Source organism: Oryctolagus cuniculus, chromosome 7, assembly GCF_964237555.1.
Source record: "Oryctolagus cuniculus chromosome 7, mOryCun1.1, whole genome shotgun sequence".
Lineage (NCBI taxonomy): Eukaryota > Metazoa > Chordata > Mammalia > Lagomorpha > Leporidae > Oryctolagus > Oryctolagus cuniculus.
Genome location: NC_091438.1, coordinates 60,073,954 through 60,213,124, shown reverse-complemented (window position 1 = coordinate 60,213,124; position 139,171 = coordinate 60,073,954). Strand labels below are relative to the sequence as shown.

The 139,171-nt window shown below is 56.3% G+C and overlaps 2 protein-coding genes and 1 long non-coding RNA gene across 5 annotated transcripts; 2 read left to right on the top strand and 1 right to left on the bottom strand.

The window, feature by feature from the left end:
• The first annotated feature begins 25,017 nt into the window (after positions 1-25,017).
• On the top strand, positions 25,018-78,607 carry SLC6A17 (solute carrier family 6 member 17). The gene is made up of 12 exons (XM_008264719.4): positions 25,018-25,473; positions 42,628-43,000; positions 46,167-46,324; positions 48,885-49,011; positions 49,694-49,875; positions 51,283-51,393; positions 67,707-67,948; positions 68,200-68,392; positions 70,205-70,397; positions 71,027-71,186; positions 74,089-74,251; positions 74,695-78,607. Exons 2-12 carry the CDS (start codon positions 42,715-42,717, stop codon positions 75,061-75,063), a joined length of 2,184 nt encoding a protein of 727 aa, XP_008262941.2. The 5' UTR covers positions 25,018-25,473; positions 42,628-42,714; the 3' UTR covers positions 75,064-78,607.
• Positions 78,608-86,205: 7,598 nt separating this feature from the next.
• LOC103350100 (uncharacterized) lies at positions 86,206-87,654 on the bottom strand. The gene is made up of 2 exons (XR_011390534.1): positions 86,894-87,654; positions 86,206-86,547 (listed from the first exon to the last, which is right to left on the bottom strand). It is a non-coding gene; the product is annotated as an uncharacterized lncRNA (long non-coding RNA).
• Positions 87,655-87,829: 175 nt separating this feature from the next.
• KCNC4 (potassium voltage-gated channel subfamily C member 4) lies at positions 87,830-109,660 on the top strand. 3 transcript variants are annotated; one of them, XM_008264717.4, is made up of 4 exons: positions 87,830-89,929; positions 99,707-100,643; positions 102,421-102,624; positions 108,538-109,660. In XM_008264717.4, exons 1-4 carry the CDS (start codon positions 89,243-89,245, stop codon positions 108,597-108,599), a joined length of 1,890 nt encoding a protein of 629 aa, XP_008262939.2. In that variant the 5' UTR covers positions 87,830-89,242; the 3' UTR covers positions 108,600-109,660. The 3 variants fall into 3 exon arrangements, with proteins under 3 accessions (XP_008262939.2, XP_051713374.2, XP_051713373.2); XM_051857414.2 differs by having other exon boundaries at positions 87,844-89,929; positions 108,476-109,660; XM_051857413.2 differs by lacking the exon at positions 108,538-109,660 and adding an exon at positions 104,651-104,959 and having other exon boundaries at positions 89,104-89,929.
• Positions 109,661-139,171: the final 29,511 nt, after the last annotated feature.

Sequence of the window (139,171 nt, the reverse complement as noted above, 5' to 3'; positions counted from 1 at the left end):
GCACTTGGGAAAGCAGTGGAGGATGGATCAAGTGCTTGGGTCCCTGCCACCTACCTGGGAGACCCAGATGGAGCTCCAGGTTCCTGGTATTGGCTGGGCCCAGCCCCAACCTAGTGGCCCTTTGTGGAGTGAACCAACAGATGGAAGATCTCTTTATTTCTTTTTTTCTCTTTCTCTGCCGCTCTTTCAAATAAATAAATTAAATATATATATATTTATTTAAGAAGTTGGGGGGGAAAAGATATATAGAAAAAGAGAGGGCTCCCATCTCCTAGTTCATTCCTTATGGGCCTGCAATGGCCATGAGGCTGAAGCTTGGCACCAGGAACTCAATCCAGGTCTCCCACTTGGGTGGCAGGGACCAAGTACTTAGCTGTTGCCTGCTGCCTCCCAGGGCGCACATTAGCAGGGAGTTGAAGGGTTGGGACTTGAACCCAGGTACTCCAAGGTGGATTGCGGGTGTCCTAACCGGAAGCTTAACTGCTATGCCAAACGCCCACCCATCCACCCACTGTTTGAAGTGCACTTGTACTTGAGACATGCCTCAGAAGAACACAGTGAAGTGGGACAGAGGAAGTCTCTACAGCAATAGAATGGTAGTGAGATAACTGTAGAAACCTGGCGATAGGTGCCTGGGGGTTGGTCCTACTACTCTATTTTTGTGTGTGTTTGAAATGTTTCATAACAAAGTTTCTGAAAATGGCTCTCTGCAGCAGTGGCTCAGTGTGTGGAAGCCTGGCCGCCAGTGGGTCCCTTCTCCTGGTGTCCTGGGTGCCATCCATCACCGGTTCCTCCCAACGAGCCTCCCAGCCCCCAGCCTTGTCCCGTCCACGGATGCTAACCAGCTTTCTGTTGCTTCCAAATGCAACTCGTTCTGAAAACCAGTCCCAGATTCTCATTTCCTTGGGGGCTTTTGGCTTGGAATCTCCTCTGATATGAATTATTGTTTTAAGTTGGGAACAACAGATTCCATTCTGGTTGATTTAAGCAGAAAGGAATTTATTAGAGAGCATTAGGTAGTTTACAGAACCTTGTCGAGGGCCAAGACAATACATGGCCTGGGTCGGCAGAGCAGGGGAAACACCAGGTGTCCCACAGGATGGATCTGGTGCTACCCACGCCCCACGGGGGACGTCCCAGACACTGCCCACAGCCGACCCAGGAGATTAATCCCACTACCGCCTCCCATTTCTCACTGCTTCCACAGTTTCTCTCACCACCACCACCACCCCTCCCAAGGGTCAAGCAGCAATTTTCTTGCTGGAACTGTGTCACACATGGGCCTTGGCTGCAAAGGAGTCTGGGAAATGTAGTTCCATGCTTTCTCACTTCTTGGCACAGGAAAACAAACTCCTTTTGCTTTGTCTCAGAGTGTCTTGCTTAGTTCCCCAGCTTCCAGCACAGGACCTGCTCTTGGCACTAGGTAGTCATTTTTTTAAAATTTAAAATCATTTATATTTTTGAAAGGCAGAGAGCAAGCAAACAAGCACGCAAGAGAGCTGCCATCTGGTTATTCACTCTCCAAATGTCCTCAGTGGCCAGAATTGGACCAGGATGATGCCAGGAGCCAGGAACTCAATCCAGGTCTCCCATGCAGGTGGCAGGAACCCAACTGCCTGAATCATCACTGCTTTCTCCCAGGGTCTGTTTTAGCAGGAAGCTATAGTCAACATCCAGAGCTGGGTATTGAATCCAGCCGCTCTGATATGGAATGCAGCTTTCTTAACAGGCATTTTAGCCAAAGGGCTAAACCACTGGGCTGAGGTTGTTAAAGCCAGGCTTTGGCGAGGCAGATGTTCCGTCCCATGCCCTTACTGTGGGATGCCTACGTGGAACACAGGGTTTATAAAGAGTTGCCTGGGCCCTTCCCTTCCTGCATGGCCAGCCTCACACTGGTGTAAGCCAATTGCCTGCCCTAAGTCCTCACTTGCCTCCTGCTGTCTGGGCTCCTCTAGCTGAATCCTGGCTGACACAGAGCGCTTCTCCTGGGACACAGCTCAGTATGAGGAAGACCCCCTGGGAAGCCCCTGCAGGGGCCTCAGAGGGACGCGCAGGCTGTGGGAGGGCAGGCCATGCCCCTGCCTGACACCTGCAGCACGAGGAGTTCCTGCCATCTGCTGGCTTGGCACAAACACGGGGTCATGTTATGACACGTCAACAGTGACATGGATGGGCACTTTATCCTCACTGTTCAGATAAAGAACCAGAGGCCCTGAGAACTGAGTGAGACCCAAGCACTCAGGTGGGAGGTGGCGGGAGTGAGACCCGGCTGACCCAAGGGGCCCTCGCTGTCCCCAGCTGCTCTGTCCGTCTCATCAGCTGCCTTAGTGACTGTTTGCCACCTGTGTGTTCAGTGCCACCCATGCGCCAGGCTCCAAGCTGGGGCTGGGGATCCAGCAGGAGTGGACAGACCCTTTCCCTGGCCTCCTGGGGCTTCTGGTCCAGGACTGCCTCCGCGGTCAGGGTTAATGCAGAACCCGTGGGAGCCGGAGGTTTGGAGTGGGCCTTCCCGGCTGTACCTTGTTGCCCTGGATGATCTTCAGGCTCAGCACCGTCAGTGGAAGCCTCTGCAGAGGTAAGCGCTGTAAGCCCGCCCGCAGGGAGAGAGGCAGGAAGAGAGGAGCCTCTCGGGGCGCCGGCAGGATCCTGGCAGCAGTCCCCCAGGGTCCCCTGGGCCTCATTAGAGGCACTGTGCAGACGGAGGGTGGGGTGCAGGGTGCAAGGCTGGCTCAGTGGCTCAGCCCTCCTGCTTGTCCAGCCCTGAGACGGCCCTCCACAGATGTGGGGAAACTGAGGCAGGTAGGTCCTCAGTATCAGCCGCAGTTCCAGCTCCCTGACTGCATACCGTAGCTCCCTAGGAAATGCAAAACTGACAAGAGAATATTCTCTGACCTGCATGGTAAATCATGCAGTCATCCGGGATGAAATCTACGCGCAGTCGCACAAATCAAAAACTGGCTCCTGGCTTCTTCCTGGTTTTGATGCTGGGTGGATACCAGCTGCTTCCTCCATGCTGGTGCAGTAACACTGTTTGAGGGCCTGCTCTGTGCCCCACACCCCCACCCAGGCAGGGACCCATGGCCATGGCCAGCAGAGGGAGGTGATTACCAACACCTGCTATGGCCACGTGGCCAGCTGTAAGAGCGACAGCTGTGTTTCCTTAGGAATGTGTTTGCACGCACATTTCCACCAAGCACGTGTTCTTCCTTGCCCTTCTCATTCCCTTTCCATTCCAGCATAGATGTCTTGATACTGTCTGCTTTATATCTAAGAATTTAAGTCACAGGCTATTAAAGGGAGGAGTGTGGCTCAACCCGGAGAAGCATGAATGTCAGAGAAAAGTTCCTGCCCTCACTGAGGTCATATTCTAGTGGGAGATAGAATTAAAGAAACAAGCAAATAAAAAATAGCTATCAGTGAAGAATGATGAGAAGATGAAGCAGGGAGAAGGGACAGGGAGCATGCACGGATGTGAGTGTGTGCACACGTGTGTGCATGTGTAAGTGTATATACATGTGAGCGTGTGTGTGTATAACTCAACTACAGAGGTCAGGGATGGCCTCCCTAGAGGTGACATCAAGCCCTGGGAGGCAGCAGGTGCACATGTCCTGGGGCAGGGTTAGAGGAGGCTGGCTGTGGCTGGAACAGGAAGAAGGAGGCAGGGCACAGCATGAAATAGGCTGAGAGATCACGGGTGCCAGATCACACAGCAGTCTGTGGGTCATGCTGAGGTCTCTGGTTTGTCTCCCAAGAGAGATGAGGGGCCAGCACGGGACAGAGCTGACGAGCAACACCCTCTGACTTGGGTTTTCATACACATTGGCCCTGAGGGTGGAGCCTGCCCTCGACCATCTAGATCAGGAGGACTGTCCCACTGAACACTGCTGTGGGGCTGGCTGCCCCCTACTCCCCACCCAGGCCTACTCCAGGATGTCAGGCCCTGAGGCTCAGGGTTTTGCGGCCACATGCCACAGAAGGGGAGGCTGGTGCTGCCTCTACCTCCCAGCCCAGAACTCAACCCTTGGTTGCCTTTTTAGGGTTTTTGAAGGGCAGCTGTGCAAATGCACCTTACTCGATTAGATTCCATGGACGTGAGCCAGGCCCTCTTTGGCTACACTGGGCTGAACCTTGAGGTTGCAGAGGTGGACCAAGGTGTGCTTGCGCCTAGAGAAGCCGTGCAGGAAGAGGCAGACACCCTGAAATGCTGTCAGAGGAGGGGTAATGAATGGGGGGATTGAGGGGTATAACACTGGAGCTGGGGCATTAAAAGAGGTTGGGGGGCTGGTGCTGTGGCATAGCGGGTGAAGCCCCAGTCTGCAGTGCCGGCATTCCATATGGGCGCCAGTTCAAGTCTCAGCTGCTTCACTTCCAATTCAGCTCTCTGCTATGGCCTGGGAAAGCAGTAGAAGATGACCCAAGTCTTTGGGCCCCTGCACCCATGTGGGAGACCTGGAAGAAGCTCCTGGCTCCTGGCGTCGGATTGGTGCAGCTCTGGCTGTTGTGGCCAGTTGGAGAGTGAACCAGCAGATGGAAGACTCCTCCCTCCACCCCTGCTCTGCTTCTCCATAACTCTGCTTCTCAAATAAATAAGTAAATCTTTAAAATAATAAAGGTTGGAAGGGCAGACCAGAAAGAAGGAGCAGTATGCACACGACAGAGCGCTGCGAGTGTGTGTGGTCGGAGCCTCAGCCTCACATTCAGATTGTGGCTGGTGGCAGTGTCCTCGTTTGCTAAAACAGCCGAAGTTCTTGATGACTGCCGCTGACTTAGCTTCACTCACCCTGCGGAACCCCCTTCACTTTCTCTGGCATTGCTTCACTCCCTGGGACCTTGTGAAAGCCAAGGGGGCGAGGGGCAGCTGTCTGTGATGTGGTCTGGCCCTCAAGGTCCAGGCTGGTGGCCCCAGAAAGCCCCAGGGCCGTGGTGGCTTGATGGATGGGGCTCAGCGGCTCCTTTCACTCTGTGGGAAGGTCTGGGCTCTGGGAGCCACACCCGCAGGTGATTCCGGGGCCTCTGGGTCAGGTGCAGCACCCCCCACGCTGCCTCAGTTTCCCTAGGCTAACACTTGTGAGCGTGAGTGGAGAGGCTGAGCCGGGAGGGAGGTTCCTGCGACAGCAAGGGGTGCCTGAGCCGCCCCTTCGGGACCCTCTACTCTCACACCAGGGCCCTCCCCTGGGCTTCCCTGGAAGTTTTGTCCCCCGCTGATTGTGGCTTAGCCAGACACGCCTAGGCCAGGGGTGGGGGTCACTGTACCAGCTGTAAAAAGTCCACTCCCCCTCCCCCCTCACGGTCATCCCCGGGCTCTCTTGGTGCCCCTTGGATCGCAAAGCCCTGGTCGTTCTCAGGACTGGAGAGGAGCGGGGCAGGTGCCTGCAGGTGACCTGCTGGGGGCGGGGCCCAGGGAGCAGGCGCTCCGGAGGCTCCAGCCCGTCAGGCGCTGGGATTTTCGTCCCTTCCCTCCTCCCACGTCTCCGGCTGGGGAGGGAGGCGCGTTTTTTTGCACGGGGGCCGCGTGACTTCCCAGACTGTATTTTCATCCTGAGTGACGTCAGGCTCCTGCCTGGTCCCCGCGGATGGGCTTTGTACATTTCCAGGCGGCGCGGGGCCGCAGTCTACCATCCCCTCGCGCCTCCCGTGCGCTGCCCGCTGCCAGCACCCGCAGCGGTCCCCGGGGCACAGCGTCTCCGGGGGCGGCTGCGAGGCAGAGGCAGGGTGAGGAGGGAGGTGCAGGCGACCCGGCCTCCACGTGTGTGCGTGTACGTGCGTGCGGCCGCACGTGCGGGGCGGTGGGGGTGGAAAGCGGGATCCGGGCTGGGCTGGCGGAGAGGCAGCGGTGTGGAGCGCTGGCTTTCGTCCCGAGGCCGCTGATGGCAGCACTCCCTGAAGCAGGGGCGAAAGAGGAGGCCGAGAAGGGCCAAGGGCCGAAGAACCAAGAAATGGCAGGAAGGCGCCAGTGACCTGCGCGTCAGCCTTCCCACTGCTTACCTCCTGTGGACTTTGGTCTCTCCCTACAGGTGGAGAGAAGCCGTTGCGCGGACTGTTCTGGGCTCATGGCGCCTGCCCCTCAGCCTGGCTCTGCCCGGGGTGTTGTTTCAGAGTTGAAGGGCAGGATCTGGTCTCAGAGCTGAGCGCCCGGTGTGCCTGCACGTGCACCAAACAGTGCTTTGGGTACCTCCGCCCTCATCCTCTCTCTGAAGCTAGGTCTAGGCTCTGTCCTTGCCAGGTACCCCAGAGGCAGTCACATGATTTCGGTTCCAGGTTTTGCCATAGCACCACTTTCTGTGTGACCCCGGCCCAGCTGCTGACCTCTCTGGAGCTCCATCACCTCCTCATTTTGTTCCCAACTAGTGTAGCAGACCGGGACTCAACCCCCACCCCACCCCCCAACTTTGCTTCTGAACCAGTGAATTTCTCACCCGGGGCCAGGAGAGGACCCTCGTGTAGCAACAAACACCTTAGGTTCAGAAATCCCTGGGGTTTCAGCAGAAGTCAGCTCATGAAGAGCCCTGGCAGCTCTGCCATCCGAGTGTTGGGTCCCGGGAAACGAAATTGCCTTGGAGTCGAAGGACACTGGGATCAGAGCTGCAGACTTTGTTGGCTGTAAGCGGAAAAGGATTTACTCTGCCCAGCTTTCAAAGTAACCATCACTGCTGGGTGGATGGCCAAGTAGGGTCAGCAACACTGCAGGCAGAACTGTAAATTTCCTGTAAGAGATGCCACCTGCCTTTACCTGGCCAGCTCGCCTCCCAGGCCAGCGAGGTAATGGAAGTCAACAGGGTGCTTTCCCCAGGGAGGCTCACACCTCCCTTAAAATGTACCCCATGGAAGAGAGAAGTCTGGGCCTCATAACTGACAAGGCCTTAAAGCCCACCTGATTATCATCAGGCTCCTTCTGTCAGTTTCTATTGGCCTCTCAATCAGAAAACTTAGTCGTGGTTTAGACAGTACCTTTCTTAGGTCCTCTACGATGACTGTCCTTTGTTCTAGACCTTGTCTAGCCCACTTGGAGCCTCATTCCTTTGTAATTACACCCTCTACTCTTACATTAATGGCTCTACTCCTGACCCAAATGTGTTGATAGTCCTCCCCCTCAACACTTCACATTGTATGATTATTCAGTACTTATACAGACAAACCCCTCCTCTCTCCTCTCCTCTCTATGGAGCCCCCTCATCACTTGGTTAATGCTGCTCCTAGGACCACTGGCTATTATTCTTACCCTGGCTTTTATACTACATTGTCTGTTTAAGCGTTTACAGGAAGTGAAAATGGAATGAACCAAACCCTTCACCAACCAGGCGGTCAACCAAATGCTAGTACAGGGATATACTCAGCTCCCCAGCCAGGACATCACGACTTTAGATGTCGCTCCATGCCAGGGGAGAGGAACTCATCACCCCATGTCTAGAAACAAGAAGCAGTTCTAGAAGATAGATCATCGTCCTTCCATCCCTCCTGGGCTCTTGGGGCCGATGTAATCCCATACAACACTTGCTTTATAAAAAACAAAAAGGGGGGAATGTTAGTAAAATGGTGCCGTCTTCCTAAGCCCAGCCTGGCTTCTGGAAGTCAGGTGACCAAATGGCCCAAATCACAAGCGTCAGCTCCACCCCCACCCTAATGGGATTTGCCGCTCCCACTTCCTTACCTCTGCAGAGCTATGTAAGACCTGTTGTCCCAATATGGCTGTAGGCAGCCTGTAGGGTTTCCCGACCTGACAATAAGCTTTTTCAAAAAAAAAACAAAAAACAAAAACAAAAACAAACAAACACCTTGGCCTCTGTGGGAGCAGCTATGTGTTTGTTGTGTAGGGTTTGGGGAATGGAAGGGAGGCCACATGGGTTGGCCTGGAGTGGTTCCCAGGGACCAGCCTCAGCAAGCTGTGGTGCCTGGGAGGTCTGGGGGGATGGCAGGGGGAGAGGGCCTGGAGGTGTTGGGGCTTCAGGCAGGATGCACCTGCACCTGCCACAGAGGGGAAGGGCTGCCGAGACTCAGGGCTGGGGAGGGGAGGCTCTGCCTGTAGATTCGTACTTGGGGACTGACCTGGGATGGAAATGTAATTCCTTAATTCTGAGGGAGGACCTCTTAGGCTGGGGATTCAAAAATGGCCAGAATGATCCTGGCTGACCCAGCCATGGCAGTGACCTCAGTGAGGAGCAGGGACAGGAGACCGTCCTGGTGGGCATGGGTGACACCTTCCCCGCAGGGCACCTGGGGCTGTTCCAACCTTGTGCAGTCACCCCCAGCGTCAAGTGCCATTGGGACAGCTTCCCAGCTGATCCCTGGGAGGCTCTGGCTCCATGACAGCGGCAGCATGAAAATCTCTCTGCTCAGTGCTGACAACCCAGTTTCAGTAATTGACTTGTATAATGTTCACGGACTGTGCATAGACCCAGCCCGAAGTGATGCATCATCTTTAGCAGAAAGATTTATCGTGGAATCTGCGACAGCTCCCATTTGTCTGGAGCAGAAATAGGAACAACTCTCCTTGCCAGGAGTCGTTCTTTGTCTTCAAAGCAAATTCTTCCATGGTTGGAGGCTTCCTGGGCCCAGGCTGAGGCCCATGGCCAACTTCCTGGCCAAGGCCCAGAGTCCTGGCGTCTTCATCTCAGGATCTGTCGTAGGTGGCAGGGAGCAAGGAGGAAGAGGGGCCGGGGTCAGGTGCCCTGGAGTCTAGGACTGAGTCTGCCACCAACTAGTTTGTGACCTTGGGCAAGTCACTAAGTACCCTCAAATTTTTCTTCTCCCTCCCTAAGATGGAATTTAACTCACTCACAGCAGAAGCAGAGGGGGGGATGAGGACTCACCCATCCCTGCGGTGTAGGGCAGTCTTGTGGAGTCAGGGTTCAGAGCCTGGGCACAAGGGTCAGACGGTCTGGGGTCAAGTCTCAGCCCTGCTGCTTGCTTATGCTATGTTGGCCCAATTTCTTTCTGTTTTTCTTTTTTTATGACTTATTTATTTTATTTGAAAGGCAGAATTAGAGAGAGAGAGAGAGAATGAACTTGGGCCATCTCCTGCTGCTTTCCCAGGTGCATTAGCAGGATCTGGATCGGAAATGAAGCAGCCTGGACTCAAACCAGTGCCCATATGGTATGCTGGCACTGCAGGTGGCAGCTTAATCTGCTTAATCTGTTAATTCACAGTGCTGGCCCACACACGCAATATTTTAAAAGAACATATAGTTATGAATGAATTTTAGAATTCATTTCATGAGTTATTTTCAAAATTATTACTGTTTGACCCACCCTTTAGTTGTTGCAAACTACAAATTTTGTATTCATGTTCTTTCAGTAAATGCTCGGTTACGTAAGATTGTATTTGTGTATTTTGATGGATTGTTATAATTAGCACCTCAACAGATAGGCAAAACAAATTTAGAAAAATTGCTTCCTTTTGTTGTTCAGCAGTTTGGTACAAATTTTTAAAGACTGATTTATTGATTTGAAAGGAAGAGATACAAGAGAATGAGAAAGAGAAAGATCTTCCATCTGCTGGTTCACTCTCAGATAAGCCAGGAGCTAGTAGCTTCTTCAAGGTCTCCGACATGGGTGCAAGGACCCAAGGACTTGGGCCATATTCTGCTGCTTTCCCAGGTGCATTAGCAGCGAAATGGATCGGAAGTGGAGCTGCTGGGACTTGAACCAGCATCCATATGGGATGCCAACACTGCAAATGGTGCCTTAAGCTGCTACACCACAGCACCGACCCCTGGCTCAATTTCTTAATCTCTTTAAGTTTTGCTTCGGTAGGACTGGGACACTAACAGTGCCCACTGGGTCGTGCCATTGTGAGGAGTAAGAGGAAAGGATGCACCAGGAGCTCTTAGAACAACGTTGGTGCACGGTATGTTCTCCAGTACGACCTGGAGCTTTCATCACAGCCCCCCCCCCCCCGACCCCCCAACGTCTGGGTGCAAACTGGAGGGGCCAGTGCAAATGCTTGGGGTTCTAAGGCAGACTCACCACTACCTGCCACCCTGTGAACGGATCTCTCAGCAACTCTAGACCGGGGGGAGGCTGAGATCCAGAGAGGCCAATGACTCACACAAGGTCTCCCAACCAGCCAGCGGCAAAAGTGAGCTTGGAACCTCCCAGCTTCCAGCCGACTTCCGGGTCTGTTCTCCGGCCATACCTCACTGGCTTCTAAAGTGGTCGGAGAGGGTCAAGATGGCCAAGGAGAAGTGTGCTGAGCATCGAGGATGCAGCATCTGTCAGCTGTGGAGCCGGCGGACCTGGCTGTCTCCCGCCTTTACCACCTTCTGGCTGCGGAGCCACAGGCAACTCTGACCATGAGTCTGAGCTGCGAGGGTGCTTTGGAAAGTTCATGGAAATGGAACGAACAGATAAGTGTACTTTGGTGGGAATCTTTGGAAGTCCACACATGGTTTTTCATAACGCATGTTTTGCAGGAGCTTTTGAAAGATAACTTCTGTGCATGGATTTCAAAGTTGTTTTGCATCCAGATAAAACTTTTTTGTTAACAGTTAATTAATTTATTTTTTAAACTGGAAAGCAGAAATCCAGAAAGATGGAGAGAGGTTTCCCATCAGTTGGCTCACTCCCCAAATGCCTGCAATAGTCAGGGCTGGGCCAGGCAGAAGCCAGAAGCTGGGAACTCAGTCTGAGTCTCCCACATGGATGGTAGAGACCCAAGTATTTGAGCCATCATCTGCTGCCTCCCAGAGTATGCATTAGCAGGAAGCTGGAGCAGACACAGAGGGTCTGGGACTCAAACCAGGCACTACAAGGTGAGTACCTGGTGGTGACTTATTTGCTGTGCCAAACACCTACCCTAGGGCCAGTGATGTGGCGCAGGGGTTAAACTGCACCCGAGATGTTGGATCCCGTGTTGGAGTGCCAGTTCAAGTCCCAGCTGCTCTGCTTCCAATCCAGCTCCCTGCAAATGCACCTAGGAAGGCAGTAGAAGATGGTCCAAGTACTTGGATCCCTGCCACCCATGTGGGAGACTCGGATGGAGTTCCAGGCTCCTGGCTTTGACCTGGCCCAGGCTCAGCTGTTGCAGCCATTTATGGAGTGAACCAGCAGCCATTTGGGGAGTGAACCCATGAATGGAAGATCTCTTTCTCTCTGCCTCTTCCCCTCTCTCTAGCTCTGCCTTTCAAATAAATAAAATAAAGCTCTCTTTAAAAAAAAAAACAAACCTGTGCTAATAAACTTACTTTTAATTCCGTTTTCCATGACCTTTCTGAAGTACTTGTACGCTGGGCTCTTGGTGCACAGGATTGCTGTTCCCAGCATGGCTGTCATTATTGCTATTAAAGGTGGAGGTGTTATGTGCTGAAGGCCAGAACTATAGCCCCTTGGAAGTGCTGGCAGGGCCGGCCTGAGGAGTGTCGCTGTGGGCTGGGGAGGTGATCAGACAAGACAGGAGTGACCTCGAGATGAGGCTTTGAAGGACAGCCCAAGCCCCACCAAGATGGCCTTACTGAAGAACAAGAGGGACAGAGCCTCAGCCTGGACCATTCCGGCTGCTACCAGGCCCCAGCATGGGGGCCGTGAACCTGCCTGGAGCCTGCTGAACATCTGTCCTGGGGCCGGGTGGTGGCAGGACCCACAACCGCTCCTGCTGCTGCTGGGCTTCCAGCCCTGCGCTGCTGTCTGCTTTGGTTCTTGGCCTCTTGCAGGAACACGACGTCACCAGGGTCTGTGCGCTCTGAGTCTGTCTCTCAGACCCTCCCTGCCAGCTGCCTGTTGATGGAACCACGTGAGTCAGCTGTGGGGTCCGTACCTGCCCTGCCTGAGGACTCGCCCACCTCCGACAGAGCACGCTCCTCTGCTCCACACATCGGGGTCCTGCCCCCCCCGTACCCCTAAGAGTGATGCTCCTGGCCACCTGTCAGGCTACGTCCTCCTCTCCACCTCTTCCCCGACACCTGCTCTGACTCTGGTAGCCCACCCTGTGTCTAGTCCTGAGAACGTCCTGGGTGCACAGCTCGTTTGTTAATGAGATTCCCTTCTTGCCTTGAGTGTGGCAGCTGGGAGACAGCCGGAAGCCTTCTTTTCCTGCTGTTTATCTCATCCCAGCAAGGGCCCAGGACCTGGGGGTGCTGGAAGAATTCAGCGGGATAAGGGGCAGATCTGGGAGCTTCTGATCACTCTGAGATTTCCGCGGAGGACCAAGGACAGCGCCTGACCTTGCTGGGCACTGCAGGCCTCTCATGCTGTATTAGCCACTCCCACCCACAGTTGTTAGCCAGGGGCCAGGGCTGAGCCTGGGCACAGACTAAATGGGCTGTGCTTCCCCCTCCCTTGGAGGACCTGTGACTCCAGTCAGGTGGAATAAGCTGGCTGCAAAGGTACTGAAGTTCTCCTCGTCCAAGTCCCGCTGCAGACCCCAGCCTGGAGCCGAGTCCTTCTTAGATGGAGAGGAATCTGCGAACAACACTGGCAGCGTGGTTCCTGCCCCAGTTCTGCAAGTGACTTGCTGTGTGACCTTGGACAAGTCACTCTACCTTTCTGGGCCATGTTGTTCTTCACCTGAACAAGCAAAGGGGGTGGCCTGGAGGACTGCTGAGATACCTTCCTCTGAGCCTTTGATTCTCTGACTCAAAGACAAGAATGTCTACTGCTGCTCGAATGAAAATGTTCTTCCCCTGACAGCCAGCCTCGGAAGATCAATACTGCCGTCAGAGCCGCCTCGCAGGGAAGCCGGGCATCCGCAGTCTCCCCCGGGGCTGGAAACTTATCCTATCCATTGTTCGTACCCCTCTGCCTCCCCTCAGCCCTCCTCACCCCACCCCACCCCCAGTCCAGGCCGCTGCACCCTGCCATGAATGAAGAGCGGCTGGTCACGGGGCCCGTCACCATGGCGACGGATCCCCGCAGCCGAGGTAGGCATCAAAGTCACATGAGAACCCCGGAAAACTGGCTGAGGTATTTATAGAAGCAGCGGCTGGTGCCTTTATGGAAACGGGCCTATATTTGACTCTGTTCTGAAACCTCCAGGCTGTCCCTGGGGCGAGGCGGGCCTTGCATCCGATTCTCCCTCCTCGCAAACGGGCCCTCCCCCCTCCTGATATCCTGGCACCTTCTCCCACCCCCACTGCCGGGTGATGCTGGTCCTGCCACAGCCAACTCTTGCTCTGTTTACATGAACACTGTCTTCTCCCCTCCCCCGTCCCACCCTGCCCTGCCTGTAGCCTGGGGCTTGGGGCTTGGGACCCCGGGATGCCAGCCATGTGGGCAGTTTAGGACAGCCTCCTCCCTCACCCTCCTGCCCAGATGTCCTTGCTGCTGTCAGTCGATGTTAGGAGATGCTCTTATCACGTTCTTCCTTAGAGGTCTGGGCGGCGGCGGGGGGAGGGAGCGTCCGCCGACGGGGCTCCACGCATCACGGACGTTCCATCCAAGGGCCAGCAAGGCAAGTCTCGTTCCCTGCTGCGTCCTGAGCCCTCAGCTTGTACTTTCTCACTCCATCCTCAGCACACCCAACAGCACAGAAGCCACTGTGAGTCTGGTACTACAGATGAGGAGGGGGAAGCTCAGACGCCGGGTTCCAGTCCATGCTCTTCCTGCGGTGGCCTGCACAGACAGCAGGAGGCGCTGTGCAGGGAAGTGCATCCGGCTGTTGCGATGGACAGCTAGCTTCAAGCGTCCCTTAGTAGAGATCTCACACGCCTGTAGAAGCTGGAATAGACTCAGGCACGTGGATAAGGTTCTCGCATGCCCGATGCTAAGGAAACCTTTCTCCCGGGATTGTCCCCACACAGGCACTTGTGGATCCTCACCGAGATGCAAGCCTCATTGCCAGTTTTTTGTGTATCATTCCAGAAATATCTGGTGCTCTACAAGCATATGTAAGGTACACAAATGGTTTCACCCTCGCCACACTCTTCGGCAGCTTTTTATCATTTAGCAAAACGCATCTTGGAGACATTTCCAAATAGGAATATAAAGAACAGGCTTGCTCGTTTTAATGGCTGCAAAGAATTTCATTGCATGGAGGTACCATAAATTATTTAAACAGTTCCCTGTCGATAGGCATCTAAATTGTTTCCATTTTTTTTATTACAAACACTGCCGCGAGGAGTGTCTTTAAATGAATGGCTTTAAACCAACACGTGTGCAAGGCCAGCCTGTGTTCCTGCTTTTGATGGAGATGGCAGAGCCATCAAGCAGGCTGTGCCTGCCTGATTTTAGTAAATCCAGAGACCTGCTCAGCCTCCGCAGAGAGCACGCCACGTAACTCTTCTCCCGTTAGCGACAGCCTGTGTGTGGTCAGCATTTTTTTTTCCATCTGTTTTAGTTATTTGCCAGTAGGTTTAAAAAGGTATCGCATTAGTCCTCGCTTTGCATTTTTCCCACTAGGAGTGAAATTGAGCATCTTTTCACATGTGTAAGAACTGCTTATATTTCATTTTCCATGAACTTCCTATTCACATCCTTTTCTTTTTCTTACTGGTTTGTTTATTTATTTATTAAAAATTCTAACTCTTTTTTAAAAAAAAGTTTTATTTATTTATTTGAAAGGCAGAGATACAGAGAGAGAAGGAAAGAAAAAAGGAGAGAGAGAGAGAAATCTTTTTATTCGCTGGTTTACTCCCCAAGTGGTTGAAAAGACCAGAGCTGGGCCAGGCTGAAGCCAGGAGCCAGGAGTTTTTTCCAGGTCTCCCATGTGGGTACAGGGGCCCAAGCACTTGGGCCATCCTATGCTGCTTTCCCAGGCACATTAGCAGGGAGCTGGATCAGAAGTGAAGCAGCCAGGACTTGAACCAGTGCCTATATGTGATGCCGACGCTGCAGGTAGAGACTTAACCTTCTATGCCACTGTGCTGGCCCCCCACTAATTTTTTTAATGAAGTTATTTATTTATTTGAGATACAGTTTGGGGGGGTAGAAGGGGAGGAGAAAGAGAGAGACAGACAGACAGACAAGGAGCTCCCAACTACTGGTTTACTCCCCAAATGCCTGCAATGGCCAGGGGTGGTCTGGGGCCAAACCCAAGAGCCTAGATCTCACACATTGGTAACAGGGACCCAACTACTTGAGCCATCATCTGCTGCCTCCCAGGGTGAGCACTGGTGGGAAACTAGTCAGGAATCAAACACAGGCACTTGATGTGGGATTGGGGCATTCTTTTTTTTTTAAAGATTTAATTAATTAATTAATTAATTTGAGAGGCAGAGTTACAGACAGAGGGACAGAGAGAGAGAGATGTCTACCATCTGCTGGTTCACTCCCCAAATGGTCACAATGGCTGGAGCTGTGCTGATCTGAAGCCAGGAGCCAGGAGCTTACTCCAGGTCTTCCCACATGGGAACTTGGGCCCTCTTCCACTACTTTCCCAGGCCATAGCAGAGAGCTGGATCAGAAGTGGAGCAACTAGGACTTGAACTGGTGCTCATATGGGATGCCGCACTGCAGGCGGTGGCTTTACCTGCTATGCCATAGCGCTGACCCAAGAAAATAAATCTTTAAAAAATATATATAACCTTGAAGATTTATAGTATGCTTTACCACCTGGTTGGTTAACTCCTCACACTTTACCCATTAAGCTCCCCTTTTCCTCATTTCCCTGGCCAGAGCTGCACCAATCTGAAGCCAGGAGCCAGAAGCTTCTTCCCAGTCTCCCTAGGTGGGTGCAGGGCCATCCTCTACTGCTTTCCCAGGCCACCCGTTTGGGATGCCGGTGCTGCAGGCGGTGGCTTTACCCACTAAGCCGCAGCACTGGCCCAGATCATTTTTAAATTGTGGATTAATTTAACCAACACACTTGTGATGCTTTCTCTTCCACTCTGAAAACATGTCATTCCTTTTCTGATGTTCAAAGCTTCCTTTGAATCCGCAGCATCTGGAAGCTTTCTTCACATAGATTTTTCTGTCGTTTAAAGTTTATTCCTAAGCATGTTGCTTGCTGCTGCTGCTGTTGCTATTCTAATGGAATCATTTCTTTCTTTTTTTCTTTTTTTATTAGACGGGTAGAGTTGTAGACAATGAGAGAGAGCTAGGTCTTCCTTCGGTTGGTTATCTCCCCTAATGGCCGCCATGGCCGGCGCTGCGCCAATCTGAAGCCAGAAGCCAGGTGCTTCCTCCCAGTCTCCCATGCGGGTGCAGGGCCTAAGGATTTGGGCCATCCTCCACTGCACTCCCGGGCCACAGCAGAGAGCTGGCCTGGAAGAGAAGCAACTGGGACTAGTGTCCGGCGCCTCAACCGGGACTAGAACCCGGGAAGTCGGCGCCGCAGGTGGAGGATTAGCCTAGTGAGCCGCAGCGCTGGACTCTAACAGAATCATTTCTTTTATCTTCTTCCTGGTCATTGTGCATCTGAAAGTTATACACTTAACATGTTAATTTTGCATCTAAGGAGGTACTGAATTATCTTATTGTTTAAGTTGCCTAGAGGTAAATTGTTTTCTAAAGGAAGCTTTCAGGCGTTAAGGAGAGAATGGATAGCATATTTAAAATCCCCCAGGGAAAATGGCTATTTAACGATTTAAGGCGCTAATAAATGTAGGCCACTTAGAGCAGCGCTGGCTGCCTTGGCTTCGCACACTTGCCTCTCACTTAAGTCTTAAACTACTCCAAGAGGTTGGAGGAGAGATTATTATTCCACTTTCCAGATAAAGAATCAGAGACAGGAAAGGACGTGTCCAAGGTCACCTGTCAGGGTAGAGCTGGGATCAGAACCTGAGCTGACCTGGAGAAAGAGAAGCGGACCTCTGGCAGGTGGACCTCTGGGCAGGTGAAGGAGACCTCGAATCGCTCCTTCTGGGGGCCTGCATGTGCCGGATTCTGAAGTGCACCCCCAGCGTGGCGATTTGGGGAGAGCCCTCCATGCCGGGTGAGGATCCCACGAAATCAGATTCGCAAGGAGAGAGAGAATCATTGGTGGCCTCCGACACAGAGCTCCGCGGCCTGCCTCGCGTTGCCAGAGGAGATGAGAACAAAGCCACTAGAGGCGAGTCTGAGCCACGGCAGAGGAAGACGAGTGGTGGGGACAGGAGATATTTGAAGTCCCCCTCTGGCCCAGCAGGGCCTCTCTGTCCCCTCCCCTCCCGTTTCTCCGCCCACCTCCCTGAGCCATTTCCCTACTGGCCTCAGGAATCCCTCCCATGCCTGCAGTGAGTCTGCCTCTCTCTCTCCCCACCGAGGTGCCAAGGCCAGGCAGGCGGAATTCTCTAGAAGTTGCTGTGAGGGGGGGCTAGACATCGGGGCCTCCCCTCGGGGAGGAGGGGTGCTTCTGAAAGGCTCTGGAGGTCACTGTCACGCTCCCGAACCGTCCATGGCTGCCCGCCTTCTCCCGACACAGGGGACGGGTCAGCCTCTGCCTCAGACGATCAGACTCCCCTTGCTGCAGCACCTCCCGGGGTCCTCAGAGCCTACAGCCGGGGCCAGACCTCCGTCTGTGAGGCGCAGGACGTGTGGGCGCCATCACGAGCTCGTTGTCCCAGCTCTGCGTAGGAAGCCAGGCAGGCAGGCTTGTCCCAGGCGCACTTTCTCGTGCAAGCTGGAACCGAACCAGCGTGGTTGGAATGCCAGTGAGCTGTTTCAGCGGCGCTTCACATTGCTGCATGCCCCCGCCCCCCACCCCCACCTTGCCTTTTTAAAATCTCTACACCAACTAAAACTCTGCATATTTTTCGTGTGGCCTCGGATGGAACTGAGCATCCAAGGGTACTTCTGATGTGTGGACATAAGGAATTAAAAGATAAGTTTATTTTGGTGTGATTTAATAATGTTTTTTAAAGATTTATTTTACTTATTTCAAAGGCAGAGTAGTAGGAGAGAGAGACAGAGACAGAGAGAGAGAGAGAGAGAGAGAGAGGGAGAAGGAGAGAGAGAGAGAGAGAGAGAGAGAGAGAGAGAGAGAGAGAGATACTCCATCCTCTGGTTTGTTTCCTAAATGCCTGGCTAGGGCAGGCTGCAGCCAGGAGTAGGAACTCCATCAGGGTCTCCCACCGGGGTGTTACAGGCCCAAGTACTCGGGCCGTCTTCTGCTGCCTTCCCAGGTGCACCTGCAGGGAGCTGGGCAAGAAGCAGAGCAGTCAGGACTCCAATGGGTGTTCTGCTATGCCTGTGTCGAAGGCAGTGGCTTAATCCTCTGTGCCACGGCGCCGGCCCCGGTTCCCGATCATCTTCCTGCCTCCGTCCTCACTCAGATGGCATTGGAAGTTCTGGTTATTTAGTGTTGTCTAACCAATCATCCTAAAATATGGTGGCTTCAGACAACAACCGCTTTCTCTCTCTCTTGGATTCCTGGCAGGAAGGAGCAGCTGAGCTGCTGTCTGCCCGGCGCAGGGCCACCTTAGCCGTCTGGCTGGAGCTGGCGTGTCTGCTTCCAGATGACTCACTCACACAGCTGGCAAGCTGGAGATGGCTGTAGAGCAGCAGCTCAGCGGGGGCCACGGGCTGGGGGCCTCAGTTCCTCTGCATGGGCTTCCTCCCGGGATGGTAGTTAGGCTTTAAGGACCAGGATCCCAGACAGAGCTGACGGAAGTTATCATTTTCTATGGCCTGCATCCAGAAACAGGCATGCTAATATGCTGCTTGTTCAGGAACTCAAGAGGGCTCAGACTCAAAGGGAAGGGGTATTGTCAAAGAATTGGGGTGCTATATTTTAAAATATCCACACCAGGGCCACTTTAAGTGTTGTGTCGTTGTGCCAACAAAGGAAAGGTCATGTTTTAGGCCAGCACCGCGGCTCACTAGGCTAATCCTCCGCCTTGCGGTGCTGGCACACTGGGTTCTAGTCCCGGTCGGGGTGCCGGATTCTGTCCCGGTTGCCCCTCTTCCAGGCCAGCTCTCTGCTGTTGCCCGGGAAGGCAGTGGAGGATGGCCCAAGTGCTTGGGCCCTGCACCCCATGGGAGACCAGGAGAAGTACCTGGCTCCTGGCTTCGGATCAGTGTGGTGTGCTGGCTGCGGCGGCCATTGGAGGGTGAACCAAGGGCAAAGGAAGACCTTTCTCTCTGTCTCTCTCTCACTGTCCACTCTGCCTGTCAAAAAAAAAAAAAAAAAAAGTCACGTTTTAGCATCTGCGTGATGCTCAGAAACACAGGCATAACTGAGATGAACTGCGCCCTGGGTTGTTCCTGTGAGTCCTGGCCAGCGCTCCCTCCTGTGTCCTGCGTCTCAGTGGATCTGGGAGTGGCATCCGTCAGTCACGCGCAGGGAGAGGAGTGCGGGGAGTGTCACTGCAGTGCCTGCCTCCAGGGAGGCCGGCAAGGGTGAGGCCGGGCCTGCTGGGCGGAAGCTGCTGTGCCGCGGATGGGAGGCACACAGACGTGAACCGGCAGAGGTCCCTGTCCCAGAAGCAGTCACAGTCCAGCAAGGGGGAGCTACACTAAGACCCTAAACATCCACACTAAGAACAGGGACCTCAGAGCCAGGACGGACCCCAGGCGTTAGTTGGACAGAGTGTCTAAGCACACTGAGCCTCTGTTTCCCGCAAGTAAGACGGCGACGGGACTAGCACTGGCCTCGTCATAGCATGCCGTGCCGTTTTAGTCTCTCTATCTGCCACATCAACGGGAAATCTGTTTTCTAGATGCTCAGAAGAGAGATGTTCATTGCCAGCCGGAGTGTTCAGGAGAACTTCACGGTGGAAGCCTTACTTCTGATTTCTATCTCAGTGCCTTCGGATGGCTTCGTGCCCACCACACTGTGAGTGCTGTCAGCAGGGGGAGCTCCTGGCCCTGGGCTTCTCTGACGTCACTGCCAAGCCTCCCCCAGGACTGCCCTCTGCTTGGAAGCCCATCTTCCTCCCGGGATGCACGATGTCCTCTCTCCTCGTGACTTCTCCTGCCTTTTCCCAGGGCCGTTAATTCCTCTTCTGCCCCTTAGATGTTATCACTGCCACGCATTTCTGTCTCCAGGGCCACCTTCTACAGGCTTCCTCTGGACAACCTCACCCTCAATTTATTATTATATTTATTTGAAAGGCAGAGTTACACAGGAAGGGAGAGAGGGAGAGATGGGGGGAAGAGAGAGAGAGATTTTCATTTGCTGGTTCACTCCCTAAGCTGCCAGAATGACTGGCTGGGGCTGGGCCAGGCTGAAGCTTAGGAGCCTGGGGCTTCATCTGGGTTTCCCATGTGCATGGCAGAGTCCCAAGCACTTGGGCCATCCACCATGCATTAGCAGGGACCTGGATCAGAAGTGTAGTAGCCAGGACTTGAACCTGTGCCCATAAGGGATGCCAGCACTGCAGGCTGCAGCTTAACCTGCAGTGCCACAGCGCCGGCCCCTGTACCCATCTTTCTAGCCACACTTTATTCTTTAAGCAGATCTTTACGGGGAGTTCGCTGTGTGTAGGAGTAGACATGGTACTTCCACATCAACCCGGAGACCACCACTCGGCAGCTGACACACGATTCAGCGCTTTGTCAGTCACGAGAAGGCCACAAAGGAGAAGAAAGGCCACATAGGATTTGGACTTCGTTCATTCAGATGAGAGCCAGGGAGGCATCGAAGGGTCTGGGGCCGAGGAGAACCCTGTTGGGTGAGTGGGCAGGGAGAGTAGGAGGAGGGCACTTAATGCACTCCTGGCAGAGAGAGCGAGTGCACCGAACCCGGGTCAGGAAGGAGGGGAGCATGGCGGGAGCGGGGAGGAGAGTCTGTGCCACTTCGGGCTGTGGGGAGGACGGGGGGAGAAGGGTGTGACAGGAGGCACAGAGACAAGGAAAGGCCTTGATGACGTGGGTGCAACTCCAACAGCTTGCGAAGTGTGCAATGACATTTGAAATTCTCAACTATCGCTCCTGTTGCTATGTGCAGAGAAGGGGGCAGGACTGGGGCTGAAGAGAGGGCGCAAGGGCGAGGCCAGGTGAGCAGTTATTGCGGTTTGAGTTGGGATGGTGGCAGCAGCAATGAGAGAGAAGTGGCTGGATTCTAGGGGTGATTTACAGGGGAGGTGTCTGGGCGTTGGTGATCGATTTCGTGAAGGGGGAGAAAGGAGCAATCTCCTGGCGATTATTGGGTTTCTGGTTGGCTCAGCTAGTGATGGAGCCAGGGAGCACCGTGGAAGGAGCACGAAGAAAACGTGGAGCACTTCACAGGGTAGCCCTTTGAATGTTGAATTTGCTGCTTGAAGACGTGTGTTGGAGGAGTGTGAGCAGAGCCAGGTGGACAGGCGGGACAGGAGGATGAGCGGGGAAGACTGCCTGGGACGGGAGAGGCGAATGTGGGACTCACTGGGACAGAAGAGGAATGGACACTGAGAGACAGGCAGGCTCTGACAAGTTCTACTTAAAAGCAGCAGGGGAAACTGAAGGGTGGCTGACAGGGCAGGAGGAAAATCAGGGAGGCTGGAGCCCCGGGAGGGGAGGAGAGCGTTGGCAGGAAGGAGGGGACACCCAAGGCACAGATCACAGAGGCCGGTGGATGAGGTCTGGGAAAGGTCTTTGGATTCAGAGTCACAAAGGTCACTGGTGAGCCTAATGAGGGCATGTTGGCAGCACAGTGGGGCAGAGCGGGTTTAGCACTGTGTGTGTGTGTGTGTGTGTGTGTGTGTGATGGAGGCAGAGGAAATGGGAAGGTGGGGATGAGAACCTAGCAACTGTTGTAAAGGAAGCTGCTATGAGGACCCAGGAGAGAGGGAAAGGTTGATGAGACAGGAGAAGCGGGGATACCTGCTGGTGCTTGAGGCTCTCAAGAAGATGGGGGGCCATGGGAACAGGCCGGGGGCTGCTCTCAGAGAGCAGGAGAGGCTCCCGACTGTACTGGGGGGGAAGGGAGGGAGTGCAGGTGCAGACGTAGGGGCCGACAGGGACAAGTGTAATTGTTCTCAGGGGAAACCAAGGGAACTTCTGATGGAAGGAAGGCGGCCCCCCCAGGGACCCAGAGCACTGGGTGGGGCTGTCAGGGCAGTGTTTTAGTCCAGCAGAGTTGGAAGGGCCTTGATTAGAGCGGGGAAGCAAACTGGCCAGAGGCGTGAGGAGCCCACTGAGGTTGGTGACCTTGAAGGCCAATGGAGACCCATCCACAATGCCGTTTTCTCTAGAGAACTTGGCACAGAGAAACCAGGTATTGAGTTCCTTCAAGGCTGGGGCTTCACTGGGCAGATGTGACCCGAGGGCAGGGGGGAAAGGCCATGTCCTGGAGGTTGCCTTGGTGTCTCGCGGACTTGCTGTTCTCAACACGTTCCAAATCCGTTGTCTCTGTCCTCTTACCCAAGTCTGCTCTTCTTTCTGGACTCCCTGTCTTGTTTAATAACAACACAAGGGCAGGCTTTGTGGCGCAGTGGACTAAGCTGCCACTTGGGACACCCCCATCCCATATCGGAGTGCTGGTTTGAGTTCCAGCACCTCTGCTTTGAATCTGGCTTCCAGTGAACGCATTCTGGGGGGGCAGCAGATGACGGCTAAAGTGCTCGGACCCCTGCTACCCCTGCGGGAGACTGGGGTGGAGTTCCAGGCTCCTGGTATCAGTTTCTTCCAGCCCTGGCTATTACAGGTATTTGAGGAGTGAACCAGCGGATGGGAAATCTCTCTGTCTTTCAAGTATATGAAAATAAGTCAGTAAATATTAAAAAATAAATAGCATCTAATAATACCACTAATATCAGTCATTTAGTTAGCCCATGTTATGTAAGACATGGTACCAGATATCAGAAAAGAATCCTCCTCTGATCATAACAACAGAAGGGGTATATATGTTACCCATTGTACAGATGTGGAAACTGAGGTCCAGAGAGGTTATGTAACTTGCTCAATATCTCCAGGAAATGGGGCCGGCGCCGCAGCTCACTAGGCTAATCCTCCGCCTAGCGGCGCCGGCACACCGGGTTCTAGTCCTGGTCGGGGCGCCGGATTCTGTCCCGGTTGCCCCTCTTCCAGGCCAGCTCTCTGCTGTGGCCAGGGAGTGCAGTGGAGGATGGCCCAAGTGCTTGGGCCCTGCACCCCATGGGAGACCAGGAGAAGCACCTGGCTCCTGCCATCGGATCAGCCGCAGCGCGCCAACCGTGGCGGCCATCTCACTGTCCACTCTGCCTGTCAAAAAAAATAAATAAATAATAAAAAAAAAGATCTCCAGGAAATGGCCATCAGGATGAAAACTCAGGTGTGTCAGGCTCCAAAGCCCACCCCCTTCCCATCACCACACCACTTCAAGTTCCCCTGCCTTAAAGCAACCTGTCTCTGACCATCTCCTGTACCACGTCAGCTGTCACATTCTGCTTGTTCACCTCCATCATGGTTTCTGCGTCCCTGGCTCCTTCCTGCCATGCCTCTCCACCTCGGGCTGCTTCCTAGTCTGGTCCCAGCACAATGAAAGCTCCCTCAGGCCGGGGTCCACAGCTGTCTCGCTTTCTGCTGTGTCTCAGAGCTTACACTGTCACGTAAGCACCAGGCTCGCCAGATGCTTATTGCGTGAAAGGATCCTTGTGTACAGGAGAGGATTCTCTGTGCTGTCTTGTCTTTTTTTCTTTTTCTTTTTCTTTTGACAGGCAGAGTTAGACAGATAGAGTTAGTGAGAGAGAGACACAGAGTCAGAGAGAAAGGTCTTCTTTCTGCTGGTTCACCCCCCAAATGGCCGCCACGCCGAGCCGAAGCCAGGAGCCAGGTGCTTCTCCTGGTCTCCCATGCGGGTGCAGGACCCAAGCACTTGGGCCATCCTCCACTGCACTCCCAGGCCACAGCAGAGAGCTGGCCTGGAAGAGGGGCAACCAGGACAGAACCGGCGCCCCGACCAGGACTAGAACCCGGAGTACCGGCGCCACAGGTAGAGGATTAGCCTAGTGAGCTCCGGCGCCAGCCGCTGTCTTGCCTTTCTGCCAGCGCTGTGGGCAGGGGCACGGAAGCTTCCTGTTTCGAACTCTCCTTTGGAGACATAGGCATGGCGATCAGCCTTGGAAGGTGGAGACAGCGCCTCCCTCTGGTGGAGGGCAGTTTCGTTAGCTGTGCATTGTAGTAAAGGTACCGCCTACAGCAAACGCTGGGCAGTTTTTCTTGCAGCGCTTTGTAAAAGGTTAAAGGTTGGGGTTTCCTGAGCCTGGAAGTCCCAAGTTGTGACACGTAGTGTCACCCAGGTCCAGCCCCATTTACACCTCCGCCTTGGATCTTATGAACCTCATGCTGCCTGCTGTGTGATGGGTGATAGAAGTTCTCTGTCTCTGGCCTGGGAGTCTCCTGTCTTCTGCCAGCGTCCATGAACGCGTGGCAGACTAACTTGTTAAACTGCAAGGGAAAAGTCCCAGCCCGTGCAGAGATCTCAGAGACTTTCACCAGGACAGCTGAGATGGCCTCTACCTCCTGTTCCCCACAAGCACCTGCCTCTGGTGCAAGGCTTCCCTTGCTATCCCTCAGAGCAGAGAGAGATCACTCCAGATTCCCCAGCCTGCCTCAAGGCCCTGGCAGGAGGTGCCAGCTCCTCACCACCTCCTCTCATCACCTCCAGAGCTGTACTTCTCCTCCAATCTCTTGCATCTGTGCCCTTACCATGCTGTCCCCCGCCCAGGGCCTTCCTTGTCCCTTTCTCTCTGTGCATCCTGAGAGGCCGGTGTCCTCCCAGATGCTTGTCCAGAGCCCAGTGACAATGTCCCTCTCTGTCCCTTCCGCCTACTTGTGACTGCCTGGGCAAAGGCGGCTCTGCCTCTCCCAGAGTGTCTGCTCCTCCCTCCCCATGACCTGGCATACAGCAGGAGCTCCACAGAGGAGTGGAGCCACACAAGGCACGGTCTTGCAGGATGCTAGGGTTGGGGGGACAGCACAGTGGACAAGCCACCCCACACAAGGGCACAGAGAGAACAAACGCGAGCATGCGGCACATCTAGGGCAGGGCGAGTAACCACTTTGGGTGGCACCGCGAGCATGAAGGAGGCCCCAAGAGCTGAGTTCAAAAAGAGGCAAGGTCCAGGACTCGGAGAGCCTTGGCTACTGGGGCCCCAGCCCCTCTGAGGCTGGAACCCTGGTGAGGACTCCCGGGTCTGGGTGCCCTCCCCGGAAGCCTCAAGAAGCTGTGTCCCCTGCAACGCCCTCCCCCGCTGCCCGTCCCCCGCTCCTTCCCCGCCTGCGTCGGCCATCAGAGCCTCGCTCACTGCCCGAGAGCCTCGCATTGACGCGGGCCCGCGCGTGAGTCAAGCCTGCGTCACGGCGCCCCGCCGCCAGGGTGGCCTTTCGGAAAGCGAGGGAACAGTGCGCGCCGCGCTCCGCCCAGCTCCGTTCCGCTCCGCAGAGCCGGCGCGACTAGGGCGCAGGGAGGGCAGCGCTCGGCGCGGGCCTTCTCAGCCGCGGGACCAGGGTCCCCGGGCCGCTCCTCAGAGCCCGGAGCGCGCGGCGCGGCGGGCTGGGAGCCGGTTCGGGACTGGCAGCGAAGGAACGACCTAGGAAGAAGAGGAGTGGCGTGCGCCGGCGCGCGGCACCAGGTCCCCCCCTCCAACAACAACAACCTCGGCCGGGGCCTGCCACTGCCAATTCGGACTGCCATAGGACGGGCTGTGCGCCCTCGACCCGTCGGGAACCGCAGCCACTCGGCCGGAGCGCAGGGACCGAGTTCGCGCGGCGGCCCACGCGGGACAGGTGAGTCGCCGGCCGCGCCCCGCCCGGTTCTACTGGGCCAGCCGCCGCAACTTTGCCTGTTCTGGCCCCGCCCCAGCCAGGGAGGCCTAAGGACCGAGGTGCGAGGCGACGCTGCCCTGGTATCCGCCCGATCCTACAAGGGTTCGGGGCTCCTCCCGCCGCCCAACCTCTGTTGCTTGGCGACGAAGCGGGGTGGGGAGGGGCCGGGCGCTCCTCCGGCGCATCCCGGGTTCCCTGCGGCTTTTGCACGGGCTGGACACCTGGTTTCAGCTTCTGGGGCTCAGGAGGGCCCGAGAACTCTGGAGGTAACCGGGCAGAGCCGCCAAGGCAAGCGCCCGCGGAGGCCCTCCGGATTCGACTCGCGGTCTGGAGCAGCGCGCCCAGGGCGCAATTCCCCCGGGAGGATCCTGCACGACTGGGGACCCTAGCCCCAGCCGCTCGGCTTCAGGCCCGTGACCTTGACAGTAACATTGGCAAGAGAAGCAGAGCGCTCACGCCCGAGATGAAGGTTTAATTCCCAGTCCTGGGGCTAGTCCTCACCGAATTCAGAGCTGGAGAGGAACTCTTCCACCCTCTAGGGAAGCGCGTCTAGGAACGGGGATAGCAGAGAGAGGGGACGGCGTGCACAGGGTGTGAATCCGGAGGTGGCACCTCTCAGGGACAGTGGCTTCTGCCACATTTATACCTGTGCGCGCCTGCCCGAGCTCTGAAGCGATGCTCGCTGTTCACGGGGGAGGGCAGCTCCCCCAGGGGCCCAGCCGCCCTGGAAGGAAGCCTGGTGTTTCCTTTTAAAGCCCCAACAGCCCTGTCAGGGCTCCAAGTTCAGAAATCCCGAGGTCACCTTACAGGACATGACTGCTGTCAAGTGGGATTTTCTTAAAGGTTTGATCCCATTCCTTTTTTCCTTTTTTATTTCTTTGATAAATATTTAAGCAGGCTTTTTTTTGGGGGGGAGAGGACGATTAGGAAATTTCTACCCAGAGCTACCTTTGGGGCAAGTCAGCTGTGAACGAGAGGCAGGTAGAGTCGGACTGGAGAAATGGAGGAGTGGGGTAGAGAAGGAAGATGCTTCGGGAGGCGCTGCCTGTGTTAACAGGAACTTTCGGGAACTAATAGAATCCTGTAATGGTTCCCAGCAAATGCAAGCAAGACTTGACTGAGAGTCTGTTAGGCTGTGCCGCCCGACTGATGGGCATCTGGGGACAAGTCCAAGTGTGCTGAGGTCAGCAGCTGGGGCATCCTGTGTCTCGCACTGGGCCCATCTCCTGGGCAGCAAGGGCTCCGAGGTCATACCTGAATGCCCTTGGCCGTGGCCCATCTGTGGGGACGGGCAGAGGCTTGAGCTCCTCTGCTGGCTTTTTCCTCTAATGGAGCAGCTGTGGCTAAGTAGGTGGTTGAGTTTCAGTGCTCTGTGCAGCCCGGCTGGAGGTGACTCAGTGCAGGAGGCAGATCGTGCCCACCGGCTCTGATTGGAGTGAGTTTGCTTGGCGCTGAGTCACGTGCAGAGTCGTGCGTCGGCTTTCTGAATGGAGTGCTTTAGTAGGACGCGTGGGCAGGAACGACCTGAGCCCCAAGTGTTTGGGGGCCGCTGACCAGAGGTGGGCAATCTTGAGAGCGAGCCAAGCAGAGCTCAGGCTGCCTGGCTGCTGGGTACGGGTTCTAGAGCTCCGGTCCCCCTGAGGAGAGTGAGCAGGACAGGCTGGGGGCAGGAGGGGCACTGACGTGGAGGCTGGGAAGATGCCTTTTGGCTGTGGTCTCAGCTGGGCCCAGTGTCTGTCTTGGGCTTGCAGGGTGACCTTGGGTGTTGCCTCACCCCCTGGGGGCTCCATTTCCTTGACTGCAGAATAGGAGCATCTATGGTACCTTTTCTGCAGGCTCATTCTTTAAATTCATTAATTTGAGAGGCAAAGAAACACAGATACCATCTGCTCCCCAAATGCCAGCGATGGTTGAGGGGCTGAAGCCAGAAGCCAGGAACTCAATCGAGATTTCCCACAGGGGTGTCAGGAACCCAAGCACACAGCCATTCCCTGCTGCCTCCCAGGGTTTGCATTAGCAGGGAGCTGGAGTCAGCAGCCAGAGCTGGATATCGAACCCAGGCCACTCTATTGATATGAAACATGGGCAGCTTAATGCTGTCTTAACCACCAGGCCAAAGGGCTGCTCCTGCAAGCTCGCTTTGAGCCCAGGACCTGTAGCAGGTGCTCATTAGGTGTTAGTTCCCTGCCTCTTCTGTATGGGCCTGATGCAGAGGCAATTCTTTGTCTCCCTGAACCTTCTCCTGGGGTACCAGGGGGGTGTGGAGACAAAGGAAGGTGATGGGGCTTCCCAGGTAGTGAAAGTGGATCCATAGCCCAGCTTCAGAGGAGCCCATGCCCAGCCCTCAGGTCTCCCTGTGAGACCCTGAATGGAGAAGCCATGGTGAGAGCAGGGCTAGTGTTCCAGGTGGGGTCTGGCTGTGCTGGGTGCCCACAGCTACCTGCAGTAGCTCTAGGTGAGGCTGCGGCACAGACCCTGACTCCTTGGGATTGCTCATGACCATGGCACCTGCTGGGTCCCTTCCCTGTGATCAGGTCTTGTTGCCTTGCTCCCTGCCCATCCTATCCACAATAGAGTTGGAAGCTGCAAGAGGAGTGTCCAGGTAGGGTGAGGCCAGCCCTTCCCGGAGAAGACAGTAGGGAGCATGTGTGCTGCTTGCTTGAAGACCCCGAGCCCCTTGCTCTCTGCTCTGCATTGTGTGTGGACACAATGCTGGGCTCAGATATCGGGGTCTCCAGAGTGCAGGAAATGAGGGGGTCTCCAATGCTACAAGAAAGAGGCCACACACTGGCTCAGGTTGGCTGTGTGTGTGTGTGTGTGTGTGTGTGTGTGTGTGTGTTGCATTCACCATTCACCCTGGAATGGATGCCCTCCCCAGCTGTGCCTGGGAGCACAGTCCAAGGATGATGGAGACACAGATGAGCGGACGCCGGAGAAGCAGAGCCCTTCTGCCTGTGCACTGTCCCCCACCCGGTACGCCTTTCCGTCCAGTTTCACCGCGGCAGGGCCATTTGTCATAAATCCCCTTAAAGCTGCTAAGTTAAGCTGCAGAAGGGTTTAAAGGGAAGAGAGACTTGAGTATCATTTCCTGGAACCAGGTCTACATTATCATTCACTCCCAGATGAGGCTGCAAGAAGTCCCGCAACCCAACAGCTGGAACTCCAAGTCAGGCCGGCAAGCCAGTGCCGTGGGTAGACGTGGATCCCGGAGCAGGGCAGTGTTGGTGGGGAAAGCCCGTTTCTCCCACTTTCCCTGGGAGACCTGTGCAGTTCTGGATTCCAGCAGCTCACACCATGCTTGGTGCTCGGTGATAACCTGCAGCTTTGTATGGAAGGCCGTGCGAGGTGCTTTATTCACGGGCCATCTTGTTTAATCCTCACCACAACCCCAGGAGGCAGCTATCGCCATCTGTAGCAGTAGGTGTGGAGTTGGTGGTTCAGATGTGCAGTTTATAACTGTGCAGATTGAAGTTCAGAGAAGTTAAGTAACTTGCTGAAGGCCACACAGGCAGTGGGTAGCAAGTTGCGAATCAGAACTCAGTCCTGCCAGATGCCCAGCTTCATGATCATGGCTGCTGTGGGATTTTTTTTTTTTTTTAAGATTTATCTATTTGAAAGGCAGAGCTACAGAGAGGCAGAGTTACAGAGAGAGAGAGAGAGAGAGAGAGAGAGAGAGAAAGATCTTCCATCTGCTTGTTCACTCCCCAGATGGCTGCAACGGCCAGAGCTGCGCCGATCCGAAGCCAGGAGCCAGGAGCTTCCTCCGGGTCCCCCATGCAGGTGCAGGGGTCCAAGGATCCAGGCCATCCTCTACCACCCTCCCAGGCCATAGCAGAGAGCTGGATTGGAAGTGGAGCAGCCAGGACTTGATCTGGTGCCCACATGGGATGCTGACATTGAAGGCGGTGGCTCTACCCACTACGCCACAGCACTGGCCCCACTGTGTGATATGTTTCTGTAATAAGTTCTTAATGAATCTCTGCTGCTGGTCTAGGCACTTACACAAATGAAGCTGTCTGAACCTGCAGGTCCTGCTCTTTAAGCCAGTGGCCTGGGAACAGGGACGGGGGGCTCTATGACTGAGAAACTGGTAGAAAATGAACTCAGCCATGTTGCCAAGGTTTGGGGAATGTGTTTGGTTCCAGTTGGGCTGGGATCTGGAAGAAGAGCCCAAGCCCCATCTTAGCGCTGTGTTGTCCTGCCCTGGCCTTTCTCTTCCTGACCCCTGCCACCTCTGACCTCGTGTTCTGAAAGTTTGTCCTGGTCAGGGGCTGGGGCCTGGGGCCGCGAGAGGAGTCTCAGCACAGGTTGGTGTTGCCCCGAGAATTTCCACGTCTGCAGACTCGAGGACGGCCCGTTGCAGGTGGTGGTGGCCATGCTGCTGTGTCAGGTTTCTCTGCTGAGAGGGCGAGCCAGGATTTGCCGCAGGTTCTGGGGAGGCCCCAGGCCCCAGAGCAAAGCTGCCATTCCTTGCAGGCGATGCACGGCCGCTGCTGGTAGGGCCGCTTGGAGGGCTGCTGCCTGCTCCCTGGGCCTGTCCCGTGGAGAGCCCGCCTGCTCCCCTCCTGGGCACTGCCACTTGTGTTCGAGGCTGCTCTGGGAACCCTGGTGTCTGATTCTTCCTGCTTCTCTGGCTCTTCTTTCTCTGAGACATCCTCCTCCCCGAGGAACAGGCCCATGCTGTCCTCGCCTGCCTGCCAGCTCCAAGCCACCCCAGAACTCAGTGGGGGAGTTCCTGCAAGTGGGGGAGGATGACTGGAAAGCAACACCAATGCTCCCACTCCCAGCGGGCCGAGAGGCCTTCCCAGAAGCCCTTGCTCCACGAGCAGCCATTTTGTGCATAATTCTCTGATAATTCTCTCCCTTTATTTCCTCCCATGAGTAAAAAATTTATTAAAGCATTGTTAATCTATGGGAAAATCCAGTTATTTTAAAATATATAATTAGGTATTTACTGTGCAGAAAACTCTCACATGTGAGACCAGAAGCTCAAGTGTGCTGAGTCCTGGCCACTCCATTTCCGATCCAGTTCTCTGCTGTGGCCTGGGAAAGCAGTGGAGGATGGCCCAACTGCTTGGGCCCCTGCACCCATGTGGGAGACCTGGAAAAAGCTCCTGGTTTTGGTCTGGGCCATCCCCAACTGTTGCTGCCATTTGGAGAGTAACCAGCGGGTGGAAGACCTCTCTCTCTCCCTTTCTCTCCCTCTCTCTCTGTAACTCTGTCTTTCAGATAAATGAAATGAATTTCTAGAAAAAAATTATTCTCATGGGCAGAACTAGGTATGTTTTGCTGGAGAGTGTTTCCGCGTCAGGTGAGCCTGAGCTACCTGAGTCCCCAGAGTCGGAGTTGACTTCCAGCCCTGTTTGCACAGCAACCTCTTGTGGGGTGGGAGTGGGGCACACAGCCAGAGCTAAGGGCCCAGCTCCAAGGCCCTGGGGTCATCTCCTCAGCTGCCCTTGTCCCACGGAGCTGCCACTCTGCCCTCCACAGCCTCCCGAGCAGTTCATTTGAAGGCAACAAGTTGCCTCTTGCCCTACTCCATCATTTCTAATTAGTGGTTTAATTAGGTTTTCAGCTGGATTCTTTGCACTGCTAATTTACCACCTTTTGCTTGTAAATGGAATTCACCCATCCACACCCCAAAAATCCTGCCACTTGAATTTTTCTTTAATTATGAAAACTCCTGGACTCCTGTGGTTTTAGAGCCCACACCAGCTGTACACGGGGAAGGAGTGCTGTTTGCCAGTGTTACCTTGTAAGAGATGTGAGCAGTCACCAAGTGGGGGGTTCCTCGCAGGTGCTGCCTGGCGCGTGTTCCGGGGAGGAAGGGCAGCAGATGTCCAGATGCGGGGCAGCCCTGCTGCTTCCTGGAATGGCACAGTGGGCGCTGTCCGCGGTCCTGCCACACCACGGGGGTCGCCTACTTGTTAGTAGTTTGGGGCCTCCTTTGGAACAGCTGGAAGGAGTCCACTTGACCAGGCTCCCACATTGCTTTATGTTGTAGTTTCAGGAAAGCACCTGGCCGAGTGAGGCATCAGCTGAGTGGGGACTGAAGTGGTGATGGATGGGCTTGTCCCGCCGCTGACTTGAATGAGATTCAGGTGTATCATTTTGCAAGGCACCAGGGCATGTGGCAGGACTTCCCAACCTGGGCCACAGATGGGGCAGCGTGTGGGCCCCAGATCACAATGCCATCATCCCCTGGAGTGTCCTGGGGTGGCCTTGGGTGGTGAGCCTCCCCCAGATGTCCCTGGACGCCACACTGTTGTTGGCTTCTCTGTGTCACGACATGCTTGGAAAACCCCAGGGCATTGGGAGAAATATAGGCTGCCAAGTTTGAGTCCCCACTGTTCCACTTCGTGACTGGGTCATCTTGTACTTGATCATTATGTCCTCCTAGCCCAGGCTTCTCCGTCGGCGCCGTGAGAATTAGATCATATCTCGGGTTGTTGGAGCGTAGACGGCATACCCTGTGCTCATAGAACCAGAGGGTCTTTGCGGGGGGAGCAGTCGCTGTGACTTGTTGCCAACTGGGGAGCTTTCCTGCCTAGCCCTCCCCTCCATGGAAGCAGTGAAGGCTGGCGATAAAAAGACACCAGCCTTCCTCTCCTGTGGAAAGTGGCGTCCTGTTGGGCTGTAATGAAGGGTTTCTGATCACCACACCTTCAAGTGCTCTGCTGCAGGCCTTCAGTAACTCAGGTAATTGGGCCCTCTTGGTTCCCCCGTCTGTCTGTGAGACAAGAGAAAACAGTGGCTTTAAGGAAACCTAGCTCAGAGGATGTGGGCAGGTGCTGGGAGGATCTGTCCGTCACCCCTGAGCACCCATGGGTGAGAAAAGAAAGGGGTGAAGCCTTTGCCAATTGCTCCAAACTTTTGTTTTCAAATCTGACTCTTAAAAAACGCGAGTCCCTTTTCTAAATCGGCAAACTCTCACAGGTGCACCTGGTGAACTTTCAGGTCACTGGGCCCCTCTGTGTCTGTCTATCCTCAAGACCTAACCCCCACCCAGCAGCCTGATCCAGGTCAGCACTGCTGTGAGCTGTCCTCCCCACCTCCTCACATGGCCTCTGGGCAGCCCAGGGCCCTTCTGAAACAGATCATTTCACTCTGCGTCTGCGAGCCCCCAACAGCTTCCTGTTAGCCTTGAAAGAAAACCCAGGCTGCTTTCTGTGGCCTGTGAGTCCTGCTGGCTGTGGACCTGAGCACCTCTCGTTCTCCCCTTGCTCAGGGTGCTCTGGGCAGGTGGCCCTTTTTCCTCTTTCCTGTACTCCCCTTGCATGCAGATCCTGCCTCAGGGCCTTTGCACTTTCCACTCTGTCTGCCCCGAATGCCTCCCCAGGGCATCCACATGGCTCATTCTCTCACTCTGTTCAAATTTTTGTGTCACCTTATCAGAGGATGCTTCTTTAGCCTCCTAGCTATTGTAACCTCCCTGCCTCACTCCATCCTCTCATACTTTGTATTAACTATATATTAAATATGTATTTGGTATGTTATAGATTATAGATATAGGACATATACATGTAGATATGTCTACATTTTACTGCAAATTATGTATTTTTTCTGGCTCTGAATTGGCCCCCCTGCAGGACAATATTACCACCACAGGGCAGGACAGCGCTGCTGCACTGGAATGGGGCCTGGCACACAGGGCTTGGTAGATGATTTGTTGAAGGAAGTAAAGGGAAGGAAGTGGGGAGAGGAAATCAATGAGCCAGAGGCATTTCTTAGACTTTCACATTTTATCGTGTGTGTCTGCAGTTCACGAGAGTCTCTGGGCTCTGTTCTCCTTTGTGGCCCCGGAGGAGAGTGGGGAGTGCCCTGGTGTGCCAAGCACCTGCACACCCCCCCCCCCCACCATCCCATCACATCTCTGGGCTTCTGTGTGCTCCTTGCACACCAGGCCCAGAGCATTGCGGACAGCAGCTGTGGCACCGCTCTTCGGCCTGAGCCACGTTCCCGTGTTCTGTGTTCCTCTACAGAGTGCCTTGTCATGGCCTGGCCTGGGTTGAGTGCAGCCCTCATGTTGTCTTATATCACACTCATGAGGTTGGGGCCTGCATCTCAGGTCCCGAAGCTGAAACCTAGAGAGGTTGTCTGGTTTCCCAAAGACTTCCCGAGAGCAGAGCAGGACTCACGTTCAGGTTGTCCGGACCCTTAGGGCTTTGCTCATTCCACGATGCTCCTGTGGCTTGAACAGGACGTGGCTCTGGAACTCAGGCAGACAGTTAAGCCCCAGAGTCATGAACCAATGGTACAAAGAGGGTGGAGGCTTGATCCAATTATAGTGTCCCAAAGGTGGGGCCAGTGGGAGGTCCTTGGGTCCACTGGATAGCTGTCCTCACGAGGGTTGGTTATAGAAGCCTGAGTCGGGCGTAGCCTCTCTGCTTGCCAGCTTACCACGTGACCTCCCCTCCACACACACTCCACCTTTTCCATCCTCCGACCTCACCAGATGGCCGAACCCAGGGGCCTGCCCAGCCTCAGACTGTGAGCCATGAGCTGGGATAAATGCCTCCTTCAGAGGTAGCTTGTCTTCGGGCTTTGGCTGTAGAGAGGAAAAGCTGACGAGCACAGGTCGAATCGGGGTTGAGCATTAGGTTCCCCGGACAAACTGCAATGTCATGGACCCAGGAGCGTCCGCTTTCTGACTACGTATGCATGCATGAGTTACCTAATACAGGGATTCCAAACTGCATATTTTTGCACGTTGCCTTTGTCGTAAAATCAAGACTTGCATGCAATCAACAGCTGTTGATCCAAGGATCTTGAGTTCAATGAAATATACCCGAGTAATGACTCGCCCTGAGCCTCCACTTCTTCATTTGTAAAATGGGGATAATCGTGGCACCAATCCAGTGCGATTATTGATGGGATGGATGGAGCTACTGTTTGAACACCCTCAGCACAGCAGTGGCCGGAGGCTCTTTCTGTCATTGCTATCATTACTTCACCCCACCCTGCCTGCAGAGCGCCCCCAGGGGGTCCCCCAGCCCCAGAATCCTCATACAAGGGAGCCGCATGTGCTGGGTGTGGGGGCCGCAGTGCTGCCTTTGCTTATCACCCACTGTACCCTCCTGTCCCCTCACAGGAAATGGCCAAACAGACCCGAAAGTGTGGGCTGCACTGGCCACGCCCACACTTTGCAGGGCCAGTTCCTCCCGTTCTGGACCATCTGCCCCCTTTCCTGCTGCTTTTCCCTCCTGACAGAGAAAACAAACGCTCAGCACAGGCACAAGGAAGGCTCCTGGGCCTGATCTGTGGTTGAGAACGCTGCCACCAGTGCCACGGCGTGCGTTGTGCCAAGACAGCGCCTGTTCACATTTTGTCCTTGAGGTGAGGGCGGGCCCCTGTGGTGAAGCCGGGAAGTGGGGAACAAAGCCCGGCTTCCTTAAGAGACAGAGTCACCGAGTACCGGTCGGGCTTCGTGGTGTTCCCAGTTTTCCAACGGTCACTTGTGGCGTCCTGCAATTATCAGACATGCTGAACCAGAAGACAGGAGAACCTGGAAGGTGGAAGAATACAAGAGACTCTAAATATTTGGGGGGAGGGCTCAGAATGCATCCATCCATCCATACACTCGTTCCATACATGCGTGTTCTGTTACTGACCGATAGCATGAAATAGGAAGGCACCAGGAAGGCCTTGCAGCAGCCAAGCTGGCGTCCACTGAGGCATGAAGTGAAAGACCAAAACCCCAACCCAACAGAGCTGCAAGGTGGAGTTAGAAAATTTCCACCCTGCTTATCTGACTTCTCACTGAGCTTTTCTTCTCCTGCTCGTGGGTCCCCGTGGTAGCCAGATACAGCAGGTAGGGAAGCACTGCTCCAGACGAATGAGGAGCAGCCAGCTGGCGTGCAGGTCCTGGCTCCTCCCCATGCGTACTGCAGGGCTGCAGGGCTGCTCCAGCTCAGAGCCCCCGCTGGGGCACACAGCCCGCACTAGGCTTCAGCGTCTCTGCATTCGCCTCGCTCAGATTCCCACCCCTGTCTCTTTGCTTCAAAGCGAAGGTGGTGTTTAGGAGTTCAACATGGGAAGCAGGTTGTTCTCGGATGGTGGGGAAGGCAGGGCCTCTGGAACATCCACGCGTCTTGTGATTTGCCCATGGAAATCTGTCAGATGCCTGGTATGTGCCCAGCTCTGGCTGGGCAGAGAGCGGGGAAGGGGCTGGGGGAGATCCCGGCTACACCTCAGCTCCTGCCTGCAGGGAATCTTCTGTTCAGAAAGGGAATCTGGCATGTGAACAACCAGTGATCCCAGAAAGCCAGATGGTTAAAGAGTCCAGTAATTTTGCAGGGATGTGCTGAGAAGGGGAGAGAAAAGGGAGGGACGTTAATACTCAAGAAATCATGGAGGGCATCCCAGAGGTGGGGCATGAGCCCACAAGGCTTCTGGGGGTGGAGAAAATCCACAGGCCTTGCAAAGGGTCACCGCGGGCTCTCTGCAGTAGGTGGTGGGTGTGGGGAGACCTGGTATTTCTGAAGGCAACATTTGGCTGGCCTAGAGGGGAAGTGAGCTGGGAGCCTGCTGTGGGTGTCTAGCCAGAGAGAAGGCCTGGACCAGAGCACGAGGGGTGGGGGTAAGACAGAGCTGGATGTGGTCACAGGGCTCCGGGGCACTTGGGTGGGGTGAAGGGGAGAACGGCCAAGAATGATGCTGGGCCCCCTGCCTGTGTGTCCTGGACTGGAAAGTCCAAAGAGAGCAGCTGCCAAGTCAAGGCCAGGCCCTGCAGGAGTGGTTGCCCAGGTGACCGTCAGACATTTTAATAAAATAACTGGGGCCAGCTTTGTGGCACAATGGGTTAAGTTACCATCTGCATCACTCTGTAACTCTGCCTGTTGATTTATTTGAAAGGCAGAGTTGGGGGGGGGGGCAGGAGGAGAGGTCTTCCATCCACTGATTCACTCCCCAAATGGCTACAATAGCCAGGGGCTGGGCCAGGCCAAAGCCAGGAACCAGGGGCTTCCTTGGAGTCTCTCACATGAGTGTAGGGTCCCAAGGACTTGAATCATCTTCTGCTGCTTTCCCAGGTGCATCAGCAGGGAGCTAGATCGGAAGTGGAGCAGCCAGAACTCAAACCGGTGCCCTAATGGGATGCCAGCGTCGCAGGTGGCGGTTTTACCAGCTATGCCACAGTATCGCCCCCATAAATAAATCTTTTTTAAAAAGTTCAAAATGATTTGAAGGCCACTTTGTGTCTCTGCGAAGAGTCAGATCTGTTTTGGGCTCAGTGGAAGCCCAGAGGCTCTGGGGTAATTAGGAGTGTTTGGGCCACGCCCTTGTCACACGGAGACCAGGAAGTTGTCAGGTGTTCTCACCACCAGTGATCTTGAACATGACCTTGTCGTGGAGGCACTAGGAGCTGGGCACTCTCCTCTGCTCCTCTGAGGGGCCTCTCTGGGGCTGTTCCATCCCAGAGGCTTCTCTGCAAGGAAGGGCTCGGTCACAGCGCTCCTGTCAGGGCCACAAGACCTTTGAGTCAGGCACATCCCGGGGATGGGCAAGACAGGGCAGCGCGGGCTCTGCAGTCACATGACTGCTCTTTCTCCGAAGATACACGCCTCTCCACTGGCTCCCCTGGGGGTCTGACTCCTGTCTGTCCCCGAGTGACCTACAGCCACCTACTTGAGCAAGAGGGCCCCCCAGGCCCGAGAGGCAAGGGCTTGGCAGGGCAGAGTTCAGCATCAAGGCAGGGCCCCTCACTGCCTCTCCGGCTGCCGTAGCATGCAGGGGCACCAGGCTTGGCCCTGGTCACGGGGTGAGAGCTGCACGCCCCGCCCTGGAGCTCATCGCCAGCCGCTCTGCTTGCTGGAAAAATCCTGGTAGAGCCATCCACAGTGTGGCAGGAGATATTTTTACCTGTCTGCCTCCTAGCTGCACTAATTTTTTTTTCTCCTTTTAAGAAGATTCCCGGTTCCCTCACTCATTTCTTTCACATGAGCTATTCTGAGCTCAAAGCCGCCTGCGTTGCTAAGTGACAGGCGGGCACCCAGGGCCAGCTCGGCGCTCTAGCCCCTCAGCACCGACTGTCAGCTGTCGAGACCCTCCTTCCAGGTTCAGCGTGCACCTTCGTCACTTGCTGCGTTTGCTAGCGAAAGCAGTGTCACCGCCCACCGTAGCTACTACAGGGCGATGCATAGAGTGCGGCTGGGCTGCCTGTTCACACATCTCCAAGTTGCCCCGCAGGCTCTGGGCTGGTGGAGGTGGCAGTCTGCAGCCTGCAGGATGTGCCTCGCTGGTGCCTGGGCCAGGTCAGGCTCTGCCCACCCCACTTGCTGGATAAGTGCACAGGCTCAGAGGAGCCTCACAGATGATCCAGACCCAGGCGCTTCACACCCGGGGACGCGGAGACCCCAGGGAGGCCAGGGCAGTGACACCCATTTGCAGTTGTTTGGAGGTCGGTGGGGGACCAGCACCTGCCAGCCTGGATCATGCCGTGCTCCATGGGATGCACGGGCAGAGGCAGAGAGGAGTGGCCCCCGCCTCGGTCCGTCTCTGGTCCTGGCTCTTGATCTGAGCAATGCTCTGGGGTCGTGGCTGGGTCCACTGTGGGCTCCCACGCCACGGTCTGCGAACTGGCCTGTTGCCTTTCGGACCTCAGGGGACTGGAGGAGGGGAGCTTGCTCCAAGTCGCTTCCCTTCTTCAGGAAAGCCTCAGCCTGCAGGGTGCAGGGGAGTGGAGAGGCCGGGAGGCCAGAAGCCATGCCTGGGTCTCGGGGCCTCCATCTGCAACCTGGAGGGATGGTAGCTGCCAACTCACTTCCTTGGGCGGGACGCAAGCTGAGGCGCCATTTGTGAGTGCCTCTGGGGCCGGCGAGGGCTGAGACCGGCAGGACCGCCCCTCCTCACAGCGCTGTCGGCGCCCAGCCCTGCCAGGTGAGGAAGCCGAAGCTCGGCGGGCAGCCCGGGTGCAGGGAAGCTGGCATTTAAACCCAGGCCGCCTGCCTCCTGAGTGCAATTACCAGGCATTGGTTTTTCACGCTTGCAGATGGCGCCAACTTCACAGAGCTCTATTTCATATTAACAGTAATGCTAAGCTGTCCACTCATGGCCCTGACTTTTTTAATAAGGAAAATGATGGATTACTAACATCACAGTAAGTTGAGATGATCTTGCTGGGCATTTGACCCAAGCCTGGAGCCATGTGGCCTTCTCCTGGCTTCCTGGGACTCAGAGCATGCTGAGTGCGGGGCCAAGGGGGTGGAAAGGGAGTAGGGGCCCTGCACAGCAGCCTTGGGAGGAAGCCTCTTCCAGGGCCCTGTCTCCTGTCCAAGTACTAACCAGGCTGGACGAGAGCAGACGAGAGCGGGTGTGTTCAGGGTGGCGTGGCCGGGGACCCCGGAATCCTTTCTGAGCTGGTGCCAAAGGTCCCATCTGCCCCACCCTAGCACTCCGCCCAGAGCTCACTTTGCTCCCCACTAGGAGAAACGGGTGTGTGTGTGTGTGTGTGTGGGACCAAATGAGAGCCTGGGGGCCTGTGTGTTGTGAAATACGAAAGGCAAGCAGTACAAGGCTTCCTGGGCACAGCTGCTACCGTTCGGCTCCTCCCTGGGTACCAAGCCCCACAGCAGACCCTTCCTGCGTGACAACCATCGGTTCCCCATGGTGGCCCTTCTGCGAGACGGGAGCTGCCCTCCTCCTGTTACCACGAGGAGGCGGAAGCTCACATGGTCAAGGTGCCTTGTCCAGGGTGTGGGCAAGTGCTCAGGTGGCCGGCACCTTGTTCGGTGCCAGCCCGAGGCCTTAGAGCCTGAGCCTACCCCACCCCCATCCCCATACACTCGCTCCCCTCTCTCGCTCTGCTCCTGCCTCTCAGGCCTCCTTGCTCTTCCTGGACTTCCCAAGAGCCCTGTGTCCGCTGCTCCCCTGCCAGCACTCACCAGAGGCAAGGGTCACCTCCTCTCTGGACAGCAGCTGCTGGACGCATCCTTCTCTGGCGTTACCATTCAGTGCCCACTGTGTCCCCGAGTTCTCCTCTTTTAAAATGATGGCTTTGTCCTCTGAGCCCTTTCTCATGCTGGTGACCAGAGCTGCCACTCCCTGGGCTATTTATGGGGAAATGCGTATCCCGGCCGGACAGCATCAAGATGTACTCTGCAGATTTGTGGGTATCCTTGTGGGTTTCTCCAGTTGTGACCTGATGATCAGTAAGTCACCCCTAATACATTGCGGATTGCTCTGATCAAATCCTGCTGCGGGTGGTGGAGCTGGAGAGAGGTTCTGGGCCAAAGCACCTTGGTGTTTCCTGTCCTCATGGGGACCCTGACCCTTCTGCCCAGCTCCGTTCTTTAGCAAAAGCTCCTGATGTGAGCTGTAGGGGAGATGAGGTGCCTCGGCCTAGACAAGCAGCCAGTACGTGCACCTGAGGTTTCCAGAGACCTGTGAGGGCCAGGGGAGCCTCACCTGGTGGCCTGGGCAAGAACACCAACCTTCCTGCTGTGTAATGCTCAGGGGGTACCCTTCATTTATTTATAATTTTAAAGGAGTGTTTATTTTGGGCAGGTGTTTTGTACAGCAGTCAAGTTGCTGCCTGGGACGCCTGCATCCCATATCAAAGTGCCTTGTTCCAGTTCCTGCTATGTGCATCCTGGGAGGCGTGGATGTTGGCTCAAGAACTTGAGTCCCGGCCAGCGCCGTGGCTCAATAGGCTAATCCTCCGCCTAGCAGCGCCGGCACACCAGGTTCTAGTCCCGGTCGGGGTGCCGGATTCTGTCCTGGTTGCCCCTCTTCCAGGCCAGCTCTCTGCTGGGGCTCGGGAGTGCAGTGGAGGATGGCCCAAGTGCTTGGGCCCTACACCCGCATGGGAGACCAGGAGAAGCACCTGGCTCCTGGCTTCGGATCAGCGCGATGCGCCGGCCGCAGCGCGCCGGCAGCAGTGGCCATTAGAGGGTGAACCAACGGCAAAAAGGAAGACCTTTCTCTCTGTCTCTCTCACACTATCCACTCTGCCTGTCAAAAAAAAAAAAAAAAAAAAAAAAAAAAAGAAAGAAAAAAGAACTTGAGTCCCTGCCCCCAACATGGGAGACGTGGATGGAATTCTGGGCTCCTGGCTTCAATCTGGCTGAACCCTGTTTTTTTGTTTTAGGCATTAAGGGAGTGAGCCAGCAGACAGAAGATCTCTCTCTGTCCCTCTGCCTCTGAAAGGAAACAACTTTTTAAAGTTTCTTTCTTCATTTATCTGAGAGGTGGGGGCAGGGGGTAGGGAGAGTGCTCCCATCTACTGGTTTACTCACTCCAGTTGGCCCACGTGGCTGGGGCTGGGCCAGGTCAAAGCCAGGAGCTCGGAACTCAATCCAGGTCCCACATGTGAGTGGCAAGAACCCAAATACTTTGAGCCATTGCCTGCTGCCTCCCAGGGTCTGCATTAGCAGGGAGCTAGAGTTAGGAGCTGCTGCCAGGTATTGAACCCAGGCACTCTGATATGGGACAAGGGTGTCCCAAGTGGTGTAATAACTGCTAGGCTAAGCAGCACTCTCACCCTTAATTTGTGTAGCATGAGCAACACAGCAGCTCCCTAGGGGGAAGCCGGGAGCCAAAGGGTCCACAGACACACAAGTGCCTCCAGGACCCAGTGGGCTGTTCAGCAGACCTGCTGCAGAGTGGAGTCCCAACAGAGCACCTTGTAGGGGACCCTAGGTCTCCTAGGCAGGCTGGCTCAGTCCTAGTTACTCCAAAGCCCAGGACCGGTGTGTTCCTGGCATGGGAGAGGGAAGTCACTGAAGATGCTGGCTGCCTGGGACGAGGCCGGCAGGGAGGCACTCATCTGGCACAGGGTTTGCAAGGCCTGGGAAGGGCTAGCCAACCACACACACCAGTGAGGTCAGCCGGGCCCTTCCACTCGGCCTCCCCGTCTCCTGGCATGTATGAGAGCATCCGGCTGGCCCAGTCCCCTCAAAGGTCAGGCCTTTGCTGGAGTCAGCCAGGAAGTCTGGGTCCAACCCAGCAGGAAGGGCAGCCCTGAGCCCTTCTGCTGCCTGGTGGCCTTGCCCGTACCATTCAGGTGGGACAGACACAGGAGGGGAGCAAGCAGGGAGCCCGGCTTCCGGAGGCAGCTCCTTCCCTTAATAAAGTAATTACGGAGCTGGCTAATTTGCATCCCTAGAAAGATGCGGGGCGACCGCAGGCCGGGGTGTGCGTGTGTTTAATTTTATCTCCTCCAACCTCCTCCTAATGAGGAGGTGCCTTGAAGTACAACAGAATCCTGGGATTCTTCAAAGGCTTCACTTTCTCGGCGCTTTATTTCTTTAAGGGGAAGCAGGAGAGACAGATGAGGAGTGGCAGGAGCAGGGGCGGCTTTGCCTCCCCCGCCCGTGTTGTGCAGGCATTATCTGCTGTAAAGCTGTCGCTGGAGGATGGAGAACCGGTTCTTGGCTGCAGTGGCCCTCAGATAATGTCAGCGCTGAGCGATGGCCTGGGATCCGTTGGCACTGAGCAGCCCTTTCTAGGCGGCTGCTGCCAGAATCCTGAGTTAGCTGAGCCTGGTCAGTGTGCAGCTGCCAGGGGGAAGGAGGCCCATGGGCAGGAGGGCTCCAGAGCTTCTGTTAATGTTAGTGTCCTGTTGAAGCCCCCGAGGACCCTGGAAAAAGGCGGAGAGTGGTCCAGTAGGCCTGGGGTGGGCTTGCTATTGGACACAAATGCGGTTTTAGTGGAGAGACCCTAGGGAAGGCAGACACTGGCTTCTCTGCGTCCTGCCAAGTGGCTGAGCTAAAGAGAACCCAAGGGGCTTGGTCTTGTCCGCTAAGCCCCGGCTGCCCTGGAAAGGGAGGGCCGTGGGGACTTTCGGAGGGTCGGGAACTCTCTGGGCTCTGCAGACAGGGAGAAACAGCATGGAGGCAGGTGGCCTGTCACTTGGGGGTGGCATAGGGTTTTGCCTCTTCCTCCCTGTTGGGTTTACCTTTCTGTGGCTGTGCAGGTCAGGCCTCTAGGAGAACCGAGTTTGTAGACCTTGACTCCCAAGCGGGTATCCCGGCTGCAGGGGGAAGGCAAGCTCACTGCTTGAAGCCCCTGCTCTGCCTCGGGGTGGGCCACAGGGAGTGGATTGGGGTAGGTCCCTTTTGGCCTCCCCTCCTCCCCTGTGTGGCCAGCTCATGGACCCCTGCTCACCTGGCTTCGCAGGTCCCTGGATGAGAAGGAGCTGACGGCGGCTGGGTCCCACCTTCTCTGTGCTCGGGGGAGCAGGGCTGCGTGGCCCAGGTGGCACTAATGCCGAAGAACAGCAAAGTGACCCAGCGGGAACACAGCAATGAGCATGTCACCGAGTCGGTGGCCGACCTGCTGGCCCTCGAGGAGCCCGTGGACTATAAGCAGAGCGTGCTGAATGTGGCCAGTGAGGCGGGCAGCAAGCAGAAGGCAGCGGAGGAGGAGCTGGACGCCGAGGACCGGCCGGCCTGGAACAGCAAGCTGCAGTACATCCTGGCCCAGATTGGCTTCTCTGTGGGCCTCGGGAACATCTGGAGGTTCCCCTACCTGTGCCAGAAGAATGGAGGTGGTGAGTGCCGGCCCTGTGTGCCCCTGGGTGTGCCCTGGAAGTGGGGCGGGCAGAATGGGAGCCCTTGTAGCTGAAGCTCAGGCCTCCAGGGTAGAACTGCCTGGGAAGAGCTGTAACCACTGCTGAGAGCCCACAGGAAGCCTCCATGTTCCTCATCTGTGAAATGGGGGTAAGAGTAGCTCCCGCCTCACGGGGTGGCTGGGAGGGTTAAATGAGCTATACCCGTAGAATGGCTGACACAGTAAAGGTGATGTTGGCCGTTATGATCAGATACCTTCGAGGTGCTGGGAGTTGCTCTGAGCAGTTGACAGATGTTGAATATCTGGAAGTGCAGAGAGGTGAGCATCTCGGGACAGACAACCAAAGCACTAGTTTCATCTGGTCCCACGTTCAAATCTCCCCACAACCCTAGGTGAGGGAGGTGTCGTTCTCACTCTCGTTTTTGAGTGTAAACCAAGGCACACATTGGTTGGGTGCCTTGTTCAAGGTCGTGTGTGATCCAGGTCGACAGCTGGTGGTCAAGTCCAGCTCCAGCCTGGCCCCTAGGCCTTTACCAGCCCCATGGCTCCCTGAGGGAGGGGCCCTGGCCCAGCATCAAACTGCTGCCACCATTTGCAGCCCCCCCCTCCATGGTGGGCAGAAGCCCCCCAGGGATGTCTCTCCTGCACCTCTGAGGTAGGTTGGAATTTGCAAAGGCAACTGGCTCTGAAGCCAGGGGACCACTAACTGAGAAAGAAAATCCTGACAGGCTGGAGCCGGGGTTTGCCAGCCCAGCCCTGTGGTCCTGGGAAAGCTGCAGAGAGCTCTGTGCCCTGGGATCACCACACTCCAGCCTGTGGCGGGGCCCTGGCTTTGCTTCCCTCCCTGCTCTGCGGGGCTCCCAAAGACACAGCCCCGTTCAGAGGTGCTCCTGCCTCTCCCTGCTGCACGCAGGACACCTGCTTGGGGCTTCTGCTCCCCAGTTTCTATTGAGGAGCAGGGAGCCTGGATGATCAAGAGGCCAGGGGCTTCCGTCTCTCTGCCGTAGCACGGTGTAAGTTAGATGGGCACCTTGCTTTGCTGGATTTCCCCCCAACCCCAATAAGTAACTGCCAATCAGAGCTCTGGTCTGCACAGCATGGTTGCTGAGCTGCTGTCAGACCCGCGAAGCGAAGGCATAGACATAGGCGTGTGGTTTCCTTAAACTCCAGGAGGTGTTGAGCGTGCCAGGGCACACAGACAGCCTGAGGACATGTGACGTTTGGGGACTTAACAGCAACCTCTGGCTTCATCCTCTTTGGCTCAGAATCACAGAGCACCCTCTCTACCCCACACACGCATGCACACACAGGGCAGTGTTCCTGCCACACACTGCCCGGCCATTGGGTCAGCAGGCCATTGCCAAGGCATCGGACACCATGAACAACCCCCATGAGGAAAGCCTCATCCACCCTCAGGCTCTGGGCTCCCCGTTCCCTGCTCCTGCCTCTGATTAAGCGCACGACCTGCTCATGTAGCCTGAAGACCCCTGAGCACTGCTTAGCCTGGCCTTGGTCTAGTTGACAAACTGCTGTTCAGCCAGCGCCCTGTGGATGGGGCCAGTGGCGGCTGCCCCACCTGGACGTCGCCCAGGATCATTCTTGGCTGCACCTGCCTGGCTGCACCTGCTTGGAGGCTTTCCCGGGTTCTCTGGGGGGGGAGGGGAGCAGCATCCACAGAAGATGCCAACCTGCTTTGCCAACGCCCTATGTCCATCTGCCTGTGCATCCTGCCCCACCCATGGACACAGGCAAAATGCAAACCCAGCGAATCTGTCTCCTCTCACCTCCCTGCAGCAGATCACTTTTCTCCTCTTAGATTTCCCCGCGTGTGAGACCAGGAGGCGGAGTTAGAGATAGTCCCCGGGGTCTAAGCATGTGGTCTCTCAGGCTCTCGCTCTCTGAGCACTGCTTGTGAGTGGCAAATTGAACCAGGCCATGCATGTGCGTTTAGGGAGTAGGCTCGGTGTGAGGTTTGGTGGGTTGCCTCACCCTGCTCAGCTCCACTGGGCCCAGCCCCTCCCTCGGCATGCACCGTGCGCTCAGTCACCCTGTGTGGCTGTGTTCGTGGGTGCAGTGCAGGTGCACTGCTCGTGGGAGGCTGAGGGTCTGCCTCCTCAGATCGTGAGCCCCCCCAGATGGTGGCTGTGCCTTCTGTCACTGCTGCCCTTGTCTGGCACAAGCAGGCCTGCAGTGGACAGCTCACTGTGGCTAAGTGCCAGGATTCATGCCCAGGAATGCCTGGCGGCATGTGGGATGTGATGTTCTGGCACTTGGGGAATATGGCAGAGCCCCACATTTGCTAGCCTTGTCCTGGGGGTGCCGGGTGAGCCTCGGGGCCCTGGTGGCCAGGGCTGGCCTTTTGACAGGCAGGCAGGGCCGTGCTGACAGTGTTGCTAACGGGACTAGGTTGTTGGCATGGCTGTCAGCGGGGCGCACTCGTCTGTGTCCAGGCGTGGCTTTAATTCTCCTGCTAAATGCCCTGTCACTCGGACTTGAGACCGTGTCTCAGTGAGGCTCAGGACAGACTCATTTATCACCCGGAATCTTTAGCGAGATCCGTTTTATCCTTTATGATCCTCCTGGCTACGCTTTCCTGCACCGCTAATGTCTCACCCGTTCCTCCCAATTAGCTATGGATTAATGGTGGTGCTGGTCAGACCTCCTCTCTCATGGAGCTGCCCAGTCTGCTGTGTGAGCGTTTCGCTCAGGCGTGGAGGAGGCAGAGCTAGCGGGGGCAGGGGCCAGGCCAACGCCATCTGGGGCTGCTTCTCTGTGGGTGGCTGGAGGCTGTGAACAGGTGTTCACTGACGACCACATCCGCCTGCGTGGGATCTAACGTGTGGGTTCCAGAGGCAGTGCAATGTCTGTCTGTCTTGGAGCTTAGCCTTGTGGGCAGGAGCCATTGGCGGTCATGCACTTCCTTTCTTAGCATTTCATGTCAGGGCAATCATGGGAGAGACGAGTGTCTGCCTGGATCGGGGTAGCATGGTCACGTGTGTGATCTGGCTCCGTCATGGAGGAGCCTTAGGATGGTGACAATGGCTGGATGATCCGAGATGTGGCTGAGACTGCAGGACATGCAGCCACCTCTCCCTCGCCCTGTTGCATGCTCTAGACACCCTCTGATATCCCCCCTCCTCCTCCAGGTGCGTACCTGGTGCCCTACCTGGTGCTGCTGATCATCATCGGGATCCCCCTCTTCTTCCTGGAGCTGGCCGTGGGCCAGAGGATCCGCCGGGGCAGCATCGGGGTGTGGCACTACGTGTGCCCCCGCCTGGGTGGCATCGGCTTCTCCAGCTGCATTGTGAGTCCAGGGCTGGGTGGGAGGTGAGGCCCCTTGTGGCTGCCAGGGACAGGGTTGCCAGTGTACGGGCTAGGGGGCTGGGCCAGGACAGGGGCAGCAAGGGGACCCTCAACGTGAGACTCGCTTCCAGCTGGTGTGTCGGGGCCACAGTCACCTATCCCAGGCTGCCAGCTGACCGCACTGCCTGCAAGGGTGCGTGATGTTGGCAGGTGGTGTGAGGAGGAAAAGCTGGGATATGCTCTCGAGGGAGGCCCAGGGCAACTGAGCCAGGATTCCCCTGGAGCTGGTGTGGCCACCGCTCTCTGCTTCCCAGCCTATTGGCTCTCCGACTAGAGACGTCCTTCCTCTTTCCTTGGGCAGAGGGTGTTTTAATTGGGCAAGTAGCCATTCTATTTGTAAAGGCAGTCCTGGGGCCCAGGGTCTCCTTGACATTTTGCTGTGGGAATGAGCACAATTGGAGGATTCAGACCACCCAGGAGGTCAACCCCAGGAGGGGTGAGGGCTTCAGAACAATGGGAGACAGGGTGACCCACTGGCCCTGGCTGGGAACTCCAGCTCCGGGCACAGGTAGAGGAAGCCTTGCTTAGAGCAATGGGCGAGGCGACTGAGTACCCGCTGGGCCGGAGACCACAACTGCCTGTGCTCACACCGGGGATGAAGAAGACTGGCACCTGCTCCTGGAAGGGACCAGGAGTGCTGTCAGCCTGGCAGCCCGGCCAGCCCACACCCGCCCCAGGCAGCGACTGGGAGAAGGGGTTCAGCCCTCTGCTCTCGTGCAAGGCATCACCTTTGCCAAAGGCAGCACACCGTGCCAGGGCTGGCTGTGTGTGCCTGCTCTCCCGGGGGACCGAAAGTACCCTAGAACAGGAAGCAGGTGTCTCTCTCTGTCTGTACTCCCCGTAAGCACTGATGTCGGAGCATCCGCTCCTGCACACAGGTGCTCGGGGGAAACGGATGAAGCCAGGGCTCCCAGCTGTCACAGTGCAGGAGTCTCAGTGGGGTGTGAGGCAGCCGGGCCCCTGTGGGGGAGCTCTCAGGATCCCTGGTGGGGGCAGCAAATCTCTCTTCGTGTGAAAACGACTTTCAAAGAAGCCCCTTGAGGAGCTTACGTCCCACGCCAGGGTGCCTGGGTTGGATCCCCAGCTCTGGCTCCTGACTCCAGCTTCCTGCTGATGCAGGCCCTGGGAGGCAGGGGCGACGGCTCAAGCAGTCGGATCCCTGATACCCATGTTGAGACTTGGATAGAGCTCTGGCTCCCAGCCCCAACCCTGGCCTGGCCCTGGCCATTGGGGGCATTTGGGGAGTGGATCTGTAAATGGGAACTCTCCCTCTCTCTCAGGAAACAATAAAATAATAAAAAATTCACAACGAGCTCCTTGAACTCTCAGACTCCATGTACTCATATATTATTTTTAAAAATATTTATTTTTCTGCAAGAGAGGGGAAGACAGAGAGACAGAGACTGACTGACAGTTTGATTCACTCCCCACATGCTCACAATTTCCAGGGCTGGCCCAGCCAAAGCCATGAAGCAGGACCTCAGTCTAGGTCTCTTACAGGAGTGGCAGACCCCCAACTACATGAGCCATCACCCACTCTCTCCCAGGATGCCCATTAGCAGGGAGCTGGAATTGGGAGCAGAGCCAAGACTCGAACTCAGGTCTTGTGACATGGGATGCAGGTGTCTCCATCTGGCATCTTTTTTTTTTTTTTTAATTTATTTGAAAGACAGAGTCACAGAGAGGGGTAGAGGCAGAGAGAGAGAGAGAGAGAGAGAGAGAGAGAGGTCTTCCACCTGCTGGTCCACTCCCCAGAAGGCTGCAACAGCCAGATCTGGGCGCATCTGAAGCCAGGAGCCAGGAGCTTCCTCTGGGCCTCCCAAGAGTGTGTAGGGCACAAGGACTTGGACCATCTTCCACTGCCTTCCCAGGCCATCACAGAGAGCTGGATCGGAAGTGGAGCAGCCGGGATTCGAACCGGTGCCCATATGGGATACCGGCACTGCAGGTGGCAACTTTACCCACGACACCACAGCACCAGCCCCTCCACCTGGCATCTTAGCTAATGTGCCAGACACCTGCCCCATGTATTCCTATTTTGACTAAAATTCTGTCAGCGTTAGCTGTTGCAGAGCCAAGAAATGAAAGTGATGTCTTTCTTGAGGTAGGCTGCTAGTGTACTGAAGACAGAGTAGTATCCTGAGAAGGGAGGACCCAGAACGCCGGAAGCAGCAGCCCCCAAATCTCAAATCACCCAGCAGCCCGGGGCTGCTCACTGTGAGGGCATCGCTGTAACCGCCATCCTGAGTCATCAGGGGATGATGGGGCAGCCCTCGGGTATCTCAGCGGCCTTTCCAGCGGGAAGGGCTTAGCATTGTAAGCGTTTGTAGCTTAAGGGACAGAACTTCAGTATCTGAAGAATTCCTCTAGGGGATGCCTGGAGGCTCCGTGCAGCCCTCAGCAGCTTCCTTCAAGGCCGGGCGGCTGGGCCTGGGTTGCAGAGCCGGGCGTGGGTGGGGCTGGGGGCAGCGGCCGTGACCCCGCCTGGGCCGTGTCCTCAGGTCTGCCTCTTTGTTGGGCTGTACTACAACGTGATCATTGGTTGGAGCATCTTCTACTTCTTCAAGTCCTTCCAGTACCCGCTGCCCTGGAGCGAGTGTCCTGTTGTCAGGAACGGGACCATGGCAGGCAAGTCGGGGGGCCTGAGGGACCCCAGCGGGCATCTCTGCCAGCCCTGGCCCAGGAGGGAGCCTGGCAGGCATAGCCTGGGGATGCGGGATTTCACGGCCTATGTGTGCGTGGCATCCCTGAGCCTCGCTTCCCTGCGCTCCTGCAGGGTTGGATAACATCGCTAGCCTAGGGAGAACCCTGCAAACTGTCACTTTTATTTAATTGTTACGAAGCACTCCATGCTGTTCTCACACTGCACTGTCTGGGAACAATCTCCCCATGCGTGCCAGGCTCATAGAGGGCTGGCTGATTGCCCACTTCACAGACAGCAAAACTGAGGCCCAGAAGCAATCACCCACACCCATGCTACCCATTTAACTGGTGATCTGGGATGAGAATCCAGGTCTGCAGCTCCCAGGTCAAGACCTTCCCCAAGGACCTTGAGGCCAACTCAGACTAATCCCTCCTACCTTCCGGTGATGGGCGGTGGCAGAGGGTGCCAGGGGGGTTGCCATGGGTGCGAATTCAGCCTGGTCAGTGTGTCCCAAGCCTCCAGGCCCGTGGGGAGCTGCAGATTCCTCGGGCTGTCATCTAGAGTGAGCACAGCCCTCCCAGCGGTCCACCCGCGCTCCCCCGCACTGCTGCCTGGGAGGGCGGCCCCGCGGGACGTGTGCTGAGGCCCCGGCCGCTGGTGTTTCAGTGGTGGAGGCAGAGTGTGAGAAGAGCTCAGCCACCACCTACTTCTGGTACCGGGAGGCCTTGGATATCTCCGACTCCATCTCCGAGAGCGGCGGCCTCAACTGGAAGATGACCCTGTGCCTCCTCGTGGCCTGGAGCATCGTGGGCATGGCTGTGGTGAAGGGCATCCAGTCCTCAGGGAAGGTGAGTGGGCGGCGCGCGCCCAAGACCCACGCTGGGGAGGGGCGGCACGGAGGCCCAGACGGCAGAGAGCGGAGAATTCTGGGCCCCCCTCGGCAGGGCCCTTTGGTGGCTCAGGGCGGTGACACAGGCCCCCAGAGGGAGGGTTGGGAGGGAGCATGGCTGCCCCACCTGCAGTGGCTTTGCTGGGAAGCTGTTGCCCTGGCCCCCAGCTGCCTGCTCTGTCCATGTTCAGAACTACGGTACCGACCCAGGCACGTCTGTGTGGATTCCAGCCCCTCCAGTTCCCAAACCAAAGCTCTACAGAGCCTGCTCTGAGCACCTTGTGGGGAAAACCGGCAGCGTCCCAGGCCTGCAACAGGGGGCTGTGGGCGGGGGCGGCTGTGGGCACTCTGCCAAGGCCCCCTCACCTTTCCCCAGCAGACAGGCCCCTTCCTTGGTTGTCACTCACCAGTGTCACCGACTGCCCCGGGGCCCGCAGCCCACCCATCCTTGCACGGAGGAGGAAGGCGAGGCCCAGGGCTGAGGAAGCCCCTGTGCTGACGTCACACTGGCAGGAGACCGCGGCTGTTTGCCTGGTCTGCATGACAGCACTCGAGTGAGGAAGCCAAGCTAGATAGGGACCTCCAGTGACGAGCCTTGCTCTCTCCAGGGGCCCAGTCGTAGCTGGCACATTGTGGCGTTTGCAGGTTCTGCCACACGTGGGGACACATCTGGGCCACTTTGACCTTGAGAGCTAGGAATTAGGACCTCCATTTAGTAGATGAGGAGCTGGGGGCACATCGAGGCTAACAGCCCGAGGCCGCATGGCTGGCAGCTGGCAGAGGCAGGAGCCTGATCGCCCGCTCACACCTCAGCGCCATCCTGCCCCAGCAGCCCCCAGGGTCAGTCCTGGTGCAGCAGACAGTTTGTGAGCACCTCCTGCATGTGCGGCTCTGGATCAGGCACCCGGGCTGCAGACGACGCCTCTGCTGGGGCACAGCACACGCTCTGAGGTCCCCGGGGGCTGGAACCCTCTTGGTGTTTTCTGTGAGCAGCCCTGACTCCATGACTTGCATGTTTCTGTTGAAGGAGTTCTGGGGACAGGAAAGGACCTGCGGGGAGAAAATGAGGAGGGGAGAGCCAAGTGTTCCCTCACCCCGTCAGCAGCCCCTGGAGGTGGGGAGCTGGAGAGGGAAACACCCCAGGCACAGCCATGCTGGCTCCAGCGTGTCCTGCCCTTGTCTCTGTCTTGACTCAGGGCCAGACGCCCAGATGCATGCTGGGTTTGGCCTCGTGCCTGGTGGTTCCAGGGCTCTGATTTCTGCTGCCTGGTATCAGAAGAGGCTCCGGGGTCCCGGCTGTGAGCAGCGAGGGGGTGCCAGCTGCAGGAGGGGCCCTGCTGACCGTGGGTCCCTGTGCTCTCCGCAGGTGATGTACTTCAGCTCTCTCTTCCCCTACGTGGTGCTGGCCTGCTTTCTGGTCCGGGGGCTGCTGCTGCGAGGGGCGGTAGACGGCATCTTGCACATGTTCACTCCCAAGGTAAGCGTTTGGGACTCCCATACACGCCAGGGCCCATGCACGGGTCCACGGGCCATTCTGGTCCCATGAAATGGGATAAACATGCAGCACCTGTGTGTTGGGCTTCCCACGGGCCCTGCCCTCAAGTTTCCAAGGACAGGGACACACAGCAAGTTGAGCGACACTGGAAAATGGTTCAGGGGGATGTGACTTCTGAAATGAGCCTCTGGGAGCAGGTAGGAGCTCAGTGAGCACCAGAGGCTGTGGTCATCAAAGGGGACCGCGTGAGCAAGGGTGTGGAAAAGTACTGGATGTGCTTGAGGCCATGGTGAGGAGTCAAGTGTGGCTGGCACGTGGGGGCAGGGATCTTCATTCATGGGGTTTCCTGTGTGGACCTGTGATAGCAGGAACCAAGAAAATGCCCAAGAGAAGAAAGCTCCCCCTGGAATTCCCACTTCGTACCCAAGTCTGGGGGAAGTGGTGAATCACGTGGATCTGACTTTTTAAGATTTATTTATTTATTTGAAAGGCAGAGTTACAGAGAGGCAGAGAGAGACACACAGAGAGTGAGGTCTTCCATCCGCTGGTTCACTCCCCAAATGGCTGCTTCGGCTGGAGCTGTGCCATTCTGAAGCCAGGAGCCAGGAGCTTCTTCCAGGTCTCCCTTATTAGTGCAGAGGCCCAAGGTCTTGGGCCATCTTCCACTCCTTTCCCAGGCCTTAGCAGGGAGCTGGATCAGAAATGGAGCAGCTGGGACTTGAATTTGTGCCCCTATGGGATGCTGGCCCTGTAGGCAGCGGCTTTACCCAATACGCCACAGCACCGGCCCCATGTGGATTTGATTCTACCCTGACCCCATCAACTGTCTTAGTAGCTCAGTGAGGGACCTGAACAGGATCTCTGTTCACGCCTCAGAGGGCACAGCAGAGGCACAAGTGTCCCAAAGCTGCGTGCCCAGCTTTCCCCAAGGAGTCTGTCCCTCTCCATGGCCTTGACCCCCAGGACCACAGACCACTGGGCACAGCTGCCGTGAATCAGTCCCCTGAGAAATGAGAGAATTTCAAGTGCAGAGCCACATGCCCTTCACGTTGCCCCAGGCAGTGTACGTTAGCAGCCCCAGCTGCTCAGGCTGAGAAGTCCACCTCCGAACGCCAGCTGATGACTAAGCCACCAGCAGGGACCTGCGGGGTCTCCAGCTCACAGGCATGGGGTCAGAGCTCGGCCAGGCCAGCCTGAGGCCTTGGTGCTCAGTAGTGTCACATCACCTGTGATTGCACACACACACACAAGCACACATGCACAGTACACACATGTACACACACGTAGGCACATGCATACATACATGTATATACATGGCACACAAAATACACACATGCACAACACACATGTGCATGTGCACACACATGTACATAGCACGCACGCATGCACAGAGTTCCCCCAGGATGACACTGGGAGAGGAAACAGATCGAACAGAGTTTGAATTCCCATCCCCGCCTGGCTGCCCTGCTCTGCTGCTGTGTGTAGGCTCCTGGTGTTTGGGGGCCGGCAGCAGCCCTGGCGCATACCACGCCATGGTCAGCAGACAGTGCCTGAACTGGCCACAGGCATTCCTGGGTGGAGCAGCTGAGTTTCTGCGTGAACAATCACAAAAGTCCTCTTTGTGCCACACTCAGCGAGTCTCCCAAGGCTCGCATGGGAATCCCCGGCCCCGTGGCTGGCCGTGGGGTTGTTGTCAACACGTGATGTCTGGCAGAGAAGGACAAAGGCACCCTGGGTCTGTCTGGGGGGAGAGGGCCGTGAGTGGAAAGCCAGCTGCTCTTCGGCTGTGCTCTGCAGTCGTGATGAGTATGAAGGGGCCACTTGGGCCTGTGGGTCGCGCCTTCCTGAGCTGAGTGAGGAATCGGCACGCTCGGCCATGCCCACGGGAGTGCAGCAGCGCAGAGGCGTCTGGGTGGGCCCCTGCACTGTCGGGAGTCCTCAGAATGTGACTGCAGGAGCAAGCGGAGCAGATTCACCCCACCCCCCACCCCTGCTGGATTCAGATCTTTAAACACCTGTTCAATTATGGGATATCGCAGGCATAAAACCATATCTAGTCATACAGGAAACACTGAAGTAAAATAGCACCGGTGCCGATGAAGTGCCTGGTGGGGGGCACTGTCTGGGTCGGCTCCCGCTGCTGTAGCAGAATTGCCGTGCACCACTTACAAATAGTGGCGATGGAGACATGCGCTGCTCACAGTCGGGAGCCTGGGGAGGCCAGTGTCAGTGATTTGCTCCCCGGGTTGGAGACAGCACTTTCTTGGGTGAGTGCTGGGTTCAGCAGTTACAAAGACACTTGGGACACCCGCAACCCATATCAGAGGGTGTGGGTTCAAATCCCTGCTCTGCTTGCAACCCAGCTCCCTGCTAACGCACCTGAGAGGCAGCAGATGGTGACTTAAGTACGTGGAAGACATGGTGCCCTGGGTTCGGCCTGGCCCAGCCCTGGCTGTTGCAGGCAGTTGGGGAGTGAATCAGCAGAAGGAGGATCTCCCCACTCCTGCCCTCTTTCTCTTTGTTTCGTGCTGCCTTTCAAATAATAAGAATAAGACAAAGAATAAGAATACTAAAACTTACATGGCAGCACTTTCTTGTTCCGCCTGAAGGGCACAGGAGCTGGCTTGGACCTCTTTCATAAGGCCACTCACCCCGTCCATGAGGCTCCACCCTCTTCGCTTACTCACTTCCCCAAGGCCCCGCCTCCTCACGCCCTCACGTACTGTCATACATATATTAGCTCCTGAAGGGAGACACTGACATTCAGGCCATGGACAGCGCCATTCCGACTTTGGGCTTTATCCTGCCAATACATTTTGACATTTGTTGCACGTTTATGTGTATCCAAAGTACAGCATTCGTGTAAACTCTTCAACTTTACATAAATGCCATCATATTGTGTGGACCCTTCCGTGACTGGTTTTAGTTTGCTTAGCACTATTTTTCTCAGATTTACCTGTATTGATATACATAGCTCTAGTACATGCCATGGTCACTGCTGTATAGTATTCCACTCCAAAACTAAACTAAAATTCCTTTATTCAGCCTCTAGCTGATGACCATTTGCATTGTCCCCAGTTTTCACCATTGCCAATAATGCCACAATAAACGTTATTACACAGTGTGTCATGTGCACAGATTTCACTAGGGTACACACACACACACACACACACACCCATATGAGGATGGAATTGCTGTCTCACAGGGTATGCAGTTTTACTAGATGTTGGCGAAATTGCTCTCCACAGTGGTTGCATCCGTTAACATTCCAGCAGTTTATATGGGAGTCCCAGGTGCTTCACCTTTGTCCGACTTCAATTTTTACCACTCAGGTGGATGCAAAATGGTTGATGTGCACTTCTTTCCAAAGCTCTTCCTGGATGTCCCAGGAGCCATGTGGATCCTCTTTAGCCTCTGAACAGAGGCCAGAGTCTTCAGGAGCTGAGGCTGTGACAAACCAAGGCCCTCGAGGGGTCCAGTCACCAGGCTTGTCCAGCTCTTTGAGGCTCAGGTTTGGGTACAGCCGCTGAGACCTTGTTCACTGGGCAGTTCCATGGGGCGGCTCCTGCTCTTGATCTTTAGAGCAGGGACGGAGGCTAAGGGGGCCTCAGAGGCCCAGCTCCTCCACCGAGGAACCTCTGACCCACTTACGCCACTCATCACTTGAGGCTGGTGAGGCCAGTGTTGAAGCTGGGGGGAGGCTCTTATTCACCCATCCCCCAAGTCACCTGCATGAAGTGTGACTCCACTCTGCAAAGCAGTGGTCTGCCAGTTGGCACTGTTGCAGCCCCGTGACTGCCCCAGCATGGGAGGCAGGAGGGAGGAAGGGCCCTGGGAGCTGTTTCAAGTTTTTCCCTAGAATGGTGCTATAGAAGGCAGGTCATTGCCCACAGCTGCTTGAGCTGTGCACTGTTCCATTCAGATGGACCACAGTGTGCATGCCATACCTAGGGCTCATTCCAGTTGGTAGCCCAGGCAGAGCCCAAGCAAATTTTTGGCCAGAGCATCTCCAAACCCATGTGGGAGAAGCATAGACTCTTTACTAATTATGCTAAATGACCTGGAAGGGCTCCCTCTCCTCAAGTCTTCCAGCATCAGAAGTAATTCAGGCTGTGGGACCGAGACTGTCTGTGCCTTCAAGCAGATGGTTAGCGGGTGTGAGGGGAGCAGTGTGGTCCAGATACAAGGATGACCCAGGAGCATCTTCGATGCAGCAGCAAGTCATGCTCCTGACTAATGAATTTGTGAATTCCCTGGGCAGCTTTTCTCCCGGTTACTTTCTGCTAAAAACCCAGGCCAGCATGGGAGTACCAGGCAGCCAATCCTGGGATTTGCTCAACAGAAAGTGCTGGGCTGTGATAGGCTTTCTCTTTTACAGGAAGTTGTGGTCTTATTTATTTGTTTGTCTACTTACTCATTTTTACGTGTTTGAAAAGCAGAGATAGGCCAGCGCCGCGGCTCAATAGGCTAATCCTCCACCTGTGGCGCCGGCACACCAGGTTCTAGTCCCAGTCGGGGCGCCGGATTCTGTCCCGGTTGCCCCTCTTCCAGGCCAGCTCTCTGCTGTGGCCCGGGAGTGCAGTGGGGGATGGCCCACGTGCTTGGGCCCTGCACCCCATGGGAGACCAGGAGAAGCACCTGGCTCCTGGCTTCGGATCAGCGCGGTGCACCGGCCGCAGCGCGCCGGCCGCAGCGGCCATTGGAGGGTGAACCAACGGTAAAGGAAGACCTTTCTCCCTGTCTCTCTCTCTCACTGTCCACTCTGCCTGTAAAAAAAAAAAAGGCAGAGATAGATGATAGATGTATAGATAGATGAGAGAGAGAGGGAGAGAGAGAGAGAGAGAGAGAGTGACAGAAACCTTCTGTTGGCTGGTTCACTTACTCAAATGCTTGCTTTGGCCAGGGCTGGCCCAGGCCAAAGCTAGAATCCAGAAACTCACCCCAGGCCTCCCATGTGCATGGCAGGGACCCATCTACCCGAGCCTTCACCACCTCCTCCCAGGGTGTATATTAACAGGAAGCTGCAATAGGAAGTAGAGCTGGGACCTGAACTCTGGCTTCTAGATATGGGATGCGGGCGTCCCAAGCGGTGTCTCTGACCACTGTGCAAAATGCCTGCCCTTAACGATAGGTTTTCTACCCACCACAACTTTCAGGGAACGTTTATCCAAACAACAGCAGTTCGTGTCCTTTGGCCTAACAATTCTATTTCCACGTAGGCAAAATGATCCCTGTACAATGTTGTCATCAGAGCATTTGTTCTCGTACCAAAGGGCTGAAAAGAACCCAAATGCCCGTCAGTCATTTAGTCAATCATTTAGCAAGGGTACACTGAACGGCTGTCATGGGTCCTCCAATCCAGTAGTAAACAAGGGAGACCCACTTTCTGGCACCCGCTTAGGTTCCGGTGGAGGGAGGGAATTGCTGGCTGGTGTTGCCAAGGAGAGTAAAGCAGAGAGGGGATTAGGGCGCTGGGGCAGGAGAGCCGCAGTTCTCAACGGCATGATGGAGGGAGGCCTCACCCAGAGAGCGGGGCTTAAGCGAAGGCCTGGGGGAGCTGAGGGAGCCGGCATGCAGGCACGTGGAGGTTTGGGGCAGCATGCAGAGGTTCCATACAGAGGGAGCAGTGACGTAAAGGGCTCGAAATCGGACGCGTCTGGGACAGGCACGGAGGCTGCCGTGAGTGACTGGAGCGGGATGGGGTGAGCTGAGTCACGGGGGAGGGGACGGTGACAGCCGGATCATGAGGGGCTCCGTAGGTCCGGGGGCGGGGGGACTGGGACATTGCCGCACGATCTGACTGCTGACCCAGGAGGATCACGCGGAGCCTCGGGAGAGACTGCCGTGGAGAACCCAGGGCGGCAAGGGCAGAACAGGGAGACCTGCTGGGAGGTCGAGGCGAGCGGAGGCTGAGCTCCAGCCGCGTGGCGGTGGGAGTGACAGGAAGCGGTGAGACTGAAGGCTTCCTGGAGGCAGTGTCAACAGGGCTGCAGGTGGAGTGGACCTGGGTTGTGAGAGCAGGCGGGGCGTCGAGGTCTTTGCCCGAGCAACTTAGGGTCAGGGTTGTCATTCACAGACGCGGGGCAGGCGGTGGGAAGAGCACTGTTTGGGCCGTGGCAGGTTTGAAATGTCAAGTGGGTACTGGAGGGGAGGCACTGAGTATGCAGGGGCTGTGTGTGTGGAGGTTGGGGAGGAGGTGTGGGTGGGGGCATGGGGGTTCTAGAATGGGAAGCCATGCATTGGTTTATAACCACTGCAGAGTGGATGGGCCAGAGGCGAGCACGGAGCACTGAGCTCTGGGTGCTCAGAGTTCAGAGGCTGTGGGAGCGACGGCTGGTGGAGGGGGAAGGAGTGGAGGGGGGGAGAGGTGGAGGAGGAGGAGGAGGAGGAGGAGGAAGGGCATATCCATCCCAGAGGCAGAGTGCTTAAACTCACTAGGAAAGAGGAAGTAGTCACCTGCGCCCAAAGCTGCTGGAAGCCAGGTGAGGAGGACTGAGAAGTGACCAACTCCTTGCTAACGGAGGGGCTGCTGGTGACTGTGATGGGAGGGAGCTGCTCTGGGGGAGTGCTGGGGACAAGCATGAGAGTGATGGGTTGAAGGGAAAACCGGAAGTGAGGCATTAACTCGCGCCATAGAGACCACGTATTTTTAGGAGTCCTGCTGAGAATTGAACACAGAAATGGGAGATGCGCTGGTAGCTGCAGGGGCCGGGAGGTGTCTGGATGCTGTTTTAGGATTTCAGATTCGTATACCATGGGCAGGAAGGGAAGATGGTGAGTGGCACTGGAAGCAGCCAGCAGTTCCTCCGAAGGTTAGGTGGAATTTGCTGTTCTACTCCTGCACACATCGAGAGAACTGAGAACACAGGCTCATACCAACACCTGAACACGAATGTTCACAGGGCAGCATGATTCCTAACAGCCCCAAAGTGGAAATGACCCAGCTGTCCAGCAGCTGATGGGTGGATAAGCAGATGTGCTGTGTCCACCCTGTGGAATATCACGCAGCCATGAAGAGGAATGAAGCACGGGTGCATGCCATGGTACGGAACCCTGGAAAACGCTAAGCCGAGTGAAAGAAGCCAGGTACAGGAGACCACCAAGCACTGTAGGATTCCAGCCATGTGGAGCGTGCAGAATAGCTGAATCCCTAGTGAAAGAAGGGGATTGTGGGAAGCTCAGGGCAGTGGCTGTCCATGGCTGCAGGCTTCCTATTTGAGGTGCTGAGGACGCTATAACATTGATGTGTGGTGACAGTTTTATATCTCTATGTAACACTCAAAATAATTCAATTGTGAACTTAAATCGCAAAAAAGAGGGGGAACTTGATGCCATCAGAGAGGAGGGCTGAGGAGCCCTGGGCTTCCATGCCGAGTGGGGACTGGGAGCTCAGGTGGTCCTTAGGGGCTGGGGCAGGCCTGGTCCCGGGCACGCTTCTGGCTCTGGGGAGGAGTTCCCATTGGGGAGTTCTCGCCTGATCGCATCATTTTTCTCAAAGAAGTAGGACGCGAGACAATCAGCTGAGGGCAGTAGTGGAGGAGGAGGGGCTGCGGGCCTCAGGTGAGTGAGTATGATGTAATCGTGACACCAGGGGACAAGGAGACAGGGGCAGTGGTCAGGGCCCGAGGAGGTCAGGGATTGAGAGTCTGCAGGCAAAGCCTGTGTGGCCATGGTTAACACGTCAGGGACAGGTTTTTTTTTTTTTAAGATTTATTTATTTATTTGAAAGTCAGAGTTACACACAGAGAGAAGGGAAGGCAGAGAGAGAGAGAGAGAGAGAGAGAGAGAGAGAGAGGGAGAGAGAGGTCTTCCATCCGCTGGTTCATTCCCCAACTGGCTGTGATAGCCAGAGCTGAGCCGATCCGAAGCCAGAAGCCAGGAGCCTCCTCTGGGTACAGGGGCCCAAGGATGTGGGCCATCTTCTTTCTATTGCTTTCCCAGGCCACAGCAGAGAGCTGGACCAGAAGTGGTGCAGCCGGCCTCAAACCGGTACCCACATGGGATGCCAGCACTGCAGGCAGCGGCTTCACCCTCTATGCCACAGCACCGGCCCCAGTGACAGGTTTTTAACAAAAAGATTTATTGGGGCTGGCGCTGTGGTGTAGTGGATAAAGCTGCCACCTGTAGTGCTGGCATCCCCTATGGGCACTAGTTTGAGTCCTGGCTGCACCACTTCCAATCCAGCTCTCTGTTAATGCACCTGGGAAAGCAGCCAAGGATGGCCCAGCTGCTTGGGCCCCTGTACCCGTGTGTGAGATCTGATGAAGCTCCTGGCTTCTGGCTTTAGCCTGGCCTAGTCCTGGCTGTTGCAGCCATTTGGGGAGTGAACCAGCAGATGGAAGATCTCTCCCCACCAACTCCCGGCTCCCATAACTCTGCCTTTCAAATAAATCTTTTTAACCAGTTCTTTTTAAAAATAATTATTTATTTATTATTTGAAAGGCAGAGTTACACAGAGGCAGAGAGAGAGGTCCTCCATCCACTGGTTCACTCCCCAAATGGTCACAATGGCTGGAGCTGGGCCAATCCAAAGCCAGGATCCAGAAGCTTCTTCCAGGTCTCCCACATGGCTGCAGGGGCCCAAGGACTTGGGCCATCTTCCACTGCTTTCCCAGGCCACAGCAGAGAGCTGGATCGGAAGTGGAGCAGCAGGGACTGCAACCGTATGGGATGCTGGCACTCCAAGCGGCGGCTTTACCCACTACTCCACAGCACTGCCCCAACTCTGCCTTTCAAATAAATCTTTTTTAAAAAGTACTTGTGCCATCTCCTACTGCCTTCCCAGGTGCATTAGCAGGAAGCTGGATCGGAAGCAGAGCAGCTGGGACTCAAACTGGCTCTCTGATATATGGCATGGAGGCATCACAAGTGGCAGCTTAACCCACTGTGTCACAACCCTGGCCCCAGTTGTCCATATTTGAGCATCCCTGAAAGCAGCGAGGTACTTAGACACTCGTTGGTTTTACAATGAATAGAGCTGTCTGTGTGCCAGGGGCTGTTAGAAGCACCCTCCACATATTAGTGCATTTAAACCACCGACCGACCCTAGAGGCAGGCATTCATATCATGGCCATTTCACAGAGAGGTCGGGCTGCAGGGACGAGGCAAGGGCAGAGCGGGCAGCTTGCCGGAGCTCTGGGGCCCTGTGCATTCTTCACTCGGCATGTAAGAAAGTGTCAAGGCTGGAGACACACCCCCAAGGTGGCAGCCACACACACGCACACACACACACGTGTAATGCATGTATGTGCATCTGTTGCTGGCATGTGCAGCTTTGCTGACGTCCTGGTTCTGTCTGGGAAGTGGCATGGGGTGTCTGGGGCAAGGGGCAAGGTGCCAGGTGTGCGTTAACCCTGGGAGAGAAAGGTGGGTTCCCTCAGGCGTGGGGGTTACTGGTGGAACTTCTGGGACTCCCAGCTGGCAGAATGAGGGCCTCTGGGCAGGAGGGTAAGGTGGCCCAGCCCATCTCTTCAGAGCCCAGCTCATCACTCAGCACTGGGCGGTGGACAGGACTTGAGCTTCCTCAGGTGCAGGATGGCAGCGCTGGCACCTCCGGCGCGGTTGTCAGCAGGGTGCGTGATGAGCGTTTGCTATTCTTATCCTGTCCCTTGTGAAGGGCAGCGGGAGCCCGGCACTGCAGTGCCGTCTGGCGTCTCGTGGCCCAAGGCTGTATGTTAGCAGGCGCTGCAGCAGTGCCGAGAAGTGAGGTGTGTGTCATCGTCACGTGCCGGCTCGGGCGAGGGCCCAGCCACTGCTGGTGGATTCCGAAAGCATCTTCCGGCCCGTGAGTCAAATGCCGTGGAGCACCTTGCTCCCCCGCGGGAGGAAGTGACTCAGCCGTCACACCCCAGAAATGGCAGGAAGCGCCGCGGTGCTCCAGAGCGGGCACCCTGCGTCTTACCTTCTGTGGGCAAAGCTGATTTCCCATCGCTTCTCTTGCAGTCACAGCCCGATGTCTGGAAGGGACGTGCAGCACGACGTCTGGCCATGGGTTCATCCTCTGTTAACACCTGTGGATGTTGTGCCCCCAGGGGTCCTGGGAAGAGCCCCCTTTAAATTCGAGGAACAAGGGGTGCCTGACTCTGTTTTCCCCAGAACTGCATTGGGTCTTTGCATTCAGCTCCACCAGCAAGATGCGGACAGGAAGCGAGGGGCTGCACTCAGAGACTGAGCAGGGGTGCTCTCGGGGGTTCTCCTGGGTGGGGCCTCACTAATCTCACATCCGGATCCACTGGTTCAGGAACAATGGTCATAATAGTCTAGGGTGGGACATGGCAGAAACAAGGTGGGCCACGTGTGACAGGTGTTGAAGCTGAGTGATGGGCCCATGCGAGTTCATTACCTTCTCCTTTCACTTTTCACACTAAATAGTGCATAATTTTTAAAAGTGGAAAAACAGTCCGAACGAAAACCATTTGTTTCTACCCCACGTCGTTGCTGATGTGGCAGTTCCGCCCTGTCCTCTGAGAAATACCCCAGGCTGCGGGGCCAGCTCTGATGGTATGCTTTGGGGCTGTGCTGTTCTTCCTGGTGTGGCTGCCTCCATATTTGAACTTTGTCCCTGAGCAGCCGTGGGTCCAAGGATCGGATCCACATCCTGGCTCTAGGTTTAGGTAGTGCTAAGAATCCCAGTGATGGTGGTGCCACGGCTCAATAGGCTAATCCTCCGCCTGCGGCACCGGCACCCCGGGTTCTAGTCCCAGTCGGGGCGCCGGATTCTGTCCCGGTTGTCCCTCTTCCAGGCCAGTCTCTGCTGTGGCCTGGGAGTGCAGTGGAGGATGGCCCAAGTGCTTGGGCCCTCCACCCTCATGGAAGACCAGGAGAAGCACCTGGCTCCTGGCTTTGGATCAGCGCAGGGCGCCAGCTGCAGCAGCCATTGTGTGTGTGTGTGGGGTGAACCAATGGCAAAGGAAGACCTTTCTCTCTGTCTTTCTCTCTCACTGCCCACTCTGCCTATCAAAAAAAAAAAAAAAAGTCATCCCAGTGATGGCAAGTGTTTGGCTCACACAGGTAGTCTGGACTCCAATGTGTTTGATGTACATCAAAAAAGAAATAATTACCAGAGAGAGGAGAGAAAAGCCAGCATTAAAGTATTCATGTTTTAGAAAGTAGAACTTTTTTAATAAAAGATTTACTTATTTGTTTATTTGGGAGGTAGAGCTACAGACACAGAGAGGGAGAGTCAGAGAGAAAAGTCCTCCGTCTGCTTGTTCATTCCCCAGATGGCTGAAACAGCTGGAGCTGAGCTGATCTGAAGCCAGGAGACAGGAGCGTCTTCCAGGTCTCCCTCGTGGGTGCAGGGGCCTAAGCATTTGTGTTATCTCCCACTGCTTTCAGTCCATATGCAGAGAGCTGGATCAGAAGAGGAGCAGACGGGACCTGAACAAGCACCCAAATGAAATGCCGGTGCTGTAGGTGGAGGCTTAGCCCACTACACCACAGCCCCGGCCTCAGAAAGTAGAACTTTAGAGTGCTATAGATCTTGTTCTAAAAGATCAGATCTCAGCCCAGCATGTGTACAAACCCACTGCCGATTGTCTGGTCCTTCCTGCTCTGCTCAAACCTTGAGGACACAGGTCGGCTTTGTCTGTCTGTCTGTCTGTCTCTCTCTCTAGCTTCCCACTCTCCTTCTCTTTCATGTGCTAGAAGCCCCACCCCCAAGCACAGTGTTGAAAAATCAGACACAGAAACCTGTGCTGTAAGTGCTGAAGTCGAGCTGGGTGAGACCGGGATCCAGGACTAGCTCTGCCAGAGGCCGTCCGCGAAAGCCTCAAAAACAGGGTGATAAAAGCCTCAAGGACGAGGTGACAGTCCGCTGCGTTTTGAGAAATAGAGGCGTTCACTGGAAGTGAGCTGGAGGAAGGGGATTCAAGGTGGAGGGGACAGCCTGGGCAGAGGCGAGTCGTGTGCAGGACCCTGGTGCCTCTGAAGAGGAGGAAGCTCCTGCCTTTAGAGTGTGGAGAACACAGAGGAGTGCCAGCGATTTTCCAGAGGGCAGAGGGGAGCCGTCACTCTCATCGTGCAAGTGACATGATCAGAGCTGGTCCATCTCAACCTGCCCTCCTCCCAGTTCCGGTACTTCCTGCTCGGTGGGACTCACCCGGCTGCCCAGAGCTCTCCCGCCATGTCCTGGTGTCCAGGCTAAGAGAAGTGGCCAGGGCCCAGCCGTGATTGGCACCTGTGATCACCAGTGGCACCCAGGCACGTGTTGCCCCTCCGCCCATTTCTAGAGACCTTCTGGGGGCACAATTTTTAGGGAAGTTACAGAACCTCTGTCCTGGTGGGACTGTGTTTGTCTCCTTTTCTATAGTCTCCGCGTTTCTATTAGATGCAGTACAGGCCCCTGGTTCCTTACCCACAATGCCAAATCCAAATCACCCTGAAAAAACACAAGTTGGCTTGGTTTGGTTCCCCCCCCCCCCAACCCCTGGACTCATTTGGAAACAAAATGACCCATGCAGATGTGCAGCTATTTATGGAGTTTGTTGCTGCACGGGGTGTGAATATTCATATCCGCAGCAAAATCCTGATGTGTCTGATAACCGGGGGCTGCCCCAGCCCCGCCGGGGGTGTTAGATAATCAGGTGGCATATGAGCCATATTATCTATTCTAAAATAAAATTAGAAACAAAAGCCTACATTCCAAAGCCAGTCTGGCTCCCGGGCTTCTAGATAAGGAACTGTGGCCCATGTCACTTTTGTAAAGACGATAGCTTTCATCTTACCTTAAAAAGCACAGCCCTGGGGCCGGCACTGTGACGTAATGGGTGAAGAGGCTGCTTGTGATGCTAGAAGTCCAAATGGACACTGGTTCGAGTCCCAGCTGCTCCATTTCCCATCCAGCTCCCTGCTAATGCACCTGGGAAAGCAGTGGAAAAAAGTACTTGGGCCCCTGCACCCACGTGGGAGACCCAGATGAAGTTCTTTAAAAAAAATCAAAATGTACAGTCCTGCTCTGTGTGAAGCCAGGGACTACACATTTTTATAAAGATTGATTATTTATTTGTTTGTTTGAAAGACTGAGAGAGAGAAAGAATGAGAGAGAGAGTGAATCTTCCATCTATGGGTTCACTCTGCAAATGGCCACAACGGCCGGGGCTGCAATCAGAAGTGTGAACTCCACCTGGGCCTCCCGTGTGGGTGGCAAGCACTTGAGCCATCAGCTGCTTCCTTCCCAGAGCATTGCAGGAAGCTGGATCAGAAGCAGAGCAGTGAGAACTCCCACCGCTCTCAGATATGAGATGTGGGTGTCCACAGCACCCGCCTAACCCACCTCAGCACAGCACCGGCCCCTCGCCTTACCTTAAACACCAGCTCTCCCTGTGCAAGCCACGGGGCCTCAGGCCCTGCACAGTGGCGCCGGTCAGCCCGGCCGCATTTCCCTGGCCGCTGGGCTCTCCCAGGCTTTGCTGGACCCTTCAGATGGCCACTGTGGCCTGAGCTCCCTGACCCCCTTCCCACCCCCCTACCCCGTCCCAGCACATGACTCCACCTCCTGCTTCATGGGGACGCAGAAGCCACAGGCGGAAGCTCCTGAGAGTCAGGCTCCAGACAGAATCCAGACGTGCAGACATGCCCCATCCTGTCCCCGCCCCCACCGCTCTCAAATGAGCAACCCCAGGGTCTCTCGTGGAAGACAATCCCCCACCACCACTGCCGACCGCCACCGTGTCCTTGTCCTCCATCCATGTTTGCATGCGGCCCTGTCACCCCACTAAAAGCAAGACAACACGGCCAGAGCAGCCCTTCCTGGGTCTCACAGCCGCCTCCTGACCACGCCCAGTTCCCTCCCAGCACGAGGCTGGCATCTCCCAGCACTGGCCCGCACGGCCCCCGCCCTGTTCCTCTTGCTCGCATCCTCTCCTCACCCCCTCTGACCGTGGCCCCTCCGCTGAGCCCGCCGGAGACCTCCTGGCTGCTGTCTCCCTCCCTCCTGTGCTGTCTGTGGCTCTTGCCTGGGCAGCCCTGCCTCTCCCGCCGCGCAGCCCACTCCTGCCCCCTGTTGCGGCCTCCCTTCCTCCCTTGCGGAAGACTCTTCCTCTTCCCTTCGGACCTGGGCCCGAGGCTCTGCTTCTCCCTGCTCTACATCCGCAGTCAGCTCTCTTCCCGCCAGCACTCCCGCTGCTGGCCAGTTACACCCGTAGCCCAGCCCACTGCAGACTCAGCATCACCTCCAAATGTCCTGAAGACCCATTCAGCTCACCCTGCAGGAACTAACTAAAATAGTTATTTATTTGAAAGTGTTAGAGAGAGAGGAAGAGAGACAGAGACACAGAGAATCTTCCATCTGCTGGTTCATTCCTCAAATGGCCACAACAGCCAGGGCTGGGCCAGGACCAAGCCAGGAGCCAGGAGCTTCATCTGGGTCTCCCACATGGGTGGCAGGGGTCCAAGTACTTGTGCCGTCTTCTGCTGCTTTCTCAGATGCATTAGTGGGAGTGGAGCAGCTAGGAGCTGCAAGCCGCCGTGGCTTAAGCCATTATGCCACAATGCTGGTCCCAAGAACTAATGTCTTGATCTTTCTCTTTCATGTCCACATACCCATTCCTCTGCCACTACTCCCGTCAAAACCTGCCCAGGTGTGCAGGCCAGAAATGTGGCCATTGCCTTGGCCCCTCCCTCCCCAGCATCCCTCTCTTCCAGCCCATTCCCAAGACCTTCTTGTTCTTTTTTTTTTTTTTTTTTTTTTTTTAAGATTTATTTATTTGAACATCAGAGATACAGAGGGAGAAGGAGAGAGGAGATATCTTCTGTCTGCTGGTTCATGCTCCAAATTGCCACAGTGGCCGGGGCTGGACCAGGCCGAAGCCAGAAGCCAGGAGCTTCTTCCAGGTGTCCCACATGGGTGCTGGGACCCAAGCATTGGGGCTGTCTTCTACTGCTTTCCCAGGCCATAGCAGAGAGCTGGAGCAGCCGGGACTCAAACCAGTGCCCATATGGGATCCTGGTGCTGCAGGCAGAGGCTTAACCTATACCACAGTGCCAGTCCTTACCTTCTTGGTTTTTCTTGCTAAAGCCTCTCCCTCAGTACTGCTGGAGCCTAGGCAAAACCAAAACCACCATCGTCTCCCCCCGGACCCCTCCCTCTGCGCTCCTGTGGCATCTCCGCTTTAGGAAATGCACGTCTGAATGTGTCCCTCCTTCAGACCCCTCGCTGGTTTCCCGGATTAAGTGGTCTTTTTGGGAGTGGAGACAAGGATCCATGCAAGCCCTCCCTCCGCCTCCCCTGCCTCCTCTGTGCCACCCCACCCATCCTCACTGCTGCAGCCACCCCGGCCCCTGCCTCTTCCCTCCCTGGTGGCCCGGCTTCCATCGCCTGCCAGGTGCCAGCTCCAGGATCCTTCCTCTCCGAGCCCCGGACAGGCTCTCCACAATGGGCACTGCGTGCTTGGCCGTCACAGCCCTCGTCACAACTTAGTGTCTATTTGTGGGATCATTTAAGCAGCGTCCATCTCTCCAGCTAGACCGGAACTTCCGGAGCGCCGGCACCTGCTGCCTCTGCTCCCCTCGAGGAACAAGCAGAGAAAAGGAAGTGGATGCAAAAGGGCTCTGGGAGCTAATGCATGCGCTACAGGTGCTGGGGCCTTGCTGTCCTCAGGTCTGAGGGCAGTGGGGGCCTGGCCGGCAGCCGCCTCTCTCTGGCAGTGTCTGGGTTCTGTGCTTGGAGCAGAGCGTCGGAGGGGCGGGTCTGTGACCTGGAGCATGTGGACGTGTGAGAATGAATCTTGGGCCCCCCCCTTTTTTTTTGTGCCAGGAAAAGAGAGATGAGACCAGAAGAAGGGAGAAGGGTGTGTGTGTATTACCCCACAATCTGGGGCAGGGAGGTGTCAGTGTGTCTGGGCTCTGAGCTGTCATGCACTGTTGTTTGGGCTGCTCACTGTGCAACTCCGGGAGGCACCATTCATGACACAGTCTAGGAGAAAGGCTCTCCCGAGAGCTGTGCACTGCTCAGCCACAGGTGATGGCCTTGACCATGGTCCTTGGGCGGCAAGTTCACAGTCAGCGATGACGGCAGTTGAGATGCGTGGAGATCTCACCGCGTACGCACTTGGCGTGTATCTCTTCCTCCCTGGGCTTCACCTTGAGGCATCTGCAGCTGGCACTCCTGTCCCCTGTGTCTCTCGCAGGGGGAAGCTGAGGACTTAGGTGAAAGCCAGGGTCACACGGCCGGAGCTCGGCGCTCTGCCACGCTGCCTCTGAACCCTGCTGAGGCTGAGGAAGGGGGTGCGGCGGGACCCCCACCCCAGCGGGATAGGGCCATCACCTCTGTGTCTCTTCCCTCCCCCTCCCCCCAGCTGGACAAGATGCTGGACCCGCAGGTGTGGCGGGAGGCGGCCACACAGGTCTTCTTCGCCCTGGGGCTGGGCTTCGGCGGCGTCATCGCCTTCTCCAGCTACAACAAGCAGGACAACAACTGCCACTTCGACGCCGCCCTGGTGTCCTTCATCAACTTCTTCACCTCGGTGCTGGCCACCCTCGTGGTGTTCGCCGTGCTGGGCTTCAAGGCCAACATCATGAACGAGAAGTGTGTGGTCGAGTAGGTGCCCCCACGCCCCGCGCTCAGGTGGGCGGTGCATGGAGGGAGGAGCCCCCCCCAGGGGGGGTGGGGCTGACAGGTGGACGTCTCCATCTCCATCTCCAGCCCTGGACCACAAGTTCAGAGATGGCTCTGTGCCTGGCCCGTGGGGGTCCCGCCTGGGTGTCTGGGGGTACCTCTGGTGGCTCACCTCCCTCCCCCCACCCTGCCCCGCACCGTCTCACCTGGCTCTGTCCCGCTTCGTGCTGCAGGAATGCCGAGAAGATCCTGGGGTACCTCAACTCCAACGTCTTGAGCCGGGACCTCATCCCGCCCCACGTCAACTTCTCGCACCTGACCACCAAGGACTACGCGGAGATGTACAACGTCATCAAGACCGTGAAGGAGGGCCAGTTCTCAGCCCTGGGCCTGGACCCCTGCCTCCTGGAGGACGAGCTGGACAAGGTGAGGGCACAAACCGCCCTTCCCAGGACAGGCCACGCTGACTCACAGGGAGTCCCGCGGGACTACTGTGTGTCCCGAGGGCGGGTGGGAGGAAGGCGAGGTGCCGGCCAAAGCCCAAGCCCGAGGTACGCGTGGGTCTCATGAGGAGTGACAGTTTGCATGCAGTGACCACCCTTTTCACTGAACTGGCTTCCTGTGCACCTGTCACTCACTGCCATGGTCACTATGCGCAAAGTGTCTGCCCTTTGACCCTCCTGACAACTGGCTCTGTCATTTAAGTTCTTTCTGTCTGACACATGAGTGGCCTAGAAGTGGAGGGGTTCGATCACAGTCTCCAGTGGAGGGGCCGGAGCTCGAGGCCAGGCAGTCTGGTCCCCTTCATACTTCTGCCCCTCCCCAAGCCGTACCCACTGCCCCAGTGACCTTGAGCCCCTGAGTTGGGGACAGAAGAAGCTGCCTTGTCTTTCACACTAGGCCCAGTTGTGGCCACTTGCTATTTGTATTGCACCCGGAAGGTTCTGGAGACCTGGCTGGAGCCAGGGCCCACAGGGGGCGGAGCCAGCTCACATCAGACTGGGCCAGCCCCACCCTTCTCCATGGTTCCGGGGAAATCTGCTGTCCCTGAGCCGAAGCTTGAGTGCTGTGACAAGTTAGCTCCACCGACCCAGCACCGGCCTTGTGCTGGGGGGCTGCACCCTGAGCCCCTGATGTCTTCCCAGGGGATTGAGAGCAGAAGAGCCCATCCCAGGGTCCCCTTGCTTTGCATCAAGGCCTCGGGAATTCCACACTCACCCGGCCGGGACACCGTCCCCCAAGGTCATTGGCTTCATGGGACGGCAGGGAGGGCCGTGGTGGCCCAAGTGTTGAAGCCGTGGCCGTCCACCTTGGCTGTGCTTTATTCAACCTCAACACCCACAACCACCAAATCAACTTTCTAGGGATGAGACCCAGGCATCACTTTTGTTTTTGGAATGTGATGGATTTAGTTGAGAGCTGGAGAGAAAGAGAGAGCAATCACACACTCCCTATTGCTGGCTCACTCCCAGGGGCCCCAGGGGCTGCTGGAACTCGGGAGCCAGGAGCTCCATCCAGATCTCCCAAAGGGGTGGTAGGGACCCAGTTATTGGAGCCATCACTGCAGTACTGTCTGGAGTTCAGAAGCTCAGAGCTGGGAGTGAGCGCAGTGTGGCTGGAGCAATCAGGGAAGACATCCTGGAGAAGGAAGATTTTGAGCTGAGCAGGTTTCTGAGTCATCCCAGGGTCTTTGTGCAACCTGTAGATTCCAGATACCCCAGGAAGACTCTTAAGATGTATTTATTTACTTAAAAGGTGGGGCTACAGAGAGAGGGAAAGACAGAGCTCTTCCATCTGCTGGTTCACTCCCCCCAAATGGCCACAAGAACCCAGGGCTGGACCAGGCAGAAGTCAGGCGCCCAGAACTCCATCTGGGTCTCCCACATGGGTAGCAGGGGCCCAAGCACTTGGGCCGTCCTCTGCTGCTTTCCCAGGAGCATTAGCAGGGAGCTGGATGGGAAGCAGAGCAGCCGGGACTTGAACTGGTGCCCACATGGGATGCTGCTCACCCTGCTTTGCTACGCCGGCCCCTCTGGGAGACTCCTGAGTTGGGCGCAGGCTCTCCCCAGGGCATTCTGCTGCCCGCCGGAGTTTGAGACCCACTGGCCAAAACCAGTGGGATTCAGGCGGAGGTGGGGCTCCCTCTGGGAGAGGGAGTGTTGACTTCTGAAGCTCTGAGGGCGAGGGAAGGGGCAAGGGTCCTGGGGAGGGGCTGCCCTCACTCTGCCCCACCCTCAGTCCGTGCAGGGCACAGGCCTGGCTTTCATCGCCTTCACTGAGGCCATGACGCACTTCCCTGCCTCCCCGTTCTGGTCAGTCATGTTCTTCCTGATGCTCATCAACCTGGGCCTGGGCAGCATGATCGGGACCATGGCGGGCATCACCACGCCCATCATCGACACCTTCAAGGTGCCCAAGGAGATGTTCACAGGTAACCCCTCCCTGCAGGCTGCCCCCTTGGGCAACGGCCAGGCTGCGGCTCTCCCTGTAGAAAGACTGGGTTCTGACCGGGCCATGCCCCAGAACTGGCTGGGCCCCCTTGGCACGAGCCCTGCAGAGCCAGGGGGAGGAAGCCGCTTGGAAATCTGAGCCAAATCAGAGCCAGGAGACAGGGCTTGGTCCAGGGTTCACTCGCCCTCTCTCCAAGGGCACGGTGCCCTGTCTTAGCACCAGCCTTGTACCTCTATCACTCCCAGGCCTAGGCAGCCCCACATGGGCTGATCTGGGCTCCAGGTGGGGCTGCCCCTCACCTGTGTCGGGGACTGGTTTCTCCAGGTGGAGAAAAAGACTGGAAACCATCAGATGAATCATTTAAATGAAATGGAGCATGAAGTGGAGCACCTGCTATGGGCCAGGCCCTGTGCTCGGGGCAGGGGGGCATGGGAGAAGACAGGAGAGACAAAGCCTTCTTTAGGGTGCTGTCTGCCCAGCCGATTGGGAATCCCTGTGCAGGGCTCGGCTGCTGGAGGGTGGGCTGCAGGCCTGCTGTGGGAGGGCTGTCCTGGGGCCCTGCCCACCCCGCACCTTTGCCCCTACACCGGCCTCCCCGGCTCTCTGTAGTGGGCTGCTGTGTCTTTGCATTCTTCGTGGGGCTGTTGTTCGTCCAGCGCTCCGGAAACTACTTCGTCACCATGTTTGACGACTACTCGGCCACCCTGCCGCTCACTGTCATCGTCATCCTTGAGAACATCGCTGTGGCCTGGATCTACGGCACCAAGAAGTAAGGGGCGCAGGGAGCGAGGAGGAGGGACCGGTGGAGGGGTCGTCCCGTGAGGACTCCCTGGTGGGCCCTGTGTCCACAGGGCTGCCTGTGAAGGGGACGGGCAGCCATAGAATCAGAGAGGCCGAGCCCAAAGTGCCCTTCTAGATCACTTCGGGAAGCTGAGGTTTGGAGAGCGGACGCGACTGGCCAAGGCCAAGGAGAGGCAGCGAGAGGGCCTGGGAATCCTGGGTTCTGGCTCTGGCATCATCTCAAATCGCTGTAGATAACCGGGCGCCTGCCCCAGGTGCCAGCTCCCTGCAGAATTCTGTAGCGCTCGCTGAGCACTTGGCAGCTGCGCAAGAAGATCCTGCCCTCAAAGATCTCATAGACGTCGGCAGCACAATTCACAAGTTTTTTAAAAAGATTTTTAAATTTATTTTATTTGAGAGGCAGAGTTACAGAGAGGCAGAGAGAGAGAAAGGTCTTCCATCCACTGGTTCACTCCCCAAATGACCACAATGGCTGGAGCTGAGCCAATCCAAAGCCAGGAACCAGGAGCTTCTTCTGGGTCTTATGTGGATGCAGGAACCCAAGGACTTGGGCCATCTTCCAGTGCTTTCCCAGGCCACAGCAGAGAGCTTGATCGAAAGTGGAGCAACCGGGCTTGAACCAGAGCCCATAAGGGATCCCAGCACTGCAGGCGGAGGCTTGGCCCACTATGCCACAGAGCCAACCCCAGAGATTCACAATTTTTAAAAGATTTATTTATTTATTTATTTATTTGAAAGTCAGAGTTACACAGAGAGAGGAGAGGCAGAGAGAGAGAGAGAGAGAGAGAGAGAGAGAGGTCTTCCATCCACTGGTCATTCCCCAATTGGCTGCAATGGCTGGAGCTGTGCCTGTCCGAAGCCAGGAGCCAACAGCTTCCTCCAGGTCTCCCATGTAGGTGCAGGGGCCCAAGGACTTGAGCCATCTTCTACTGTTTTCCCAGGCCATAGCAGAGAGCTGGGTCAGAAGTGGAAGTGGAGTAGGTGGGACTCGAATTGGTGCCCATATGGGATGCTGACACTGTAGGCAGCGGCTTTACCCACTCTGCCACAGCGCTGGCCCCCACAATTTTTAAAAAGCATTTGTTGATTTAAAAGAGAGAGAGAGAGAATCTTCTACCTGCTGGTTCACTCGCCAAATAGCCACACCAGCCAGGGCTGGGCCAGGCTAAAGCCAGGAGCCAGGAACCCCATCCAGGTGTCCCTCCCACATGGGTGCAGGGGCCCAAGGACTTGGGCCACCCTCTGCTGCCTTCCCAGGGGCATTAGCCGGGACCTGGGTTGGAAGCAGAGCAGCCAGGACTCAGGAATCCAATGTAGGATGCTGGCGTCTCAAGCAGCACCTGCCCCTGGAGTCACAATTTGTAGGCGTGGCCTCTGTCCCAGGTTTGGGGCCATGGAGGCTAGGAGGGTTCAGCCCTAAGAAGGGGTCGCTCTCACGGCCTGAGCGTGGGGCAGACCTCCACTCGCCATCAGCTCCTTGCCTCATTCAAGGACAAATCTGTGCCTCTGGAAGCTGAAGGCCCAGGCCCCTCCAACTCACCAATTCACTCAGTCTGGGCCGTCCTTGGCCTCTTGGGGGCTCACTGGCCCAGTGACTCTCCAGGATGTCTGAACCTGGTGTTGGAATCAGGGCTGGCCATGGGAGCTCCCTGCTTCCCAGGAGGGAGCAGGCAGGACAGGGAGTGCTAAGAAAACCATCTGTCCCCTGAGTGCACCCTGGGAGCCGGGGTGGGGGGCAGCACCTTGCTGGGATGGGCTCTGGCTCCCTGAAAGACACCTTCAGCCACCTGCTGCAGCCCTGGTGCCTGTGCTCAGAACACCAGGGTGAACGCATGAGGCACAGTATGCAGGAGCACACGGAGAATTGCACCTGCCCTCTCCATCCACAGGCTCCTCACCCATGGATCCAACCAACCACGGGTCCTCTGGTCCAAATCGTAACGCTGCATCTGTTCTGAGTGTGCATGGACTGTTTGGTTGGTTGCTACTCCTGCGACAGCGCAGCAGAACAAACGATTCAGAGCCTTGGCCTTGTGCCAGGTGCCACAGACAACCTAGAGACGGTTTAAACTAAGTGTCTGGGAGGACGTGTGGGGGTCTGTACAGGGGCTCAGCACCCTCAGATTCTCATGTCCCCTGGGGGTTCTAGAAGCAACTCCCATGGATACCAATCACAGTGAAGCGAGTAGCAAAATGCCATTCAAAAACCCAGATATGGTACTTTATTTTTACTGGCTAAAGCGACAATTTGTAGGTGTGGGTCTAATAACAATGGGGATTTTGAAACAGTGATGTGCATACATGATGTCTCTAGGTGTTCAACAATTGTCCTGTGATTTGATGTATTGGTGACAAAGTTGCAGGTGCAGTTACTACTACTGTGGTTGTCTGTACATAGTTTGGAGAGCAATGCTAGATTTCAGTTAGCTGTAATTGAGGTAAAGATGATTATTATTGTTATTATCATTATTTTTTGCTCTTCAAGTGCACACAGCCTGCATGCCCCCAGGACTTTTCCCTCCCACCCCATGGTTAGAAACCGCTGCAGACTTGGAAGGTGCAATTTTACCCCTTCTCCAGCAGGGGGAGTCTCGCACCAGGTCGCTGTGAGGGAGCCTGAGGACCTGGTGGGTCTGACCTGTGGTTATCACATCTCTGGGTAGAGCGGGTGTGATGTAGTCACAGAAGGCCAGGGAGGATAGCAGAGCCTTCCGGGGCCAGCCAGGCTCTACAACTCGACTGCGAGGAACAGACGAGGCTGGGGTGGGAGGGACTAGCCACTGAAGGCTTTCAGCGGGAGGAGGCTGTAGGGGAAGAGTGAGGTGCATGGTGGAGATGCTGACTGTGGGTCCCTCTGCTGTGCCCGGCAGGTTCATGCAGGAGCTGACGGAGATGCTGGGCTTCCGGCCCTACCGCTTCTATTACTACATGTGGAAGTTTGTGTCTCCACTGTGCATGGCTGTGCTCACCACAGCCAGCATCATCCAGCTGGGCGTCACACCCCCTGGCTACAGTGCCTGGATCAGGGAGGAGGTGAGGACCAGGGCCCTCGTCTTCCCAGGCTTCTCCGCGACGGGGGCAGGGACAGGGCAGCTGCCACATGGCAGGTCCTGCCAGAGGTTTTGCACACCGAATCTGTGATCTTTTACCAACTCACAGAGAGATGGCATTATTCCTGTAGCTCCAGTGGGGGAACTGAGGCTCAGAAAGATTAACACAGGGAGGGAGGGAGAGAGAGAGAAAAAGGAATTGCCTGCCCATCTTACAGGTGTAGAGACCAAAGTGACCAGCTAAACTCAAGTGGTCCCCTTCGATGACTGCCGTCTGCTGGCGCCAGGCCAGGATGGCGAGAGGGGAGGGGAGTGGATGGGTGTGGGTGAGGGCAGGGAGGGGCTGCCACGGAGGGGCTGGGAAGGTGGAGGCCGGCCCAGCACCGAGGGCAGGGCAGCCCTCACCACCGCCCCCCGCAACCCCAGGCTGCCGAGCGCTACCTGTATTTCCCCAACTGGGCCATGGCGCTGCTGATCACCCTGATCGTCGTGGCGACACTGCCCATCCCGGTGGCGTTCGTGCTGCGGCACTTCCACCTGCTGTCCGACGGCTCCAACACCCTCTCGGTGTCCTACAAGAAGGGCCGCATGATGAAGGACATCTCCAACCTGGAGGAGAACGACGAGACTCGCTTCATCCTCAGCAAGGTGCCCAGCGAGGCGCCCTCCCCCATGCCCACCCACCGCTCCTATCTGGGGCCTGGCAGCGCGTCGCCCCTGGAGACCAGCGGCAACCCCAACGGACGCTACGGGAGTGGCTACCTCCTGGCTGGCACCCCTGAGTCAGAGCTGTGACCACTGCCCCATCCTGCCCCCACTGCCTCTCCCCTCGTGCCCAACCTGCCCCCCTGTGTGGGCCTGGTCTCTTCCTCCAATGTGGGCACCAGGCCCACTGCCCAAGGAAAGGGGGGCTGTCCTGCCCCATTGCCCACCCCAGCTCTGGCAGACCCTGCTCTCTAATCCTGAGCAGGGGCAGGGAGCAGCTCCGTTCCTTATCCAGGCCCCTGACCCATCTGCCCCACTGAGGGCCTCTCACCAAATTGTAGCCATGCAAGGTGGGCAGTCCAGCAGTCCTGGCTCCCAGTGGAGGTGGGGGCGGGGCTCCAAGTGGCCCCTGAGGAGCCACGCCACCCTCTCCCTCTCCCTCTCCCTGCACCTGCCACTTGTGGTTCTCAGATCTGGAGGGGACCCCTGAGCTGCCATTGTGATGGGGGGTGGGGTGCAGAGAGGTGTCCGCTGGCCCGGGATGAGCACAGGGACCATCACCCTGCCCATACCTGGCTGGATTACTCCTGGGCCGAGAGGCTGCTTAACTGGCCGAGGGTGGGGATGGGCGTGCCAGGGGGTGGGGCTCAGGCTGGAGAGTCAGAGTGCAGAAGCCAGGTTCTGTCCTTGCCCACCTCGGTGGGGGCTTGGCTTCCTCCCCGTCCCTGCCCCCAGCCTGGAGCCCAAGAGAGGAGAGGTTTCCAAAGCACAGAGTGATGGTTCCGAGCACAGCATAGATGTTTTGCAGCACAACTGTGAAGCATACGCCCCCTGCCCTCACCAGGCCCCATTTTCTCTCTAGTGGCAGCTTCCCCTGGAACAGGGAGTCCTGGAGTTTTCAGGGGCTCATCCCAGGAAGCCTCACTCCTGGGGAAAGACAGATTTTGGGGTCCCATCCTTTCTTCTTGTTGCACAAGCACAGACCCCCGGTGTGCACCTGACACACGAGCACGTTGGGAATGTTTCCCAAGCCTCCCCCGCCTGCGCTGGGCAGTGCTGTGTGCTCAGGAGGCTGCCCAGGCCAAAGGTTCAGCTTCTGCCCCGAGGCCTGGCACCTGCAGGGGACTACACTTAGCAGCATCTTCACTCACTCATACTTTCAGGGCCTCCCCTGGGGCAGGGGCTGCCCTTGGAGAGCGTCTGGGAAGATTCAGAACCTGACTTGAGAGGAAGCATCTGTGGAGAGATAGATGGATGGATGGACAGGCGGATGGGTGGGCTGATGGATGGATGGACAGATGGATGGGTGGGTTGATGGATGGATGGACAGGTGGGTGGATGGATGGATGGATAGACGGATGGGTGGGCAGATGGATGGATGGACAGATGGATGGGTGGGTTGATGGATGGGTGGGCTGATGGATGGATGGACAGGTGGGTGGATGGATGGATGGATAGACGTATGGGTGGGCAGATGGATGGATGGATGGACAGATGGACAGGTGGGTGGATGAATGGGTAGATGGATGGATGGGTAGGTAGGTAGATGGATAGATCGATGGATGGATGGATGGGGGAAGGAAGACAGGAAGGAAAGAAGTTAAAAAGGGAAGAAGGAAGGAGAGGAGAGGGGAGACAGGCCAGCTCCACCTTTGAGAGCTCTGGTGGGCAGGGCCAGCACAGGCCAGTGCCAGGCCGGGGCTCCTCACTAAGGGCACAGCTGTGGCTCTGACTTCTGTCAGCACCAGGAGGGAGAGACGAGGCCCAGCCCAGAGTCCCTTGCCCCACTCGCCTAGCCCGGGAGGGTTTGTGCCCCTCCATCACCCTGCTCCTCCTTCCCCCATACCTTCCTTCCCCCCTCCAGCCCTCTCAGCCTCACCTGTCCATCCTGAGTATTGGGGAAGGGGAAAAGGGTCACCACACTGCCTTGGAGCGCTGTCTCCTGCTGTGGGCCCCTCCCTCACCTGCCAACACCTCCCACCGGGCCCCACGCCTAATCCCGGCAGAATTAGCAACAGGAAAAGCAAGGCAGCGGGAGAGACTCTGCTATGTATACTCTTCGCTATATTCTATTTCTATTGTATATTCAATCTGTACATGTGGGTGTAAATGCTGTTAAATGACAAACCCAATATTATACTGTGGCTGGTGAACTATTTTCATCCTCAGTGCTGTACAGATCTATTTTCATTGTATATTTGATATATTTTTAATTTTGTAGCGTGTGCTGGGCCGGGCCTCAGCCGCCAGCCTGCAGGAGAGGCTGGGCGGGGGCCACCTGCTTGCTCACTGTGGGCTCTGTTGCACTTGTTGAGGCCTTCGCCGTGGGCCGGGCCCTGTCCTGGCTGCATCTTTGCCATGTGTTAGACGTAGGGCCCAGAGCTTGGGGTGCGTGCGTGCGTGTGTGTGTGCGCGTATGGTGTGTGCACATGTGGGTGTGGCTACGTGTAGGGTGCTGATTTGTGACTCCCTGTGTTCACCACCTTCCTGCCCTTCTTCCTCCTCTCAGCCAGGTAGGGTGAGACCTCAGCGTGGGGTCCCCCGGGGGAGCTCCTGCTATGGGGAGAGGCATGAACTCTGTGCTGGTGACTCAGTGTCTCCCAGTCCCCTTCCACCTCGCTGGAGGTGCCAGAAACCAGAAGGAGGGCCTTGGCAGGCAGTGGCCAAATGCCTTTGGCTGTTCCCAGTGGACTCACAGGCTGCCCTTGGGGAGGAAAGGGTCGGTCTTGACCCTTCAGTGGACAGCTCTACTCGTTCTTCAGGGGAGCCCAGGGCAGATGGGGGCACCCAACTTGCTGCGATCCTGGAGGGGCAGGAGGTGGCCGGGGAGGGCCAGGCTCCTGTGTCCCTGTCCCAGTCCCCTCTAGCCCCACTGGCTTTGGTGCTGTCCGTGCAGTGCAAACCAGGAGGCAGAGGGGATGCCATGGTCGTGTGTCACCCCACATGGGCAGGGCAGGGACAGGGCCAGGACTAAAAGGGTGCCCCGACCCTTGACCCCTGGCCCTGCCTGCCTTCCAGCCCCAGTCACCAGCTTCTGGCCCAGGGAGCCAGAGGTAAGGGGAGTAGACAGGTGGGGCACACTAGATAATGCCAGGGAGGGTGGCTTCTACCCTCCAGCAATAAATCTGCACGGACTGCTGCTTTCCTAGTGCCAGGGGCGCCCCTTGAGTCAGCCTGCATAGGCCACAGGCTGGGGGTCCTGGGCCCTGTGCGGGCCTGCAGTATCCCCAGGCAGGGGGCTGCTCTCTGCCCTTGCTCCCAGCTGCACACGCCCTGCCCGAGGACTCCCCACTGTGGAAAAGAGAAGCAAGACTGAACAGGTTGGACTGCACCTGCCCCGCGTGCAGCATTGAAACACAGGGGTCAGGTGTCCCTTTACTGGGGCCTGATGCCTGGTACTGGGGGCAGAGAGCCCGGGCTCCCTTCTCATCACAAGCTCTGCTTTGTATAGACCCAAGCACACTTGCCAGGCCATCACTCTGGGTTCAGAACAGATCAAGTCCATGGCTGATCAGAGTCCTGGGTCAGAACCACTCAGCCCAGGGGAGAGGACGAGGCACTGTCACCCCCCAGGGCCCCTCTTTCCTCTCTCCCTCACCATGGTGTACAATAAAGTGTCTGTTCTTACCAACCACTCAAGCTTGCCTTTCTTACCTGCTCCTGGGGCCTAAGACAGAGGGACTGGGGGAAGCTGAGGGAAGCTGTGGGGCAAAGCCTAAGCAGGCAGAGGCCTGGCAGTGCAGGGCTGGGGCGGGAGGCACACGGGGGCATGGGAGCCCGTTGGCCATTGCAGCAGGCCTGAGCCCACATGTCAGATCGACCACTACCTTTGCAGTGTCCTTTGTGCAATGGATTTTTCTAGGTGAGGAGAGTGAGGCTCTGCCCACTGTGAGGATGGCTACCCCTGTCAGTAGAGCACAGGAGGGGGTGCATGGAGGCACATCTGGGGGGAGGCAGGGCTGGGAGGGTGCTGATTCCAGGGGTCTGGCCCTGGGGGGGAGTCCCCCCCCAGTCTATAATGGTGCTGCCCCATCGAAGACACATACAGCCCACCACCCCAAAGGAACCTCCATCTTCTGCCATGGAGAGGAAAGTGTTGTTCCAGGAACAGCCAGCAGATGGCGAGAAAACCTCTCTCCAAATTTTAACCCAGTCATGCTCCAATCCACCACCTGTCTTACTCCTTCCTAGTTAATTTGTTGAACAAACATTTATTTAAGACCCCTCCGCAGAAGGCTCCATGCCAGCCATGTTGGTGCCGCCTCCTGAGTTTTGCGTGACTCCAGATCTCCCCACAAACTCCCTGTGCATTTCCCAGAGAGTTTCCTGCTGTGTGAAAAATCCCTCTTCCAGGTCAATGAGTCCTTTGGCTGCAGATAGTGTTTCTGGTTGAAATGCCAACCCTCCTGCCAGGAGGGGCACACAGACCCAAGAAGACACAGGACAGGAGTCTTGCCAATCCACCCCAGATCTGCTCCAAGGCCCACACGGACGCCTGAAACCATGGAGATTACCAAAGGCCGTGTGGACTGTGTTGAACTTTAATACTGTGATGAACTTTAATGTCTCAGTTAGGCACAGTAAGAGATAACAACAGCTAAAAATAAAACAGGATAGTTACAGCAACAGAATGTAATAAAAATCATTTTCCTCACGATGTTTATCATGATAAAAACAGTTTTATCACGTCTGATGTTTCTGGGGTCAAGGAGTTGGCGCAGGACTTCTCTGAACAACTTCTCAGTGCAATGAGGGTCACGAGCTGGAGGGCCCAGGGCAGCCCCTCACACACTCCTCAGGGAGGAAGACTACAAGCTTGGCTTCTGCAGGCACTGCCAGCCAGCGTGAGTGTCTACGACCGGCCTCTCCACAGGACTCAACGCCAGTGGCCAGACTTCTTACCTGATGGCTCGGGGGGCCCAGAGACTGGTGGAGGTAGAGGCAGGAGGTAGAAGCTGCCAGAGTCTTAAGGCCTAGGCCTGGGAAATGGCACAGCCTCATTGCCATCATAACCTAATGGTCACAGCAGCCTCGGCCCAAATTAAGGGGAGGGTAAACAGTTGCCACTTGTTGATGGGTGGGGGCCAAGATTTGTGGCTGCCTGTATGATGGGCCCATCCTGGGGGTCATCTATCACTGGCATCTAGATGAAAGCCAGGTCCTAGTGGGACATCATCTTAGAGACCCAGAACGGGGCCACACACACAACAGGTGAGTTCTGATAGGGTGATGAGTGGCTACACTTGGGCCCTGGCACGTGCTGTGGTGCAGCAGGTAAAGCCATTGTTTGCAGCGCCCGCATGCACTATCGGAGTGCTGGTTCAAGTCCTGTCACCTCTGCGTCTGATCCAGCTTCCTGATGGTGCATCATGGGAGGCAGCAAATGATGGCCCAAGTGCTTGAGCCCTGGCACCCACATGGAAGACCTGGATGCAGTTCCAGGCTTCTGGCTTGGGCCTGGCCCAGCACTGGTTATTGTAGGCATTTGGAGAGGGAACTAGCAGACGAAAGATACCTCCCTCCCCCCTCTCTGTCATTTTGCCTTTTGAGTAGATGAAAATAAATAAACATTTAAAAGAAAACCAAACTTGGGCCCTGGCCCTGGGTGGACGGAGCAGGCAGGGAGGAAGATGAGAGAGCTGACAGCTGCTTCTGCTCCGTATCAGCCCTGGGGCAGGTGGCATGAAGTGGTTGGAATCATGAGTCTGTCACCAACCTTGGGAAACCATGTAACCCTCTGAACCTCTGTGTTCCCACCTGTGGAAGGAGGATGGCAGTGAAATCTCTTCCTGAGGAGATGTTGTAGAGGAGAAAAAATGAACTTCCTCTGTAGTGCCTACTGGAATGCGATACAGAACTCTGAAGATGGGATCACAACAGGTGCTCATTAAACAGTAACTTCCTTTCTCTTGCCTGGAGATGAGGGGATGCGTCAGCTTTTTGTTACTACAACAAAATACCCAAGTCAAGGTGTTTGTGAGGGAAAGGGATTTATCCAGGTTCTGGTGGTTCACAGGCCAAGATCAAGTGGCCCCACTAGTTGGGCACCTGCTGATGGCCTTCTTGCTGTTGAGTCCCAAGGCGGCAGAGAGCTGTCTCACAAAGCCACCTGGACGTAATCATGTGGCTCCATCCCAGTGACCCAACGTAACTTAATCACCTCCTGAAGGCCCTCCCCCCCGCTCCTGCCAAATGCCATAACTGGATTCCAGTTATGTAGCAGTAACGTAAGACTTTAGGGATCAGATCTTCAACCCAGGGCCTTTAAGTGGCATTTAACATCCAAACTAATCCAAAGCGTGGTATGGTGCGATAAGCATGTCTCCAGGAGCTATCTAAAAGGGACAGTTTCAGTCACCACCCAAGGAAGTCAAGGAAGAAGTGAGAAGGCACCTTTGCAGGGGAGGGGTGCTCGGAGTATGATTACCTTGTCCCCCCACCTGCCACAGCCAGTCAGACAGACAATCCTACCCAGCTCCAGCCATGACGACCTGGACAAATGCTGAAGGAGTCCACAGCCCACAGGCAGGGATGTGGCTGGTTTTTGGGGTATCTTGTTAGAAGAAAAGGCCACGGATTCTTTTAACACATTTCCCATCAAAAAGTGGAGTCTGTGCCCCTCGTCTGAATCTGGATGAGTAATGTCGTCCCTCGCCGACTGAGCACGGTGGCAGTGGCTCCCATGGCCACATGGGGAAGGGCCACACAGTGTTCTAGGCGCACAAGTTCTGGGAGTCACCAGCTACCATGTGAGAAGTCCAGCCACTCTGAGCCTGCTTGGCATAAGAGGCTGTGTGTTTGCGTGTGCTGAGCTATGACTGGAAGGCCAGTGTTGACGGGCAGCCACATGAACACACCAGGTCAAACATCTAGCCTGGGGACAGGCATGGCGCAGCAGTTAAGCTGCCACTGTGACACCCTCATCCCATACCAGAGCACCTGGTTTGAGTCCCAACTCTATTTCCAACCCCAGCTTTCTGTTCATTCAAACCCTGGAAGGCAGACGGTGATGGCTTAAGTAGTTGGGTCCTTGCCATGTGGAAGACCCAAAACGAGTTTTGCCACCCATTTGAGAGATCTGGATGGAGTTCCAGGCTCTTGGATTCAGCCTGGCTCAGCTCTGGTTATTGTGGGCTTTTAGAGAGTGAACCAGGAGTGGGAGATCTCTCTCTCTCTCTGCTTTTCAAATAAATAAAAATTAATTTAAAATAATGGTTTACATAGCTGAGCTCCAGCTGTTTGCAGCTCCTGTTCACACCCAGCCTCAAGCATGAAGATGCTGGGGTCGCACACTGAAGCACTGGTTCGAATCCTGGCTGCTCTACTTCTGATCCTCCTCCCGGGGAATACTCCTGGGAAAGTAACGGAAGATGGCCCAAGTGCTTTGGTCCCTGCCTCCCATGTAGGAGACCTGGATGGTATTCCAGGCTCTTGGCTTTGGCTCAGCCCCAGCTGTAGGGAACATTTGGAGAGTGAACCACTGGAGGAAAGGTCCCTGCCTCTCCCTCTCCGTCACCCAGCCTGCAAATAAATAAAAATAAGCCTTAAAAAAAAAAAAAAAAAAGGAACTGTCCAACAGTGCTCTTTCTAACTTCCTGACCCATAAAATCATGAATGAAAGAAAACATGGGGCCGACACTCTGGCATAGCAGGTAAAGCCACTCTCTGCTATGGCCTGGGAAAGCAGTAGAAGATGGCCCAAGTCCTTGGGCCCCTCACCCACGTGGGAGACCTGGAAGAAGCTCCTGGCTACTGGCTTCAGATAGGCGCAACTCTGGCCATTGCGGCCATCTGGGGAGTGAACTACAGGAGGAAGACCTCTCTCTCTCTCTCTCTCTTTCCTCTCTCCTCTCTCTGTGTAACTCTGACTTTCAAATAAATAAATAAATCTTTAAAAAGAAAGAAAGAAAATGTCTGTTAGATTTATGCCACTACCAGGCATTTGGAGACTATTTTTTTTTCATAGCAAGATTAGTCAGAATATGGACCTTAGCAATGGTCTGTCCCAGCACTTTTATGTGAGAGGACTTGCAAAAGTCCCTGGAACTGGAAAGAAAAGACAAGCCAATTTTGGTGCAAAAATTTTTTGAAATGGATGAATAGTTTTTCCATAATACATGTTTTCCACAAATCTCCTGAAGATCGCTTGCAAAACAATCGGAGAACCTGAGGCCCAGAGCGGGGAAGAGAGCTACACAGAACCCCAACAACCAAGCAGTGGGGAGCTGGGGCCAAAACCCGGCTTCCTGACTCCCAGCCCAGGGCACTTCTGCCACTCCACAGAGGACTCACAGAAGGGGCTCCACCCCCTCCCTGGGCCACGTTAACTCCACGCATCCAGCATGAGTCCAGTATCTGGGTGGGGGCCCAGGATGGCGCTAGGCAGCAAGAATGTGCAAAGAAGGGTCAGGTTAGGCAGGGGAGCGTTGTAGTCTGACCTGGAGTGCCCCCCGCAGGCACGGTCAGGGCAGGCGGTCGCACTGCTGCTGTTTTGGCCACCGGTATCCCTGGGGGTGGGGCGGGGAAACACCCAGGAGATGGGGAGAAGACCGTCTGTCCCCCAGTCACAAACAACCCATTAGGAAAGCTCCACCACAGGCCCAGCGCCAGATTCAGGGCAGAAAGACTCGGTGGGTGTGGCCCTCGGGCCCTCTTCCTCCAGGCTGGCAGGAGTCTCGCTCCTTCCGCCCTGCCCAGGGCTGATGCAAGCCAGGCAGGACCCCGGGCTCTGTGAGTAGCAGAGAGGAGCTGGAGCTTGGCCACTTCCCCCTTCCCCAGGACGCTGCTGGAGGGCACCAGGGCCAACTGCACAGGAGTGAGCCACTTTTTCTGGAAGTTAGCCCAGGTGGGAGGAGTCTGCACTTGTCTAGACAGAGACATGTTGGTGCCGAGGGGTCTGGCCAGCCGGGTGCCCAGCTGACCCATGTTTGGGGGCTGTGGGACACTCCCTGGACCCAGCAGTCTTGAGCAAGGTGGCCTCTGGGGGTCCCCTGAGCTGGCTGTGGTTCTGTGGTTCCCAGGCACTCTGTTCTACATGTGGAGGCCGTGTGGGCTCCCATATCATCATCTGTCTTTGGCCCGATCCCAGCCCCAGCTCAGTCTCCCACAGTTCGCTGCACGTGTGCAGGCCTGAAACTCCTCGGGGAGAATGTGCCTGTGAGCTGGCACTCAGGTCCCGTCCAGCACTATGACTCCAAGTCTCTGCTTTATGAAGCCCTGAGTTCCAGCAGGGCCAGAGCTTGGGTTCTGTACCCTTCTAGTATCTTCTGTGTCAGAGCAGACCCATCAAAGATCATCTCTGGGGGCTGGTGCTGTGGCTTAGCAGGTAAAGCCACCGCCTGCAGTGCCGGCATCCCATATGGGCTATGGTTGAGTCTGTGCTGCTCCACGTCTGATCCAGCTCTCTGCTGTGGCCTGAGAAAGCAGTGGAAGATGGCCCAAGTCCTTGGGCCCCTGCACCTACATGGGAGACCTGGAGGAGGCTCCTGGCTCATGGCTTCTGATCAGCACAGCCCTGGCTATTGCGCCCGCCTGGGGTATGAACCAGTGGATGCAAGACTTCTCTCTCTGCCTCTGCCTCTCTGTAATTCTGCCTTTCAAATAAGTCAATCAAATTTTTTTAAAGACCATCTCTGGTGTTGCCCAGGGCTCCCAATACAATTTCTCTGGGATTGTCACAGCAACCCAGGCCTGCCTTCAGCCTGTGGCAGCACGGCTCTCCCTGATCTCCCCAAGGCCTCGACTGCTTTGGGCTGCTTGGCTTTCCCCAAGGGCCCTCCCAGGAAGGCTCCCACATTGGATTGGAGCCTGCAAGTCTCGCAGGCTGCTTGGGGGTGGCAGTGAGAGGCAGGATAAAATGAGCTGATAAGCAAACTGGAGCCTCCAGCCCTCTTTGCTGTCCCTTCTCTTCCCCCTCCATGAGAGAAAAGGCCCCATCACCCTCCACCCCTGTGATGTCTGATAAAGCAACTCAATTAACTGGGGCTGGGAGGGAGCAGGGCATGATGGGAAAGGATGCTGGCTCCTTGGCCCAGGGACCTGCAGGAGGTGAGGGGGAAGGGGTTTGGTCCCTGGCAAGGGCTGGAAGGCCAAAAGTGGGGACAAGAGGACCAAAGGATAGCACTTTGCCTTGGGAGCCATGGAGTCTGTTCCTAAGCTCAAGGCCCTCCAAAGCAGGTGTGTCCCAAAGAAGGAAGGGGGAGGACAGACCCTGCCCCCTCAAAGAGCTGAGCCCACATAAATCCCCCAGAGGGGAAAATGAAGGGTAAGTGGCTTCACTTTCAGGCCGCCAGCATCACAGTGGCAGGATCGGCCTCAGCACTCAGAGGGTGGGGTCCCTATCTGAGGGTCTCCAGAAAGGCTCAGGTGCTTGGCATTGTTGCTCCCTGTCCCCCACCCCAGCATCTCTCTGGAATCAAACATTGCCCTGTCTCCCACTCCCCTGGCCATATCCCTGGGGGGAAGAGGGGAAGCCCATCGTAGCTGATACCTTGGTGTGAACTGGTTCCCAGACAGATGTTTGTCGCTACAGCCAGAAGGCACCAGGGCACCCAGGAGAGGAAGGTGGAGACAAGGTGAAAAGGGTTCGAAGAAGCAGCTCAGGAACTGTGGCTGCCTGTGGCCTTGGCTGAGCTCGTGAAGTTACCGAGGTCTTGAAGGAATGGAGGAGGAGAGAGGAGGCAGAACTCCTCTCAGCCTGGGAGCCCTGGGGTGGGGGAGGTATCCCTGGCCCCAGAACCAGCAGCAAACCCAGAGTCAGGACCCAGACCAGCCCCTTTCTCCTCCCCATCACAGCCCAGAGCCAGGCCCTCCGCACACCACCAGGGGGCAGCACCCTCCCACCCGCAGCAGGCAGGAGGCCCTCCTTCCTGGGCTGGTTGTTTTAGGGGGATAGCATGACCTCACAGACACAGAATTGATGCAGAAAGCCCATGATGCCCACCACAGCACACCGACGCCCTGAGCCAGCCTCAGAAGGCCCAGGTGACACGTTACCCCCTAGCGCTTCAGCAAGCAGGGAGGCTTCTCCCCTCTCCTCTTGGTGCACCGTTACCCCACTGCCCCTCCCAGCCTGGGTCCTCCGACTTCCCTCCCTCCCTCCCTTCCCTCTTTTCCCTCCTGGCCTCCTTTCCTCCTCCCCGACAGCTTCTCCATCCACCTGTTCCCCAGGTGCTCATCGCCGTCCACAAGTACAGCACACTAGCAGCCGGGCGGACGGATGCGGGGGGAGGGTCTGTCTTGTTGCTGATGTATTTCCGGTGCCTATGTAGTAGGTATTCAATAAATATGCATTGAGTGAACAAATGAGTCAGGTGTGGGATTCCCCCTCCATTTTTCCCCTCTCTCAGGATGACAGGCCAGCCAGTCTGAATGGAGAGCAGGGGAGAGACCCCCAGGGGGGTCTCTGGGACTTGTCCAGAGGAGACTTTAAGGCTATCATAACAGTGCATGCTTCAGTACCCTTGGCGGGGTTCTGTCAGCCACTGTCCAGCTTCCAGCCAGTCCTTGGGTATCTTCTTCCCAGCGGAATTTGGGATCTTTCTTTGTACTGCAGCAAACTCCAAGCCTGTGACTCTGAAAAGCAGACATCAGCTCCAGGAAGTGGGGAGGACTGGACACAAGGGGTCCCAGCAACACATGTGTTTCTGACCACAGTCCAAAATGATACCCCTACCCTTCCTGCTTGTTAGTACAGCTCATCAAAGATCATCATTATTTTGGCTTTCTGACCTCATTAACGATGAGATTGGTGCTTATAAAAGTTCTGTGCATTTGCAACAGGCTTTAGACCTTTCCCGAGAGTACACTAGCCCCCATCTTGGATACCGAGGTACTGTCTAATTTGGAAATCAGGGCATGCCCTGGTGTCCAGGGCAGGTGTGTCAGTTACATTGCATTTCCGCCTTCAAATCTTCCTTACCTCATCCAGATAGACATGGAAGCAGCCTGGAGCTGTTAACAATTTTTAAAGATGCTGAAGACATTCTGGACTTTAAAAAAATGAATCTGGAAATTGCTCTTGGGCCAGGGCCAGTGCAGTCAGGCCGGTGCCTAATGTCTTGGGCATGGCAGCTTCTCAATCACTTAGCAAACAGGTTTCTTGGAGGCAAGCACTGTGGGAGCTATGAAATGAAAAAGCAGCCTGAGGCCTGGAGGAACTCGGGGTCAGCGAGGGAAAGAGGAGACAAACAGGCAAAGTCAAGTCGTAATGAGTGGAGCAGTGCTGGATCTGGGAGGGGGGTCCCAGGGCAATGCTGGATCCGGGAGGGGGCCCTAGGGCAATACTAGTTTCGGGAGGGGGCTGCAGGGCAGGAAAGGGCACTTCGCACGCTGTCCCCAGGACTACTATGAACCAGGAACAGCTGCAGCCTAAGGGTCTTCTCCAGGGCCACCTGCCCCACACCCTGTAACATCTTTCACCATGGACAGCGCCACAGCTGCGGTGTCTTCCACCTAGCCCAGGAGCTGCTTCACTGCCCAAGGCTACCGTCTCCCATTCCACCGCGGAGATTTTGGTGGCTCTGAGCCTCGAAGGGTTCAACCGGAACTCCAACGTGCTGGATGGAGGCACAGTGGTCAGGAGGCCCCACCAGGATCTGTCTCCTCGAGGCACCAACTCTCCACGCTCCCGGCTCCCCGGCCTCCAGTCATCCGCAATGAAACGGCAACAATGCAACCAGCCTGGCGGGGAGGGCGCAGCACAAAGAAGCGGGTGCAGGTTAGAGGTTAGAGGTCGAGAACGCCTCGGTGTCGCCCGGGCTGCAGTGGGAGGAGCTGCGGGCTAGGGGAGGCGGGGAGCGGGGCCGAGCCGGGCGGGAGGGGATGGGTTCGGAGGCGCGCAGGGGGCGGCGCTCCCGGCCGGGCACTGGCGGCGAGCAGGTTACGCGCCTCGGCGGGGTTCGGCTCAGCGGAGGAAGGCTGAGCTCGGCCACCCGGGCCCTGCAGCAAGCCAGGTCGGCTCCGCGCTGCACCCGTGCCACCCCTCCCGGCGGAGGGCGCTCCCAGGCGAGGCGGGGCTGGGAGGAAAAGGCGCCACTGGAGCGTGGCATCCGCTGCCATCGCCGGAGGGAGACGGAGAGCCCCTTGATCCCCAGCCCGGCGGCGCCGAGGCGCCCCCTCCGAAGACCACCTCACGCCCGCCCCCTGCTGCGAGCCAAGGCCGGCGCCCCGCCCGGAGATGGGCCGACGCGTAGATGGCGTGGCTCCCAGCGCAGCCAGATCGCAGGAGCCGGGCGCCGGGGCGCTGCGCTGAGCCTCCCGTTTTGCGTGGCCCGGGAAGCCCGCAGGTGTCCTTGGCCGCCCGGCCGCCGCCCGAGGAACTCCCTCGCCGGTGCCCAGAGCCCTGCTCCCGGGAGCGGCCCCGCCTCCCAGGCTCGGCGCCGCGCAGGACGCCCCGTCTGAGGCCCCCCCGCCCCAGCGCGGCCCCCGCAGCGCTGCGCCCAGCCCCGCGCAGCTCCCCGCCGCGGACGCAGGACCCGAGGCTCGCTCCTGCGGGCGCGCTTGTTTTCCTGCTGCCGCCTCGCCCTGCGCAGCCCCCGCCCGCCGGTCCGCCGCGCTCCGCGCAGCCCCGCCCGGCATCCGTGCCCTCCGCTGGATTTATGAATGGGGGGAAGAGGCCACATGCCGCCGCCGCCGCCTCGTGTTGACCGCACGCAGCCCGGGCCCGAGGAGCTCCGGCTGCCGTGAGAGCGTCGGCCGGCCCCGGCAGCCGCCCGGAGGACTTGTTGCTGCTGCGCTGCCGCTGCCGCCGCCGCGGGGAAATCGGCCGCTCCCGGGGCTCGGCGCGGTCTGGGAGCCGGACGGTGGCCCGCGTGAGTGTGAGCAGGCGCGCGCCCCGGACCCTCGCGGTGCGCCGGGACTGTGCGCTTTTCTGTCTTCCGGAGGGGTGGGGGGGCGTGTCCCCAGGCCCCTGTGTCTGCGTGTCCCGTCCTAGCCCGGGAGCGTGTTTGTGCTGGACCGGACCTCCCCGGGCCCCTTGCTGGGGTCCTCGGCTCTCCTGTCCTGCCTCCCTCCCCGGCGCTGCCCGCCCAAACCCCAACCACCTGTGCACCGGAGAAACCCAACTCCTCCCGCTCCGCGCCCCGGAGGGAGGGGGGGAGGCAGGGGCAGGGCCACGCCGCAGAGGGGGCCGCCGCCGCCTGCCGCCGCCGCCTCCTCCTCCTCCTCCTCCTCCTCGTCTCCTCCCCCTCCCCGGTCTGACGCTGCCTCCTCGGGAAGGGTGTTTGGAGGGCAGCGGCCGCCCCAAGCCGGAGCCCCCGCAGCGCTTCTTATGATCAGCTCGGTGTGTGTCTCCTCCTACCGCGGGCGCAAGTCGGGGAACAAGCCTCCGTCCAAAACATGTCTGAAGGAGGAGATGGCCAAGGGCGAGGCGTCGGAGAAGATCGTCATCAACGTGGGTGGCACGCGACATGAGACCTACCGCAGCACCCTGCGCACCCTGCCGGGCACCCGCCTCGCCTGGCTGGCCGATCCCGACGGCGGGGGCCGGCCCGAGTCCGAGGGCGGCGGTGCGGGCAGCAGCGGCAGCAGCGGGGGCGGGGGCTGCGAGTTCTTTTTCGACCGGCACCCGGGCGTCTTCGCCTACGTGCTCAACTACTACCGCACGGGCAAGCTGCACTGTCCCGCCGACGTGTGCGGGCCGCTCTTTGAAGAGGAGCTCACCTTCTGGGGCATCGACGAGACCGACGTGGAGCCCTGCTGCTGGATGACCTACCGGCAGCACCGCGACGCCGAGGAGGCGCTGGACATCTTCGAGAGTCCGGACGCAGGCGGCGGCGGCGGCGGCGGCGCGGGGCCCGGCGACGAGGCCGGCGACGACGAGCGCGAGCTGGCCCTGCAGCGCCTGGGCGCCCACGAGGGAGGCGCGGGCCCGGGCACCGGGTCCGGGGGCTGCCGTGGCTGGCAGCCTCGCATGTGGGCACTCTTTGAGGACCCCTACTCCTCCCGGGCAGCCAGGGTGAGTGGAGGGACCGAGTGGAGGGAGGGGGCGCGTGGCGTGGTGGGTAGGGGCAGAGAGGGCCGGGGTGGGCCTGACTCTGCTCCCTGCACGCCCCATCCGGACGGGGCACGCACTTGGCCCGGATCCAGCTGCCTGCCTTGCCGCATCCCCTCGCAGTGAGTGGGCTGCCCCCCAGTCCAGCTCTTACAACCCTTTCCTTGGTCTGCCCAGGCCACCATAGGGGCCCGCAGTCCTGGGGAGCTGGAAGTTGCCCTCCTTCTGCTGGGCTGAGGGAGGGAAACCAGAGTGCTTTGTGGGACCTGTGGGCGCACAAGGCCGCTGTGCATTTGAGAGAAGGGGCATAGGCTTCAGTAACCAGCAGCGCAGTAGGCAGAGTGCAGATCAGAAGCTAAGACCTCTGTCCAGTGCTCTGAGAGGCCCTGTTTCTTCCAGGGAACATGCCTGCCCCTTGGGCTTTCTGCTGGCTCACCTGCAATGGCCTGGCCTCAGCTGGGATGAGGGGCGAGTTAGACAGGAATAGCCCCCAGTGTTCTCTGCCCTTCCTGCTCCCACAGCCAGTGGCCAGCCACAGGCTTCCTGGTGGTGTTGTCTTCCTGCTGCAGCACAAATTGGCTTTCCAGAAAGCCCTGGTTCAGGTTACTGCTTGAAGTGGAAGTATTGGGGGTGGGGTGGGGGCATAGATTGACGTAGGCAGGATCTAGTGCCCCCCCCAAGTTAACCCACTTTCCCTTAAGCCCTCTAGGTGGCAGGGGGCTGTGGGGGATGACACCTCATTTTGTTTGGGCAGCTGAAAACCATCCTTAAAGATGGCCAGAGAGCCTAGTGTCCAATCTCACGGCCGGCAACGTGTAGGAGCAGGGTCTGCCTGGGAAACAGAAGAGAGTATTGTGATTTGTGGAGTCTGGGGACTGCTGCTTGCTGTGGAAAGTGGTCATCCCTGTGGCATCCCAGGTTCTCATGTCAACGGATCTCAGAGTCCTGCCTCATCCTGAGCCCTCCCCGGTGCCCAGTGTGCCAGCCTCCTCCTGGGCCTGGGAGGAAAAGTTCCACTTCCCCACCCAGGGGAGGGAGAGTGGGGAATGAGGCTGCAGGGAGAGGCACCTCCTGCCTGGGAGAGAAGGGAGGAGCAGAGCTCTCGGGGGCCCGTGGCACGACCGGCGAGGGCTGTGGGCAGCCACTAGAAGGCAGGATCTTTTCCAGGACTGAGAGCGAAGCTAGGGCCACCTGCCTTGATTTCTGGCTTTGCAGCCCTGACGCCAGCTCAGAAGGGGCCGGCACAGCAACGCTTCTGGCATGTGGCTCCGGAGAGTTCCATGGGCTTCTCATCTAGTTTGCTAACCCTGCTAGAGTGGGTTCTTGGCTGTGCGCAGCAGCGGGGATAGCCCAGATTCTCAAAGTTGCAGGGCCGGGGAGGCTTATTAGGCTTGATAGAGATGTGGAAAGGGGGCCCAGTAGGGAGGCAGGGATAGGAGGAGGCGGTTGGGGGAGCTGGGCCCTGTTTCTGAGCATTCTGGCATCTCATGGGACTTTTCACTTGCTCGGCACTTCCCTTGGGGATTCCCAAGGGCTGTACTCTCAAGGAGCTTATTTTCCGTTCAACTCACTGCAGAGTTGGCCCAGCCAGGGGGCCTGTTTGAGGGAGCTGGGAGCCTGGTCCGCTCCTTGGCGTCCAGGAAGCCAAGAGGCAGGCCCTCTTGACATGGAATTTTATCAGCCTGGGCATTCCTGCTGAGGTTTGTTCTTCCATTTCCCCAGTGGAGAAACCAGGATCCAGAGACATTTGGTTTCCTGCCAGAGACACGTACCCAATAGCAAAGCCAGCCAACCACTCCCTTCTCGCCCCAGGAGCCTGGTAATATGGATGGGAGCAGCTGTCTGGAGCTCTGGCTGGCATGTGTGCCCAAACAGGACTTGCCTACTGCAAAGGCCCCAGCTGCTCTTGGGACACCCAAGTGAGAATTCATGAGTCTTAAAATTTAATGGATAGCTGCTACCTGCTGAGCACCCTGTGTGGGTACTCTGCTGTGTATACTTTATACTGCTTTCTAATCGTCTCTGTAAATTAAAGAGAGGCCCATTATCCCAGGCTGGTATCCCCATTTAACAGATGGATAGTGCGAGAGGCCCCTCTCAGTCTCTTGCTCCCTCCTGGGATGACCAGGACGGACACTTCCCTGTTTTCAGGTATCTTGATTCTGCCCTGAGATGTGTTCTGCGCTTCTGCGCCTCTTGTGGATGGTGACAGGAACCCCAGGAGCAGTTGGGGACATCAGAAGGGACACTGAACTCTGTTCCTCCTCCAGGCCTGAGGGCACAGTGCTCCCTGCCCTCCCTCTATACTGTCCCCAGAGCGGTAACACTGCCCTTCCCCGTCCCAGCCCCGATGCCCTGGGTGTAAGCGCCTCTCTTCCCTCCCTCCCAGTTGCTGCCTCCCTGGAAGGGGCCTGAAGCACTGCGGGGTGGGTGGGCCTGCTTCGGACATCACCCAGAAGGCAAATGAGGGCAAAAGAGCAGCGCCGCACCCCGAGGCGTCTCCGCGTGCAGCAGCCCAGGAATTTGAGCGGGTTGTTGTGACAGGAGCCCAACAGACTTACGCAAGGTGCACTGAGCTCATTTGGAGGGCCTGTTGCCTAGCTACGGGCCGGGCGAGAGCTGCTCCCGCATCAGGCAGCCTCCTGGGCTGTCCAGGTCGTGTACCCCTGCTCCCTCTGCTGCGGCCCGGCTGTGGGCAGCTGCCGCCGTGGTTCTGGGTCTGGGTCTGTGGCCTCTCCCCACCTGCTGACTGTCGGCTGCATGGGCAGAGTAAGGGACAGCAGGGGCTGGCAGCACCTGCCTCTCTAGGATGTTCCTTGTCTGAGATCAGATAGCAGGAGGCCCGATGAATGCTCCTTGGGGCACAACCCTGCCTCCAGCCGGCCTCCCTGGCTCCCTGGTGTGGATCGTGTCCCCTCTCCTTGGGTGGAAGCGCTTCCTGGCTGGGCTTTCCCACAGTCTCTCTCCCAAGGTGACCTCCAGACTCCCTGCTGCTCCGGGAGCACAATGAGAGCCAGGCTTTCACCTTTACTAAGTACCTGCTGTGTGTCGGGTGCTCCTCCTCTGCTCTCCTCCACCGCCTGCCTCCTCAGTTGACAGATAAGGAAACTGAGGCACGGAGAGGCTTGCACAGCTGGGGTTGGGACCAGGGTCCAAACCCAAGTGCTTTGTGTCCACCTCTGACTCCGGAGAGCTTCCTCACTGGCCAGCTTCCCACTGTGCCCGTCTCTCAGCCCCTTGCTCACTGCCCCTCCCTCTGCAATGACCTGAGCCAAACCTCTCCCTGTCTTCACTGTGGAACCTCCCATAGGAAGAAAGAAGGGAGACAAGACCAGGTTCCTCGTGGGCCGGCAGAGACAGAGCCAAGGCCTTCTAGGAAAGAAATGCACAGCTCCTTGTCCTACCTGCTCCAAGGTCCTTTGCTTCTCTGGTCCAGGCATTGCCTGGGGCCTAGCCAGGTGGTGCTCACCGCTGGCTTTGGAGCTGGGGCCAGGACTTGCTGATCCACGCCTTCTGAGCTAAGATGAGGCAGGTTCCTGAGCCCACGAGGGCTGTGCCCCAGCCTCCCCGGCCCCTCCAGAGTGTAGTGCCCCCCCCGCCCCAGGGAAGCCCCTCCTCCTCCTTCCTGAGGCCACGACCTGGGCAGACCCTGCCCTCAGGGAACCTTCCCGCTTCCTCCTGGATTTGTTGTGTGTTTTCCTCTCCTGTTCTGAACAGACCAACACTTGCCTCTGAACATCTTGTCTCTGGATGATGAGGTGTTTGTGTTTGTCACCGTTTGGGGAGGGGTGTGTGATGGGGGAAGGGGGTAAAAGACACTTGGGCTATTTTGGAGAGTAGGGGAGCGAGCAGGCAGCCGCAGAGTCGGGCGGGGACAGCTTGGGGTGCTGACAGGAACACGCTTGGCTCCTCCTTGTTCTCTGGGTGCAACCAGGCTGCCAGGGCTCCTGCCAGCCCGCTGCTGGGCATTCTTAGGGGGCGGGGGTGGTCCCCCAGGCCCTGGTAGGGGTCTTCATTGGGTAGTGGGTTTGGTCCACCCTGGACAGCAGCAGAAGTCCTGGGAGTGCCCTCCAGCCCGGGTCTGATAACCCCTCCTCATGGTGGAGGCTCACCAAGGCTGGGAGAGGGGGCTGGCAGTCACCCTGGCCAGGCAGTCAGCATGTCCCGAGCACGTACTGCATGCTGGACGCCATGTTGGAGTTGGAAGTGGTCCCTCTTCCCGAACAGAGCCAGGTGGTTGGCAGTGGAAGGAACTCAGGTGATGAGAAACAGCACCTGTAACAAAGATGGACCCTGAGAGGGGCCGCAATAGTCATGAAAAGTGAAGTCCGATGGGAGGTGAGAGCAGAGCGCAGTGTCTCGCCCCTGTGCAGGGCAGCAGCAGCGAGGACCCGGGAGCTGAGCCGGCTGGGAATGATTTTTAGGAGTCAAGTTATACATACATACATACATACATACATACATAAAATTGCAGTGCGGGTAGTATTAAGCCATGCAGAGTTAGGGAAAGGGAGAGATTCCTGGCCAGAAGACCAGGCTGCACAGAGTTAGGACAGCACGGGACATGGTGGGGTTCCATCTGAGTGGGTGGTGGGTACTGGGGCGGTGATCTGGGCTGTGCGTATCCCTTCTAGGGGTGAGATTTCTCCTCTCCAGGCAGCAGCCCAGCAGCCTTCAGAGGCCCTGTGTGCCAGCTGGGCAGAGAGGGAGCACAGGGAGGGGCTGGCCCTGGACCCTGGACCCAGAGGGGCCTGGCTCAGGGTGGGAGAGCCAGATGCTGTCCCTGGGGAATCCCGTAGAGGGGATCTGGGCCTCGGTGCCGGCCATCACCCTGAAGCCCAGGTCCAGCTCCGAGACACCTTCCTCTGCACACCTGCTCCTTTCTTGCCCCCACCCCACCCCAAGTCACCCCACTGCCTTTCCAGCCTCGCCCAGGCACCAGAGTCTCCCTTCCCCACAAGCCTCAGCCCCTCACCCCACCCCCACAGATCTTCCTCTGCAAGTGTCTTTGGCTGGCTGTGTTCTCGATTTTCCCTTCTCCTACACTTCGTCCTTAATATAGGTTTTGGGGAATGAGTCTCCTTATGTTTATCGTCCATCTGTCTCCCTGGCCCTCTTTCCTTGGGCTCCCCTCCCCTGCCCCCGCCAATTGTATTCGACTCCCTGTGATCGGTGTCTGTCCCCGCTGCCCTGGACCCAGCCAGTGTGCCAGATCCCCGAGACACTCTCGGCTCGGAGCTCAGTTGCACAGAATCCTTTCTTTTCATCCTCAGAACAACCCAAGAAGGCAGACACTATTTGAATTTTTTTTTTATTTGTTTGAAAAGTAGAAAGAGAGAGGGAGAGAAAGACAGAGACAGGGAGGTTTCCCGTCTGCTTTTCACTCTCTAGGATACATCCAACACCTGGGGCTGGGCCAGACTGAAGCTAGGAGCCCAAGATTCAATCTGGGTCTGCCACGTGGGTGGTAGCGACCCAACTAGTTGAGCCATCACCTGCTGTGTCCCAGGGTGTGCATTAGCACGAAGCTGGAATTGGAAGTGGAGCCAAGGCACTCTGATAAGGGATGAGTGCGTCCCAACCAGTAGTTAGCTGCTTGGCCAACCCCTCGGCCTGATACTCCTTTTTATCTCAAGCACCAGGCACACGATGGCCTCAGGGCCTTTGCACCATCTGTTCCTTTTGCCCCTTGGACTTGTCACTGTGGTCTTTTTTTTTTTTTTTAAGAGATGACACTTTTTTAAAAAGGATTTATTTATTTATTTGAAAGTCAGAGTTACACAGAGAGAAGGAGAGGCAGAGAGAAAGAGGGAGAGAGATCTTCCATTTGCTGCCTCACTCTCCAAATGGCCCTGGTTGGGCCAGGCCAAAGCCAGGAGTCAGGAACCTCTTCCAGGTCTCCCACATGGGTACAGGGGCCCGAGCACTTGAACCATCTGCTGCTGCTTTCCCTGGTTCATGAACAGGGAGCTGGATGGGAAGTGGAGCAGCCAAGACTCACACCTGTGCTCTTATGGGATGCTGGTGTCGCAGGCTGCAGTTTTACCCAGGACGCCACAGTGCTAGCTGCCACTATAGTCCCACCTGAGTGTTCTGCATGACGTAGCTGCCCTACACCCTCGTGTCTCCTTTTTCTCTCCAAAACTCACACCCTTTGACATACTGTGTATTTTACCTTTTTTGTTGCCATTCTGCCTGCCCTAGAATATAAGGTGCAAGGGGCAGGGCTTTTGTCTGTACTTATCCTCCTTTTCCCAGCACCATGTCTGGCACACAGTAGGTGCTCAATTTTCTGCTTCATAAATGAAAATCCTAAGGCTCAGAGAGGCTTAAGCCACTCACCAGGGCAATGAGTAGCAGAAGTGTGTGTGAAATCACATTTGCACAAGGATAGCCCTAGGGTGTGTTGGGGGAGGGTAATGGAGCCCACCCACCAGTCGAAACGTGCACCTTTGGAGGGGGATGGTTCCCAATAGGACACACTCAGGTGGCCTGTGTGTGTGTGTGTGTGTGTTGGGGGGCTCCAGGGGAGCAGGACTCTGAGAGGAGGGGTGCTGTCTGGCACGGAGGCCAGGCGCCTCCTGTGCAGGTGCTGAGACCCTCCCGCACCCTCCTGGCGGGAGGAGAGGAGCCGCTCACGCTGGCTGTGTTCTGCTTGGGCAGCTGTGACTTCCAGCAGAGACCAGGCCTGTGTCCTCGTGCAGTGGTGAGGACTGACAGCGCCGGCCAAGGCACTCACTCGTCCCTGGGTCTCAGCCTCTTTACCCGTATGGCAGCAGAAAGGGGCGGTGGGGGTGGGGGTGGGGGCGCTGCGTGCTTTTCCGAGTCTCTTCACTTCTAATTTCACACTGAGATTTTGGCTGTAGATCCAGCTGCATGCAGGGCCTCCCCATCAAGCACTTCCTGGGTGCCACATGGGTGTTCACTGATCCCCCGCAGTACTGTCCACTCGATACATCCAGCAAATAGACATGCAGGGCCCCTGTCTACCTGAACCCCCGGCAGGGTGTTGTAGCTGCAGTCCCCGCCTCTCTGGGCTCCTGTCTGTCCTGGGCAGCTCCCATCCCAGTCAAGGGAGCTGTGAGAAAGGCAGCAGTCAGAATCCCCGCCCAGAGGGGAGAGCGAGGGGAACGCACCGGTCACAAGCATGGTCGGCTGCCAGGGAAGGGTTCCGTCTAGGGAGTAACTTCGAGAGGAAAGGAGTCACTTGGACCCTGGAAGGGAACCTGGAACCTTGGGAGCCACGCGGTACAATCAGGATCCCTGGTCTCCCCTGGCTGGGCCCCAGCTCTCTGTCTCTGCAGGGGGTGCGTTCTCCCTGGGCCTGGCTGGCACCTGCTGCCCAGCCCTGGGGAGGCCCCACTGAGGTTCTGTCGGAGAGTTGTGGGGCTTCCTCGCTTGTTCTGTTGGGGGCCCAAGCAGAATGATTTCTGAGCTGAGTTAGGAGACCTGGCTCCAGTTTGATCCTGGGACATTCCCTGCCCTCTCCCGTGCCTCTGTTTCCCCAGAAAAACACACCCAGGCGGCCACCCTTTACCTGCCCTCATCCTCTGTGAGGGTGGAGCAGGGAGGAAGTCCATGCCTGGGCCAGGTGCGGGTTTAGGAAAAGCACACGTGAGCTGTGCGTCGGGGCTGGGAGAAGGGTGTTGTTGGCACCGGTGGCCGAGGAGGGCGGTGAGGCAGGCGGCAGGCTCCTTGGTCCTGCAGTGGGAAGGTGGCTTGGGCTGCACCGGCCCCTCCCGCTCCGCTCCTCGTGCTCAGCCCCTTGGCAGTGCTTCCTGCTCTTGTTTTTCCAAGTCACTAATTACCCGCGTGCTTGGGCTCCCAGGCGGGCCAGCTCTCCTGGCCAGCTTCTCCTCAGAGAGCAAGCAGTGTGCTTACCGTGCGTCCTGGTAGAACCAGGGTGTGCTGCTCTCACTCCCCCCCACCCCAGCCCAACCTCTCAGCTGCCTGGGGCAGTGGGTGGTGTTCCCAAGAGGTGATTTTCCCAGCTCCTCTCTGGACTGCTGCCGAGAGCCCACAAGTGGGAGCCATTTGCCTAAGATCACTCATATCAGCTTGTGCTGTTGTGGCAGCCCAATTCCCAGGGGAGGATAGTTGAGGCCAGAAAAGGAACTTGAAATTTATACCTGCAGTGGAGAGAAGCAGGCAGGAGGAGCTCTGGGTAGAGTTGTCAGCCATTCCAGTGGGGCTGGCTTCCTTCCCCTGGCCTGTGAAGGTATCCTGCCCTGGGCAGTGGTGAAAGCAGCAGCGACCAGGGAAGGTACAACCTTTTGAGTTCAAAAGTAGTTTTCACTCATTCAGGCTGTGTGACCCGAGACAGGTGTGTGCCTCTCTGATCCTCAGCTCTTCTTGCGTGAAGTAGCATGATAAGGCCCGCCCCCACCCCGGGCTCTGGGATGACTGGAGGCCATGAGCACACAGGCCCACCCAGGGTGACCCCTGACGAACGGTCACACGCAGAGGTCCCTCGTCAGACCTGCCCCTGCCTAGAAGCCCCCGAGGGCCTGCTGCCTGCTCTCTTCCCTGATCTCCCGGGGTCTCCAGTGGGCTTTGGCAGCACTGAGAGCAAGGTGTGCCCTCCCCTCACTGCTCTGTTCCCAGGGCAGGTCTGGGTCCTTGTTGGACAGAGGCTAGGGCCACAGCCAGGTGACCACTGGACAGGGCAGATGGGGGCAACCGGCAACATATGTCACTCATCTGCCTGTGGCGGCTCAGCCCTCTGCTCAGGGAGACAGCTCCGTCCTGCCCAACAGACAGGACAGGCAGCCACAGGTGGGGGTGGGAGTGGGGATGGGACCCCGGCAACAGCGTCGTGCTGGTGGTGAATGGCATGGCATGAATAACAGATGAGGGCTCCGTAATTGGTGTTATTACACATGCGTCTCATCTCCATTCATAATGATGGGACACTTGAGCCCAGCGCTCCTCAGTGAGCGCGGCTGTCATCAGTCTAGCTGAGAGCCCAGCAGCTGTCAGGATCAGCCGCTGCCTGATGCTCCCGGGTGCTCACACCCGCGGTGCTTTGTCTTGGGAGCCCAGCAGTTTGTGGGAGGGGGCGGCACTGGTTCCCAGCTAGCAGCAAGAGGCTCAGGTGCCTCCCTCGCAGCCCCCGCCTCGGAGCACCCCTCTAAGCAGAGGCCTCCAGAGTTCAATGTGCATCAGAATCACCTGTTCAAACAGTCTGGGGGTGAAGGGGTTCAAATATGCATTTCTAACCAGTTCCCAGGGACCTGTGGCTTCTGGTCCAGGACCTCAGTGTGCGGACCACTTCACCCAAACCTCATCACTCCAGCTGGGCTCTGACAGCCTCACCCGAGAGCTTGTGAGAAGTGCAGAGTCAAAGGCTGAGCCCTGGCCTGCCCCAGTCAGAATCCCATGGGGGCAAGATTCCCAGATGGTCCCTCCGCCCATCACGGCGTGAGAAGCCCAAAGCACCAATGGGCAGCAGAGGCCGGCAGAGCTGTCGGGAGCAGGGCGAGGCAGCCGGGGCTCCCTGACCACTGGCCTCTCACAGGAGCACCTCTGTCTTCTGGGCAGTGTGACAAGGGCTGGGAAGTGTTGACCAGCAGATGGATACAGGCCCTGGGGGGAGGGCGTTCCATTCCACCCCATACTCCATCTCAGTCCCATCTTTCCTGACCTAGCCGATTGCCTGCCTGGTAGCCTATGCACCTGCTCCCTGTGGGGGTCCCTGCCCTGCCAGCTGCCCCTTACTCTGTCTCCTCCCCATTCCCGCAGGTGGTGGCCTTCGCCTCCCTCTTCTTCATCCTGGTCTCCATCACCACCTTCTGCCTGGAGACCCACGAGGCCTTCAACATCGACCGCAACGTGACTGAGATCCACCGGGTGGGGAATATCACCAGCGTGCGCTTCCGCCGGGAGGTGGAGACGGAGCCCATCCTGACCTACATCGAGGGTGTGTGCGTGCTGTGGTTCACTCTGGAGTTCCTGGTGCGCATCGTGTGCTGCCCCGACACCCTGGACTTCGTCAAGAACCTGCTCAACATCATCGACTTCGTGGCCATCCTGCCCTTCTACCTGGAGGTGGGGCTGAGCGGCCTCTCCTCCAAGGCCGCCCGCGACGTGCTGGGCTTCCTGCGCGTCGTGCGCTTCGTGCGCATCCTGCGCATCTTCAAGCTCACGCGCCACTTTGTGGGGCTGCGCGTGCTGGGCCACACCCTGCGCGCCAGCACCAACGAGTTCCTGCTGCTCATCATCTTCCTGGCCCTGGGCGTGCTCATCTTCGCCACCATGATCTACTACGCCGAGCGCATCGGCGCCAGGCCCTCCGACCCGCGGGGCAACGACCACACCGACTTCAAGAACATCCCCATCGGCTTCTGGTGGGCTGTGGTCACCATGACGACCCTGGGCTACGGGGACATGTACCCCAAGACGTGGTCGGGCATGCTGGTGGGGGCGCTGTGTGCGCTGGCCGGCGTGCTCACCATCGCCATGCCGGTGCCTGTCATCGTCAACAACTTTGGCATGTACTACTCCCTGGCCATGGCCAAGCAGAAGCTGCCCAAGAAACGCAAGAAGCATGTGCCGCGGCCGCCCCAGCTCGAGTCGCCCATCTACTGCAAGTCGGAGGAGACCTCGCCCAGGGACAGCACCTACAGCGATGTCAGCCCCCCAGCCCGGGAAGAGGGTGTGGTCGAGAGGAAACGGGCAGGTGAGACCCCTAGTGTGCTTGCCAGGGATCCTCCTCCCTTGGAATAGGGTCCGTGCTCGATGGTGCTGGGCTTCCCTGAGTCTGAGCTGTGCCTTTAAGAGGGCTAAACATTGCAGCCACGCCCCTCCACCCCCGGGGAATGTCTGGGTATGGGGAGTCAGGATCCCACCCAGTGCAGGCTGAGACGCCAGGCACTTGGGGCTGTGTATTAGAAGTCCTGGCCCAGCCACATCTGGGCCATTGGGCTCTGTTTGCTGAGGCCAGTCCCTCACCCTCTCTGGGCATCGATTCCCCCCCACCCCTTAAAATGGGAATGACCTGTCAGTAGCCTGCCCCCTAGACGTCGCTGTGACCCGGTGGGTTTCAGCTGTGAAAGCTCTCTGAGAAGTGGGAGCCACGTTATGGGCTCAGGCACTTTCATGATTAGCCAGAGAGCAGGGCAGCTGTTTCCCCAAGGTGCATCAGCGTGTGAATCACTCCCTCCCAGGGTTCTGAGTCTGGTGTCTTCTTGGCCTAACAAATGTGCTAACGTAACAGCAGTGGGAGGCTGCCTTCTGTTCAGCTCCAGCTCGATGGAGCCCTGGGCTCAGGGTTTGGTGGGGTGGAAGGGAACCGAGGAGGGAGTGGCCCAGCCGGTGCTGGGAAGTGGAGGGAGGTGGAGGAAGCTGGTGTCTGCGTGCTGGTGGGGGAGGGCCTGGGCATCCGAATCCTGTCCTTCGAGGATAGGAAGGGCCAGTCCACGACGGCTCCCCTGCCCTCAAGTCAGGAGACGACGGGAGGAAAGCAGCTCCGTCTCCAGCAGTGTGCAGTGTGGTTAGGGGAGGGGAAAGGCACCCTGAGCGTTCGTTAGGTGTGGACTGGGCTCCTGGGGCAGGTAGATGGAAGTCTCTGGTGTGGGCACGTGTTGGATGCCAGGCCCTCAGGGGACTGGGCTGGGGCCGCTCCTCGGGGAGAGTGGACCTTGTCCTCTTGGGGAGGCGCTGTGGCCTCTTGGACATGCTGGGGCAGACCCCTGTAAGAACTGCACCTGCCGGGCCCCTTCCTCTCCCACCAAAGGGTACCCCCTTCCCGACCCCTGAGTATAAATCTCCCAGAGAGGTTCAGCTGTTCTTCTGGCATCCAGACTTAGAGAGAATCCTGGTAAACCAATGCGGCAGTCCTGTGGTGGGCCCCACAGTGTTCGCCCAGCCACCGTGCTGGGGTGCCATCTTCAGCCCAAGCTGTCCCCCTTTCTCCAGGTCCAAGGGCCCAGCTTCCCCTTAGACCTCGAACTTCACAGCAGCAAGGAGCACAGAACAGCACTGCCAGCTGAACTGGAGCCTCTGCCACCCAGTGCCCTCCCTTGCCCCGGGAGACCTGGGGGGTGAGAATGCCATTTACGGCTCAGACTCTGGCGGGGCCCCCTCAGCCCAGCCAGCAGCCATTCTCTGTGGGAATTGCAGACTCATCCAGCGTGAACCTGAGCCAGAGCCAGGGAGGAAGCCGGGGCTGTCACCTGCCTTGGGCTGATCTCGTGGGGGCAGCCCTAGCAGGCAGATTGGGGGCGTCCCAGCTGTAGGGGAGGTGTCGGCCATCACAGCACCCCTGTGGGGAGACCCTAGGCTGAGGCTGGCGGTGGGAACCCACCTTCATGGCCAGCACAGCATTCTGCTCTGGTGACACCCCACCCCTGTGTGTCATTTGGGCCAGCAGCCCCCCGGGTCTGGGACCTGAGAAAGCCAGAGAGCCCCATGAGGATGGCCCAGGCTGAACAGCCTCCCATCTGTCTGTCCCTCAGACTCTAAGCAGAATGGCGACGCCAGTGCGGTGCTGTCGGACGAGGAGGGAGCTGGCCTCACCCAGCCCCTGGCCTCCGCCCCCACCCCCGAGGAGCGCCGGACCCTGCGCCGCTCAGGCACCAGGGACAGAAACAAGAAGGCAGCCGCCTGCTTCCTGCTCAGCGCCGGGGACTATGCCTGTGCCGATGGCAGTGTCCGGAAAGGTATGGCTCCCTGCGCCGGGCAGGTGGGGAGCCCCCACAGAGCACAGACCCCCCAGCCCTCCCCACGGAGCTTCGGCTCCCCACCTCCCCGCAGCCAGTGGCCTCCTTCTCCTCTGCCGTGGATACGCCCCCATTTTTAGAACGGGTACCCCGAGCTCCCAGCCTCAGTTGAGAAAGGCCTCGCATTCCCCAAAGGGTGTTCGGAGCCCTCCCCCAGGTGCCCCTAGGGAGGAGTGGAGCTGGAGGGTTGAGCAGACTCCAGGCCCCCACTGCCCCCTCTGTTTTTATCACCTTCTCTGCTTCTGGTTTCTGCTGCTTCTCTCAGGCTTGCCCAGGTAAGGAGTCCCAGGAGACACCCACCACCTGCGGGAGTCAGGTGCAAAGGCCTCAGAGAGCCCAGCGCGTGCCCATCCCTTCCTTCCCATCCTGTACTGGGTCCTGGGGCCCAGGGTGGCCTGACCTGGGTCTGTAGTCAGCCAGGGTATGACTGTCCTCTGAGACGGAGCCCGAGGGGACCAGGGGCCAGGCGGGCAGCGAGAGAGGGTCCCACCTGGGCAGTGTTGGGAAGGATTTGGCAGTTAAAAGAGCGTGACCCATCAGGGAAGCTGAGGTCCCACCTCCAGGCCCCAAGCCTGCCACAGGGCAGGGCAGAGGTGGGGCAGTGGGGCTGGAGGCCCCTGGTCTGGAAAAGGGGCGAGGAGGGGTCATGGTGTGAGTGAGCGAGGGCCTGTGGTGAGAACCTGGCGTCTGGAGACCAGCTGCTGCTTCTGCCCAGTTTCTGATCACCTTTTGTCCTTGTTTGTCCCTGTGACCTAAGTGCCCGAAGCAACTTGCCTGATAGGATGGGTCTCCACAACAAAGCTCTGTGCAGAGTTCTCTGGCCACTGTCCCCAGACCCCAGCCCCAGCCCCAGCCCCAGCCCCAGCCCCAGATTGGGCTGAGAGAGGCAGGGGTCCTATTTTTGGCAGAAGCAGGAGCTGTGGTCTGGCACCCAGAGGAGGGTGGGTCTCTAGGCACAGAGGGAGTGCACACAGACCTTGGACACTCACCTGTCACCCCCTGCTGCTCCAGTCCTCAGGCCCTGGATGTGCCTCTCTCTCCTGCCTCCCATCCCAAATGTGCCCAGCTCCACCACGTCTGGCTGGAGCCTACTAAGCAGACATTCCAGAATGTGGGGTGTTGGAGACCCCATTTCTTTGTAGGCCTCAAGCAAACAACCAAGTATCCCTGCCTCCTTCCCTGTGCTGTGAGGGGCTCTGTGCAAGTAGAGGTGCAAGTGTGAGGGTGCAATCAGGGGGACCCCAGCTACTGGGAGCAGGCCGTACCTGGGCAAGGGTTGCACGTGTGTGTGCTTGGAGCCGGAAGCCTGTGTCCCACCCCCTATCTCTCTGGGGTGCCCGTGGGGCCCAGCTGCTCTAGTTTCAAGATGCCTCCACGCTGCTTCTTGGCAACAAGCATGCAGCCCAGCCAATTAGAGTGACCTTCGAGAGGGAACAGGTGGGTTGCTGGGAAACAGGCCCTGCTAAGCAAGCACGGCAATGAACAGCGCCAAACTCCCAGTGCACACTCGACAACTTTCCCCATGCCGTCCCAGGCTGCACTTCTCTGCAGCCAGGCTACCTGCAGGACCAGGAGGGAGTGTGCCTGGGGCCTCCTCCAGTCACCAGCCACCAGCCATCAGCCACCAGCACAGAACCTTGTGGCTGCTTGTGTGGCAGAGTGCCAGCTTCCCGGGAGGAAGATGGCAGGTGCTAATTGGCCCTGGAGGCCATGGGGTCTTTATGTAACCAAGCCACGGAGGAGCTGGAGAGGCTGAAGCAGCCCAGGACACAAATGTGCTGAGTGTGGGCCCTGAGGTCTGTCCTCGGGAGTCCAGATGACCCAGAGACTAGGGAGAGTTAGGGAGCCTCTCCCTGGAGTGCCAGCCCCTCCACTCCAGCCCACAACCACCTGCCCCGCAGGGTTCCATGGAGCTGCTCTGTGGAGGAGCTGCACCCCCTGACCCTTGTGCCTTTTCTCCACCAAGGCTGTACCAAGTCCCGGAGTCTAAACAACATAGCCGGAGCGGCTGGAAGCAGTCTGGGGCTGTCTCCACTGGCATCGCGGTACAGCTCGCCCTACCCTCCAAGAAAGCTCTTGCTCTCCCACCCCTTCCCACCCCTCACCAGCCCACCGCCTGGCCACTGTGCCCCTTAGTGACGCCTGGACTCTGTCATACACACACCAACAGGCACACTCACCTGCCTCGTGCCCTTGTCCCTCCTGGGGCCTGTAGGGAGCACAGGAGGCCACCCGTCAGGACAAACTTTGGTCCGAGCCTCTTGTCCACAGCACCCAGCTCTCCAGATTATTCAAGGGGCAGGTGACTTCCAGAGCTGCTCCCCTGTGCTCCACCCTGGCCAAGCTCTTCTGAGCTACAGGTACCAGCACATCCAGGGCCCTGCCTCCCTCTCAGGGTCCCACAGGCCAGCCTGGATGGCCAGGCCCATCCGGGAAAGGTCCATGGTGCACCCAGAACCGCTCAGCCTTGCTGGGCAGCCATGCCTGCATTAATATTTTTAATCACAGCAAATGCACTGACCTGCTTCATGGCCTTTAACCAGTAACCAAACAACCTGTCTGTCTGTCTGTCTGTCCATCCCACGCAGGCAGCGAGCAGGGATAAAGGAAGTTGGACTCCCAGCAGGGCAGTGCCCACAGCAGTGGTGCCCTGGGGGAAGAGGTCTGATGCTTTCCAGCTTGGGCCTGGGGTGCAGGTGGGGCTTCCTAGAGGCGGAGCCTCAGGCTTGGCACAGCCCGGGGCTGGCCACCTAGGCACAGGAGGACCCTTGTCTCTGGGGGGCCCCTGCCTGGATTCAGCGGGTGACAGCCCGCCGCGGTGCCCGGCATCCCATCTGTGCCCCGAGCTGCGGTTTCTCTCGCACTGCTTCCTCTGCTTCCGCGACAGTTCTCCTCCTCTCCAGCTTCCCTCAAACGCCCAGCCTCGCTTCTGAGTCACCTGCCGCTCCCACCCAGCCTCTGCGCTCTGTTTTCCTGCCAGAACCGGAGACTCATCTAATTTCTATAATTAAGTGTATTCATTTACCTAACGAGCCCAGGAGCACAACACGTTTGTGAGTCACGGGCGAGCAGGGTGCACGTTGCGCAGGGGCAGCTGAGGGGAAGTGCCGGCGCACCTGCTCCTGCCAGCCAGCCCCTCCCCCAGCAGGTCCTCCTTGGACCGGGGACTGAGGAGCAACTGAGAACGCCTTGGCCAAGACATTTCCTGTTTTCACCTGATGGGAATTAGACCTGACACCGGGACCGTGTGCCTGGCAATTTTTAGAGTCAGATTATGCAGCCTTGTCGGGGGAGTGACTAAGAAAGGTCCCTGTGTGCTTCTCCCAGGGTGGGCAAAGGCAGGCGTGGGGAGGCAGCCCACAGCAAGGTTGGACTGTCTCATGGGGTTGGGGGCCAGGAGCTTCTCCATCTTGGGCAGACGTGGGAATGTCTCATCTGGAAAGGTCTGTTCACACTGGGCGCTAGGATACCCCAAGCCAGCTGTGATCCATGGCGCCTGCCTCGCCCTCGCCCTCAGGAGGACATGACCCCTGAGAGCCAAGAAGGACTCCAGGGGCGTCAGTGCCACCGCCCTTCATCAGGGGACAGGCCCCTTTAGGTGGCAGGTGGCTGGGGCACGCACCATCTTCACTCACAGCTGAGTGTGAGAGCCCAGCTTCCCCGTGCAGCAGGGCTCCCTGGCACCGAGGTCTGGGGTCTGCCGGGGACACGGGGAGCCAGGTGTGCAGCTGGGCGTGGGTGCCACAGTTTCTCCTCTGACTCGCCGCTCTGGTTCGGGGAGCCGAGCCGGCTATTTCTGTGGCAGCCCTCGAGTTGTCAGGAGCCCAAGTTTCCACGGCACCCACCGCCTCCTTGCCTCTCTTGCCTCCCACGGGGATGGGCATGCTCATGGCACCCCTGCGGTGGGCACAGATGTCCCTGGGCGACACACCCAGCAGTGCCAGGCTGGAGCCCCTGGGGGTCTTGGGAGCTGGGCCCTCACCGTCCCTTCCTGGCTCTGTAGGGGAGACAGGACCCAGCTGATGGGAGGGCTGAGTGGGCTCTCTGTCACCAACTGCACTTCTCTGGCCCTTCCCGGGACCTGGAGGAGGGCAGCGTGAGTCCCGGCATGTGCCTCATGCTCTACGCTGGCAGGTGGCAGCCTGCATAGGCCCCAGGCACCCCACTAGGCCTTAGGCCTCGCTCCTCGGGAGAAGGCTGTCTCCTACCCACGGTCTGAGAGTGCAGCTTGCTTTCCCTCACTTGGACTTAGACTTGGGCTTGGTCCTGCCCCCGTTGCTTTGGCTTTTAGATGCCTTCCCTGCAGCTGGGCCTTGGCCACTTCCCTCAGAGCAGGCAAGCAGCCAGGTGGGAGTTTTGAAACCTGCCTTCCAGCCCAGCCTGTACCAGGGTTCCTGCCAGCCCCGAGGTTGCTCCCCAGCCCCTGAAGCTTCTGAGAGGAAGGACTGAGAGGGAAGTGACTTTCTCCTGGAGCCAGGGCTCACGAGGGTCAGAGGGGAGGTCGCCCTGCTGCACCCCTGATGGGTCAGATAGGGAGAGTCCAGAGAGAGCCCTCCCCAATGCTCAGAGATCCCTGAGGGCAGACGTTCGAGAGAAAGCAGCCTACTGCTGTTCCCTCCCTAGAATGGGCTTTAAGCCCACCACAGCTATCCAGGACCTCCTGGGAGCCCAGGGGCCTCGGAGTTGGGTACTGTCGAGGTTCCTTCCTGACTAGTCGGTGTTAGGAGCACAGGGCAAGGCCACAGCTCTCTGCTTGTCGTCAGGACAAGGGGCCCTGAAGAGCCTGGGGTTCTCTGATTTCCTCCAGGGTGGCACTCAAAGGCCCAGAACACTCCTGGGCCAGGGGGCGGTGGTTGAGGAGGTAGTGACAGCGTCATTCCAAGACGAGAACAGCCTGTCCCTAGGAAAGCAGTGGAGGCTTTCAGCATGGCCGCAGCCCAGAAGGCTCTGGATGCCACATCTGACCCCTGCTTTGGCGAGAGGCTGGGCCCTGGGCCCCAAATCTAATAGCCTCAGGGGTTGTCTCAACGCTGACCTGGAGGGAGCTGAAACCCCACTGCACTATCACGCAGCTCTGCAGCTGGGTCTGAGCAGCCTCACTGCCTGTCCTGCCTGCTGCTCCGCGGACAGCAGGGGAAGAGAAGTCCCAGGTCCCAGACACACCGGGCTGAGGCTGGGCTGCTGATCGGGGCCCTCCGAGGGGGTCCTAGTAGGACGGTGCTGTTGGCCTTCTCTCCCGGAGCGTCCCCTTCAGTGTTCGCCCCACGCTGCTCGCCCTCCGACCTCTGGGCTCCTCCTGCCACACTGAGAAAGAGCTGGGTGGAGATGGCACCATACTCGGGCACCTTCTTCACCAACTCTTGGGACGAGGGGCTAGCCCGGGGTGGGGGTGCTGCAGAAGCAGATGGAGAGCTCAGATTGGGTAGGCAGTAGCCAGGGTGTGCCATGGGCCACGCCAGGAACTTTCCCTAGTGTCCTCACGCCACGCTGCAGAGCTGTGGTCCCTCTGCCCATGGCACTGGAGCTGCTGCTACCTGAGCAGGTGTGGAGACGAGCTGCAGCACCAGCTGAGGCACCTCGGCCCAGAGCTGAGTTGGTGGAGGGGTGGTGGAGGGCTTGCCTGTTCCCTGCCCTTCCTGGCTCTGAGCCCTGGGTTGCTCCTAGCTCTGCTCCTGGCCTGCTCCTTAGTCCATAGCCTGTGGGTCAGCAGCTGGCTTCCTTCTAACCTCTCCTTCTTTGTTTCTCCCTTTCTCTTGCTGAACTCCTTGCCCCCTTTCCCCCCCTCCCCCAGAAGGCAATGTTGAGCCGAAAGCGTGCGTCCCAGTGTCTCACACCTGTGCTCTTTAAACACAGAGACCTGCCAAGACGCCCTCTCGTCCAACTATGCCCAGGCTGAAGTCCTCACTCTCTCCTAAAGCGGCACCAACGTGAGAGACAGGCAGACAGACAGAAAGACAGCCAGAGGCTTAGGGGAACTCTGGACCCCAGGCAAGACTCTTTCGCTGGGAAGGACTCAGCTATCCTTGTTTGCACAGGACTGGTGGAAAACCTCCCATGCTACCCTCGGGGCCCAGAGCCATCTGGGTGTGAAGCTCTACTGTACATTGAAGAGATATATATGCACATATAGTATCTATATTCATACATACTCTACTCTTGGGTGTAGTGCACGTGCTAGTGGTAGTCCGTCTTCTTTGTAAGCCTCTGTCTGCCAGCCCTTCCCCCACCCCGAGATCCCCATCCTCTTTCCCTTGCCAACTCCTTGTTGTTTTCTGCTGACCGTGTGTGTGTGCGTGTGCGTGTGTGTGTGTGTGTGTGTACTGTCCCAGGAAAAATGCACGTGGGAACTGCCCGTCCAGCTGGGAGGTCCCCGGCTGCTCTCTCCTGGGGGGGGTGGTTTCCTCTGCCAGCAGGTGGCCTGTGGAAGTCCCTCAAGGGCCAGACTACCCCCCCCCGGGTCCCTGCTCCACCAGCCCCACCCCACCCCAGATTGGGGTTCTACCTCTACCCCGTGCCCCAGTTGTGGGGAGACTTTCAGGGGCCCCCCCTGAAGCCTCCTCCATGCCTTTCTCCACCCCTGTCTGTGTCCTGGACTGAGGGGGGGCATTTTGTCGTCTTAATTTTTTTTGTCTCCTCCGTCTGTTTGTCTACAAAGATGCTGCTGGGCAGGCGGGCAGGGAAGGGGTCCGTCTGCCCACGTGGCTCAGGGGTGTGAGAAGGGGACGCCTCGGGCGAGCGGAGACCAGTTGCAATACTGTACTTCCTGGCTAGCAGCCAGCGGACGCGTGCAATAGCAGAGGCCAGGCGACCCCTTCAGCCGCGGCCTCTGCCCTTCCCTCAGCCCTCCCTCCCTGCCCCACCTCGGTGTTGGTCCGTCCCGTGTGTCCGAGGCATGCCTAGGCCGGGCCCACCGCCCTGTCCGCATGCCTTCAGCTGTCATGCTGTGCTCGAGCCCCAATAAAGACATCTGGAGCAATGTGTGCCGTGCTGTGTGCGTGCCTGCGTCCGCCTCTCCTTTCTGGCTCTGTGTCTGTGGGGACCTCTCCAACCTCCCACACCCAACCCTTGAAGAACACAGCCAATTGTAGCACAACCCGGCCACACCCGGAGTTAGCCTCGTGGCCCAAGCCCTGCGTGTTGTAGTGGGAACTGGTGCTTGAAGAGGAAGCCCGGATGCCCCAAGGCCACAGAGGCTTGACAGGGACCCCTGGTTCCCAGTCTCTGTGTCTGCCGCCTGAGCCCTCCTAAGGCAGAAGAAAAGACTTCCTTGTTGAGGGGCTTCCACTGTGATGCTGGGACCTCCCTCCTCCCCGCAGTCATGAAGTTCTAAGTGGGCCAAGGCCCCCGGGAGGTCAAAGTCCTGGTAATGATGGGATGGCTGTCAGACTGTCAGATGGAGGCCGACGACGTACTGGTGGCATCACCCAACCTGACCAGGGGGCCACTTAGGGATGAGGTGGGGACACAAAGGATGGGGAGATGGCAACCGATGGCCACACGTGAGCTGTCACCCTCACTGCTGTTCCCCTCGCACACTCGCATGGGCGCATGCAGGCCTGGCTCCCCTGGTCTGCAACCTCTGTAGTAATTAAAGGGCCTCTTGCTGGGTTGAACGCCCGGCTGTTACTGTTGTGAAGTTAATAATTCTCAAACAAATGGCCTTGTAGCTTCTGCCTTGTGTCTGGGCTCTGCAGATCATGTAGCTGGGTCCTGGTGTGCGTCTGTCTTTCTTTTCTCCTTTCCTACCCCTCTCACCGTCGTATTTCAGGCATAAACTCAGGATCATAGGGGCCTCTGTTCAAAGCCTTGAGCTGGCACTTACTAGCTGGAGACACCCCTCCAAAGCTGTTTCCCTGTCTGCACCTAATTCAGAGACGGTATAAAGAGGCTGGCCCTGTGCCACGTGTCTACCTATGACAAATAGCAGGTACACAGTAGGAGTTCCATCCTGACCCCTCTGTCTGGAGCCCTCAGCCTTTTCCCTATGGACTGCGGACCTCCGCATGTCCACTCGCTCCAAGGAAGGACAAGAGCACACCCTGAGTTGTCTGGGGCGATGCGAAAGAGCAGAGCAAGGGCCTCAGGTCCAAGGGCAGGGAAGAAGCCAGGGAAAGCCTGTTCCTGAAGTGTAGCCGGGCTTGGAGCCTGGGCCCCCAGGAGCAAGGTAATGGCAGGCAGCCAGTTGTCAATTAAAGATAAAATCTCTCCTCCAGCCGCAGAGGGCAAGCCCCCCACACCCCCAGACAGGAGAAAGCCATTTGCAGCCAGGCTCCTAGGAGCAGCTGGGCCAGGCGATAATGGGGTGGGATGCGCTGCTGGCTCTGTAATGATATTACGCATCAAGGCCACGGCCAGCAGGGCTGGTTTCAGATTAATGTGGAACCGCTGCATGGTGCGGGTTTAAGAGTCCAGCAAGCAGCCCAGGGGTGCCCAGTGCCGGGGGCCATGATGGGCCTGATGGCATGCCGCTGGGATCCTGGGGGAGGAGGTGGCGGTGTGCAGGAGGTGGGGGAAGCAGGTGATCACCCATGCCCCCCCGCCCCCCAGGAGTGGCACGTGGTGTTGTTAAGGGCAGAGGGGCCCCTGAGGCTGGTGCTGAGCTCCACCCACACCAGGGAGCTACTTGAAAGAACCGGGCACTGGCGACTGAGACAGGCCTTGGGACTTGGCCTTGGGGTTGAAGCCCTGGCTCCATCGCTGTCTCGTGTGACCTTGGGCAAGTTACTCGACCTGGCCGAACCTCTGTTTCCTCACCATTGAGATGGGAGTCCTAGCAGCGTCAGACTTGCTGAGCTATCAGGAGCGTTGAGCGAACCGGTGCTTGCAAAGTCTTTCCGAGCACGTGGCACACGATCGTGGCTTCCAAATGCTGGGGGCAGCTCATTCCTGCTCTCATGTCTCCGCCCTCTTCAAGATCAGTGCTGTGAGGCGGCATCATTTCAGTGAGGGCCCCATCTCCTTGTGCTGGGACCGGGGGCTGGGCTGGCACCATGTGCCCCGAGTACTGCTCCGGGCGGTACAACCCTGCTCATGAGTAGGCGTCTGAAGGTCGGCGTTCTCTGCATGTCACAGAGGGGTGGATTGGAACACAGCGATGTCAGGTTGTTTCTCCAAGGTCACACAGCCAGTGAGTACTGCCCTGGGACCCACACCCCAGCTGGCTGGGTCTCTTCAGGCCACTGTCTGAACTGCAGAAGGGGCGGACATTATGGTACAGCAGCTTAAGCTGCTGCATGCAAAGTTCACATCCCATGTTGGAGGGTCTGGGTTCGAGTCCCTGCCCCACTTCAGATTCCAGCTTCCTGCCATTGCTTACATTGTGGGGTAGCAAGTGATGGCTCATATACCTGGGTCCCCAGCCACCCAAGTGGGAGGTCCGGATGGAGTTTCTGGCTCCTGACTTCAGCCTGACCCAGCAACAGCTGTTCGGGGGCATTTGTGGAATGAACCAGCAGATAGAAGATCTCTCTCTCTCTATCTCTCTCTCTCTCTCGTCTGCCTTTCAAGTAAATAAATAAAATTGGGATATAACTGAAAGAAGAAAGTAAGCTTTTTAAAAAGAAATTATTAAAACTGCATGGAGCTTTGTGCTTTTAATGTTTCTATTCCCTTAATCTCAGGTGGTTCTTACAGCAAAGCTGCTGTATCCCTTTGATAGGTAAGGGCCCAGGAAAGGGAGGTAAGTGGCTTAACTCCCTCTCCCTTCTGTGTGTGTGCCCCTCCCCCGCCCACACGGTCAGCAGTCAGCAGGAGGTGGCTCCCAGCGCGGCCAGTGAGTGACCTCTTCCCTCATGCAGCCCCACTGGATTTTATTCTCTGACTCCCAGAAGGGGTGACTGGGGTGAGACTATTCTGGAAACGGAGTCACATGAGGAACAGCTCAGTGGGACCCTAGCCTGCAGCTGTTTGAAGCGTACCCATGGGGAAGAGGGTTCAGATTCCGCTCGGCAGCTCAGGGGCCACTGGAGGAATGGTAGGAAGGCACGTTGGATTCCAGGAAAGAACCTTGTCTGTGTCGCTAGCTGTTGCAAAGTTCATGCAGGGGTAGGGAAGCGTCCCGCTGCCAATCAACAGGGAAGCGCCATCACCCTCCCTCAACCCCACCCTGCGGTGACCACCATCCTTCCTGGCCTTGGGGAAAGGGGAAGCTTGGAGTGGGCCGCTCTGTGAGGTGGGGAAAGCGCCTCCCTTGGCGGTCATGTTCAGTGCGGGCTTTGCCGGAGGTGGCATTGGAAGACCTGCTGCTGCAAGACTTTCTCACTCATGGGCCCTATGGCTGCTTGGTGGTGGAGGCAGCTCCGGAACCCAGGCCTTCTGAGGAGGGCTCAGATGAGCCGCTTTCCCAGCACGATTTTCCTCCTACTTCCTTATCGGTGGAGGAGTGGCATTCCCTGCAGGAGTCCCTCTCTGCCTCTTCCCGTCCCATTAGGCCAAAGGGCAGGGCAATGAACTGTCCATGGCAATGCCAGTCTGGAGCGCCTTGGGGGACACCTGGGCTGGGGCTGTGATGCCACGCAGGGGGCCCCTATGGCATGGCTGCAGTGAGCACGCTCCTCAGTTCCCAATGCCCAGGCCTGGTACCTATGCAACAAGCAACCCAGGAGCTGGCTTGGTCCTGCGGGGCCATGGCAACCAGATTCAGGCCCAGGACAGCCTGCCTCACCCCTGAGGGCTGCCAGGGATGCCAGGGACCTGGCTGTCTCCCAGCAACCTCAGTTGCACCACCTCTGCCTGGACTCCCCAAGGATGCCTGGATGGGTAGTGGTTATGGAGCACACACTAAGGCTACTTAGCAGGAGCCTGTCAGAAAAGCGAGTTCCTGCTTTTGCCTGAACAAGGGTCCCTGCTTTTTAAATCGGCAGTCCCTGATGGCTAGAGGCGCGAGGGCTGGTCCCTTCCTTCCTCTCTGTCACCCCTTTCTGGGTGACCTCATCCACGCCCATGGCCTTAAACATCTCTTGGTGCTGATGACATCCACATTCCTCGTGTCAGTCCAGAAATCCCTTCTCATTCATTCATTCATTCATTCAATGAACCCATCCTGAGCCCCTCTCTATTCCAGGCTCTGCTCTCCGTGCTGAGTGTAACACAGGGACCCAAACAGATGGGCCTCTTTCCCTCCTGCTCTCCGGACTCCTTGACTCGGCCTGCGCGGTCCTCCCCTTGGCTCCCACCGTCCGCCCTGAGTCGGAGCCAGACACTGGGGGTGGTGGTTGAGCCCGCCCTCTTCTTCCTTAATTCACTGACTCATTTGTCAGGCGGGATATTCAGCTATCATGCAGGATGCTTTCTGCAGCACCTGCCCTGGGTCCTGGGAACGCAGGATCCCTGCCCTTGGGGAATTCACAGTCTAGCCGGGGAGAGAGAGGCCAGGACACCAGTAGACAAAAGAATTCCATCTGCCGCCCTCATCCCAGCCCATCCACCAGCTCCAGGTTTCTGGCTTTGGAATCTTTCTGGGTGTTCTGGCTCTCTGCACTCAGCCAGTGAGCCCTGGGCTCCTGCAGGAGGCCCTTCCCTGGGTCCCACTGGCCCTTCCACCCCCAGCCTTCCCCAGCTGCCAGAGAGCGCTTCTGAAAATGGAAAGCGATCGAGTTACCCCGGCTGCAAACCCTTGGTGGCTGGACTCCCGTTGCTTTTCCAATAAAATCCAGGCTCCTGAGAGGGACCTCAAGGGCCGGCTGCTGCTCAGGCGCCTCCGGCCTCTGCCGCCTCACCCCTGCCCTGCTCCGCTCTCAGCCCCAGGAGGCGGCAGCTGGCTTTGCCCCTCCGTCTCAGACCCTGAGTGTTGGGCAGGTGCTGCTCGTAGAGAGGGGCATTCTGCCGCACCCCAACTCCTCTGGCCTGGCCTCCCCGCCTCAGCCACCTTGGGCCTCTGTTATTTCCCATCGCTGCAGCCAGCGCCTCTTCTCCTCTTCTTCATGGTGCTTATGGCTCTTTGTAACTATTTACTTGTTTATTGCCAGCCTCCCTGTAAGTTGCTAGGGCCTCACAGAGCTAGGGCCTCAGTAAATATTTTATGAATGAATGAATGGGCCGGGGCTGGCCCTGGTCCGAGTAGCTGCTGAACTCCAGCCTCTGTCATCTCTCCCAAGCCCTGGCTCCAGCTGGCTCCTGCACCTCCCTTCCAGGGCAGTCCTGGGAGCCCTTGGGGAACAATGTGAAAGCTCTTCCCTTTACATTATGCATTTCCTGCCGGAGAAACTGTCAGAATAATGAGGAGAGCTGAGGAGGGTTCCCATCGCTCGGCTTCGCTCTTGTTTTCGGAACCTCCCATTTCCTACCTGACACTTTTTGATACTTGTCAACCCAGCTGCCCAAGGGTGCTAATTCTATTCTGGCTCCTCCCTCCGGACCTGGCCCAGCATCCTTCCTGCGCAGTAGGTGCTCAGTGTAATGTTTAGTGAATGAAGAAATTGGGAAAAGAAGGAGTGAGTAAGGGGGGAAGAATGAGGAAGAAGGCAGCAGAGGAGGAGAGGGGAAGGGGGGGTGATGAGAGATGGAAGAGGAGGAGAGAGGGGAGGGAGAGAGCCCTGGTCCAGCGCCCGCCACGAGCCAGCACCCCTGTAGGTCCCTTCCCTGCATTCCTGAGCTGGGAACCTCCTGGGGCTGCCCAGAGCTTAGAGCAGGCTGGTAGCTCTAGGGCATCCTGACCACTTAGCTTGCATCCCGCAAGCCACAGGCGTGCCTCCCCGAGGAGACCCCCGCAGGGACCAGAGCTGGATTCCTCAGCCCAGCTCCCTCAGCACCTCTGCCCTCAGGTGCTCGTATGGAGGCCCACGGGCAGCCAACCTCAGATTCAGTGTCTGAGATCCAGTGTTCAGGCCAAACAGGAAAACAGACAGCTCCCTCCGTGCCCTCAGCCCCCCGGGGGCCCCAGGTGGGGAGGTGTTCCATTCCCTCCACGCCACCCAGGCTGGAAAACCAGAGGGGGAGCCCAAGAGGCCAGGAGGCCCAGGAGAGCTGTAGCTGTTCCCCAAGTAGCTGTTGCTATGGTGGCCTTCCCTGGGGTGGCGGCTCCCAGTTGCCATGGAGAATGGAGTCGAGTCACTGCCACCGCCACACCTTGGCTGCCCCCATGGCAAAGCTGCCCTGGGACCCTCCATCTTTCCTAAGCCCCTGGCTGACCATTCTCAGCGCACCGGGTGGCCACAGCACAGCACTGGGGAAGAGTTGGAATCGGGCCCCACGCCTCCCCAGCACCCCAGCTGCTGCCAGCCGTGTGCATCAGGACCTGCGCCTCCCCTGAGGGGACAACACTGTTTGTACTCCTGGCAGATCGATTAGGGAACCTCATTTCTCCCAGGATCTTACTAGAAGTGGCAACCCGCTCCCAGGAAGCCCCGGGCAAGAGGATGAGGGCAGAGGAGAGGTGAGGAGGCCCCGGTGTCATTGTTCTTCCCCTGGGCTTTGGTGCTGGGTCGTGCCGCATCCCCATTCTCTGGGCAGCACCAGATAGCTGCTCTCCAGTGTTCCCATCTCTCTTCCTGGGCTCTTTCTTACTCATTACCCCCCAAATACACGCACACTTCTGGGGTTCCTCTGCTCCCTGCACTCCCTCTATGCACATCAAAGTGTCTTTGCAGTTGTTTTTTCCATTTTGTTTGAAAGACAAAGAGACAGAGAAAGATCTTCCGTCCTGTGGTTCATTTCCAAAATGCCCACAACAGCCCAGGCTGGGCCAGGCCAAAGCCAGGAGCCTGGAATTGAATGCAGGTCTCCCGTGTGGGTGGCAGGGATTCAAATACTTGAGCCACAGCCTGCTGCCTCCTAGGGTGCACATCAGTAGGAAGCAGGAATCAGAACTAGAACTGAGGAGCTGTGGCATAGAAGTTTAAGCCACCACCTGCGAAGCCGACATCCCATATGGGCACCGGTTCCAGTCCCGGCTGCTCCACTTCCAATCCAGCTCTCTACTAATGCGCCTGGAACATCAGCAGAGGATGGCCAAAGTGCTTGAGCCCCTGCACCCACATGAGAGATCCGGATGGAGCACTTGGCTCCTGGCTTCAGTTTGGCCCAGCTCTAGCCATTGTGGTCATTTGGGGAATGAACCAGCAGATGGAAGATCTGTCCTTCTGTCTGTCTCTCCCTTTCTCTATAACTCTGCCTTTCAAATAGATAACGTAAGTCATAAAAAAAAAAAAAAGAAACTGTAACTGATACTCAAAACCAGACACTCCAATGGGATGCAGATTTCCCAAACGGTGTTTTAACTGTTCTTCCAAATGCCCGCCTCAAGAAAGCACCCTATATCAACCATTAACACTCTAGTATGAAGTAGAGCCCATGTGTATTTTATTTCCCAGGAGACAGGATTGCTAGACCTCTCTTATAGGAAATTCTACAACCAGAGAGCCCGGGGCAGGGTAGACAATTGGTTTTAATCCAGGGAAAACAAAGCAGGAACCTTGTTGTGTGGGTCAAATTAGAGGCCAGGGCTCTGGAACAAATAATGCCCTGGCTCTGATAAATAAATAAGAAGACAGATCCCAAACAGGGAAGAGAAGCAATCAGCAACTGGAGCTGCTTCTGTCTGGAGGATTCTGCCTCTTGTTTTTGTCCCCCCTCCCCACCTCGTCCCCATTCCAGTGTTGATCCCCTGCCTGGCGCTGTCACTCACCCGTATAGGTCCACTCTGCCGTCACCGTCACACAGACTCCACCCTGGCTCTCCCAGCACCGGGTGGGGGGTGGGGGGGCATCCTGTTCCTGCCAACTGAAGGAAGGGATAGAGAGCGACCGAGCTAGCCGCTCACCACCAGCTTCTGCTGCTCACCACTGACATTCCAGCCCTTCTCCAGGCCTTAGCATTTGTCCAAAATGAGTCCATGGGTTGCTGGGTCTCTCATGCAACCCTTGCACTCCTGTGTACCAGCCAGGCTCCCCCACTCGCCACCCCCATCATCGATGCTTCCATGCATGGCGCCCCAAGGCCCCCAGCTGCCCAGGCTCCAGACACTTGGGTCTTTCCTTCCTGTGCCAGTAGCTACAGATTGGCCTTGGGGTCCACGCGGAATGGTCGGGGACTCGTGTCCTGGGCCCCTCCTGTCTCGATCCTCTCCCTTGTCAGTCTTCATTAAGGCTGTTCCTTAATGAAGTGAGCCTGCCTCCACTCGCAGTGCTGACCTAGCCCGGTCTCCCAGTAGCTAAAACAGTGGCAGGAAAAGTAACTCAGTTCCCCAAGGAACCTGCTCAACAAAGTAATCACCCCAGAAATGTCCCACCCCCAGCACTGCCTCGATGGCAACCAAATTCCAAGTTTTTTTTGGAGGGGACAAATGTGTTGGTAGCAGAGCATGCCTCTAGCACCCTGAGATGGTGGGCTATGGTCCCCCAGCCTCTTCTCGGGGACTGTTCTGCCAGCGTCGGGCAGCAGGGCCTCTGGACGCCTGCACCGATCACGTGCTCAGGACAAGACGAACAACCCCCGGAGGTGAGGGGTCTTTTTATCACTTGCATTTTGGAGATGAGGAAAACGAGGCACAGAGAGTTAGTACAGTTCACAGGCTGCTCTTGACCTTGGCCCATTCAGGCTGGCTCCGGCCCCCGGGCTCCTAACCATTGGCTCCATAGCCAGACACAGCCAGAGGTGCCAGCTGGCCCCTCAGCACCAGCGCTGCGGCTGCAGGCAGCCTGCTGCCCAGACAGCACATTCTGCCTGCCGCTGGCTTTGCTGCGTGTGGCTCTGTGACCTTGGGCAAATGACTTGACCTCTCCCTCTGTGGAAGGGTGCTCATCATGCACCTCCTGCAGGCTCTGCAGTTGGTGGAGGTGGCAGTAAGGGGAGAATGAGCCAGGCCAAAGCAGGTGAGCAGGGCTCGGGGTGTGCCTCTCTCTCCGTTTGCACTCAGAGAGCCAGTCATGAGGATGGTGGCCAGCAGGCCTGCCTTCTCCAACAGAAAGCACCAGAACCCCTTTCCAGACCTCCCTTGCTAGAGCCCTTCCGGTGGGATGAGGGTTGGAGGTGTGTCTGGCTTGAGGATAGGAACACCCACGGGGACACTCCCTTGCATGGCCACTTCCTGTCTGATGATCTCCCTGTCTGCCTCCCGAAGAGATGATGAGTCGGAGGGAAGCCCATGGACTTGCCTGCTCCCAGGCTAGCCCCGTGCCTGGGGGTGCCTCAGCCCCACCTGCCTTTCCTCCCCCCTCCCGCAAGGCCCGCAGGTCAGGAGCTGCCCCCATGTCCTTTCCATACATCTGTGAGCTGCTGGAGGCAAGGAACTGAGAGGGAGCCCAGGAGGAGAGATGGCAAGTGGGGAATCCCAGAGGAAGAGGAAGAGGCAGAAGGAGCGGGGGGAGGGAACAGAGGGGGAGCAGAGGGAGTGAGAGAAGCAGAGGGCGGTTTGTAGGCAGAGGCTGTGGGACCCAAGTGAACAGGGCAGCCTGGCAATGGGGCTGGGCAAGGCCAGGCATTCTGTCTGGGGGCTGCTGAGTGAGCAATGGATGAACAGAGCAGGGCCGCTGGGGGTGGGGGAGAACGAGGGCCCCTCCACACCCAGCAGTCCAGTAGTGGGTCTCTCTCTCTCTCTCTGGGGGCTGTTTTCTTTACGTAATGCTTATTTTTAGCACGCCAGCTCAGGGGTGGGGCAGGTCTGCCGCCAGGGCCTTGGCAGCTGGAAGGTTTGTGCTGCTTTGAGACCAAGACCACTCTGGGGTTGTGTTCCAAGTGTGGTGGCTGCTGGCTTCAGGAGGGAGATGGTAATCCACTGTGCAGCTGGGGACTTAGGAATCTGAGCTGTGGAAGGAAAACCACTTCCCTGATTAGAACAAAACCCAGTTCTGGGATGGGACAGGACTGGCTCAGGGTGGGGTGTGGGGGGTGGCCTCTCCCAGCTCCCGAGATCTGCACTGTGACTTCGTGTGACCTCCCGCGACACCAGCCAGCCACACCCTGGGAGGCCCCCTGTCCTCGCCTTGTCCCCAGCAGCCCCACTCGGTTGTCCTTTGTCCCGCCTTCCCAGAGCCCTTTGCAGCTGCCTTTCTCCTCTCTCCCAGACACCTGCTCTCTCTCCCTGCCTCAGACTCCGCAGGGCCAGGGGCCTCTCAGACGTCAGCCGTGCGCTTCTGAAGCCCTGGAGGCTTCCAAGCTTTCAGCAGACCCTTGGGTTCTCCAAGGAGTTGGTACTCTCACCCTCCGGCGCCAGGAAGAGCGATGAGTCTGCGAGTCTGTTAGTTAGGCCTTGGAGCATGGCGGCAACCGGCTGGCCCCTGACCGCTGCTTTCTGGCCCAATCCCAGGCCTCCCACTTTGGGTATTTGCCCCATTACTGATTTCTCTGCAGTGTGTGGGACTGAGTGTGATGAGAATCAGGGACCTGAGCTGTAGCCCCATTACCACACTGGCTCTGCAGTCGTTGGCAACAACTTGCTTGACTTTGCAAGGCTGGGGACACGACGGGCCGCCCTAGTAGGTCCTCCCTAAGGCTGCGCTGAGCTCTGTGCCGAGCAGGTGCGTGAATGAACAGAACAGGACGGGAGCAACAATCCGAGGAAGAAATGGCTCATCCACCATTCCCTCTCCAGTGGTCAGGACTGGGGATGTCTGTCCCAGGCCAGCGCGGATTCCTGGGGGGCTCTTTTTCTCCTACAACGGAGCCTAATAACCCACAGCTCATCAGGCTTCCTTCTTCCTTCCTTTCTGGGTGAGCTCCGAGGCCCCTTCCAAAGCTCGTAGGTTTATTCTGCTGGAGGACCCTTGAGGAAACCTAAGTTGGGGAAAGGACATAGGCCACCCTGCAGCTTCCCCTAGAGGGCTGGGGGCTGGGGTCAGGCCCAGGATGGAAGAGGGGGACCCGTGTGGTCAGAGGGTCTCAGCGTGCGCATGGTGGAGAAGCACCGGGAGCCTCCTCTGACAGCTGGGACTCAGCTCGGTATCACACTGTGTTTCAGCTTTAACCAAACAGTGGACATGAGTGGAGCGCATTTCTCTGCAGGGGGCCGGGAGCCCGCAGGCCTGGATGCGTGCTTCAAGGCCGCTGGGTCTGCCCCTGGCCCATTGGTGCCGGCCCCGGGGAAGGCAGCATGCTGAAGTCCTTCCTCCACCTGCCTCTTCCCTTCCCGTGAGCCACAGGCTCGCCGTCTAAAGAGGCTTGTTCTGGCACGTAGTTGGTCTTCAGCTAGAACTGGAAGTAACACAAGCAAGTTTCTTCTTTCCGACAGTGATGGATGGGCTGGGGCTCAAGGCGGGTGATTCAGAGAGCTGAGTTCTGGGTTCTTGGTGCCGTCTGGACCTCCTCCAGCTTTACCTGCCCTTGTGTGACCTGCTTCTTGCAGGAGTTAGAGACCAGCATCTTAGGCAATGCTTATAAAGTGTTCCAGGCTTCTCAGACAGAAAGGGCAAGAGAAATCAAAGCCGACTCTCATCTTGGTCCAGAATATGAGGATAAAAACAGCGCAAGCCCCTGCCCTTTCTTGCCTCGCCGGGCCGGTGGCTGCATGGATGCCAGGCTGGGACTTCTCTAACCTCACAGCAACCTGGCCGCACAGGCTGCCGGGGTCCAGCCACTAAATCACCAGTCCACAAAAATCAGCTCACAGCCTTCCTCCCATCTCGGAGGGAGCCTTGGCTCTGTCCTGACCTCGGGAGCCCCTCTACCAGCTCTTTCTTCATCCTGGATTTGGGCAGCACATCGGTCACCTGATGCCCAGACAATATTTTTAGCTACCAACCGTGACACACACTTCTTTCCCATTCACAACGGGGTGATGAGAGGAAGGGAGTTGGAGAAGGTGCCCTCAGCTTCTGGGCTAACAGCTCTTTGAAGGAACTTGCTGGAAGACAAGTAAGGGGGTGGGCCTTTGGCACAAAAGAAAAGACACCACTTGGGATGCCCACACCTCGTATCAGAGTGTCTGATTTTGAGTCACAGCTACACTTCCGGTTCCAGTTTCTCACTGATGTGCACCCTGAGAGGCAGTGAGTGATGGGTCAAGTCCTTGGGTTCCTGCCGCCCATGTGGGAGACTTGGATTGAGTTCTGGGCTCCTGGCTTCAAACGTGGTCCAGTCTTGGCTGTTGCCAGCATTTGGGCAGTGACCAGTGGATGGCAGCTCTCTCACGCGCGCGCTCTCTCTCTCTGCCTTTCAAACAAAATGAAAATAAGCAAAAATTTAAAAACCCAAGTTAAAAAATAAAGACCTTCCTCTCCCAGATAAAGGTGGAGTTCCTTAACGGGACTTCCCCAGAGCCTTGGCCACATGGTCCCTGCCCCTCCTCCCTAACACCCTGCTCTCCCACCCCAGGCACACAGGTGAGCGTCTCTGAACCTGTGACCTCCCCTGCGTGGGGTCCCATTCTCCCCTTCGCCCACTCCTTCCACCTGGGAGTCTGCTTCTCCCTGTAGAGTCTTTTCCGACACACCCACTCCCACCCTGCCGAACCAGATGTTTGCACAGCTGCCCGACACAGACCCTCCAAGAGCCATGCCGTGGACCCACATTTCCTATGGCCTTGGCCACCCAGGTCCCGAGGACCCATGCAGGCACATTGGCAAGAATGACCCACAATGTTGATCAGGCCAAGGGGATGGTGGTACCGTCTTCCAGTGTCACAGAGACGCTTTGCTGAACAGACCCACATGGACATTATTTAATTCTCTGGGCCCGTGCCATCCACAGATGGCTACTGAGCACTTGAAGTGTGGCCATTGCCAGGTGTCAGAATGATAATATTTTGGACATGTTGGGCTCAATAAAAAATGCTCTTAACACTAGTTTCTGTCACTTGCTTTTACTTTTTCATATAGCTGCTAGGAACATGTAAATTATACAGGGGTGGCTTGGCTTGCTGTAAAGTGCTGCTCCAGAGGCCTGGGCCACTGTCTGTCTTTGTCATTCGCTATTATCGATTAAGGGCTCAGGCCATGAAGTTAGCTGTTGTAGAATTTGGTGGTGAGTGTCTGGTAGAGACTGATAACTTCTGTCCATGGGGATGGCCTCCCCAGTTTTATTGTGCTGTAGGACATTAGCCACATTTGTCTTGGACTTTAACAACGCATTTTGGCATGCCTTTCTTCTAAGTCCCAGCTCCTCAAATACTTCATCATCTTATTGGTTCCCTTGTTAATTAATGAGCTCAAGAAAATATTTGACACACGTTCATTCTGTATATTTATGAGAATGTTTTTAATGTTTTGGAAATTCGATTTTGACAGATCTCTGTCTCCTGTCCAGCTTGAGAACCAAGACTAAATTGTTAACATGGCTATTATTAAGTAGAGCCTCAATAGATATTTGTTGAATGAATAACACGCACCAGCTTGAATTGGGATCTGCAGGTGATGGTGCTAATGGGATCCCTAAATGCCACCTGCCTGGAGGGTGGCAGATGTGGGAAAGATGAAACTTTCTTCTCAGGACGCCAGTCTATTTAAGTGGTCCCTCACTTCTTGGGGCCTGGGATCCCAAGGGGGTGTTGATTCAAGCAAGTGCCTTTGGACGTAGGGGTCCCAGATAGGTTTCCTTTTTCTTTCGGTCCCAAAGCTTGAGCTCTTGCCAACTCGGGCACTGGGAAGATTCTGCCAGATCGCCCCACTGCCCTGCAAGGTCGCGACACAGAGGGCATTTATGCTGTTAGAGGTCAATAGCAGCGCTGGCCTCGGAGTCCTTGGGGAAATCACTCTGGGTCCTGAGTGCCTGCAGACAGTTGCACAATTCTGTCTCTTCCCCTTTACCCTCTTGGCCATCTCCCATGGGGCGGCTGAGGGTAGAAGTTGATTGCAAATTCCTTGAGGGCAGAAGCTTTTCATTTGCATGCTTGGCAGCTGGTTAGCACTCTGCCTGGCTTGCCGTGGACACTCAGCGAATGCTAATCTCCTCCTCCCCTTCCTGCTGCCCAGCTGGAGCTCCAGAGCCAGCTTCCTTCCGTTTGAGCCTGATGTATAGACTCCTTGGCCTGGACAGAACATTGATTAATCAGTCCCGCCGCTGAGAGCCTGGGCAGGAGCAACTGATAGTTAGGGATCACGCTCAGGGCTGGTGACCTTTTAGAAGTGTACAGCAGGAGGCCGGCGCTGTGCCTAGCAGATACAGCCACCTGTAGTGCTGGCATCCCATATGGGTGCTGGTTTGAGTCCCAGCTGCTCCACTTCTGATCCAGCTCTCTACTATATCCTGGGAAAGCAGTGGAGGATAGTGCAAGTCCTTGGGCCCCTGCACCCACGTGGGAGGCCGGAAGATGCTCCTGGCTCCTGGCTTCTGTCTTTGGATCGGCACAGGTGTGGCCATTGTGGCTATCTGGGGAGTGAACCAGCAGTTGGAAGACCTCTCTCTCTCTCTCTCCCTCTCTCCCTCTGCCTTTCTATATCTGTGCCTTTCAAATAAATAAATCTTAAAAAAATAAAAAGAAGTGTACAGCAAGTGTGTCCTTGTCTACTTTCTTTAAAAGAAAAGAGGGAGGGAGGGAGGAAGGGAGGGAGGGAGGGAGGCTGGGTAGCAGGTATGGAAATGCACTTAGATGGAAGGGATGCATTCTATTGTTGTACAGTGCAGTAGGGTGGCTGTAGTTTGCAATAACCTATTATATATTTGAGACAAACTAGAAGAGTAGAATTTGAAGGCTCCAAAAGCAAAGCAATGCTAAGGAGGTAGAAAGGCTAATTACACTGGTTTGATCATTACACACCCTGTATACATGTACTATCACACTGTATCCCATGAATACACACATCTATTACATGTTAATTAAAATTCTAAAAAATCTGGGGCTGGAAATGTGGTATTAGGGGATAAAGCCACCCCCTGAGACACTGGCATCTCCTGTGGGCGCCGGTTCAAGTCCCGGCTGCTCCACTTCCAAGCCAGATCTCTTCTAATGGCTTCGGCAAAGCAGCAGAAGATGACCTGAGTGTTTGGGCCTGTGCACCCATGTGGGAGACCTGGATGAAGCTCCTGGCTCCTGGCTTCAGCCTGGCCCAGCCGGTAGATGGAATATCTCTCTCTGTCTCTCCCTCTCTTTGTGTAACTCTGACTTTCAAATAATACATCTTTTAAAAAAGTTTCTTAAAAGTCAGCAAAAAGAGAGAGGGAGAGAGAGAGGGAGAGAGAGAGAGAGAGAAAGAGAGAGAGAGAGAGAGATCTTGCATCTGCTGGTTCACTCCCCTAATAGCCACAATAGCTAGGGTTGGGCCAGATGGAAGCCAGGAGCCTGGAACTCCACCTGGTTCTCCCACATGGGTGCAGGGGCCCAAGCACTTGGGCCATCCTCTGCACTTTCCCAGGCAGATTAGCAGGGAGCTGGATTGGAAGTAGAGCATCCAGGACTCGGACTGGCACTTATATGAGGTGCCAGCATCACAGGCGGCGGCTTAACCTGCTGTGCCACGGTGCAGTGCTTGGGTCCCTGCTACCCACGTGAGAGACCCACATGGAGTTGTGGGCTCCTGGCTCCAGCTCTGGCTGTTGTGAGCATTTGGGAAATCAGCCAGAAGATGCAGGATCTCTGTCTGTTTGTCTTTGTCACTTGCTTTCAAAAAAAAAAAAACTTAAAAAATTAAAATGGGGGCTGGGTAGGTGGCACAATGGGTTAAGGCCCCACTTGAGACAACTGCATCCCATATCAGCTCTGTTACCAACTCAGCTCCATGCTAATGCAGCTGGGCAGTAGTGGATGACAGCTTGAGCGCTTGAGTTCTCGTCACTCACCTGGAGACCCGGATGGAGTTCCAGGTTCCTTGATTTCAGCCTGGCTGTTATAGCCATTTGGGGAGTAAACCAGCTGATGGAAGACTCGCTCGCTCGCTCGCTCGCTCGCTCTCTGTCACTTTGTCTTTCAGATAAATAAATAAAATGAATCTTTGCAAAATCGTGGTAGAGCATGTGTGCATCACTCGGCCGTTTGAACCGTACAGTGTGGTGACCTCAGTGTGTGCATGTTGTTGGGAAGCAGCCGCCATTTATCACCAGGATGCCATCTTGCCACACTGACAGTCTGTCCCCATTCAATAGCAACTCCTCCTTCCCCTCCCCCAACCTCTGGGCAACCTGCATTCTGCTCCTGTTCCCGCGGGTGGTGTGATCATGCAGTATCTGCCCCCCCCCTTTTTTTTTAACAGGCAGAGTGGACAGTGAGAGAGAGAGACAGAGAGAAAGGTCTTCCTTTGCCGTTGGTTCACCCTCCAATGGCCGCCGCGGCCAGCGCACTGCGGCCAGCGCACCGTGCTGATCAGATGGCAGGAGCCAGGTACTTATCCTGGTCTCCCATGGGGTGCAGGGCCCAAGCACTTGGGCCATCCTCCACTGCACTCCCTGGCCACAGCAGAGAGCTGGCCTGGAAGAGGGGCAACCGGAACAGAATCTGGCGCCCTGACCGGGTCTAGAACCCGGTGTGCCGGCACCGCAAGGCGGAGGATTAGCCTAGTGAGCTGTGGTGCTGGCCCTGTCTGCCCCTTTTGTGACTGGCTTACGTCACCTAGCACGTCCTTGAGGTTCATCCATGCAGTGTATGTCAGAATTTCCTTCATTTTTAAGGCTGAAGAATACTCTATTGTCTTAGAACATTCTACGTTGTTCTATGTCTATATACTGCATGTGTGTATCATGCCTATCTGCATGTCACATGGCGTTTGTCCATTGACCTGTTGATGGACTTGGGGTGCTTCCACCTTTTGCCTAATGTGACCAGTGCTGCCACAGACATGGGTGTAGGGATACTCATTGCACCCCGATTTCCACTTTGCTGAGTACGCACCAGAGGGGGAGTTTCCTGGTCACACGTCATTCTCTGTGTGATTGTCTATTTCGTGCCACACCTTCCTTGAAGCTGTTATCAGCCAATGCTTTCCTTCATTAACGACACCTTAGGGGCTGGTGGTGTGGCACAGTGGGTAAAGCTTCTGCTTGCTACGCTGGTGTCTCATGTGGGGAATGCTGGTTCCAGTCCCAGCTGTTCTGCTTCAGATCCAGCTTCCTGCTACTGCACCTGGGAAAGCAGAAGGTGGCCAAGTACTTAGGCCCCTGCCACCTGTGTGGGAGATCAGCACCTGGCTGATGCAGCCACTTGGGGAGTGAATCAGTGGTTAGAAGATCTCTCTCTCTCTCTCTCTCTCTCTATATATATATATATATATATCCCATATATATAAAATACATATATATTCCATATATATATATATATATATATATATATATATATCCCTCTCTCTGTGTTGCTCTTCCAAACAAATAAATCTAGAAAAGAGATGGGGGAAGAGAGAATAAACAATTAACACCTCAGCAGGAGTTCCTGGCTGACAACTGGAATGAATCTTGGTGCCCCCTCCCGTCCTCATGCAAATGAAATGCTGTCCTCCAAGGGTCCCCAGACACCACTCCCATTCCCCTCCTCCTCCCACATCACCAGACCGACTCTTACCCTGGTTAACGTCTACTCAGCTCAAGCCTCATCTCCACCCAAGAAGCTAGGCATACACACCTCCTCCCCGTGCTCTCCTGGACCCCTGGACCTCCAGCTGGTGGCCCAGATGCATCTCGCAGGATTGCTCTCTATGCTGTCTCCATTTGAAAGCACCCTGAGGGCACAGTTCACATCACTCTGTGTGGTGGCACCCACCAATGCCTGGTGCACTGTCAGTTTGATCAATACCTCGATGACAGCAGGGAAGACAGGTGTGAAGACAGAAAGCCAGAATGATCTTCCTCTGCTATTTGTGCAAGGTCAGGCTGTTGAGTTGCTTAGAATCATTCATGGACCACATTTGGCGCCACTGTATGGCATTGGAAACTTCTGGGAAAAGCGATGGAATTATTCTCTGGGAGAGATGTCCCCCTCTGGTTGCCTCAGGAAGGGTCGGGTGCTTTCAATGTGGGTGAAGAGTCCAGTGCTTGGGAACACCAAGTCCCAAGGGGATGTGTCGCTTCTGAGCCCTGCGTCACAGTGCCCCCTCCCCCATGGCAGCAGCATCAGGTCTACCGGGCAGGGAAGCAGGCAGTCCTTCCTGAGGCCATGCCCCTGGGTTGTGAGAACCCTGACCTTTGCCTTCTGCCAGCTCAGCCAGTGCTCCAGCCATTGATGACAGCCCAGGGACGAGGGAGGAGGGCAGTGGAGCAGGCAGAGAGGGGAAGTGGGGCAGTAGGCACACAGATGGAATCAACCAGGCATCTGCTGTGGCAGCGGCTCACGCGCAGAGGGTAGCGGCAGAGTGCCTGCAGGGCATGGGGCCACTGATGAGGGTCCCTCCAGTGACCTCCATGTGAAAAGCCATGGACGAAGTCATTCTCCACCGCTGGACACTAGTCCATCTTGGCTTGGAGTGCCTTTATAGTCTCAAGCTCCACAGGGCAAGAACATGAACCATGTGGGGAGAGACAGGTAGGATCTGCTTAGAAGGCACGGATTGGGGATAATTTGCCCGAGAGAGAAGGAGGCACTGAAGTGACTTGGTCATTCAGGGTTATTTGTAAAGCGTTAGGCTGACCACGCTACAGTGGCTGCCACATGACCCCTGTGAGGTGAGAAGGGCGGGCATCAAGAATGAGACACTGAAAGGCTGTGGTCCTGGCTGGCCACTCAGTTCATTAGTACAAGGGATGAGGCTTGATTCCAGAGTTGCTGACCTTGGCCCAGGGTCCTGGCTCACCTGGCTGCTTCCCCAGACTGAGTGGGCCCATCAGGGGTCCCGTGTTAGGAGGACTTGGAGAGTAAGCCCACAGTGGTGAGCTGTCCGGCTGCTCCCAGTGGCTCTTCCGAGGACTGGCCAAAGGAAGGAGCTGGGGTGGGTGCAGGCTCTGAGCCACCTAGGGCCTGTGCAGCCCACCACCTCCCACCCCACTCCTAATCAGAGACCCAGAAGCGCATGAGCCCAGCAGCTGGAGCACATCTACCTTGCCGGGCATGGGCAGGGGTGGCCTGGGGAGCTCAGAGGCCTCACTGCTGGGGGACGATGTTCAGGTTGTGTGACTCAGTGTGCCCACAGGAAAATCTGAGATGATGCCTTATTCCTTCCCACATAGAAATGAGCTTCCCATTCATTCCTGGCCCTTCCAGATATCCTTCCCTACCTGCATTACAGCTGTTCACTTGGTCATTTGGGAATCAGGGGATGAACATGGGTCCCGCATGGCTGTGGTTGGGTCTTGTTCACTTGCTGGCCCAGGCCTGGGAGGAGGCTGGGCAAGGCTATGCTCCCTGCTGAACTCTCTCACCTGGCCCCACATGGAACTCCCCTGATTGCAGCACCTAGAAATTCACTCCTTTGTCGTAGGGGAGAGGATGGAGGGTCCAGCTCATACCCTTCCCCTCTGCTCAGAACACTTCCCCTGCATTACCACCTTCCTGGAGCATAATCTCCTCTCCAGGTGATGCACACCTCATCACATTGCAACCTATCATCGCTGTTGGAGGAGGTATTATCCTCACTCTAAAAGTGAAAAATCTGGTAAAATGTTTAAAGATTTTAAAATAGGAAGGGGACATTTTGCACAGTGGTTAAGGCACTGCTTGGGATGCCTGCATCCATATTGGAGTGCCTGGGTTTGAGTCCTCACTCTGCTTCCAATTCCAGCTTCCTGCTAATGTGCACCCTGGGAGGCAGCAGGTGATGGCTCAAGCAGTGGGGTCCCTCCCACTCACAAGGGAGAGCTGGATTGAGTTCTGGATTCATGGCTTTAGTTTGACCCAGCTCTGGCTGTTGAGGACATTTGGTGAGCGAACAAGGGATGGAGGACGTGTGTGTGTGTGTGTGTGTGTGTGTCTTTTTATGCCTTTCAAATAAAAAATGAAAGCTTAAATTTTTTGAGATGAAATTGAGAAATACAGGGCTCAGGAAAGTTAACTTGTCAGAGCCAGGCAGCTAGCGGGTTACAGACCATGGGCTGGATCTTGTCTGGAGCTCACATTCATCATTTCCGGTGAGTTCTGTTAGCAGCTTTTCATTGTTGAAGACACTGAGACTAAGATACACTGAAAACACTGCTAAGTAAGCAAGGGATAGACCTAGAATTGGAGCCCAAAGCCCTGCACTGTTTCCAGCCCTGCTGCCCTGCTGCCCTAGGCAGGCTGTCTTCCTTCACATCACACCTCGCCCACGGGGCCCCTCTCCACCCACGCTGTCCCTGGCCCCATCCTCTTAGGCCTGCTCTCTGAAGCACACACATTCATGCCTTGCTTCCCTATGGAGACACACGGTGTCAGGTGATTTCATCAGGCAAAGATCACAGAGCCCACTTATTCAAAGTAAGACAGCTCTCATGTCACTAGCTCATATAGTCTTCCGGGATCACCATCGCATGTGTGGTCTCCTGTTGACCAAGATGTCCAGGCGGGGCAGGTGACTTATAGCTGCAGGGTCAAACTCTAGATGAGTTTCCTCCCCAAAGCCTGTCCTGACACTTGGGGCCTATTTCTCTCCTCCTTAATCTCCAACAGCATTGACTGAGGTCAAGGGCACTTCGTCAGGGTCTGCTCGTGTGTCCTGTTGTTCTTGGTGCATCTGCCTGGTTCTCATCCCCTCTGGTGTTCCTTAAGGAACAACAACCAGGAACTGACACTGTGGTGCAGTGGGTAAAGCCACCATCTGCAGTGCAGGCATCCCATAAGGGCAACAGTTGGAGTCCCAATGGCTTTTTTTAAAAAGATTTATTTATTTATTTGAAAGTCAGAGTTACAAAGAGAGAGGTGAGCCAGAGAGAGAGAGAGAGAGAGAGAGAGAGAGAGGTCTTCCATCCGATGGTTCACTTCCCAGATAGCCGCAACAGCTGGAGCTGCACCCATCTGAAACCAGGAGCCAGGAGCTTTATCCGGGTTTTCCACTTGGGTGCAGGGGCCCAAGGACTTGGGCCATCTTCTACTGCTTTCCCAGGCCATAGCAAAGAGCTAGATTGGAAGAGGAGCAGCCAGGTCTTGAACCGGTGCCCATATGGGATGCCGGCGCTTCAGGCCAGGGCATTAACTTGCTGTACCACGGTGCTGGCCATAGCGCCAGCCCCTGCTTCACTTCTGATCCAGCTCTTTGCTGTAACCTGGGAAAGCAGGAGAAGATGACCCAAGTCTTTGGGCCCCTGTGCCTGCATGGAAGACCTGGAAGAAGCTCCTGGCTCCTGGCCCAGATCAGCTCAGCTCTGGCTGTTGCAGTCATTTGAGGAGTGAACCAGCAGACAGAAGACCTCTCTCTCTCTGCCTCTGCCTCTCTGTAGCTCTGCATTTCAAATAAATATTTATTTTTAAAAAAATTTTTAAAAGATTTATTTATTAATTATTTATTTGAGAAGTAGAGTTACAGAGAGTGAGGGGGAGAGACCAAGAGAAGGGTCTTCCATCTGCTGATTCACTCCGCAAATGGCTGCAATGGCTGGAGCTGGGCTGATCCAAAGCCAGGAGCCAGGAGCTTCCTCTGGGTCTCCCAGGTGGGTGCAAGGGCCCAAGCACTTGGGTCATCTTCTACTACTTTCCCAGGCCATAGCAGAGAGCTGGATGGGAAGAGGAGCAATCAGGACTAGAACCGGTGTCCATATGGGATGCTGACATCATGGACGGAGGACCAACCTACTATGCCACAGAGGCCTCAAATAAATAAATATTTTTTAAAAAATGTTTCTCTGGACCCCAGGATGGAAGTAAAAGGCATCTACCACTTATTGCTATTCTTCAGCCTTTCTGAAGGGATGCAAAGTACTCTTTCCTTTAGACAAATAAGGTGACTTCTTGTTCAAACTCCACCTGACAGCTGAGGCTCTGGAACAGAATTGTCACCAGATAGAGAAGGTCTATTCCCCTGATACCCACTGCACCTCAGGCTGAAGTTAGTTAGTACCTACAAAGTTTCTAGAGGGGGAACCAAGATGGCGGAATAGTGGCAGAATGATATAAATCATGCTGGGCAAAATTAATAATTAAGGAGGAGAGAAGATACACGCTTGAGATAGGGCTGTGGGAAATCTGCAGACCAAGCAGGATTTATTCCTGGTATGCAGGGATGGTTCAACATTCACAAATCAACCAATGTGATGCATCACATTAACAAACTGAAGAATAAAAACCATATGATTATCTCAATAGATGCAGAGAAAGTGTTTGACAAAATACAACACCCCTTCATGATTAAACCTTAAGCATGGGCCGGCGCCGCGGCTCACTAGGCTAATCCTCCGCCTAGCGGCGCCGGCACACTGGGTTCTAGTCCCGGTCGGGGCGCCGGATTCTGTCCCGGTTGCCCCTCTTCCAGGCCAGCCCTCTGCTGTGGCCAGGGAGTGCAGTGGAGGATGGCCCAGGTGCTTGGGCCCTGCACCCGCATGGGAGACCAGGAAAAAGCACCTGGCTCCTGGCTCCTGCCATCGGATCAGCGCGGTGCGCCGGTCGCATCGCGCTGGCCGCGGCGGCCATTGGAGGGTGAACCAACGGCAAAGGAAGACCTTTCTCTCTGTCTCTCTCTTTCACTGTCCACTCTGCCTGTCAAAAAAAAAAAAACAAAAAAAAAAAAACAAAAAACCTTAAGCAAACTGGGAATAAAAGGAACATTTCTCAGCACAATCAAAGCAATATATGAAAAACTCACAGCTAGTGTCTTATTGAAAGGGGAAAGTTGGAAGCAATCCCACTGAGATCTGAAACTAGACAAGGGTGCCACTCTCATCATTGCTTTTAAATATAGTACTAGAAAGTTTAGTCAGAGCAATTAGACAAGAAAAAGAAATCAAAGAGATACAAATCAAGAAGGAGGAAGTCAAACTATCCCTATTTGCAGATGACATGATTCTATACATAGGGGATCCAAGAGACTCCACTAAGAGACTATTGGAACTCATAGAAGAGTTTGGAAATGTAGCAGGATATAAAATCAACACACATAAATCAACAGCCTTTATATACACAGACAATGCCACAGCTGAGAAAGAGCTTCCAAGATCAATCCCATTCACAATAGCCACAAAAAAAAAAAAAAAAAAAAAAAAAAAAAAAAAAAAAAAACCTTAGAATAAATCTGGAATAAATCTTGGAATAAATAAATTTGACCAAAGATGTCAAAGATGTCTATGATGAGAATTACAAAACATTAAAGAATGAAACAGAAGAAGACACAAAAAAAAAGGAAAAATCTTCCATGTTCATGGATTCGAAGAATCAGTATCATCAAAATGTCCATATTGCTGAAAGCAATTTACAGATTCAATGTAATACCTGTCAAAATACCAAAGACAGTCTTCTCAGATATAGAAAAAATGCTGTTGAAATTCACAGAGAAAAGCAAGAGACATTGAATAGCTAAAGCAATGTTATACAACAAAAACAAAGCCGGAGGCATCATAATACCAGATTTCAAGACATATTACAGGGCAGTTATAATCAAAACAGCCTGGTACAAAAACAGTGGATAGACCAATAGGACAAAATAGAAACACCTGAAATCAATCCAAATATCTACAACCAATCAATCATCGACAAAGGAGCTAAAATCAACCCCTGGAGCAAGGACAGTCTCTACAAATGGTGGTGGGAAAACTGAATTGCCACATGCAGAAGTATTAAGCCAGACCTTTATCTGACACCTTTCACCAAAATCCACTCAAAATGGACTAAAGACCTAAAGCTGTGACCTGACACCATCAAATTATTAGAGAACATTGGGAAACCCTACAAGACATTGGTGTAGACAAGAAGCACAGGTAATCATAGACAAAACTGATAAATGGGATTACATCAAATTGAGAAGCTTCTGCACTGCAAAAGAAACAATCAGCAAGATGAAGAGACAACCAACAGAATGGGAGAAAATATTTGCAAAGTATACAACTGATAAAGGATTAATAACCAGAATATATAAAGAGATCAAGAAACTCAATGACAACAAAACAAGCAATCTGGTTAAGAAATAGGCAAAGGACTTAAACAGACATTTTTCAAAAGAGGAAATCCAAATGACCAACAGACACATGAAAAAATGTTCAGGATAACTAGCCATCAGAGAAATGCAGATCAAAACCACAATGAGGTATCATTTCACCCCAGTTAGAATGGCTCTCACACAGACATCAACAAACAACAATTGCTGACAAGGATGTGGGGGAAAAGGTTGGTGGGAATGTAAACTGGTAAACTCACTATGGAAGACAGTATGGAGATACCTCAAAAATCCGAATATAGACCTACCATATGACCCAGCCATCCCACTGCTAGGAATTCACCTAAGGGAAATGAAATCAGCATATGAAAGAGTTATCTGCACCCCCATATTTATTGCAGCTCAATTCACAATAGCTAATATATGGAATCAACCCTGTCAGCTCAAGACTAGATAAAGAAATTATGGGATATGTACACCATGGAATACTACACAGCAGCAAAAAAACCTGATGTCCAGGCATTTGCAACAAAATGGATGAAACTGGAAAATATCGTACTTAGCAAACTAAGCCAGTCTCAGAGGAACAAATTCTATATGGTCTCTCTGACATCTGATAACTAATAGAGCACCTAAAAGGCAACATGTAGAAATGAAGTTGACACTATGAGAAGCAATGATTCTGAACAGCCCTTCTCTTGACTATATTTTTGGATTTCCTTTCCTTTCCTTTAGAGTATTTTCCTTATCTTTTTCTCTTTCATATGAATCATTGAACACCATACTTAACATAGAGATAATCATGTATGTTAAAGTTAATTGAAAATAGATCTTAGTAAAGAATATGAGTGAGAATAAGAAAGGGAAGAGGAAGGAGGGTAGGAGAGTGGGTGGGAGAGTGGGCATGGTGGAAAGAATTGCCAAGACCCTGAAGCTATAATTTTGAAAAGCATTAAGGGTATAACTGCAAAGAAGTATAGTCCTCCACACTCACCTACAGACTCACTTCTAAGGGTACAGCTAAACAAAATGCCATTGGACCCCCAAATCCTCTAAGCTGCCTGATAAAAATAGCAGTTTAAGTATTATAAAAACCAAATAGACAGGAGTCAGTACTAAAATGACCATATAAATAAGATCAAGTGAACAAGTGATCATAAAATAGGAACAAGTATATGGAAAAAAAATAAACAGAATTAAAAAGGAGAGAAGGTTCCAACATGGGAAGCAGTCCATACAGCAGACTCATAGAAGGACAATTACTTTAGGTAGCACTACGACCTCAGAATCATCCCTTAAGGCACTCCGGTCAGGCTGGAAAGCCCAGGAGGAGCATATCAGACATGGAAAGCCAAGACACTCCAGCAAGATGTCCTACACAAAGGACCCCCATGCGCAAGACCACAGAGGAAAGAAGGGGCCACCAAAGAAGGATGTACTTTTCTCTGAAGGGAGAAGAGAACCTCCACTTTGCTTATGGCTCTGTCAAGCTAGGGGATCCAAAAAGCTTCCATAGCTGAGACAGATCATGTCAAGAGCCTTGGGCTACTACTGATATCATACATAAGAGGGTTGTTTGTTAAATAAACAACAAAAATCACTGTGCACTAACTTCCCATGCAGGACCTCTGTCCCCAAACAGTTGTACCGTGAAATTTAATAGTAAAACTTGTTCACAAGAATCACTTCCTTTTAGTATATTGAAAGGATGATATTACTATGTCTCATAATTTACAGTTATATCAAAGAGCCCACAAAAGACGTAACATCCTTGGGCTCTTCTCTAAAGACAATTAAGTTTCTGAAAGGAAAGAAGGGGGAGGAAGGGAGGGAAAAGAGGAAGGGAAAAAAAGCGCAAAATCACCTTCAAGATGCAATAACATAGTTCAGCGCTTGTATAGACAGTTGAGGGACACTTCTAGTTTTTTTTTTAACTCCATTTGTTCTTTTTTCTTTTTCTTTCTTTTTATTTCTCTTTATTGGATAAAACAAAAGAGAGAGAGCAGGGGGGTGGAGAATGGGTGGGAGGGTGGGCACGGTGGAAAGAATTACTACGTACATAATGTATTTATGAGACACATACAAATTAAAAATAAATATTTTAAACAATAGTTTCTAGCTTTCTGCCAATAATCTCATATTTGTTTTTATTTCTTTGACAACATTAATGACCATGATTTTTCCCAACATTGTATTATGAAAATCTCAAAAAGAAAAATTGAAAGAATTTTACAGTGAAAATCTGCCTACCAAATATATTCTACTATTAACATTTTACTTACTGTATTATATAGATATATATGTATCTATATATCTATTAAAATAGCTATTTTAATGCCCACGTTTCATAAAAACAAAACAAAACTAACACCAGCCGAGTGAGAGATGGAGTTGCGCAGCCCGAGGTACACAATGCTGCTGAAGGGCGGGGACCATTCCTGTTGGAACTGGCAGGTGCTAAGCACCAAGCAGGTGTTGGGTAAATTCTGCACATCTGCACATTTCTGTTCAAAACCCTGGAGTGTCCACTGTCATGGTGAATCCTCCTGAGAACCCTGGGAGGTTCTGCAGGGCTAAGGCTAAGGTGACCAGCTGGTTAGAGGGAGAGTAGGACCAGGCCAGAATCTTCTGAGTCTAAAGCCCTCTCTGTGTGTAGGCCACAGACATATAACCAACAGTTGCCTGCCCTGTCTCAGTCAGCTGATTTTCTCTACTGTGTCTTCCTTCACCGAGCTGTGTCCAGGATCAGGATGGCTCTGGGAGTGGTTTATGTCTGAGGGTGGGGGCAGTAAGATCATCTCAAGGGAAGCCCCAAGAGTCCAGCACCTGGCCAGGCTGAGGGCCCGGCCAAGAGGAGGCCCTCCTTGAAGGGTATTGGGGTCTACAGGGTCCCTGAGCCACCCCCGGCCATGCAGGGAGTCAGCAGCGAAGGCAGCTGATCAGGGACAGCCCCATCCCAGTAGCCCAGGCCCCTTCCTCCAACGGGAAGGGAAAAGGCACCCATCAGAGGCCTGTGACTGGCTCACACGAAGGAGGAAAGAGCAGAGCAGAAGGGAGCAGGCTGTTGTGGTTTTGTCCCCAGAATTCCAGGCACACTCTGCCGTGGACATCCCCTGCAGGCATCTCTGGAGCTGCGCTTCCAGGCGGGAGGATGAGGCTGCGTGGAACCGTTCTCCTTCTCAGCCAGACCGAGAACACGTTGTGGGGGCATCCAGGAGCTCAGCCCCTTTTCCACGCTCCAAGCCAGCCAGCCAGCTGCAGGATCCAACCTTCTGAGGCCCATCCTGTCATTCTCCTGTGACGTGGTGCATCGTTTGTACCTCGGATACCTGCCTGGCAGCTGTGTACCCACGAACAGTCCCAGATAGTCGTGGTCATGTTCCATTTCCCCATCTGTGGCTTAGCTGCCTGCGGAGGAGGCTGGGGTTGGAGCTGAGATGGGGCTGTGTGTGTGACACCTGCTTTCTGAGAGCAGCTCTGGCACAGGCTTCTTGCTCTAAACTCTGTACAGCTTCCTGCTCTGGGAAATGCAGAATTAATTGAATGACATGTGCAGCGATTACGGGAAGGAGGAGACTGGTGGGGGGAGGACTGTCTCTAGATCCTGCCAAGGAGACTGGGAATTAATTCAACCTGTCACTTCCTACTGAGCTCCCTTAGCAGGTGTCAGCAGAGCAGCCACCTCGTCTATCCTGACTGCAAAACCTCACAGCCTAAGCACGTCCTTCGCAGAGCCTGCCAGAGCCTCTGGGGGGCCCACGGGGAGGGCTGCTGATGCTCGGATGGAACGGGCTACAGCTGCAGCAGCGACGCCATTCTATCCCATCCGACAGCATTCCTCCCGTATTCGCTCACCACCTATTACGTGCTGGAAACCGTGCCACAGTTAGAAGCAAAATAATCTTCCATTTAAAAAAGCTCACCAGTTTCTGGACTTTCAGGGAGAAGCCTGATTTCAAGCATTCTGTAAACTCCAGCAAGGGCAGGGGACACACTCATTCCTGCTTTCTCATTCATACCTGGAGTCCCAGTGCCTGGCACCGAGCCTGGAACAACGGACGTGCTTAATACATGCGTTTCAAATGAGCCCATGCCCTGTTGATCTGGGTTGTTCCCACACGCTCCCTGGAGCTCCGCAGGGAGTCCGCGCTGACCGTGCTCTGCTGGCTGTGCCTCAGAACCCCTCAGTTTCCTCTCTGGAGGCCTTCCTCACCTCTGCACCTCCTCTTGGAGGCACCCCTTGGAATCTGGGCTCTGCAGTGGTGCGTGTAATGCCCCCTTCTGTGTCCACCAGTCCAAGGCGCGAAAGATACTAATATTAGCAGATCAGAGTCAGCACAGAGGCACTTGAAGATGCTAAGCCTGGCTGGGGAGCCCTAGACAGAGCCGGGTGTATTTTTAGCTCTTTGGGTATCTGGAAAGGTATTGAGATGCAGCCGTTGTTGCAGACACCCGAGCGAATCAGTATTCTGCTACTGGCCTCCCCACACCAGCAGTTTCCATTCAGTGTCTCAGAAGCAAGGGTTGCCATGGAGATTGAGTGCCGGGACAGCCGAACTTCCTGTCAGGAAACAACAGCACAGGTAGAGCCCTGGGCCAATGGGAGTCGAGGAGATCCTTGAATGGCCACAGCTTCCTCTCCTGAAGGCAAATGAGGGCTGAAGTCCCTGGCACCCTCTGAAGGGGTCAGCTGAGGCTGGAGGACGCTGTCTGGAACTCCACGGAGGGAGGGTTTGGTGTGATTTTTCCTTCCCCCGCCCCGGACTTGGATAGTTCTTTCTCGGTAGGTTTTGGCCACCCAGGAAGCAATAAGGAAGCCACTCGGGGAGGAGGGTGGCAGGGCCATTTCATGGAAGAAGCCGGTCCTGGCAAATAACCCACGGTACAAGCTCGGCATGAGGCTGGGGGAGGCCAGCTCGCTCCAGTCCTGGAGTCCTTGGAATCGCAGCATGACGGATGGCATTCCAGTGGCGGAGGGAGCCAGGCCAGGTGTGTGACGTGATCCCCACTGTCCTCATTCATTCAGCCAGCCACCATCGCCTGTGTACCTTACAGGCCAGGCCACTGCACTGAGAAATGCAAGGCTCCTGGGCGCTGAGTGATGCACCTGCAGTTGCACAGCTAGGAAGAGGCAGAACCAGAAAAGCAGTCAAGTCTGCTCCCTGCAGAGCTCCATAGGTGGAGAAGAGACTTGAAGAGAGCATTTGGGGGCTGGGGCTGTGGCGTAGCGGGTAAAGCCGCCGCCTGCAGTGCCGGCATCCCATATGAGTGCCAATTTGAGTCCCAGTTGCTCCACTTCCAATCCAGCTCTCTGCTATGGCCTGGGAAAGCAGTAGAAGATGGCCCAAGTCCTTGGGCCCCTGTACCCACTTGGAAGACCTGGAAGAAGCTCCTGGCTTCAGATTGACACAGGTGTGGACATTGCAGCCATTTGGGGAGTGAACCAGCGGATAGAAGACCTCTCTCTCTCTGCCTCTGCCGCTCTGTAACTCTGCCTTTCAAATAAAATAAATAAAAGAGAGAGAGAGAGCATTTGACCCAACCCTCACCTTTCATAGAAGATAAACTGAGACCCAGCAAGAGCCAGTGACCCGGTCCCTCACATTTGGTGATAGGGCAGGCCAAGACTATTTTGCCCACTCTTTTCATTGTCCATAGCTCTTTCCAGAGTATGTGCTGACTCAAACTTTTAGTGGACATGGCTTCCACTTCTT

What these genes read in the sequence shown, in the direction of transcription:
- KCNC4 (XM_051857413.2), top strand. Translation starts at nt 89,243, where the DNA reads ATGATCAGCTCGGTGTGTGTCTCCTCCTACCGCGGGCGCAAGTCGGGG. An exon ending in GGTCGAGAGGAAACGGGCAG is followed by an intron (nt 100,644 to 102,420) that starts GTGAGACCCCTA and finishes TCTGTCCCTCAG; the next exon opens with ACTCTAAGCAGAATGGCGAC. An exon ending in CGATGGCAGTGTCCGGAAAG is followed by an intron (nt 102,625 to 104,650) that starts GTATGGCTCCCT and finishes TTCTCCACCAAG; the next exon opens with GCTGTACCAAGTCCCGGAGT.
- SLC6A17 (XM_008264719.4), top strand. Translation starts at nt 42,715, where the DNA reads ATGCCGAAGAACAGCAAAGTGACCCAGCGGGAACACAGCAATGAGCAT. An exon ending in AACGAGAAGTGTGTGGTCGA is followed by an intron (nt 67,949 to 68,199) that starts GTAGGTGCCCCC and finishes TTCGTGCTGCAG; the next exon opens with GAATGCCGAGAAGATCCTGG. An exon ending in TGGAGGACGAGCTGGACAAG is followed by an intron (nt 68,393 to 70,204) that starts GTGAGGGCACAA and finishes CCCCACCCTCAG; the next exon opens with TCCGTGCAGGGCACAGGCCT.